Source organism: Channa argus, chromosome 15 (genome assembly GCF_033026475.1).
Source record: "Channa argus isolate prfri chromosome 15, Channa argus male v1.0, whole genome shotgun sequence".
In the NCBI taxonomy this organism is placed as follows: Eukaryota; Metazoa; Chordata; class Actinopteri; order Anabantiformes; family Channidae; genus Channa; species Channa argus.
In genome coordinates this window covers 897,229-1,041,407 of record NC_090211.1, presented here as the reverse complement: position 1 = coordinate 1,041,407, position 144,179 = coordinate 897,229, and the positions used below count along the sequence as shown (strand labels likewise).

At 39.1% G+C, this 144,179-nt stretch overlaps 4 protein-coding genes across 8 annotated transcripts; 2 read left to right on the top strand and 2 right to left on the bottom strand.

The window, feature by feature from the left end:
- The first annotated feature begins 92,192 nt into the window (after window positions 1–92,192).
- On the top strand, window positions 92,193–101,894 carry cbx1a (chromobox homolog 1a (HP1 beta homolog Drosophila)). Of its 2 annotated transcripts, XR_010910751.1 has the most exons (6): window positions 92,193–92,455; window positions 95,676–95,895; window positions 96,169–96,340; window positions 96,894–96,988; window positions 98,479–98,708; window positions 100,686–101,894. XR_010910751.1 is itself a non-coding variant. In XM_067476279.1 (5 exons), the coding sequence occupies exons 3-5, from the start codon at window positions 96,230–96,232 to the stop codon at window positions 98,627–98,629; spliced, it is 357 nt and encodes a 118-aa protein (XP_067332380.1). In that variant the 5' UTR covers window positions 92,193–92,455; window positions 95,676–95,895; window positions 96,169–96,229; the 3' UTR covers window positions 98,630–101,894. The 2 variants fall into 2 exon arrangements, 1 of the variants encoding a protein (XP_067332380.1); XM_067476279.1 differs by having other exon boundaries at window positions 98,479–101,894.
- A 163-nt stretch (window positions 101,895–102,057) lies between these two features.
- nfe2l1a (nfe2 like bZIP transcription factor 1a) lies at window positions 102,058–115,659 on the bottom strand. Its single transcript, XM_067476276.1, has 7 exons — window positions 115,451–115,659; window positions 112,340–112,873; window positions 111,790–111,975; window positions 106,499–106,636; window positions 106,257–106,410; window positions 105,348–106,019; window positions 102,058–105,212 (listed from the first exon to the last, which is right to left on the bottom strand). The coding sequence occupies exons 2-7, from the start codon at window positions 112,619–112,621 to the stop codon at window positions 104,209–104,211; spliced, it is 2,436 nt and encodes an 811-aa protein (XP_067332377.1). The 5' UTR covers window positions 112,622–112,873; window positions 115,451–115,659; the 3' UTR covers window positions 102,058–104,208.
- Window positions 115,660–116,627: 968 nt separating this feature from the next.
- praf2 (PRA1 domain family, member 2) lies at window positions 116,628–121,465 on the bottom strand. The gene is made up of 3 exons (XM_067476278.1): window positions 121,247–121,465; window positions 120,186–120,403; window positions 116,628–118,469 (listed from the first exon to the last, which is right to left on the bottom strand). The coding sequence occupies exons 1-3, from the start codon at window positions 121,423–121,425 to the stop codon at window positions 118,330–118,332; spliced, it is 537 nt and encodes a 178-aa protein (XP_067332379.1). The 5' UTR covers window positions 121,426–121,465; the 3' UTR covers window positions 116,628–118,329.
- A 2,041-nt stretch (window positions 121,466–123,506) lies between these two features.
- copz2 (COPI coat complex subunit zeta 2) lies at window positions 123,507–139,613 on the top strand. 4 transcript variants are annotated; one of them, XR_010910840.1, is made up of 11 exons: window positions 123,507–123,664; window positions 128,155–128,223; window positions 129,257–129,341; window positions 129,898–129,989; window positions 130,867–130,922; window positions 132,878–132,955; window positions 133,407–133,458; window positions 133,669–133,779; window positions 134,349–134,387; window positions 135,732–135,764; window positions 138,443–139,613. XR_010910840.1 is itself a non-coding variant. In XM_067477648.1 (10 exons), the coding sequence occupies exons 1-10, from the start codon at window positions 123,647–123,649 to the stop codon at window positions 138,488–138,490; spliced, it is 570 nt and encodes a 189-aa protein (XP_067333749.1). In that variant the 5' UTR covers window positions 123,507–123,646; the 3' UTR covers window positions 138,491–139,613. The 4 variants fall into 4 exon arrangements, 2 of the variants coding, with proteins under 2 accessions (XP_067333749.1, XP_067333751.1); XR_010910841.1 differs by lacking the exon at window positions 135,732–135,764; XM_067477648.1 differs by lacking the exon at window positions 133,669–133,779.
- The last annotated feature ends 4,566 nt before the right edge of the window (window positions 139,614–144,179 follow it).

Below are 144,179 nucleotides of genomic sequence, written 5' to 3'. Positions count from 1 at the left end.
TCTCCATGGTGACAGCATCTATTCAGAGCCAGACAGGTCAACGTTACTACTGCAGTTTCTCTACAGCATTTTGATCGGCCAGATTCACTTGTTCTTTGTCTAATATGACCTCTGGAAGTTTTTAATTTGCCAGTGAACGTCTTACAAAAGGTTAGTGGTAACTGAGAGGTTCAAGAAAGATCCTGGTGGCCTGCACCATTCAGGAGCGATTACTGTGGCATGACTCAGGAGCAGACTGAGCTTATAAAGCAGCCAGTCCTATAATGCTACCAATCACATTTTGGCAGCAAGTCTGCACAGTCTAGTTAAACACAGGCTGATGCGGAGGAGTAGCAGCAATCTTCTACCTAAGCTTATTATTAAACAAAGTCCCAGACATAATTGTAACTCATCTGTGAGCCTTACAAACTGTTTCAAACTATTTGTTATTGTATATCCTCATCTGGTCACTTTTATTCGATACATGTTTCCTTCGAGTAACATTATTAGGAAATATGGAATAAATTTGCATTGCTACACCGACGACACCCTGCTATATTCATTTATGAAAAGTGACAAGCGTGCCTCAAACACACCCTGGATGTCCTTTAATTTCCTACTTCTAAATTCAGGCAAACCTGAGTTTTAGTCTGAAGTTAGTTTTGGCCTCCAGTACTACTGTGAGGAAGCTTGGAGTTATTTATGACTGGGATACTTTCTTTACTTCGCACATAAAACAAATCTCAAGAACAACCTTCTTACACCTGCAGAATATTGCCAAAATTTTGAGCTTCCTGTCTCAAAATGATGCAGAAAAACGAATCCATGCATTTGTTACTTCTAAATTAAACTACTGTAATTCACTACTATTATTATGATATAGAATAAAAAAGCCGTCATAACATTCAAAGCTAGTTATTGGTCAACCTCTATCGTCTGTTGGGAGGCTTGAGCTGTTTTTTGAAAACTTTCGATTTTACCATAACCGACGACATTACCATAGAACCAATCATGTGATTGGATCACACCAACATGACTCAGAGACCTCATAGTACAGTACTGCCCTCATAGACCACTTTGATCTCAGAGTGCAGGTCTATTTGTGGTTCCTAGATTTTACAAAAGTAGCACGGGAGGCAGAGCCTTTAGCTATCAAGCTCCTCTTCTGTGGAACGAGCTCCCAGTTCTGATTCAGAGTCTCATAGAGTCTGTGCAGTGGTGCAGGAAGGTAGAGCGGTTGTCCACCAATCTCACAGTTGTTGGTTCAATCCCCGGCTCCTCCGGTCACATTTTGAAGTGTCCTTGAGCAAGACACTGAACCCCAACTTAGTTGCTCCTGGTGAGTGTTGGCCAGCTGCATAGCAGCTCCACCATCAGTGTGTGAGTGTGTGTGTGATTGTGAGTGTGAATGGGTGAATAAGAAGCAGTGTAAAGTGCTTTGAGTGCCAATAGGTAGAAAAGCGCTATATAGATGCAGACCATTTATCATTCTGTAGGGAAGTCATGCTCCCGATGGGGATGTGACTCAGCTTCTCTTCTCTATCTGCATTTATACAATATCACAACATTGCATGACATTAATTTTGTGTCTTCTTGCTTTTTATTTCTTTCTGTATTCTTAGGGTTTTCTCTATAAATATGTTTGATTTTATAAGTGCCTTGAGATGATTTTTGTAAACTTTATTGAATAGAGTCTCAGGTCAGATAAAAGCAGAACATTTTTAACTGACAAAATTAATGGAAGAATCCTTAGGAAGATCAACAGAGGACCGACAGAAGTGCACTAGAGGCTGTATGTATGAAACATGGTAGATTTTACATTTTGGATCTAGAGAAAAGGAACATGTAGACTGTAAGGATATGTGCTAGGCAGATGTCAAGCTACTCCTCAGTGTTGCCAACAGATAGGACCTCAAAACACAGCCTTCTTTGCACACTAACATACATATAAACCATTCACACCTATACAATAGCAGAAAATAATAAACACACAGGGAGAAGACCAAAGAAGAACTACATGAACACAGGGAAATTGAACAAGAAAAGGAAGAGGCTGTGGCAATGCAGAACAAAGTAGTGACAACCAGGGAAACAAGTCCCAGGACGAATGAAGATCCAGCACAGAGAACCTGAGTGAAAAGGGGAGAAGAAAAGAGAAAGGGTGTAAAAAGACGCTTTTATCCAAAGCCACTTACTAGTGAGGTAAAAGGCAAACAGTAATCTAAGTGAAGGAGAAAAAGATTAAAGCCAAGTCCTATCAGAGTGTTTCCATTTCATGAGATACAAGTGTAAGAGCAGAAAGGAAGTTTTTTTATTTGTATTTTTTAAAATAGATGTAAGTCAATGGGAAGGTGCGGAAGAGTTCTGTTTTCCGCAGTTATTTGAATATTAGGAGTGAGTTTGCTGTGTGTGCAGCTCCTTTCACCATCATTGCGCTGAAGAGTTTGCTTGGTGTCTTCGTTCGTTGGCAGACCGCAGTGGACGGGAAGGATTATACACCTGAATGAGGGAGTTGAGGTAAGCAGGAGCTGTTGAGGTGATCACCCTGTGGGCGAGAGACAGAGCTTTGAACCTGATGCGAGCAGCTACAGGAAGCCAGTGTAGAGATCTGAAGAGTGGATCATCTGCAAGGGTTTGATTGTGCATTGTAACCCTATTACCAAAGTATTACAGTAATCGAGATGAGATGTGACCAGAGATCGTACAATGACTTGGGTTGTATATTCCGTGATGTAGCGTCTGATCTTTCTGATGTTGTAGAGGGCAAATCTGCAAGCTCTAAAGACTGAGGAGACGTGGTCCTTAAAGCTCAGTTAGTCGTCGATGATGACCCCCAGATTTCTGGCTGACTTGGTGGGGACAATCACCGTAGGTCCAATGTTGATGCTGATGTTATGTTGTGTTGAAGGATAAGCAGTTACAGATAATGCATGTATAGATGGAGTATATCATAACATATGTCAAAATATGCATCAAGGTCAGTTAACAAAAACACAGAGGTGGACACTAACCTGATAGTAAGCAGAAAACAAATCGTTTACCACTTTAGGAAGTATAATTTCCGAAAGGTTCCCAGACATGCGAAGAGACTCATGAAGAATAAGACCCACGTTAACCCTTGAAGCAGTGTCCTCAGATTCACTTAAACTGGGGAAACACCTGAAGACTAGCACAGACTGTCAAAGTCTGGACAGTTCACACATAAAGACCAACTATTTCACCAACTATTACAGATCTTTAGTCTCTAAGGTCTAGAAGTGACAACCACCAGACAAGAAAAGCAGCAAAATCATGAATGTGAGGACACAGACCATCAAACTATAACTACAAATATATGCTACGTTCAGGTCAAGCTGCAGTTACTGTAGGTCTGTGCCAGTTGTGATGTTATCAGTCATAAATATTAAACAGTTTAAAAATCCTTGTGAGAACCACTGGCAGAGACTGGGTCTTAAGACTAAAGACTAGAATCTTTACACGGGACGCACTTAATAATTGTCTCGGACGACTGTCAGCACCAACTAACCAGGACCAACTATGTCCGACCAGTTGTCACGACTGAATTACTTTTATAATCTGCCATACGGTTGCTAAGTTTGTGCCTGCCTTAAACTGGGCCCCGGGTTGTCACGTACTAGAGACTTCGGTGATCAGTCACAGCAATAACACCACCCAGTGGTTATATTCCACTGTTGGACAGCGGTCAGCACACAGAGAATGTAATGTTGGCCATAGCTTCCTGTGTGTGTGGCAGAGTAGCTGCAGACTGGTCAGACTGGTTGACCGGTGCATGCATGTGTCTGCATTTGCTTTTGTCTACTTCTGCAGGTGTATCTAAAGTGTTGTTTTTATGACTTTGATTTGTTTTTCTTTAAGCAGAATAATGCACTGACTAACACCTCACAGACACATATACATACACAGTGTGTGTCTGTTGGTGTAGTGCACTGTTTGCTCAGTGCCTTGTAAACAGGACAATAGGTGGCAGATGCAAATGTGACGCCTGCTGATTTGACTCTTCGGGCTAAATAGTCAGTGAGCTTTGTGCTGATGAGGAAACACTCATTTGAATGGAAACGAGTTGTCTTTGCTGTCTTGTGCAGCTGCTGGCTACACTCACACAAACAGGCTCTGTCTCCATGAGGTTCTGAATGACAAACTGTGGGAACATGAGGCGCTGACATGTTTGATCTGGGTTACAGGCGAAGAAAGAGAACAAAGTCTTTCTTTTTATAATACATCTGTCAATCCAGAGGAGGTTGACTAAACAGAACACTAATTCACATTCATACATTTCCACACATTCCACACATTTTCCACACAGCTGGTCACTTCTGCTGGTACGGCAGACCAGCTCAGCTAAAGCAGCTGCAGAGGGTCAAAGCCACGCGAGAGACAATGTGTTGGTTTGTTAATCGGGTTAACTGCTAAGAAGCTGAAGTTAGTGCTCGAGATCACTCCAGGTCCCAGCATGTTCTCCCAGCTCACTTCTTGCTCTGAAGCTCAACTGTGAAGTGTCACAACTGTGAAGTGTCACACACACCAAAGGTGAAATGGAGAGAAATGAATTTCAAGTTTCAAGAGTCAGCGGTGAGTCAGCACTGAACTGGGGAAAACTGTCAGGTCTGGGATTCTTTTGCAAAGACCATTGAATTGTCATTTGTCTTTTGTCAAACGTCTAACATTTGTATCCACGAACTTCATGAATGGGACAGTTGTTGTTAAGAAGATTATTGACTTTGACTTTTATTTTATTCAAACCAAGAAAAACCTAAAGCCTTTTGTTCTGTATTTTTGGATTGTGTTCATACACATATTGTTGGGGGAACTGTGGAGCAGGAGCTACAGCAGTCATATTTGGGCAGCAGTGACTCAGTTGGTAGAGTGGACACCCACCAACAATAGGGTTGGAGCTTCATGCCCTGCTCTTCTCATCACATGTCAAAGTGTCCCTGGCCAAGATACTGAACCCCCAACAGCCCATTCCCAGCTGCACAGTGCCGGTCCCAAGCCCGGTAGAGATTGGGGAGGGTTGCATCAGGAAGGCATCCGGCGTAAAAACTGTGCCAAATCAACATGCAGACTAATGATCCTCTGTGGGGACCCTGAACCTACGGAACAAACAAAAAGGACACAACAATTACATATTTTTTTATTACACATATTTAATGCAGGAAACTATAAGTATTTGTATTGGACCCTGATCCAATATTTATATTTGATCAGGACTAGGTTATACATATTTGTTTCTATCTCTCCACATAGTAATAAGAAAATAATCCGTAAGGGACAAATACTACAACTGTCCAAAACCCTGTGCGCCTCCACACACAGCTGACGAGTTCTCTGTTGTGGGATATATGTCAAGCAACATAAAATAAGATTAAGTCACTTGTTACTTTTGCAATCAGATTAGCACAGCATTTTAAATATTCATTTTCTGTTAATCTTTAGAGACATTTGATGTTGGTTATGAAACGTGAGTGTCAAGGGGGCATTGAGTAGGTTTTCACCTCTGCCTTGTTAAGTTTAGTTGAACCAGACTTGGTTCTTTTCCCTCCCATTGGTACAGTTCTACTGGTTTACAAACCAAGGGGGAAAATGTGCCAAGTTTAAAAATTGGTAAACTGATTAATACCAGAGTAAACAAATGTTATGTTTGCCCACAGAGGCAGAGAGTCATTCACACCTACAGGAAATTCAGAGCCACCAATTAACCTAACTGACTTTGGATTGTGGCAAGAAACCAGACTATCTATGCAAGAACAAGGAGAGTATGCAAAACTCCACAAAGGAAAGCCGCAGCAAAATTTAAGCCATGACCGTCCTGTTGTGAAATAACCACTCCACCACAACAGCGGAGATGTGCACACTGGCCATTGTGGTGTTTAAGGCTGGAAAACTCCAGTTAATATATTATATCCTCATCTGGTCACTTTTATTCGATACATGTTTCCTTCGAGTAACATTATTAGGAAATATGGAATAAATTTGCATTGCTACACCGACGACACCCTGCTATATTCATTTATGAAAAGTGACAAGCGTGCCTCAAACACACCCTGGATGTCCTTTAATTTCCTACTTCTAAATTCAGGCAAACCTGAGTTTTAGTCTGAAGTTAGTTTTGGCCTCCAGTACTACTGTGAGGAAGCTTGGAGTTATTTATGACTGGGATACTGGAAAACTGTGACTCCCACTTATACTGAGGCTTTACTGTATGTGTAAGTCTGGTACCAAAGAAGGTGTGATGGTGATGGTAATCATCATTACTAAGAATGTTGTAGATTCTGGTGCAGCTGGTGCACAAGTCTTATGAAAACTGAAGCTTCAGAATAAATAAGATATGAAAACAAACTCAGCCTATTGTTGTTGAATTCTCTGTCTCTCGGCTCAGGTTCCAGGTTATTGTTTCCTCAGTTGTGAGTCAGTGAACCTCAACTATAACCATAGTTTGCATTTACAGTTTATATTTAGCTGGCAGCCTGATGCCCAGAGAGTGTTAGTACGTCTGTCTGCCACTTTGAATAGGGCTGTATTTACGGGTGAACGGACGGGCCCTGAAATGCAAACTAAGGCTTTTGAATATCAACAGCATGGTAGCATGGCTGAGTGATTGCTAATATTAGGAGCGTGCTGGCGTTTCACGTGAGTTTAATGGTGCATAACAGTTTAGCCAAAAAGGCTTGAACATTTTTAGGTGCAACACATGCACAAACTCAAAATTACCATCTGTGATCATCAAGCATTCACTTTACTGTTGAAAATACATTTTTTATGAAAACTTTGCCTGCACAACATCATTGTAATTTCAAGGCAACATAGTTATCACGAGTTATCAGAATCCACTGATTCTGGATGATTATGAGATAAGGTGTTTTTCTCAATTTGTGATTTTGGATGGCAGGACCTAAGTTCTTTGACAAAGGCATGGAGGTGAGCTTGGTCGAGTCCTTGCTTGGAGGCCAGCGGCGGAGGCTGAAATCCTCCGGGAGAGTGTCGGCCAAGCTCAGGTCCTGGACCGACATCAGCCAAACTGGGGACAGGAACAGGACGGGCGTCGGCCAACCCAACAGATTGAAGCCGAACTGAAGTTAAGATCCAGGATCATGTCAAACGTATGTACATTTAAATAGTTCCAAGACGGTGGTTCAGATCTATTGTTGTCTATTAAAAAAAAAAAAAAATGCAGTTTGCAAACAAATTCTATGTTTTGTAAAACAAATCTCAGCTTATAAAATGTATCTTGATGTTATGTCATTCAAACATTTAATGCTAATCAGCTGAATATCAAAAGGTCCAGATGTTGTCAACTACCCTGTAAAAGTTGTTGCTTAGTCAAATAGACCAGCTGATTTCGCCTTCCTACCTTGGAACGTGTTGAGAACACTATGACTTAACAGCACTGCTGCTGATTGCTGCAAGTGTTTGGAACTATTTGAAGCCTCCGTCGTCTGCTGTTAATGGACAAAAATGATCCTTGACGATGACGTCACTCTCTGGGTTAGAATCCAGAATTGCCTCAAATGATAGGTTTAGTGTTTTGGACAAAAAAGTGACAATTTTCTCACCGGTATTTGAAAGTTTGAGAGCTGGCTGATGAGAGTAAAAAAGATTACAACACGATGTTATGGTGGCTACCACAAAATATTTATTTTTTCAATCTAATCAGTTTCAAAAATCAATATTTCAATACAATACAATTCAATCACTGAATTCTATGGGGCAGAATTAAATCACAAGGCCTTACACATCATTAAAAGTAATAAGTTGCTGATAGATTTAGCTTTTCCTATAGAAACATATAGATCATCAGCTGTATTTGAAACTGGCCAGAGTGTCACACGACCTGTTTTTTTTTTTCGACCCTCTGCTGTTTTAACTCTTTCATCTGTAGAGCTGTGTTACAAACCAGACAGATATACAACAATTTATACAATGCAACTTTCGGTTTGATTCTATTCTATTAGGCATATGAGACAAAGCAAGCTCACAGTTATGTCCGGATGAACTTTGACCACTCGACTGGGTCATTGTGTGAGAGAAAGGATAGTGAGACAGATAGACAAAGTAACAGGGATACAGGGTGAGAGAGCGACAGAGAAAAGACAGGAAGAGAGAGATCAGTCTGATGACCTCCGGCTGACTTGTGTCCCTGTTGGTCACTGTGGTGATGGTCACAGAGGTCATGTGGTTAGATATCCACTCACATGTCCTCACTGTCTCGGACACTTTCCTTTTTATTGTTTTACTCTCTGCAGATGACTGCTGGATCCACTGCAGTTTGCTACAATGTGTGTGTCTGTGTGGTCTATCTTAACTTTTGTGATGATGGACAAGCTGCAGGCTGGCAGCTGGCACATACAGAGACCACACACATTTTCTCTCGCTTTCTCCAGCTCTTCTGTCATTGATCACAAGCAATAACTCAACATAATGGTAGCTGTAGTCTATAAACCCTTGTGTCAAGTCAAATTGTACAGACAAATACTGGTCATTGACAATTGAAGATATATTTCCTGTAAAATTTTGCCATTTTAGCTTTGTTTAGGACAAATTCAAATATCCCAACCTAAATGATCATATACACTGTTGGATGCATTATAAAAGCTGGATACCAGATATACATTGATCCCAGTCACATGGCTTAATTGCCTAAATGGCACATAAGCCAAAAAAGCTTCCGGGTTTGCTTCTACATTGTAGAGCCTTTTACCAAAAGCTTTGAGCCTCATGGGGATTTTATTGTTGCAGCACCACAAGTGGCCACTAGGATAAAACTGTCTGAAGGACTGAGGGGAGGCACCGACTTCAGCTCTCATAACTGCGTAGACCTGTGATCTAAGTGATGATGTGTGGGCCTATCCAAGCCCGTTCTACACATGCCTTTATTGGTACATACCTTTTAATCAAATCTCTCTGCTTGGGAACAAGGGTAGTATTTTCTTACAGTACTTTCACAGGCTGCCATGGTCAAGCTGGGAGACATGAAGGCAATTTCATAAGAGTTAGAATAGATTCTGGGGAAGGTGAAGTCTGTTAACCCTGGGATATGTGTTTCACCTTAATCTGAACCTAACCTAACCTTTACTCTAACATTAACCCGTTTAACAGATTAAGGTTTCTCAAACCTTAACCAATGAACTAGTCTCCAACCTTGGAACCTCATGTTTACATTTTCCAAAGGTTATCAACAAAGATGGCAGCAGCATCTAATAAACTTGTAATGATATGTCGAATCACTAATGCTGTAATTTACTCATGTACTCTCTCACATAAACATTAACCCTTACAGATGATCATAAATAATCTATGTGAAATAACTACAGTGCCTTGCTAAAGTATTCACACCCCTTGAAATTTTCTACATTTTGTCACGTTACAACCACAAATGTTAATGTATTTTATTAGGACTTTATGTGAAGTGAAAGGAAAATGATAAATAGTTTTTACTTTTTTTAGTAAATAAATATCTGAAACGTGTGGCATGTATTTGTATTCAGCTCCTTTTACTTCACTAACTAACTTAAAATCCAGTGGAACCAATTGTCAGAAGTCACCTAATTAGTAAGTAGAGTCCACCTGTGTGTAATTTAATCTCAGTATAAATACAGTTGTTCCGTGAAGCTCTCAGAGGTTTGTTAGAGAACATTAGTGAACAAACAGCATTATGAAGTGAACACACCAGTCAGGTCAAAGTTATTGTGGAGAAGTTGTGGAGAAGTTTAAAGGAGCATTAGGTTCTAAAGAATATCCTAAGCTTTGAACATCTCACGAAGCACTGTACCATCTATCATCCGAAAAGGGCCAAGACATGGCCGTCCACCTAAACTGACATCAGAGAAGCAGCCAAGAGGCCCATGGTAACTCTGAAGGAGCTGCAGACATCCACAGCTCAGGTGGGACAATCTGTCCACAGGACAACTCTTAGTCGTGCACTCCACAAATTTGGCCTCTATGGAAGGAGTGGCAAGAAGAAAACCATTGTTGAAAGAAACCCATTTGAAATGTTACTTTTACCTTTTCATCTTTGCTTACTTTCTCTTTCCTGACCTCTGTTTAGAATGTTTATTGGTTGTCATTGAGCACATTTGCGTTTCAGTCTCTACATTTTTACCCATCCCCCCCAGGGAGGGCAGTGGGCTGCTGCAGGCACCCGTTCAGTGAGCTGGTAATGATTATCTCCCTTGGATTTGATCCCAGCCTGATGCTCTACCTGTTACAGTCCAGTCCCCATCTTTAGTTTCCCAGCTTTATTTCCTGTCCTTGGCTTTTGTTTTGTTGCTCCTCCTGTGCCTCTTCCTGTTAGCCTGTTTGGTTTCTTTACCTTCCTCATTTGTCCTGATTTGTTTCCCTGTCTTTTTATATCCAGCTCCCCCGACTGTTCTTTGCCAGTTCATTTCTCTTCTATACCTGTTATATTCTGTTCATGCTGCTGGATTGTCCCCGTTTGGACACTCACCTCCCTGCTCTGCCTGTTCCCTATTTTTGGACTCCATCAAGTTTTGGTCTGTGGTTTAGTTTTCCCTTCGTTACGTTTTTGCCTCAGTTTATCCTCAGCCTGTTTGTTTTTATCCTGCTCCCTGTATTAGTTTCTCCTGTTAATTTCCCTTTGCCTTAAGTTCAGTTTGATTATGATTTATTCCTGTCTGTCTGTTCCTGTTTAGTTCTGTTCATTTGTCCCTTTACCTGTGCGTTTAATATTAGTTAAAATTGTGTCTGGCCGCTGTCTGTACCCTACATTGGTTCTGCGAAGTCCTGTTTGTCTTGTATGTGTGCACCCTGTTGGTTGATTAGCTGTCCTGTGTGGGGTTTTCCCTGTACATGTATAGCCTGTTTTTGTTGCTCCCCTGGCACAGTCCCCAGTCTAAGTTGTCCTCCCCGTTTGGGTATTTAAGTTTATCTTTTTTGTATCTGTTTTTGTTTGTTCTGTAAGTTCTTTATCCTCCTTGTGGAGTGATTTAGTTCAACCTTCCAAATTCTTTAATAAATACCCCCTTTCTTTGTACCTCCTCTATCCATCTCCTTACTTGGGTCCTTGCAAATGACTTGTACAGACCGTAACACTACCTATAGATCCACCAACCAGATACAACTGACACCAAGTTCTGAGGTCGCAGTAATCATCTTAGTCAAAACAGTGTTTAAGCTCAATCCCATTTAACTTAATGAAAGGTGGCGGCTGATGTACTGTTAAATGTAACTTGAACATAACAAAACATTTTAGGGGTGAAAGGTGGGTGTACAAACCTGAGTTTGACATGTGACATTTTGGTTAAAGTTGGACAAAGATTATGGTGAACACGTGTGTATGAACACATTTTTGGGGCAGTTTCGTTGTACAGTAAAACAAGGGTTAAAAAGTATGCAGTCCTGTAGCTTTGGTGATATCATATATAAATAAACTTTGGTTCTGACTGTGGGACACAGTTACACATGTACACGGAAACACTGTCATTATACATATACACCAATAAGTAGTCAGTAAAAGACAGCGACGTCCAACTTGTAGTCACCCAACACACATACACACAAAGTCATTACTATCTTATGCACATTGCCTAGATGAAATAGGAAGACAGGGGAGCTAATTGGACATTATGAATGACTGCCTCATTCGCACACTGAGCGTGAAAAAAAACCACACGAGTCCATATGTCATTTGTTCTTGCAGGATATTACTGGTGGTACTCACATGTTATTGTTAGGGAGGCTCAGCGTAGGCATTAAAGCATGACAGAGAAGCTTGGTGACGTAAAGTGCAAGAAGGTTGGAGTTGAAGAACGACAATGGACTTTACAGCAGACTGACATTCAAATCCAGTGTAAAAGTCGAATTAATTTTGTATAAATTGGGTTTTTACTATTATAACCATGACAACAGAGGCTCTGCGATATAAAGGAATAGTTGTTCATTACTTTTTACAAGCGCTGCCGCCTCACAGCCCGGCCGGCCATGGCCTTGTCTGTTTGTGAATTTCTCTCTGTGGCTCTGCGATAGAATGGCGACCTGTCCAAGGTGTAGCCCGCCTCTCGCCCGATGACACAAGTGGTGACAGACAATGGATGGATGGATTTTTTTACAAATAAGAGAAGACATTTGTACCTCACTGTCACTAAAGTGTGATATTCCAAAAACGATAACCAAGCATTTAACATGGTTTCCGTGAAAACAAAGTCCCACATACCATTGCTGCTTCTATGACTTAATAATGGTCATTTAAATTAGAAAACAGTTTGCGCGAACACACACACATAGACTGACGGAAAAGGATATGCAAATGATGGCATGACAACCTCCATCAGTATGGAAAAGGTGAAGCTACATCACAGTGTGTCAATGGGATGGGGGAGGTATGGAGTCTGTTTACCTGTGCCCTCTAAACCTTTTGCTAAAAATAGTTTAAATCATTCAAATTTCGTGGACATGGAAAGGGATGAAGAGGATGAACTAGAAGAGAAAATAAATTACAGTATTTGCAGAAACTAATAGCAATACATTAACAGATTTCCAATGGCTCATTGTAAAGTCTGACAATTCACAAGCCAGGAAACTGCCAAAGTAAAGTCAAACTCACGAAGGTAGCACTCCTCTGTAAACCCGAATGGCAGCAGCACTGACCTACAGTACTGTCATTTTCAGGATTATCAGAACAAAGCTTTCAAATTACCAACAGAAAGGCAATGAAAATCTCAAAACATGGCATCCATGTCCCTCTAACCGTTAACACAGCACGATGTCAACTTCATTATCTCTGTACTGTAACACTGAGTCAGTGCATTAAAAAATGTAATTTATGGTAGTCCTTTTGATGTCACATATTCTTTTCTGTGTGTGTGTGTGTGTGTTTGTGTGTGTACCTACACATGAATGGCAGAAACACAATGAGAGCAAATGAAAGAAATAAATACAATGAGACGCAGAAATTGAGAGAGGAAGAAAATTGATATTTACACTCACTGGATCTTTTCAGTAATTCAGATGCCAAACATTCTTTTATTTTTATGTCATAGGTAATTATATTACTGTGTATATGCTTTGTGTGTGTGTGTGTGTGTGTGTGTTACACAGCAGTTAAACACAAGCAGTAAAATGTGAGCTACACATAATCCAACACAAATATATTATTGAGAAACACTAAACCCAACTCATTTATAAAATATATGAAAACCCAGTGTGATGCTGTTTATTAGTCTCTGAATTATAAGACAGTTCCAATATTACACATATTCAATGATGAAGTTACATGAAACTTGTTTTATATTACACAGCTATAATATTACCATATACAGTAGGCTGCTGTAAAGTGGAATATGAAAATAATTAGAGTGAAGCCAAACACACTCACAGTAGGCTGTAAATCCTAAAGCCCCATTCACAGATGTTGTATGTGTGTGTTTGTATGTGTGTTACTGATTTACAGCCTCTGACATGTCAGAAGAAAGGGAAATTGAAGTCTAAGACTGAAACACACACACACACACACGCAGCAGCTGTTGCTCTAATTAGCCCTGCCATGCTGAACACACTAATCACCATTACCTTGCTCTCTCTGCTAATTCAAAGATCAATTAAATTTTATGGATTCTTTATTGGAATTATAATTCACACAATATCCCGCCTCTTGGCCTTGATTGACAGATTTAGCCACCTGTTAGTGATTTGCACATTTCTATGGGGTTAATCATGCATTTGTCAGCAGTATTTCATCACATTCCACATTTCAGATGTCAAATTTCTGAAGTTCGATTTGTGTGTGAAGTTTTTCAGCGGCAGAATTTGTTAAAGTTAGTTGCGAAGTTACAACGAAGTTTTATAATTCACCGAGACGAATCAACAACAATCATAAAAACTTCCAAGTCGCATAATACAACAAGTAAAATTTGCAGCTGCCAAACATAACACAACATAACAAAATGCAAAATGTGTTTAGAAACACCTGTGGGGTTGTATGTCAACTAGAGGCGTTTATTGATGCTTGGTGTGAGGGGGATTGGAGGGGTCTACTAGCTGCACTGTAAAAAAAAAAAACGTAAAAATGAAAGCAGTCAAACAAACGGTAAAATTAAAAACAATGCAATTTACAGTTCAATGCTTACATTTTCATTTATATAACCCTTTATTTCCATGTATGTATTTCTGTATTAATTTGTGTGAATCCAAGATAATTTTGAATATCCAAAATTATTAAATATGTAAAATCTCCTTCAAACTGGCAGCAACATATTTCAAGATATTTTTTGTCTTTCTATGTGAATAATAAGATACACAAAAATTGGATAAACTGGTGCAATAGCAGTACTAGGATGGACAGTACTAGGACTCAGCTCCGAGCTTAGCTTAAGCTCTGGGATACCTGGCTACCGCAAGTCCACACAAATACAGAGAAGAAGGCATCTTGAAAAACAGCTCAGGTTTTTTTTCTTTATTGACATCCCACACAGATCTGGTCCAAATAATCATTTTGCAGACAGATGGAAAATAATCCAGGTAACTAGTGGACCAACCAAGTAAACTCAAAAGTGGTGTGTTTAGTTTGCAAAATACAAATATGTTTGAATAATAATAATATAATGTGTTAAATATATGTTAAATCATTCATTCTTGTTTGTTGTAAATAAGTGAAAGAAGCATCTGTTCATCCAATGAGAATGAAGTGCCTTAAAACAATGATTCACCACTGCGCATGCTCAACACCCCTATAGATATGTGGATCCAAGAAGCAGAAATTTATGTTTTATGAGGAAGTGGCGTATTACTATGCTGCATTTCATTGAAAAATGCAGCACAGTATAAATTTAAAAAGTTGATCTGAATTTAAGTACAAATGAGGTATAAACAACTAATCGATCTCACCTGACCACAAACTTTGTCAGGAAAGAAAAAAATATTTGATGCACTTGTGCTTTGGTTATTGCCTCTCATTATTGGTTTTGTTCCAGAGCATGAACGTGCTTGTCGTGACATTTTGCATTTCAAGGACCAATGGAGCTTGTTGTAGCCTCTGTGCATTCTGATGAATCCATATCAGTGGTGTCCTCTTCCTCAGGAACGCAGGCTCTACATGTTTTGCTACTATTCCTGCACTACTCATGGCTGATCACCTGGACCAGGTATGTTCAGTCAGTTTTAAGCTTGAAGATAACAGTCCCCCCCACCTCCACCCTCATACACACACACACACACACACACACACACACACACACACACTTGAACACACCTGATGCAGGTGATTAGCAGTGGGGAATTCAGGGATAGTTGGAAAACAAGCAGAGCAGAAATCCACTGATGTCTATAATATCTTGAATTATGAACACTTTTTTCAAACTTCAATCTGGACAATGAGTTTTAAAGCAATTTGCAAACCATATCAATTGGTGACAAATAAAATGTTTTTCAGACTGATAATAAGCTCATGCTGCACCCATACTGTCTACATTCTTTGCTGAACCTGAGCGATACTCATCAGAATTCATGAAGATCTCTAGGTGCAAAGGCGGGGCAGCTGGAAGAGAAATAAGACATGTCGACAATTCCATATCTGTGTTGTTTTTAAATAAAACTTCCATCCTCATTCTCTGGAGATAAAGACAGATTGAATAACCTTTGAGCTTTAATTTTTTGTTAAAACATTGTCTTATAGTTAACCTTCTGTTTCCACAGGATGACACTTACATACCAGAAGAGCTTACGTCCTAAAGTCTTTTTTTGATTTTTTTTCAAGTTACCCACCTGAACAAAACTCATAAAGTTGTAACGGTTAAGCAATATATGGTGATTTACTGATAAAATACTTATATTTCTGGAAAAGTCAGAATACTCTGACTGATGCTGATGAGTTATTTTGGGGAAACTGCAGGGGAGATTTTATGGGTCTTGTGCAACAGCTTTACTCAAGGGCCCGTTTTTTTATAAGAGACCTACAGAAACAAGATCAAATGAGTAATGCTGGATCTTCTAATCCTCGATCATTATCTGGTTATATGAATTCTTAAATAACTAATTTGAGAGTTAGATCACAAACACTGGATTTCATCATCTGGGATAAGTTTGTGCTCTCATAGTTGTTGACTAGAGCTTCTGCAGGAGATATTTCCTAAAGTATGGTATTAAGCTGTTATTTTTGGCACAATTCATCACAAGTGTCTGCATTACATAGGCTTAAATTAGACGGAAAAAAATGTAAACAAATGTCCAAATGTTTCTTTGTGTTCCCAGAATGGGGTTTTCCCTCTCCACTGGAGAAAGTGTAAAGCAGGAAGTCTCAGTGGTAAATGACAGCGCACAAAAACACTTTTACCACATGGACAACTGTGACTGAATCAGTTGTTACCAACCTATGACTACTTTGTAGTGGAGTGGTCCTGCTCCAAGAGTATTAAAATAGCTACTATTATAAAGGCAGTACAATGTATATTGTATCACACTATTTTGGAATTGTTTTTCATAGCCTATGGGTCTTTTGGTCATTTTGTTGTGTAAAACTTTGTGTAAAAATTTGAAAAACTAATGTTCCATTCTAGTACTTTTTTTTCTCAAAGAGTCAAGATTGTAATGTTTGTAAAAAAAAAAAAAAAAAAAGGGAAGTCAAATTATTGTTGCATGTTTTCTGTGCTTTAATGTAAATTTGTGAGTCTTTTGTAATGTTATACTTTCTAGTGCAGTTGTCCAAAACAAATCTAATTAAGACAAAATGACATATTGGGAAAACTACCTAAAACCATATTAGTTTATTCAACAACAGTAATTTTACGAAAATGCTAATAAATTAAATTAATTTTTTATCCACAACTATATGTAGTGTTTGAAGGACATCTTCAAGACATACTATATTTACTTGAATAGATTAGATGCATCAAAGGTGCTATGATGAAATCATGTTCATTGAACATTTAATTTTTTTAATGTAGGAGCATGATCCCACTTTAACAAACATATTTTTAAAGTTAACCAGCAGAGCTGTCATTGTAAGCCAGAGTAGCCAATCATGCTCAAACCAACATGGTGACACAGCCAATAGCCAATATTTGTTTCACCATTGAGATGGACCGACATTCAACTAGAATCTCCAACAGCCACATACTGCTACAAGACAGACGGGGAGCAAACTCTGCATATGGATTATGATATACTTTATATAGGCCTAAAAGAAAATGGCTGGACAGACATCGAGATGATGTTACATTTAGATTCATGTTGAAATTCACATCCAGAATGTAAAAACACACAAATATAAAATATTAATTTAAAAAATATACTAAAAATATATATTTTATGGTAAAATATAACCTATTTACCTTGAAATCACAAAGAAAACTAAATAGACTGTATATTTCTGTACAAAAATTGGATATAAATATAAATTTCCAATGACTTCCCTACATCTTATTTTAGAAATGTTAGGTCTTTTATTTTTACCATGTGGGCTTTGAAAAGACAGGGTAATTCTGGTTGATGACGTTACAGTATGTCACCATGATGAGGGGACAGGTTTTCTGCTGTTTAGTTTGTTAAGCAGCCGCGACGCTCTAATGAATTCTTTTTAAGTGTTTAAGTGTTACATCAGATTAACGCCAGTTAAAAATTTAGTGAGGAAAATCCTCCATTTACTGTCTTGATCTGAGCTGGATGCCGTTTGACTGCCGCACAACTCTCCCAACATAAACTGTGCCAAATAACACTGCAACACTGTCTGACAAATTAACTGCAAAGACTTTCTATTAACACGTAAAATAAAATAAAGAATTTTTCTTCCAGAATTTCTGATCTTAGAGCACAGCAACCAGTTTGAGCGACTACAGTGGGGCTACTGTAGCCTAATTTGCATATTGTAGTTGCAAAGAGCTTTTCTTGCTTTAACCTGGCTGGACAAGACTAGAGTAAAACTTTAGTCTACACATGTGGTGCTTCATAAATTAAACAATATGCTGCACTGGAACATTATCCATCTGCTGCATTACATTCCCTACAAAAACATAGTTGCAATTGCAATATAATTTTTATTAGACAGGGTTGATGTTTAGTACTATAGAATACAAACAAGATGGTACAAGTACAAATCTAGTTTGAAGTCATATCAAACACTAATCCAAGTGATTTTCAGCTATACTGTCCTTGTCATGTCCATTGACAGAGATTTTTCAGTGTCACTGTGCAAAAAGGTGTATCTGTATCAGGAAGCATGCTTCAGTTTTAAAAGGTGCATGGTGAATGGGAAGATTTTGTTCTTATTTGGATGTCCAAGTAAAAAAGAGGATTGTTGTTAGTTTATCAATAAAAGAAAATACTGAAGGTAATGTCAAAATAGACAAAGTGCTTGGTATCGGCATCACAAGTTTTTGGTAATGATGGTTTGGGTTTTTGCGTTAGACATCTACCTGTATAAATGTGGGTACGGTTAATAAAAAAAGCAAACACTAGTATAGGGCTGCAAAACTCTCCTCAATCAACCCAACACACCTTTCCATCTGGGTACATTGAAGGTACACTACTGCTTGCAATGACAAGGAATATTGACATCGGATGCAAATTGCAAATTGCAAATTGTAGGTGATGCTACAGGCAATGAGATGTCTCATTAGTCTCAACTAGATTCTAGATGCATTCGAGTTTCAACAAGCAGAGACAAAGTGTGTGAGGCAAAAAAACAAGAGAGTTGAAAAGTTCAACTAGCTCCCTGCGGGCGAAAGATGGCTGCTACTGACACCTATTCTTTGTCATATATCCGTCTGCTCTCTCTTTCTGTTTTCATTTTCTTCAGAATGTCCCAATTTAGCTTCAGTCTGAAAATCTCCTAATGCACTTCTTTGTTTCTTTCTTATATTTTCTTTCTACCTTTATTAATTCTTCCTTTTTTCCACTGTGCCACTTTGCTTCTTCCATCTGCACAGAACGCAGCACTTTAAAAGAAACTGGATCCTATTAAATACACATCACCTTCACACTGCTGTGTGTGTGTGTGTGTGTGTCGTCATCTTCATGCATACTGTATGTTTTATAGCACGTACATATCCAGATGTGTGTATGCGTGTGAGTGTGTGTATGTGCTGCAGCAGGATGATGGCCTAGCAATCAGAGGCTGGTTCATCAGGAGGTCAGACAGACACACACCCACAAACCCACTATCACACACTGAGTGGCTGCAGAATGAGATGGATGGCAATCTGAGACTTCCTGCTGCTTTGGTAGGGAAATATATGGAGCTGAGGTTGCCGTGGTAACACACACACACACACACACACACACACACACACACACACACACAAGCCGTTTTTCATAACAAGTCTAATGATTTATTTAAAAGTGTTAGACTGTGTATAAACACTATCACGGACACGAGCACACACACACACACACACACACACACACACACACACACACACACACACTGCTTAGAGTGTCCCTCTGAGTTTAGCTCAGCCACGTTGGAGAAATGCTACACGCTATCCTACATTGGAAAAACATATACCCAAATAGTTGAATATTTTGGGTCCACCTCCGTAGGTTGGCCGTGGATCAGGAGATAGTGTGTTCAACCACTAATCCAGTGTCGATGGAACATCTCAGAACTTCTGCAACAGGTCAGAACCAGGATTTGGAATAAAAAGAGCATCTCAGCGTCAGAAGTAAGGATGAGGGGAGTTTCATCCCTCTGTGAAAAAATGGCACAGTCTACGAAACCACACACACACTCTATGGAACCAACAGCACAGTTCATGTATGTGATGAACTGTTGCAACTTGCAAAAGCTCTATTAATGCTGTATGATATATACAGGTTTATCTTTTTCAAGACAAATGATTGAATCTAAACTAAAATGAGATTCAGGACTGGTCAGTAGGTTGAGCCCAAAACGCTTTTATCTCCCTGCACTGATTAGTGCAGATATAGGTTAGTGTTGGAGCATATTTCTGTAAAAAAAAATTTTAAAAGAAGAGGTGATGCAACAAACATTCCCACCTCCCAACTTTTTTAAAAATGTGTTTCTGGCATTACATTCAAAATAAGGACATAATTGTCATCCATACCATACTATAAATACTGTGATGCTTAAAATACCTTATAAATGCAACATTAAAACTGGTCAGATCCTCTGATACATAGATACATAAATAAGATAAATAAATACTGAAATACTGACATCTTTACTGATTTTGAACTTGCTTCTTTTGGTTGTAGTTTGGGTACATGTAAATGCCATAAATGCCATTAAACGTCCCAATGACTTCCCTATATCAAAATATCTGTCTACTTTTAGCTGAAAAATGCCTCCAGATGACATCGCTGGGAGGAACCTTCAGTTCGGATTATGTCATCTTGTTGCTGACAATATGAAGGTTGTAATCATGGTCAATCTGCTTTTTGAGAGCTCCCTCAGAGGAACTCTGGAGGAGTTTCTCAGCTAGAAGCAGATAAATATTTTAATATAGGGGAAGTCAGTTAATGGTTTAAAAGCAATAATGTGCACCCTAAGAGCTATAGAGAGCAAGTTCAAAATTAATGAAATTGCCCTTAAAGTCCCGTGTAATTAGATAAATATAAAGATTCTCTACAGTGCTTCACAAGTTGTTGAGACCTCTTTACTTTTTACACACTTTACTGTGTTATACATTTAATTGTAATTGCATAAATATCACATTAAAAATGACAATAAAACACAATGAAAAGAGGGAAAATGTTATGCAAAAGTTTTACAAAAGAGTTTCTTTGCAAATTGGTTGGATATACAGTAGTTTAGAAAGGCAGCACATTAAAGATCACATAATTCACTGCATGTCATTGAAAAAAAAAACCAAATCATGAGGTTCAAGGAACTCTAGACCTTCACAATAACATTTGGTGTGAGCACAGATCAGGACAAGTGTATAAAACCTTTGTGTTCCCAGGCTCACAGTGGCTCCAATAATTGTAACATGAAAAAAGATGAATGGAACCAGCAAGTCTGTTCTTCCTTTGTCTGTCAAAAACTGATTTATCTTAGAATGTCCTCAGTCAGAGAGGTGATCAAACACCCAACCAATCAGGCCTCTTAATTGAAGTGGAGAGACTGATTGAAAATAAACTCAAAGTGTTTCAGACACTGTGTCTGGTAAACACCACCACTACTCCTCAACCGGTAAATACCGTCCCTATAGTGAAGCCTGGTGGTGGCAGCATCATGCTGTGGGTAGCTTCTTAGCAGCAGGGGCAGGGAAACTGATCAAAAAACAAAGAAGGTTAAAAGCAACAAGAAACATTCTTTGACATTTTATCCATTTTAAATATAATTTACAACAAAGTGAAGGTGCGGTTATGCTCACTGCATTGGTTGTTGTGTGTTGAAGTGTTTATACTCCTGCTAGAGGCGTCGTTAACTTAATTAAGTTTTCTACTAAATGTATTGCTGCAGAAAAAAACACCAACTACATCACTGCAATAACTATAGAAATAATGAACAGGGAGTATTTACCTCATGTACCCAGGCAACAGGGCCGTTAGCAGTCTGTAGGCAAACTCACAGCTAGCTCCTCTCAGCCACAGGAACCAGCCTAACCAGCGAGGGGAAGTCTGCCATCTCTGTCGTTTCCAGAGAAAAGCTTAACTCCTGTTTTTCTATGCCTCTCTGAGCCAGTTAGCATCAAGGAATAATTTCTGTTAATTATGTGTAAACCTATGTACCTCAAGTAGCCTGTGTTGATTTGAATTGGTGGTCATGCATGTTGTCAGAAATTACCTCCACGCATTCGTGAAATGTAATTCCACACGTTGTCGGTGGGGCAATAGCTTCAAATCACACTGAAAATAATAGTTGAAATTTTTGGAAAGAAAATTCTTTCCAGGTCTTTCCACAACTACTCACATCTACATACCTGCCATTTATTTTGCTGTTTTCTGTTTTGTCGTGGCTTTTGTTTATGTCATGAAAAAGTGAAAAACACCAGATATACGCAAACTACGCAATGAAGTGTGTAAACAATGATGATGCAACCCCTGTCTACTTGTACGTTGGGGTAAACCTCACTTAGTCAGAACTGATAAAGCCTTTTAGATGAGCTATAAAACATCTACAAAACTGCCGGCCAGTAGTCCTTATGCCACTGAAAGTTACCTTTGGGATAATTTTGACCTGGTTATCTGGGAATCTTCACGGACATATATATCCTACATTTTTCTAATCCTAAGCCTAATGAACTATCTTTAACATAATCAGTCCTATATTAAAAACACAATTTGGAAAAGGTTCCAAATCTTTCAGTGGCAGGTTTCAAGCAAGATTTATAAATGTAATTATAGTTATCATTCATTTAAAATATTAAATATTCAAAGATTTTATGCTTCCTTATAAATTATAATATATTGTATTTTAAATAATTTATGTTTAGCTACATTTTTTAAAAATCATATACTGAACTGAATATTACACTGTAACCATAGAGACAACCATTTAATTTTATTCCATTCGAACTTAATCATTAATAACCAAACAGAAACGTGAGTGTGTGTGTGTGTGTGTGTGTGTGTGTGTGTGTGTGTGTGTGTGTGTGTGTGTGTGTGTGTGCGTGTGGGTTCATGTATGCTGTGCGCTCTCTTACATACTGACCTATTTTTACATTAATTCCTAATGGGATACAAGGGAACAAGCCAGTTGATTCCTCTGCGTTGAGTGGTGACAAATGAAAACACACACACACACACACACTCACACACACACACACACACACACACACACACGGAATGAGAACACAGGGGAGAACGATGCATAGAGGAAAAATGATAGTAGGCCGAAAAGAAAATAGGTTATGACAGCAGATGGAAAGAGAAAAATCGAGAGCTAATCCCCACATCAAAACAATGAAGTGGAAGAGGAAAAGGGAGGAGGAGAGATGAGTTTGAGGATAAAAGAGAAGAGGAGGAGTGTGAAAACAGTGATAAATTGACTCCAGGGGAGAAGAAGGAGGCAGTTAGGATAAAAAGAATGAGATGAGAGGTGCTGAGAAAGAATAGAAGAGAAGGAGCAGAAACAGATAGGACAATATCAGCATGAAAACAATCAAAGAGTAGTTGGATTTTTATTCGGAGCAGCCATTAAAGACAAAGCTGCAGCTTGTTGTGCTGATGCTGTAGATCAGTTCTTCAACAGAAATAGTCACTGCATCTGTTAATCAAAATCCAATAAGTAATAAGTGCCACTGTGGTAAAAGTAACAAGGCAACTCTCTTTATTGTCATCAGTTTTAATATAAAGGGACTAGAGCAGGTTTACAAGCAGATTGTATAATTTTATTACATTTTTGTTTTTGTATAGGGACAATAGGCAGAAATAATCTTAAATTGGATTTGAAATTAAATGTATTTGTTGAGTAGATGTTTTATAAATGACACTGGCTTTTTTATTTTACACATTACACTGCATTTCGTTAAGTACTTTTAACCCTTTAAAGCCTTTATTATTATGCTCACTGTGGGGAGAAAAGAGGACAAGAAATACAAAGAGAACGGAAAAGCTGCAGAATGACAGGACTGCATGGTTCGTGACCAGTCTCAAACCAGGGACATTACTTTTCAATTTGAATGCATTCAACTATAAAACACTGTTAAATTGTTGACTTAATTTAATAATTATCAAAAGAAATGAAAAGAGAACAAATGTAAGATTTTCTGAAGAGCGAGCCTGTGAACCTGGAAAAGCTTTGTAAAGTTGGGGCTGAGATCACAATATTTCTAGATGCACAGGCATTTACCTTGCAGGGCTATTAGAACATCTGGCCACATTTTTCTAGTTAAATAGTCACAAACCTCCAGCTCTTATGGTTAGAAAGACATTCACAGCTCCAAAGAATATTCCATATTACTCAAGACTATGTGAGCGAAGCAGATGTTTTAACCTCTAAATGTTTTTTTTTTAACCAGGGCTGTTGATCCTACTGAAATCCTGGACTTGGTATCATTGGTATCGCTTGGTATTATTGCTTTTTAAATGCTGCTTTTAATATTTTTAATGACATAATTTCGAAGCAACACTCACAAGCCCTCAAATTAACTATGGCTGTGTCCTTCACAGGAATCGAGAAGATCACATCTGTGTGCCTGCAAATTAGCAAGAGTTCTTTGTGTCTACGCACTGAATAGCATTTTGGAGCGTACGACAAACTATGAAGAAACGTAGAGGAGGGTGATTGGGATGTTTGGCCTGGTGGATCTGAACAAGAGCGGTGCTTTGTAATCACAACTTCTGTGCTAACCGTGAAAAGTCCAATATCATGTTTGTATCATCAGATTTCTGGCCAGTTGGACACTCGGGAAAACAGAGGAACAATGACGTCAACTGGTTACCACCTGTTAGTGAGCTGGATACCAGGAATAGCAGTTGAATACCTGCCCCCTCCTTTCCATATGCTGAAGTGTCTTTGGGCAACTCCGAGATCCAGGGGTCTCCTGAAGCAACAAACAGGAACCAGGATCAGGGAGGGTCCGGTAGCTTGTCAGATGGTTCAGGAACAGAGAACAGGGCTTTGCTCAGGCTGTGGGGAGAAGCTCCTGACCCTGACTTTGGCTGGGAATATAGTCGAACAGTAAAAAGAGCAGGGATTCCCCAATCTGACCAAACCTAGACCCTCTTGCTTGGTCTGTTACCATGTCACCGTGATCCAATCCCAGATCAGTGATGGATGGGCTTAGTTTACCATTTTCAGAAAACGTCAAAAACTACTTGAGGCTGTCCATCCTAATCCGGCATTGGAAAGGTGAGGAGGTGAGTCATGTCAGATGTTGCCAGCTGATCCAAATCCCTAAGAACCAGGACTTCCACGCATTGCCAGGAAGGCCGGAGAGGTGTGTGACGTCACAGACAACGCAACGCATGCAAGCAAACACTAACACCTTGAACAAGCGAGTGCAATTCACAGTCATTCGAGCATATTATACAAAAGCTTTATTTGGCTGTGAAATTAGGCTTTGCAGCAAATAAACTGCCTCAACATCTAATAGTCTTTTCTTCTTGTTGTACTGTCGCCAAGAAAAATGTTTTGCTTATGGCCGTTGTGTCATTATCATTGTTTGAGAATAATGAATTACTGGACATGTACCAGCTACTTCGCTCTCTGCCAGTCTCTGACCTCTCGTTGGCCTTTACCCTGTGTATGATTTCAGACATGCACAGTGACCTGAGATTGACCTCTGAGCGTCTCCTTGAAGCTTGGCGTGTGCACCTACAGGAATGTATTTTTACTGTAGCAGTAAATAAGACTCTACTGAACACTGCTGGTTTTACCATGTGGTTCACGTGTCAGATCTGTTTGTGTCCCTGAACACAACTCGTTTCCTGTCCAACATCTGCACCACATAAACACCCTGACATATATGTGTGTGTCTGTCCCAAGCCTTTGATTGTGCATGTGTGTGTGTGTATACACAGGTCTTAGTGTGGACTACCCCCCATTTATCATCCTGTGTGTGTGTGTGTGTGTGTTTCTTGTGTTAGCAAGTGACTGGAACATTTCTGCCTGTTCATATTCCTCATTTATAACCTCATACTAACACTGAAGGCAAAGCCAGAATTACCTGCGCTGCTGTTCCTCTACTGTTTTTCTACTTTCAAATACCGTGTCTCAGAAGTGTAAGTGTCTTTTTGTCTCAGTGTATAGTATGTCTCCGTTGTGTGTGTGTGTGTGTGTGTGTGTGTGCACGTAGACCAGTCGTTCACTCATCCTCTCCTTCAGCATTCCTGGTGAGTAGAGCAGAGGTCACTGCCAGGACAACTTGTGGTAAGTGTATGGGTGTGTGTGTGTTTGTGTGTGTGCAGGGCCTCCTCTGTCCAGGATGAAGGATGGAGTGAGGGAGGTGAAGGAGAGGTGAGAGGGTGACGGGGAGGAGGTCAATCCGCAGTCAAATACAAATGCCTCCTCCCTACACGTACTCCTCCTCACCCCAATTCTCTTTCACCTCTTTTCTCCTTTACTAGATCTCCTCCTCCTCCTCTTCGTCATTCTGAGCATTTTCTTCTCCTCACGTCCATTTTGTTTTCTGCTCTTCTTCTTCCTCGGTCTTCTTCTTTACTGCTTCCTTCAGTTTTTTTCATGAATCCTACTTTCCACAAACACACACACACATGCACACAGCCATGACCCAGAATGTGACCCTAAGCAGTAATGGACAAAAAATGAGACTGACCTTTGACCCCTTCAATTCCTCCCTTCTTTTTTTCCCTTACGCCCTGACTCTACAATACACTTACTCCTTCTTTCCTTCCATCTGTCCTGCCCTACTCGCATCTTATGTTTTCATTTCACTTCCCTCTTCTCTGTTTACTCTAACAATCCAACATCGTGTCTCCCTCTCCTGCTATTATGATTTAGTATTTTAGTGGTAAAATTTGAAATTATTTTCTTTCCATTTTTGGGCTTTGTTCACTGACAGTAGGCCAAAGTCTCTTATGATCGCTAACTATTTTAAAATTCATTCCCATAATATTCATGACATAGAGATGCATGATTTATACTTTTTTGTATTGATGCATTTTGGATGAATTTGTATCTACTTCCATATCACCTGTGGAGTTCCACTAAGGCCATTTCATCCCTACCATCAGCTGAGATTATACGTTTTAAGCTTTCTTACTACATTTACGCAGATGACACCCAGGTACACATACAGTTGCATCTCCATTGTCTTTTGTGAACGCAGCACTCTCACCTATAAAATATGTTTTAACCAGAAATATCGGATCTGGAAAGTTCCTGACTCACCCTGTCAACCTGTTCTGTTTGATCAGTAAGTGTTGCTCCGTCTTTAATTATTGTAATTTGCTAATAATAGGGAGCATGGCAGAGCGTATAGCCAATGGTAAAAGAGCCTAAGAGAGAGCAGTGGGAGGGAGGGAAAATACGAGCTGAGTGAATTGATGTTAAGTCTCATGCTGCTGCTAGATTAAGTTGGATTATGTAGCTTTAGAAACATCACAAGGATTTGAAGCCTAATGTTAAAGCCGGGTTTGGAGACACTGTATATGCATGTATCACTACCAGGCTGGATTAGTGTAAAGGAGTGTTCACAGGCCTGACTACGAAAGCAGTCAGACATCTTTACCTTATCCCAGGACCAAAATAGCTCAGCATATTTCAGATCACTATACTGAGAATCAACATGACAATGCTGTTCCTCTGCTCGTTCACAAACCATTAAATGATGCTGTGTTATTCCTTTTTGCGACAGTCAAAACTAAACATAGTGAAGCAGCTCTCACCTGCTATGTTGCTGAAAAATGAAACAACTGCCAAATGAGTTTAGGGTTTATAAAGTGATGACTACGTTAAAATCCAAACCAGAGATTTACTATTTACCATTGCTTTGAACTAAATGCACTGTAATTTTTAACAAAGTTATGTATCCGTACAGCTGTTCATAAACTAGTTTGTTTACTTTTGTTTACCTGTTGGCAATGCAAAAGCTTTACAAATCAATTAGCCTCAACTTGCATCGATATGTTTCAACCTCTTAATGCGCAGCTGCTTCACCAGTAATAATACATTAGCTCTGATAGTTTGTTATACTGTATATTGTCTTAATAGAAAGTTCCTTTTCAAATGTTGTGGAGTAAAGACAAATGTTACAAACTGGAAATAATGCACCTCATAGTTTTTACTGACTAAACGTCTTTGTGTGTCATAGACATTTATAACAGTTTTTATTTACTACACGAATAAAAGGGGATTATTTTTTGACTTAACATTTGGTAAAGCTTTAATCAGATGTGTGATTATTGTCTGTCTCTGCTATCAACTTAAATGAGGACACATTTTAAAATTTTATTTAAAGTTTAATCCGTATATAATTAACAAAATTCTTATGATTACAACCAGAGAATTTACAGCTTTTTTTCTTATAAATCCACAGGAACACTCCAATTCTTACCACAAATAAAATCCTATCCTACTCTATTGACTTACATTTGTATTATAATTCATGTATTATAATTTGTGAATGCAGTTTTAGTTTTAGATTGTCCATTTTAAAATACATGTTATTGATTAAGCCACCTTGTGCCCTGGTTTACATGTGCCGTGTCCCTTGGACCTTTCTGCTGTGCACCACCTGCTGGTAGAAAACAGTAGAAACATCTTTTCTTTTGTTTTGACTCATCAGAGACACTGTTCAGATCACAGGAGGTTAAAAGTCAGAAATGAAATGATCAGGGAGGATAGAAGATATTGATGTTGTATTATTGTGGTTGATTTTTTTTCATTAAGCACAGGGAACAGTAGCCTAAAAGAAGATCCTTTATAGGCAAACTCTCAGGGATGCAAATCTTAATTTTTTTTAATTTATTTTTTTATTATATTGCTATCATTTATAGAAATAATAGCAAGAAATGCAAGATTATCATTTATTCATGTAAGTTTATTTTTAATATGGTATTTGACTTTTTAAATCGGCTTCAGTGTCATGTTTTTTAGACAATGTAATAACCCTGTAAGATAAAATTACCACATGCAAATATATAATAAAATGTAATTATTTATTTTCAAAAACGTATATATATTATTCATACATATATAAATATTATTGGTATTGTTAATAAATATTGAATGAAAATAATAATATCGTGTTGTATATATGTTTTTTTTTATTCACAATGGCTTATATATTCTAAAGTTTTAAAATAGTAAAAGCAAAATAGAAACTATAAATAGAAAATAAAATAATCATAAAAAGTTATGATAATAATCATAATAATAATTTTATTTATAATAATAATTTAATTTATTAAGACTTAATAATATATAAATAATTCAATAAGGTAATAAAATTACCAATATTATTACCAATATCATATATGTCAATAATTAATTTTCAGATATGAAATTAAGAAAAATTCAAAATTGCTGCATTTTTCCTTTTTCCTTTTTTCCGTGTTCTTTAATTTTAAATATATATTAAATATATACATATATATTAATTATTCAATTAATTTTGTAGCTGATTGGGAGGTAAATGTAACTACTTTATATACAGGTTAATCTAATCCACTACTTGCTGCATGTTTAATTAACAATGTCCATATACATGTATTTTATTATCTTTATTATCTATTATATCTATTATATTTACAGTACTTTTAGACTGTACTACATAACTAATCATCATTCTTTGCAAGACTGTGTTCCAGGCAAAGCAGAGAAGAACTGATTTTGTTTATAAAGGTTAATATGTATAAACTGTGAAAATGGAAGAAAAAAAACGATGAAAGACTTTTATCTTTTTGTGTCTTTTTGTGAACTCACCTGGATTTTGATCTGGGCCTCACTGACCCACAAAAACCTTTAATGTTGGTGTACTGTGGCCTAAACATGGTAAATGTTCTGCACTTATATAGCACTTTTCTACCTATTGGCACTCAAAGCACTTTACACTGCTTCTTATTCACCCATTCACACTCACAATCACACACACACACACACACTCACCGGGAGCAGCTAAGTTGGGGTTCAGTGTCTTGCTCAAGGACACTTGAAACAATACATGTCAATATACATCAAGTCAGAGTGTGAGTTTGGGTCCCTTGAGCCTTATATTCACAATGTATTGGATCCAAAATATTTCAGAATAGTTTGCTGTAATTTGTATTAATCAACTGAATTCTTTTTTCAGTGAAAGTGTCAGGCTTTTTCTGGAGTCCTTATACATTTACAATCTCTGGAGTTAATGGAATGAATAAATGATGTTTACACTTCTATAATATAGCAGATTCACCCATGATTCCTACCTTTTTTGTGTGTGTTGTTACACGTTGTGGACACTGTGATCACCCTGTTGAAGGCCTTGAACTGAAACACTGAAATGAACATTGTTTTTCCCAGTTTTGCTAATTTCCACCACAATCATTTGTTATATGGTTAAATGCAAACAAAATACACAGCAGTACATTGTATTTACTTTATACTTGTGTTTTTGATTCCAAAAGAAAGAATGTCCAAATCAAATCTGTTTACTGGTACTAGTACAGTGGTGTGACACTTGGTGTGGAGGACTTTGACTGACCTAAACAGTGAACTAGTTGTGACTGCATGAAAACAAAACCCTGCATCCAGGTTTGCAGCACATGAATATGGCTCCTATCCTACAATGAAATGCTGATGCGTTGGCATACTCTTCCGTTTCACTGACATCCTCACCAAGGTCAAAGGTCATCTACAGGCAAAAATGTACTGTATGTCCTCAGTCCCTCTGTGTGCTCTCTTCTCAATGTTCAGATGGAGTCTGTCTGCTCTGCTTCATTATACACTCATCAATATTTTAGAGACACTCTCACACATTCACCACTGGAGCCCTTGTTAGAAAGGAACCTCCTCCTCATCTCTCTCCATCGGACAAGCACTAATTAACCCCCTTCTCTGTGTCTCGAACTCCGTCCTCGTCCTCAAATCAAAAGTTTAGGTGAGCCACGCAGTGACAGACACGGCATCCTGGTTCTGTGTTGGCGCTCACCATTCACCACTCATACACAGACACACAAATCAGGAGAGAGAGAGATCTCGAGCAAAGTTTGTGAACAGGAAGCACAGCGACACATACTGTCTAGCAGGTGAACAGCAGACTCCAGCAGCTTCTTAGTTGACTGAAATTATCCAGTTCATCGTGTAACATCAATAACATGATGGTGACAACCATACTGACACACAATACAATTATAAATGTACCTGCATTTTTAGGTTGATGAATGTTGATTGTAAGTACAACTGTTCAATATACAACATATTATGTAAAATACCATGAAACAGACAAATGCACATGCCTATTATATTTGTCATTTATTCACTGTTGGCAATCACAGGAGCACAGAATTCCAATATTAAAGTATTGTTGTCCAAGAAAAATACATGCAACTGTGATTTGTTCAGACACTAAATAAAGATGTTAAAGTGAGTGAAAAAGGTCACTTGTCTGCTCTAATTGGTCCTTCATCTCACACTTGAACTAAATTCCAGTCTCCTGTGTGAAAGTCCTGTGTTTTGTGAACCATCCCCAACCTTGCTGCTGGAAAACTTCATAGGGTCTAAATACTACCATGCAAGAATGGGGAGAACATGCAAACTGCCCACAGAAAGGCTGCAGCCTGGAAGGAAATTCGAACTATGAACCATCTAGCTGCCACTTCCCCACCGTGTTCCTTTTTTTTAACCCCTTTAACTGTTTAACCCCTTTCTCTATAATCCTTTAGAGAAAAGCTGCTTAGCCTTCACTATAAGGTCACTTGTGACCATGCTCTTGTTTCTCCATTCTCATCCATGCTGAGAATCGACCTTGTTTAGTCCTTCTCCAAGCTACAGAAGAAAGTTATGACTGATGGAGCGGGAAGATTTTGCAGTGTCATTAAGGTCAACCACACCATCTTCATCAGCATCTGTACGGGGTCTGCATTGCAGCAGCAGATGAAATGTACCGAAAGCTTTTTAGGCCAAAAAAATAAAACCCTAAGAAAGAAGAGACTCTGCGTGAGGCAGCAGAGCCAAGTTTAACTAAGGGCAGAGCCAGGACATCAGGTCAGAGGTCAAAAGGTAAAGAGGTCAGACATGGAGAACATACAGAGAGGAGCAGAGCAGCTGCTCACTTGGATCACTGTGATCAATACATGTGAGGACTGTATAACAATTTAATGGACCTGAGGAGATCTTTCTGGCAGAAAATACACATATGTCCTCAAAATAAAATGTTTATTGGACTTACTTAAGTGTTTCTGGGATGTTTTATGTTATTATGTAAAAAATGTTTACTATGATAATAACTGCACTCTGCCAATTAATTCTTTTCCAGAGGGTAAAGGAATTAAATCCTGTATAGTTACTTGAGACAAACACACTTAGTCCATGACCTCTGCATGACCCTGGAAGTGAAGACAAGATGATGTCAAAAGGTCACAGAGGGGCAGAAAGCAGCATGAGAAAGGGCATGAAAGTGAGTCCATAGGTTTCAGGAGCAGAATTTACATTGAAAAGTAGTCATTAAACAAATATTGCTTCAGATTTCTGTACGTATTGCCCCTTTTTTCTTTCTGTCTTTCTCTTTCTCTCTTTCTTGCTTTCTTTTTCTTTTCCTTTAATAATGTCAAAGAAGTGAGGTCACAGCGATTGTACTAAAAAGACTGAACAGCTCCGACCATGTTGTTCACCTCCTGTCTGCTGCTGCAGCCATTGCCATGATGACAGGCAGCATGTCACCCCCGCTGTAACCTCAGTCCCTTAGAAGTCTGTCCCCCTCCACTCCATCCTTGGACACCGTATGGGGTGAATTTGGGGCTGTGACCGCAGTCAGAGGTCATTGTGAGGTTGGCCAACACATAGAGGGTGAACATATTTGATTATTACTTGTATTTCAACTATGCAACTCATTTCATTAACCACACTAGCCTGGTAAATTGTAAACCAGATGATCATGGAGATTATGTTCCCCGACTTTAGACATCGACATCTCCAAAGACCCCAAAAAAACATGATACAGCAGGCTTCCCGCGCCGTGTAGAAAAGGTGAATTGGCTTTCATTTGTACACATCATTAAAGCACTTCGTCATGACTGTCTATTTGTCCACTGCATGCAGCCCCTTCCTCATCATTTGCTGGTGATATTTTGGAGTTGGTGTCTGACATGTCACAAAAAAGAAATCTTGTAAGTAACTAAAAAGGTTGTGTTTTTACACAATATTGAGACTTAGTTACAGTTGCTGGGTTGACTTTAGAAATTCAGTGTCAGCACCTACGATAATAAATTGTTATAGGGGTGTATATTTTGCTGGATACCAACAAGTATTTTTTTTTTTTTTCGTGGAAATTACAATTTTCAGGTGGAAGCATCATTTGTGAGGGTTGCTACTGCTCGCCTCATTAAAACCTTAATGAACACACTGGCCAGTTCACTTAAGAGAGAATAATATGCAGAGAGAGACATTTGCATCCATGTGGTATTAGTAGCACAGTTTGTTAGAAAACTCCGGAGAAAGAATGACGTAAAATGTCTTTGTAGTCAGGCGTCCTGTGTGTGTGGGATTCTGTCAGAAACCATGCAGTTTCACTGTACTTACATTTAACGACATCCTGTAAATTTTAAAGACGTGACTCAAGGAGTCATGGGATTTGCACAAAATGAAAGTAAACCTGGAAAAAATAGTTAGTCTTTGAAATTCTGTCATCTGTTGAGAATTGTATTGTTGGGATTTTGTTGTCCTGTTTTTGTTTGTTTGTTTGTGTTTCTCAGGTGATGCCACCACTCTCGGAGCCAACACCACCCAGCTGAGTGGTGGCTGCCTTTGCATGTACAATCCTAATGGCTGCAAAATACTGCATGCACTGATCCTCCATTACCCTCAGGAGCTGAAAGCCTCCTTTAAGTGCTTTAGAACATTATACTTTCACTGGCCACTTGCAGACTCTTAACTAAAGTACAGAACAATAAGAACAAACTATACAAATGCTGATATTAGCCAGGTTGTGTTTTTGGAGTTGGACAACCCAGTCTAACACTAAACAAGCTACACTGCTCCACAACACCAAACGTACCAGTTACACAATACAGGCGGCAAAATTGTAGGCTACCAACATTTTTTGTTGCCTATTTTTTCTACTGTTCTGTACAGTGCTATACATGATCATATGAAATGACTTTCTCAATGACTTGTTATTAATCCTAGAAATGCAAGCAAATGCAGAACAAGTAAAAATTTAATTTAGTGATGACTGCTTTGGATTTAATTCACTTATTGATATTCCAATGGTTTGAGTCTAGAATTTAAAATTCTAGCCCGTATTTCATAACTGCACACTAATGATTGCATTTTCCTAATGACGTCTTTATCCACGTTGAAACTCTAAAACTAGCTGTTAAAGTCCAAATGTAACTGCAGTGAGACAAGAATAGTTTTTTAGCCTCGTCACCATGCTAACGTTAAAAACACAGTAAGTAAATTTGATCTGCACAACTATAATCATGTACTTAGACTCAGCTAACACCAAGGACACTTCACAACAATAGACACAGGAATCTAAAATCATGGCACTTCTTCCAAATCAGCCCACGGATTATCATATGCCATAACAAGTTTGGGCCGTACTACACTGCCTCACATTTAAGACAAAATACACACATCCAAATAAAATGAAACCAAACGAATGCCGAACAGCTAAGATACATTATTATCAGTAACAACTCCATATTGTTTAGCAAACCGACAACTAAAAGGTTGTTTTGCTTGATTGATTGATCAATTGATTGATTGTGTTGAATTTTTTTCATATTGACTCAATTAGTGCAGACTTGCTTAATAAATAACATTTTTTTTAAAACAGAACAAATTAATTAGCATTTAATTAATTATCTTGGTTAACAAAAGTCGAGTAAAATATGTAACCTGTAAATATAGTTTTAATTCCATAACAAATCTGCTTTCTCAAGCAGATTATCATTAAATATGGCTTCAGAAGTTAAATTTAGTTAGTTGGCCCAGTTCAACAACTTGAATTTATTGTGAAATCTTCTGCAACTTTGTGACAAACAACAGTAGCTTACTTTTTTAATCCACAACCTTCTTTGGACGTCGTGCACCTAACCATTGTGTCTCTTTGTTCTCTCCTTATTTGAATCTCTCACTCTGTGGAATAATTGGTGAAAGAGTTCCAACATCTGCGGTTGCTACACACACTAATGCGCAGAGACAAGCAGCTTGCAACGTCACGCCTGCAACACACTCAGCCACACTTGCACAAACATACACACTCAGAGAAATTTATGAGTTCCCTTTGTTATTAGAGAGAGAGAGAGAGAGGTGTAAAACTTAACTCAACTTCTGTCAGCGCTCCTTCTTAATATGCTCAACCCTTTCTCCCCTCTCTCCCAGGTGATTGCCATAGAAACCAACTACTTTATTGGCTACACAGAGCATCATGCTGAGTTTCACCTTGAGAACACACACGCACACTCAGACAGCTGCGAGGCGGCCGTGCGTTCTACAGTAGTGGTAAATGTGTGAATGGAGAGCTGTAAATTCACCATAGAGAGATATAGAACAAACACACACACAGACACACACACACACACACACACACACACACACATCTATTCACTTTCTTTCAGATGGATGCTCAGATAAATACCACACTTACTGTACGTCTGTATGAAAAATGCAATGCTTCCACTAAGTTTTCACAAATGCTGTGGACTGTCCAAGGATTTACACACCAATCTGGATGCAAGCAGTTAGCTGCTAGCTCAGACATGTAACACCATGCAACTTAAAACATTTTATAAAAACTTTTTTTTTTTTTAGTATGAAGCTTCTCGGTTTATCATCATTGAAGTTTAATCATGTCTATCTGTGCAGTCCTCTGGCTCCTGGCTCTGGCTCCTCTGCGTCTCCCATATTCACCTTTCATCACTAGCACTCAAAGCATCTTGGAATAGGCTGGGCCACAAAGAATCCATTTGTTGAAGCTTTTGTTGCCCATCGAAAGGAGGCTCCGTGTCCTAGGCACATTTGAAGGAGTCTTTGAAACCGGACAGTCTTGTTGTGATGCTGTGATGCAATGCAGCCTTTGAAGGATACGTCCCCTAAATTGGGACACAGCCTCTCTGTTTTTGCCTTTGTCCAAATTCAGGTTCATTTAAAAGACCTTTATTGGAATGAGTGATGGTCAGTCATTTAGCCACAGTACTTAAAGCTACCACTCTTTAGGATTGGATGTTTTAGAGATCCAAAATTCCTGATGTAATTTGTGGATTTGAGCGATGAGCAATGTTATGTACTGTGTAATACTATCAGTCTGATGACTGTCTGATGATGAGAGCTCAACTCCCAAGTCTTTCTAAAGTCTGGAGGGACAGTCCTCAAGTCAATTGTGGCATGATGTTTTCTTCTGGTCACAGTAAAACATACATTAATAATAGTATATAATGATCTGAACATTATTCCATGTTTACAACCGCTGTAAACATTCAGCTGTAAAGCTGTTTGCACTTGTCTTGTATCTTGATCTGTATTTTTCTCAACCTTTTCAAAACAGCTCAGTTAAACCCTGTAAAACACTGTAAAAGCATTTGCTCAGAAAGACAAGAGGATAAAAACCCAGATAATACATTTTCACAGCTTAGAAATATCTTCTAAACGGAGGTTTTGTGATTTTATAGAGAGAGAAATGCAGAAAAGTAATTATTGTTGATTTTACTGCTTTTGAAATGCCACTAAAAACTACACACATGTCCTTTTATATCTTTCAAATTGAATCAACACATCATCAGAAGAGGTGAAGGAGGCGATTAGTGAAGCATGTGACTGCAGGGAGACAGACAGAGAGGCAGTAAGGTAATTACTGCCAACATTACTGCTTTTTAAATGTAGCAGAAGCTGTGAGCGCTCACTAACCTTTTACAGCTTCACAAGAAATTCAAAACGGCAACTTCATGTGTGAAAACAAGCAGAGAGGAGAGATTTTTAACAAGATGGAGACGAATAGACATGAAGGAAGGTGATTATTGTGGATTTTAATGCTTTTAAAAGGGCATTACGCCGAGTGTTATCACCCCACTGTATGCTCTCCATGGAGACATAGCACTGCTTAACACTATGTGTGAATTTGAGTGTAAAGTTCTGTGTGAGCTGGATGTTATGGTTGTGTTAAGCAGAAGGTTCCTGCCTGCTAATCATCAGTCACTTTCCTAATCAGCACCTGTCTTCCTGAGCTACAACATCACCACCTCCATCATACTTTTTCTTAATGCAAAATACACTGAGCGGAGAAAACTGTACACTAATGGAATCTGACTTGATCAGGTGTCCGTTCAGGTGAAGATTCAAATCAAGCTTGGCAAAAGCTCAACTTGTCCCTGATTGCAGTGGCTGATTGTTTGGGACACTTTGAGCCAGCGAAACAAGCTGTGCACACAACACTAATGTAAAAAGGCTCATTTCTGCTTTTTCATGCTTTTAGATACAGTAACTTACTCTGTGCCCTCAAAACTGACAAGATGTGGTCAGGTTTAGGTCCGAAACTACTTAGTTAGGTATGTAAATGTTAGGTAACATTTATTGTGATAGTTACAATAATAACCCAATGATGACAGTCAGGGAAAACTCACGTTATCCTTAAGAACAAGTGTTGGAAACTTAAAAAGATGCGTGAATCTCTGTTTAACTGTGTCTAAACAGAACGTGTGTTGTGAGCAGCAGGTTGGAGTTTTAATGCTCCACAATGTCACCTGACTCACTAAACTTCCTCCTTTGCTCCCATCCATGACTTCTGGTTGTGCTTAGTCAGTCACAGCAGCTGGTTAAGGTTAGGTTAAGTCAGACTGTGGTCACTTTAGATTAACCACACACAAGTCTCTGGTGTCACATGCTTTGTACACTACATCCACCATCCGCAGTTCCAACTGTCTTTCTGATAATAAATGTAGATCATTCATTCAAAAACCGTCTTGCATCAGAGCATAATTTGTTCACTGATTGTGTTGTCTACAAAAGTGCAGTAGCAGTTGCAGTATTGTTGCAAATAACATGGTTGCAAACTTAGATCCTTTGAAGAAACGTCGAAATGTGTGGGAAAGAAAAGTTACTAAATCTTCCGATCTACAAAAAAGTGCTTCATTAAAAAAGAGTTACTGCAAACGTATTTCAAAGTATTACCAAACTACCCAATTCTGGCATATCTCACTACCAGTGGACGGTGAGTTGGCTGAGTTTGCCCCATTCAAAGAGACAAAGTGAAAGACTGACAAACACCATCGCTCATCTGTCCAATCTCTCCTCTTTATATAGACATACCTATCATAGTAATGAAGGCTGGTACTGTTCACCCACGGAAACATCAACAAAGTGCATCAATATGACGAGTGGTAAATTGACTCATAATGTTTTGCAGACTGATGACTTGACTGACCATAACTTTAACTGCATCATGCTGATGTCACACACACTGAAAGGCAGCATTTCCTGTCTTTCTTTCATGTCACATTTTGCAAATCATACATATACAGGATCAAATGGGAATTAAAACAAGAGATGGAGAGAACAGAGAAGAGGAAACACACAAAAAAAGGGGGAAATTATTTCATCTCCTCCCTGCTTTCTATCTTTCTTCTCCCCCTTTCTCATCATACACTTCTGTTATGTCTCCATCTCCCTCTCCAAATGCAAATGGAGTGGAACAAGTATATTTGTAGCCATGGCAACAACAACATTATCATTAATGGTCGCCGCAGAGAGGTTGGAGCTGTAATGGCCGATAGTGCTCTGTCGCCGTGGGTTACCAGCTGGAACTCACAGACACACACAGACACACACAAATGCATCGGATGAAAGCAGTGTGTACTGCCTTCATTCAAATCCACTTTGCATTGATTTTGCAGTTTGGCCGAAAAGGCAACAACTCTGTGTCTCTAACTCCATGGCTCCACCTAAATCAATCACACACACGCACACTTGAGCGTTGTGTTTTGGACAAGTGGCTTGTCTGAGTGACGCCAGACACACACATACATAGAGTGCTGGTGACGCCAGGCTGTGCAGTGTGTTGGGCCAGTATTGAACTCAAACACTGAGTAACCTCACGACTGCCTGTCTCTCCACCGACCTTACACTCTCTCGAAACTCCTACCTCTGTGTATTTCCCTCTTTCCAAAGATAACATAGACTTATTAGCTTAAGCTTTCACATGTATGTCCTCATACGTTAATGTAATTTTGGGAGAATCACAAGTTCAGAGATAATGCTCACCACACCACAGAACAGTGAGACATGGATTTTGGAGGTCAGCTTTGACAGTACATCTTTTCAAGTTTTCCTTGTTTCCACCATTCTAATCAGCTTTCTGTCCAATCTGTTGTAAATTTTCCTTTTCCAGTCACGTTGGCCAAGCTTGGCCTATGTCCTAACAATACAGTTGCTGTAGGTAAGTAGTCTCTTTTTGCACAATATACTACATTGCAAATTTGTTTGGAAATGCAATAAAACTGCAAATGTTGCCCAGTGCACTCACAATAACGCAATAACAAAGTGAAAACCTATTTTTGAGTGTGTTTGGGAAACGTTTTCATATCATTTTCTGCCGCTTTAAATTGTGGTCAGGTGCATCTTGATTTTCCTTGAGCTGTGTCCAGACTCTGAACAGACTGGACAAAGTTTAAAAGATACACTGAACCATGAAGTCCAATAGAATTTCTGTTGGCCACCAACATCAACAGGGTGGTGAGAAAGAGCAGCACATTGGCCTTTATACTTGTGAAATAAAAGACGTCTGGAACCACCAGGACTCTTTGTAGACTTAACTGTCATGATACACCGATTGGACTGTGGTCAGGGAGGTGAGCAGGAAAACCTAGATCCTCCGCACTCCATCACTCAAGCCTTTATACAAACAATATTATGGGTCGTTCATATAAAATATAATAAATGATCATGATCACACTATCGGAGTTTGACCATGAAACCTAATTGTGGTATAAAAATATTATTTTATTTTCAATAATTATAATAAAAATTGCCTGAAATGAACACACCTATAGATATACTATACACAAACATACTGTACAGGTGACTTCAGGGCGAAAACTGTGTGTGAGCTGCAAAACCCTGACTAAGAAAGTGAGAGAGACAAATGAAAAGGGAGCAAGACAGAGTGTGCGTGACAGAAGGAGAGAGAGAGGAAGTGATAGACTTAGACAGGAGGACGCCGCTGTCTCCATCCTTCTCACACACTGTGTCTGCTGTATGTGTGTTTGTGTGTGTGTGAGAGAGAGAGAGAGAGAGAGTGGGTGGGTGGATTAAGAGGGTCACAGGTCAAACATTATCACTCACATTCCTACTATACATACATTTATATACAGTAATATTGTCATCCTCCTCTCCTCTTCATCTATCCTCACATCTCTATTATCTCTCCTTTCCTGTCCTGTTCTTTCTTCCCTCCTTTTCATGACTTCCTCATCTCTCTTCTCTTCTGTCCCCCTCTCTACTCTACACATTGTCCTCTCCTTTATAAAGAAGCAATGATGAAGAACATGTCTCATCTCCTTTCCCCACTTCATCTCCTCCCCTTTGAAATCTATTCCACTTCAATCCACCCTTCCTCTCTCCTTCATGTCTCCTTTTTATGTGCCTTTTCTTTCCTCTTCTTAAAATATATATCATTTCCCATTCTTTCAATTGCTTGTTTGCCTTCTCCCATCCCCATGTTTCCTTACCTGTCCTCTGCAGGTCATCTTTCCTGCTGATTTCATTGGCTTAGGAAGCCAGGAATCAGCAGCGCACAACCCCCAATGCTTCTCCCTGCAGATGGTTGGTCCACAGGTTGGCAGCTCTCCTGGGTTTGGCCCTACGGGTCAAGACCCAGCCACCACACACTAACCAACAAGTTACCCTCCCAGGTCTTGTTGCAGGAAGGCCACGTTGGCAGTTTCACTGATCCAGGCAAGATCATGCAGTTCAAAAGAGTTTAACTTATTCACTTTTTGTCTGGTCCCTTTCTGTGACCACTGTAGTTTCACAGACACTTTCCAGGGGTTTTCAAAACCCTCTACAGATGTACATTTCTTCTGAACTGCTAAAACACTAAACCTCAGTATAGGAACAAAACTGTCAACTACCAAAACTCCTTTATCGAATGAATCGCCCACAGTATCCTTATAGTTAGACATCACTTTCGGATCATAGTCGACCTTTTTGCAAAACTTTAAACACAGTCTCACGAACAAAACACATTGTTCACAGTGCTGAACTGTGATGCAAAAGGTTACACATGGGCCATAAACACAACATCAGTGTTAGCAACACTTGTAGGTATAAAGTGCAAACACATGTATCCAGTCAGTAAAAGCAATGCAATACAAGTGGTATGTATGAGTTGGTTTGTGACTTATCAGATGAAATTAGAGCAACAATCAAAGATCATGTTTTGGTCTGATTCAAAGTGGTCTCCAGTGTGAGACTCGGAATGTGCTGGAGAGATTATACATTTCATTTGGCCTGGGACACACTCAGAATCCTGGCAGAGGAAAACGTTGCTGGAGAGAGGAATGTCTAGACTGCATTGCTCAACCTTCTGCCACCTCGACCCACCTCTGTAGAAACAAAAGATAGATGGATAGAAATCATGAGGACATTCGCTGACCCAGAAGTCTCCATTGTCTTGCTACCATCACCAAAAAAGAATTGAAGTTTTCTATCATTGCTTAAACACTACAAATTAATGACACAGTGTTAGTGAAACTTGAGACTCAAGACGCCAAACTTGCACTGACTCTCATGCAAAACATTTCACAATGTTGTGCTAATTACTAAACACTTTTCTGCATTTAACAAATAAACTAAAACCACTGTATGAAGAACCTCATCAAACACTCTCAGCAATCAGGTGTAAATACTAGACTCTGACATATAGTTTGAGGTGTTCTTTGCCAAAATGTAGGACAAAAAGCTTGAAGAATTCCTTTTTTTCCACCTACTATTGCACTGCAGAATAGCACTAGATGCCTTCACCCACACTCTCTTTGTGGTGTTTTTATCTTAGTTGCATTTAAATCCACGTCTTTATGTAGATGCATAGTTGTGTATTGCTGACTGCAGAACAAATTGCTCCATGATATAATAAAGTTTACTTTGACTTGGACCTGGCCTTAAAAAATAATGGCAAAAATATTACTAGTTTTTATAAATGATTGTATAGTTGGAATGAAGTGCAAATACTCTTAAGTGTTCTGCTACTTCTGACTATGGTTGTATGATATGTGTCTAGTGTTTTGAGTAAATAAGTTTTCAAAATCTTGTTCTAGTGTAGGAAAAACTGGAATAAAGATCCAGGGAAAATGTGTTTCCTCAAATTCTTTCTATTCACATACACACACATTTTTAATTGTGTGGTGCTCACACCGGCCAGGATGACACTATTTCAGAGCATGTGGGATTCGTTACATCTTCCACAGCCTGCACCTGGCCTCCTTGTAAGGTAACATGGTGCTTTGCAGCTCTACACTGACTTTATTAGGGGATCTCAGAGCTGCAGTTGTCCCTCGAGGTTGTTCGTGGCTGACTGGCATTGTCCTGCTGCCTTGTGGGTAAAGAGACAAAGGCTAGGGGAGCATTGTTTCCCCCCTTTCCACTGGGATCTACCTCATTCAGTGAAGATAGTGCTACTGGTGACTGCACACCACCTGTAGCACTAAAAAACTTCCTTGCATAGGTTTTCACCCCTGACTATGGGGTATCTGCCAACACCACCAAGACTGAGTTGATATGCCAACGGATGTTCAATTCCCTCAACCTTCACCTATTTTTTACCATTGAACATCGGCCACTTGGTCCGATTCCTTTAGATATTGTGGCATCATTTAGTGCAAAATTGACCATAAAATCCACAACTGGATAAAACTAGTCTCTGCAGGCTTTAGAAAATTAAGACCAAAGTAGCAAAACTGTCTGCATCACTACTGTTCCCTACAGTACAGCTGTGAAGCCTAGGTCACATACAGCAGCCTCTTAAGAATCGTATACCTGCATACCCCGCTCTCAGGTGCTCACTGGGACAATAGAAGCCACAGTCAGTGAACACCGTCTGTGCTGGCTTGGACATGTTCTCAGGGTGCCCCCACCCTGTGTCTGCCACATCAGGTCCTCCTGAACTTCATTTAGGCCACCAATCTACGGTGGGTCAGAAAAGACAGTCCTAAAAACAATCCTTCTTTTTCTTTGGGCTGTTCCCTTTCAGGAGTCGCCACAGCGAATCATGTGCCTCCATCTAACTCTGTCCTCTGCATCCTCTTCACTCACACAAATTAACTTCATGTCCTCTCTCACTACATCCATAAATCTCCTCTTTGGTCTTCATCTAGCCCTCTTGCCTGGCAGCTCCAACCTCAGCATCCTTCTACAGATATATTCACAGTTTCTCCTCTGAACATGTCCAAACCACCTCAATCTGATCTCTCTGACTTTATCTCCAACTCATTCACACACTTGTATTCTGTTTTACTGCGGCTAAGCTTCATTCCTCTGTTTTCCAGAGCAGACCTCCACCTCTGTAGATTTTCCTCCACCTGCTCCCTGCTCAAACTACAAATCACAATGTCATCTGCAAACATCATAGTCCATGGAGATTCCTGTCTAACCTCATCTGTCAGCCTGTCCATCACCAAGCACTGCACTTTAAACTATTGAGGCTATAATATGCAAATTTGGGGAATCATGCTAGTAGATGTGACTGGAAATTAAATCAATCTGCCCAGCTTTCCCTTTTGTACTTTCCTACAATAAATAGGAAGGTACAGTTTCAAACTTATTAGTGATTAGGAGGCCGAGCATCATTTAAAAACTTGAAAAAAGGAAATATCTCTGAACTGCTGCAATGTCTGTTCAGTTGGGTTTGGATCACTGAGGTATTTGAATTTCTCCACAGTACAGTAAGTTATCGAATATATTTAAACTAAATATAAAACAGGAAAAAGTTACATACTGTAAACTTAAGTCAGGGAACAGATGTGTCATGATTCTGAGAGCAGGAATTTCTGGTTCGGCATAAAAAAATGCTTTTTACACAGTATCAGCAGCACAACATATATGCAGTCAAAGCCACACCGTACCACCACTTTCTGTTTACACCTCTGTATTTCCTGGAAAAAGAAAAATTGACCTTACTGTCCTTTATGGTCTATTGTCTTGGTCATAGCTGGAGGCCATGTTGGCAGTCACCTTCTCTCACCTTAGTTTAGTTTATGTTTGATGGTATAAGCAGAGAGACATTACTCTGCTTTACATTACATTATTATCACACACAGCTGCAACCGTCACTGCATTGTTATGACTACAGCTGGGTGTGGGGAATTTTAGCCTGTACAAAAGCCATTGCCAATTTAATAGTTGTAAGAAATAAACACATTTCGAGTAAAATTATTTTCTCCTGTTGCATGTCTAGGTTAAAGGAACCTGTTTACGTATATACTATATATATATATATATATATATATATATATATAGATAGATAGATAGAGAGAGAGAGAGAGAGAGAGAGAGAGTACACAAATACAAAGCAACAACAGTTTACACTTTAGAACTTTCAATATGTATTTGCAAATAGAAAAATGTTAGGAATTTTTTTTTCACATTTCAAGAAGAATGAAGACACGTGTTCAACAATCAGCAAAAAAAAAAATATAGTTGTTGTTATTGTAATGTAGTTAAATTTCTAACAAATAAATGAATAATTTTTTGAGTGAACATGGATCCAAGGATGTTTTATTTTATATATAAATGTAATGAGATGACAAAAACAGATAAGATATACAGATTATTATCTTAAGATCTTAAGATGGACGGATTTATTGGCACTTCATCAGCTACAACCTAAAATAACTGTAAATAGAGTTGTTCTTAAAACTGTCCATCAGCTAAAAGTCAATCTCTGGCAGCCTTACAAATCAAAGCGATGAGTATACAACAAAAATTAAAAACAATATATATGATCAAACACCATCAATAACATTATTAAATGCATACATTTAAATTTGAGTTTAAGTTTAGATTTTATAAATCCAAATGTACCTGATTTTATTTAGTAAAATACATTTATGCTTTTTTTTTCTTTTGGGTTTATTAGTTGTTTTTATTAACATCTTTCTTTCTTTCTTTCTTCCTTAAAATGGCAGCATGTTATCTCTGTGAAAAGTGTAAGGAATTATAGGTGGAGGAAAATATACGTCATATGTATTGTACTACATTCATTTGTCTTATGAGGAATCTGACAGAGAAGAAGGCAAACCCATGTGTAACATCAGTATTCACAAACCGACAAGTACAGCACTAAATTTCCCTCTTCAATTGGAGTAAAAGTTATGCTCAAAGTACTTGAACATTGTGCTTACAGTACTGAGACAGTATTATTTATTATCACAGGGAATGAGCATGAATCAAAAACTGACCATGAATCTCTAACATACAGTATGTGCTACAGCTTCTGTAGAAAAGCTTCTGGATTAAGGATTTATGTCACTTGACTATTCATTGCTAAGTTAAATACACACTTAATCACAAGATAAGGAGGAGATACTTTTACTTTTTCCCCTTTCTTTAAACTACTTTGTTGAAGCTTGTGCTGGAATTCATGAAACATCTATCTTTGCCTTTATATTTTTATTCAGTACTAGAAATGTATTTTGTCCTGATTTTGAAGTTGTTTGGAGTTTGAAGCAAAAATGTAAAATCAGTTGACAATAAATGTTATTTCCTTTTGTTACACTGGTTCTTAGAGCCCTACGTTTGAATGAATTGCTTCTGAACAAGGTCCAATAAAAGGCAAAAGGAGAGAGAAATCAGAGAAATCAGATTAACGAAGTAGTTAACTTGAATCTGAACATGACATAAACGGAACAGACATCTGCAGGATAAGGCATATTTCCAACACATTTGGACTAGACTTTGGACTAAGTGCATTCTTATTATCAAGAGCATCAAGTTCAGGAGTTGCTGGTTTTTTTTATACTTTGTTTCTGATGCAGATGAGCTCACTCACAGTTAAAGTATAGTTTAGAACACTTACTCTGTGTTTTAACGTAACTAAAGAAAATTCAAGTACTCCTGGAGTACTTTTAAAAGCAAGTAGTGGCACAATATTTTGAGTATTGAGTTTGTCTACATCTACTACCATTGTTCATATCAGATGTCATATTACTGTTCAAACAAACCATCTGATGTAACCCACTGCAGCGTCTGAAATAGTGGCCTCATAGCTGCGTGTCACCACATCTTTATCACCACTGTTACTTTACTGCCAGACTTTATATATAAATTGATGGATAATAGTGAAATTAATTATTGAACAATCATGGTTTGGTTAGGTTTAGGCACATAATACATTGGTTAGCATTAGGGAAAGATTGTGGTTTGGGTTAAATCCTTCATGGTCATAGTTACAATAATAAACCCTTGGTTTATACACTCTGGGTCATTTGTCAGGGATGCACTCTCCAGATGTGCTAGCCACACCTAGTAAATATGTTATAGCTCTATGAGGAGTTAACAACATTCTAAAAAGTAATCGGCGGCCATATATGGTAGAGTACTGTGGGCTGATTTAAAGCATCAGGGTCGCAGGAGCTTTGAGCTACTCCCAGAGCATTAGACTTTCACCAGGAAGGTCAAAGGTTGTGGGACAGAGCCCAGTAGCTGCTGGAGGAATTTGGGAAATTCTCACTTACTAAAAGCATTTGACAGTCTTGCAGAGATATTTCCACAATTTATTTTTATTTTTTTAATAGGAAGGTGCACAGCTGCTACTGCTACTTAAACATCTGCATTTATTCCTGTGCCTAAATTTACACATGTTGTTCATGTACATTTGAAACATTTTTGTTATACACTTAAGTGGTTTGTGTGTCTTCAACTGTGTGCCAGGGTTATTTACAGCAACACACACTGAGATAGCAGATGTAACATGGGTAGTTATAGATAGATAGATAGATAGATAGATAGATAGATAGATAGATAGATAGATAGATAGATAGATAGATAGATAGATAGATAGATAGATAGATAGATAGATAGATAGATAGATAGATAGATAGATAGATAGATAGATAGATAGATAGATAGATAGATAGATTGATAGGAGAGGATAGAGAGGAGCAGAGAAAAGATGTCCTGACAAGTAAAAGGGTTTAGATGAATGGCAGACATTCCCATGGGTGAGGACTAGAGACGAGTCATGTGTGATGTCAGAGCACCTCCAAGTGGTCAGAGAAGAAGTAGAGAGCAGCCTTCCAATCTCCTGTCTCGTCATGTTCTTTTAGTCTTTCTAAGTTCCCTCCTTGACTTTTAATAATTTTTTTATTTACTAGTTGTTAAATGAATCTCTATAAATGAAGTATTGATAAAAATGTATATTAATAATAATAATAGTAATGACTAACAGTAAATACTAAAAGGAAGAAGAAATATTTGAAAAAAATATGTAACACTGTATATAACCACGCATGACTAAAAATACAGAACATATTCTACAGATAATTAAATGACATATTACATTAATAATAACACACTAAGGAATCTGATCTATAATGTGGTCTGGAGGAGCCTGGTGCTGGAACCCAGCAGTCCACTGCGCTGCTGCAGGATGAATTACCAAGCAACATGAAAGCACGGAAGCAGCTCGACTGTGTCGGCCATGTCCTTTTCCTCTCCAGCAGCTCTGTTTCAAGTCTGCTACAGCTACTCACAAACAGGATAAAAGAGCCATGAATAACCATGGAGGCACATGCTGGTATGCAACCAAAGTATCAAGGCCTGGTGCCGGCTACAAAAAGAAACCGAATGAGAATCACTGAATACAGTGCGGGCTGAAAGTGACATACCACTGATGCTGTAGCATTGGAAAACATGTACTTTCTAACCACAGTGCTTAAGTTTATAGTTCTCAAATTTGTGTGTGACCTGAACAGACCGAACTGATAATTTTTCAGATTTCACTTCAAAAACCTGATTTGCACACTAGACTTAGTGTGCAAATCAGGTTTTTGAAGTGAAATCTGAAAAATTATCAGTTCGGTCTGTTATTTACAAAAACTGTTGGTGAGTCATTGAACTTGTTGGGAAATGCTTTGAAATCACTCATTTTGAACGGAAATCTAAATTTTATAACTGAGATCATTTTATTAGGTGTTTATCAAAAATATAATGCTCTAATCCCTCTGTTTGCTTGCATATTACTCTTCCACTTTAAGATAAATAAAGTTCGACGTATGGGAACCATCTTTTACCAAACAAATTCGAACTTTATTTAGCAAAATCTTTTTGCCAGAGGATGTTGTGCTTTAACAGACTGAAGTTGATGATTGTAGTTCAGTGTTTTGTCACTGACTAAATATTGTGTTGCATTAGTTCACTGTATTACACTGGTCGTCTTTAAACTGCTGTTTCTTGTTTCCTCAACCTGAAGTCCACCATCACTCTTGAGCTTATAGGTTACAAACTGAGCACCTTCCTCCAACATTTCCTTTGCCACCTCAGCTAATTCTTTCAACCTTTCATTTTGTAGCCAGCAACAGGTTTTTCTCTCCCTATCCAACCCATCAGAGTGGAGGGGGAGAGCTATCTATTAATGACCCAATTCTATTCGTCATTAGGCTGGCTGTGCACGGAGATGGGCCTTTTGGAAATAAAAGAAAATCCTGCTTAATTAATGGTGACATCAATCACGGTTTGGCCAGATTAGCTAGGGCGGTCCAGCTCCTGTCTGATTTATCAGCAAGACACGAGAGAGGGACAGGGGAAAGAGAACCAGAACACAATTTACAGCTTGTCCACACAAAAAGAGTTTCGGACCCATTTTTTCTTGTCCTCACGTGCATCTGATGAAACATATGTTCCTATCTCAATCCCTCCAAATGTCTGCACAGGCTGCACAGGCTGGTGTTATGCTTTAAGCTAAAGTTCCTACATCTTACATGCAAAACCACCGTGATTGTGTATTGGACTCAATTTAATACTGTTCCTGAATATCTCCTTTGTACACATGGACAAAGCGCCAAAGCTGCTGCTGCTGATCTAAAGAACACTAAGGCTGTGCCACACTGCGATGTCCATGACAAGTAGTGATGATTCCTTACCATGGTAAGAAATTGTGTCACTATAGTATGATGATGTGGTTAAATATGCTGTAGCCCAATGATGTGTTTGCATACGTGCTGTAACGTCGACAACTTACATTTTCCTACAAACACTAAACATGGGGGAAGGCTGAGCTGAAAGAGTTCCAAAAAAATTATTTCAGGAATCAACACATTTGATTGACAAATCAGATGTGATTCAAACATCTGTGATTTGCAAGCGTGAATGGAATTTGTTCCATCACCTAAGTGTTTTCTGCTCCACCTGTAACTTGAAATTTGGTTTCAACAACTAAATTCAAGACCATTTAAAACTCTGCAGTAAATACTCTGCATGACTATTTTCTTAATAAACGTTACCTGTCTGAACATTGAAAACTATTATGCAACTTATTTTCAGTTAAATGGTAAATGTTCTGCACTTATTTAGCACTTTTCTACCTATTGGCACTCAAAGCACTTTAGACTGCTTCTCATTCACCCATTCACACTCACACTCACACACACTCATACACTGATGGAGGAGCTGCTATGCAGGTGGCCAACGCTCACTGGGAGCAACTAAGTTGGGGTTCAGTGTCAAGGATACATATGACCGGAGGAGCCGCAGCAGGTTTTCTATGTAGTTAAATAAAGGTTAAATTTAAAATAAGTATTCATATGTAATCATATATGTTTTCATTTTCTTCCTTGTTTTGGATTTGATAATGGTCAGGCTTATTTTTTTCTGTTATGTCTGGGTTGCACAGCTGTCAAGACTGTGCGCTAATGTGATTACAGCCAAAAATATATTTTTTACTGTAAATAGTACTTTTTTATGTTATTATTGACACCATAAACATATTGTAGGATTTCATGATGCAGTGTATACTGTACTTCTTTATCACCCAACACTGTTCTTCATTTTTAGCCAGCAGCTGAAATCACGACTGTAGTGTGCAACACGACAGTTCATAGTTCAGTTGGTAACAGGAGGAGAAGTGTGGCTGCTGTCATCACTACACTAAACTTTGGTCTGTGGTAGCACAACAGAAGTAGATTCCTTATAAGGTCCTGGCTCAAAATGGAAAAAGAGCACTGGTAGTAATCCACAACTTACAGCTTCAAAGCTCTTCCAATGCAAACCAGTGGGTGACGTATGTCAGGACATACTGTGTCCACCTTTGTATGCCATTCATCATGCACAGCAATTATTGTGCCTATGGGTGGTAACTGATCATGTGGTAGGAAGTAGGAATTTGGGAGATTTGTAACTATTTTCCCTAGTGTTTTAATTGCCTCACCCCAGACTGTAACTTTTAAAAGATTAGCTTAGTGAGACCCCTGAAGCTTTATTTGAGCCTTTATTTTTGCACATAATGAGGCCTGTGCAGTTTATTCCTTATTTCTTCCAGCACAGACACATTGCAGATGAAGCGTTTCGTGGGTAATGTGACGAGCGGACATATGACTGCATCAAAATTGTTGCGCGATAGACTTGGAAAATCCTGAACCTATCCTTTAATCATCTTCCCGCTTCGTTCCTAGCATTGGATGGATGTCACAAATACTTCATGCATTTAGCTTCAAATTCAATAAAGGTGTGAAATATAGTCTTAATAAAATTAGAAGGAACATTTTAGCAAAATCCTGTCGGCATAAATGAGAAAAAGTTGTAGTAATAAGCAAATTCTTTTGGTCTGGACTGTAATTCCAGTTTAAAGGACAAAGCACTGAACACTTGATTCAGTTGGTGTTAATGCATCCATATACATCATAAACATTACAGGTCACCTTGATTTTATCTGGGTGTTTCAAGTTTAGCTAGACCTTAATGCAACATAAAGACAAAACCAGCAGCATGCGAATCACAATCTTCAGTTTGTTATGTGATTTGGTGACACAAAAGAAAGAAAGAAAGAAAGAAGAAGAGTTCGGTGAAAGCGATAAACTCTCTTCTTTTGGGTTCATTTGGTACATTTTCACTGCTCAACCAAAATGCTAACTCGATATATCTGCTTTGATTGTGCGGGAACATAACTTTCAAATTTCATCAACATTACAGAATCCATGCACTTTCTCTGGAATTGCCCGAATTGTGTTTCTACACATTGGGATGTTTTTAACTTTATTTGCAAGAACAAAAACAGTGTGATACACTGATCAACTGTGGAAAACAACTCAGAAAAAGAGTTTTATTTGATTGGTCCAACAACAGCCTTTACCCGGAACTGATAAGTTAGACTGGCAGGACAGTAACACACACAGAGAGAGAGAGAGAGAGGAGAGAGAGAGAGAGAGAGAGAGAGAGAGAGAGAGAGAGAGGGGTTTATGGAGGGGAAAAAATCTAATTACATAGAGAGATCTACACACAGACAGTCTTAGCAGATGTCAGTCGTAGCTCCCATCCTCCAAGCAGTGATCGTGTGTGAGTGTGTGTGTGTTTGTCACCCTCCAGCAAACATATAAGCTGCCCGAAACATAACCTGCTGCTTGAACAATGCACAACGATGAATGCATTTTCATGCCTACTGCACCTTGTCTAATCAGATTAAATAGCATCAAGATGCTTCAATGGACATGGTCTCGGTCCAGTGCCAAACAGACTTTGGAGTGGTTTGTTTGTTTGTGACAGTATGATCTGACCCCGATCGGCAACAAAACAGCAGATTTGTTCTGTCTGAGTCTGTTTTGGGAACGGAAATGAAATACAGGTTTGAAAACACCGTGAGATTAACAGAAACTAAAACTAAAATTTAGCTGATCCTGCCACTCCAGCCCCTCTTACTGTACCTTCCCTCAAAAGTGATTCTTCAATCCCATATCCTAACTCAGTATATAATGACCAACTTCCAGTCATTCCTAGCAAAAGCCAAAGCACCAGCACTCAGCCAGGAAAAGTGGTTCCTGAGGGCCACCGACCCCTAAGTCAGAGGCTTGGGGGCAGTTTTATTGTGAGCAACAAAAAAAAATGGAACTGAGTTATAAAGATGGATTTGTTTTAACTACATGATAATTGAAAGCTAAAAAGGCTAACATTCATCCTGCATGTGTCAACAAGAGTCAAACATGTTAGGTAGTAGGTATTTATGATCCAACGTTATCTGCATCCATAGGAATCGCAACGAGCAGCATGCGGGTGGAGCCAAAGTCAGATGCAAGTTGCAGTGTGGGGTGGCTGGGAAAGTAAAGATGGATCCAGACTTATAGAGTGATGTGATGACATGGCTATGACTCCGTAGCCTGTAGAAAAGCAAACCAGTCCTTAGAAGGTTTGGAAGCAGAACCCAGTATTTGTGGACAAAAAACCTGAGGCAGACCTGCTTCAGTAACTCAAAAAGAGCGTGTGTGCATAACACACCGAGAAATCCCACTGAGAACCTAAAGGGTGCCCCATGGGCCACTGTCTATGTGAAAAACATTTCATCAAGTGGTGATTGAACACCGATCTGTCACAGAAGCCCTCATGGAAGGATGAAGTATCTGCAGCATACTGTGCTGAAAGCCGAATTCCTAACCACCAGCAGATGAAGGAATGACAACACATGAGAACAGGAACATGCAGAACCTAAGACGTAGAGTCACATGCACTGAATAATGTTCACAACTATCTAAGAGACACCGTCTCTCTCCAAGTAGAAAAGCACAGTCAACCATTTATTTTGTAGAGTATTAGCTTCCCACAAATCTGCAGATGACTGAGCAGCAAACAGCACAGTTTTACTGAATTAAGTTCCGTGGGTCCTACAAAAGGATAAAGACAAATAAGAATAAGATGTCATTTAGATACCTGTTTGCTAAAGAAGGTGTGGATTCCAGTCTAGGTTAGTATAGATTACATTAATGTTTGTTGTAATTATATTTTTGGGGTCACTCAGCTTTTCCTTTCTATATTTAGTTAGTGTCACCTGTGATTCTATGAGTTTAGTTTTAATTCTATTGAATCCTTTATATTTTCTGTCGCTTTAGTTTCAGTTTTCATTTTAGTGATGTTAGTTGTGTGGTGGGAAGAATAATCTGATCAGAAATATTCAAGGTTCACACTTCATTACCACGACTACAAACCAGTGGTTTCAGACCGAAAAATCTTACAGTGAAAAACGACAGTGATGGAACATTTGGGCCACATTATGAACAGATGTCAACATTGTGACAAGACAAAAAAATCGGACACTCTAAGTTGCTCTTTGGATTTTCAGTGCATTTAATAAGTGAATGAAGTTGTCTGGGTTTCCCTTTGATTCCTATGACACAGATATGAAGTTATTAGAGCCCAACATAGAACAACAGTGCAGTGCTATTACACATTTTCTTGTGGCTTATAGGTTTCATCACTGTGGTTAATAATCCTCCACAATTTCTCCCCCGACATCCTGAACTTGCTTCTTCACTTGATGAGGCCTGAGTTTTGATCCTGAAGCCCTATGTCACCATTTAGCTTCTAGCAGAGCTTACATGTAACCTTAAGAGCTGCACTGAACATCCTGCAGCGGTGTTGAGAGGAGGCGCAGGGTGATTCAACTGTCTTGAATGGATCAATATACAAACACTAACAACAACAACATTCTTTTATCTTTTTCAGTTTAGCTGGTTTTCTAGCAGCCATTATAAGCTAACATTAGTAGCAGACACGTACTTTATACAAACAAAAGATACTTGTTAGTTGTGCAACAGGTCACGCAGCTCAATTGACATGTATTGACTCCAATTGAATAGGATGTATTATTAGACGGTGTAAAAGTGATTTTATTAAAGACAAGGACAGTAAACTATATTTTTTCAAAGACCCTGTAGTATTTAAAGTATTTTTTGCTGTCTGTAACATTATCTTCATTTGATGAAGAGAACTGTAATAAATTTCATTCCTTTTCATTTCTACATTTAAATTAGGCTCGGTCTCCTTGGAATTAAGTTTTTCATTCATTCAGTTAAGGTTTCTTTTTTCTTCAGCCTTGCAAAGTTCAACAGCACCAGCCTCCATTAACCTACTGTTTCTTTTTCTCTCTGTTTGCCTCTCCTTCAAATCTCCTTCTTGTTGATTTTTCCCTCCCTCTGTTCACTAATAAATCAGGTGGGTTTTTTTTCTGTTGGTAACTCTGTCACCGTTATCTCTCCATTCCATCCACTACTTACTGGTGCCTCGATCACTCATTCCTCTCTCCCCTCCTTCTAGTCCGTGTTATTCTGTCTGTTTATTCCTCCCTCGCTTTTCCATGTTAGTCTCATCGTGCGTCCTCTTTCTTTCACCCAGTCAGTTAAGGGTCGGCCACATTTTTCTGCCTTTCCTCAATGTAGTCCATTGCCTCTCCTTTCCTTTTTCTTATTTGGCTTGGAACAAATGAAGAATCATATTTTTTCATTTGAAAATACAGTCCTTCTGGTTTTTATTCTTGTTTCTTTCACTTTCTCTCCCACTCCCCTCATCCTTCTCCAGTCCATGCTAATGTCAGTCCAGAGATCATTAACAAGGCTCAGTCTGCTACAGATAGCATCTCTATTGAAGCTCCAGCCAGATGGATCCTGTCACCCTTTTTTCATTTAATCTCTCATCTAATGGTGGTTTTTGTGTGTGTTTTCCTTGGGTTATGTTCTGCCTCCTGTACCTTCCTGTCTGACTTCCACACCCTGTCACTATAAAACTGTCATGATGCTAATACGGTGCAGCCCAGGCCTCTAAGATCTCCTTTACTCTCCGGAAAACATGCTCAGATGGTTGGAAAAATATCCAACCAAACTAGATCCCTGAAGTATCAGGCCACCCACCAAAGGTCAACTTGAATCCATGGAGCATAGCAATCATTGGGGGCAGCTAAAAGGTTCTACATGGCATAAGAAGGCTTCTTCATACTATTTATCTAGTTTTACCAAATTTAATAATAATTTTAAGGCACTGACTAGTTAGGTATTGCAGATTTAATAGCTTTTTAGAGAAAAGTACTTACTTACTGTACATAATGTATATGTAAAATGGTTTAGCGTGCATGTCTGAAATTTGCATTTTAGTCTATCGGGAAGCTTATGGCCTTGTACTTTCTCGCTAGTGACTGTCGACAAGCAAAACTGTAAACTAGACGTCCCTGTGGAGAACATGGTGGAGATCTAAACCGGATGAGATATGTGGTGGCACAAAATAGGTGTAACAAAACCCAGAGATCACAACAATTACATTATCAAATTACCAATATGTGTGGACATGAAATAGATATTTCATGATATTGTTTTTGCACAGTGCCTTATGCCGAATGCAGCTTAAGCCTGTGGTTGGGATTTTCTCTCCCAGTAATCTCTATCAGGTTTTCTGGATAGAGATTATTGGGTTATCTCAAAATGCTGAGTGGCTAGAATTTTGAAAAAAAAAAAATAGTAGCCACAGTGGCTAATAAGCAAAAAAGGTCAGAGGGGTCCAGGACCATAGCCTCTGTTTCCTTCTGGAAATTCAAAGACCTGTGTTAGGATATAAAATGACCACAAATAGTTTCCAAACAACATTTATCAGGAGGGCACCTGACAAATGACAACCGTGACTATTGCACAAGATGCTCTGCACATCGTATTTAATGTACTTCCCAGAAGGCATGTTTGACATGCAACTTATGGATATGGATTCAAGCATTATTCTGTCTACAACATTTTAATCACATTTATGAGCATTTATGCAAAAACAAGGAATGTGTCTAAATTACTCTGAGCGCGACTTTGACTTACTTATTTGTATTAGAATGTGTGCAGAAAACACAAACAACAAAATACTGACTTTAATTGGAGCAAGTACCTTAACACAGTATTTCCACAAAAACACTGAAGTAACAGCTGTCTCACAGCACATGATCATTTAAGCACAACCATCACTGCCTCTGTAGTTTTGACCACGCTCTTGACCTGTATGCAGGACTATCAGTTACACATGTACACATTAAACTGAGATGAACATCTTCATTAATATTTCAGCATATACAGTACATGGTCATATTTACTGGATGGCCTATGGGCAACGGTGATGTTTATGAGCGACTGCTCAATAAGATTTGTCTGCATCCCGGGGTCCCCAACATATTTCAGGTGAATGTTAGTTTGAAGATGGCTAGTTGAACCCTGATGTAGCTGCAGAGGGTCCACGTCTTTTAAGTGCTAAAAAAAAGCAGACACATTAATAAAGTGGCTGCTGGTGGCAATTGTGGAATTGCCTCTTAAAAGCCTTTGTTTGTTTGTTCACTATTTTAATACTTGCTCCCTCTTTGCGGTAACATTTGATTGGTTCATTTTCCTATCACTCGAAAATGTATCTTTGCTAAGTTGAATTGACAAGGTCCTTCAAAAGATTACAGCAGGACCACCAACCAATTGAGGCTCTGATATGTACAGTAGTTTTCTCCAGGGTTAAACAAAATGTGGTTATCTTGGAATGTGAAACATCTTATATGTATGCTCAGTGATTTTAAGGACGTAAATAAATATAATATAGATATATTAGTATAATACAGTTAAAATACAATTTAAGAATAAAAGAAGAAATACCTGTAAAATACCTCTAAATTAATCTGGTTTAAGCTTAGGGCCTCTCTAGGGTCCTGGGGTATTTATTTAGATAAAAATCCAAAATCTTTACACTAATTACATTTACTCAAACACTCTTTAGTATAACAACCAAACAGAAAAATGATGTGATAATGTGAACAATGAATGAATTACTCTTTATTCTGAAATGGGCCACACCACATCACAAGACACCTTTTAGCTTCATTTCTCATAACAAAGCCCAGAGACATTCTGACAAACCAGACTTATGCTACTCTGTTGTCTCAGCATGTTTACAGGTGGACCACTGGATCTGCATGTCTTTAACTGGGTTTGTCTTTCCCATTCTTTCTTCCTTGCTCTGCTCCATTACTCCATCCCTTCATCCAGCCTTCATCCTTTCCAGGCTGTATCCGTCTGTCAGTACAAGCTGAAAAGAACAGAGGAGGAAGAAAGAGGAAAGAAAGAGCAGAGCAATATTTTTTTTCAGTAAGGACACAGAGGGATCTGAAAGTTCTGCCCCTATTTCCTTCCCTCACTCACATACAAAGAGCATTCAGATGTACCTGTGTTTGCCCAATCCTGCCTTCACATACTGAGGCCATTGCTCTGTTAACACAGCTCTTAACACACATACAAATACCTCCTTTTGTTTTTAAATCGACAAAACAGGTGTTGACCTGTCGCTTGTCTCTCAAGTACACACACACACACACACACACACACACACGCAAATGAAATATGAACACACACAGTGATGAGGGGAATCTGGCTGACACAAAATAAAGAGACAGAGCTAATATTTGTCTTGTTTCCATGTCTTCCTTTTCTATAGACCACCTCCAATTCTCTCTACCCCTTATCATCATCTCCCCACATCCTTTTCTTATTTCTTTCTCCCCTTCCCCTGTTACGAGTGGCAAAATGAATTGATTGGAAAAAGTCAATAACAGGTCATACATCCATATGTACAAGATGCCACAATTCTCCGTGTTAGGACAAAAACTAAGCCAAGGCCAAGAAAAGCTTGGTTTAAATCTGAATTAAATTTATGGGTAACACATAGATGAGGGCAGGGATATAAAACCATCTGTAAATCTTCCAAGGAGCACAGTGGTCTAAATAACAGTGAACCACCAGGGCTCTTCCTATATTGGGCTGTTTTGTTCTTTTTGTGCTTGTTCATAAACTGCTACCATGACTTTCTGGCAAAAATGCAGATAAGAATATGTTTCATAACTCAGTCAATCACATTCATTGTGCGTTTAAAACCTGTCATCTCTATAACTGAATATGGTCATAGATACACTGCTATGAAAACATTGTTATTTAAAAAAAAAAACTTGGTATGATCTTTATTTTCTTTGCTTATATTCATATTTGCTTAGTGCCATTTTACAATAATTAGCAAATTTGACATGTTACCACAAACTTACCTTGGCCCTAAATGTCACAGGCAATAAATATTTTATCACAGATTAAATTAACAGGTCTACAAAGGCCTACAGGGGTTTTCAAGGATTATTAGCCACCAGACACATAGGTGATATGTAATATATGATATAAAAACTGACTGACTTCAAAAAAGTAAAGTTGTCACACCTGACTTGTGAAAAGCAATAAGGGGCCCCTTCATGTGACCCGTTGGTGAGTCTGTACGGCATCAAGTGTGCGTCCAGCTTCCCCCCTTCCTCCATCATCCCTACACTGTGATTGTGTGTGTGTGTGTATGTGTGTGTGTGTTTGTGCCTACATATGTCTGTGGGCAAAGCATAATTACTTTGCAATGGAGTGCATGAGCAACACTATGAACAAAAGCATTTCTTCAAAGAAAATTAAAATATACATGTGCACAAGTGTGTGTGTGTGAGTGTGTGTGCGTGTGTGTGTTGGGTGTGTGAATGTTCACCAGAGCAGTAAAAAGGCAGCAGCAAGTGCCGGCTGCCCTGAGGTACGACTTCTCCGCAAAGATATTAGCTAAGCAGAGAAATTCTGTGTGTCTGTGTTTGTGGATGTGTGTTTGGACCTTTGCTCCAGCAGCTCTTGAGCTAATGTGTTTCACAATCCACTACCTTCCTCTTTCCCCTTAGTACTGCAACACTAATGACTAACCCTGGGGTAAGTCACACACACACACACACACACACACACACACACACACACACAAACACATACATTATTTATAGCTGTAGAGCAAAGATCCCAAACACGGATTAAGCAGAAAGAAGAGGTTTGTGTGTGGAATCCATTCTTCTGAAATAACTAGATAACTGCAAAACAAGAATAGTGCAGTTTCTTTATACATGTGTCTTTTAAATCAGTTACCAACTTGTGAGTGTGGCTCTGGAAGAAAAGTGTATCTAAATACAGAGTCGGCAGTTTGATACCTGGCTCCTTTGGTCCATGGTTTCAACTGACAAAATGTAAATGATGACATTTTGTTAATGTGAAGTGGAAGGACATTGGTGACTGTCTCTATTTAGGACCCTTGTTCAATATTCTCATTTTAAAATGAATTCGCTGAAAGTATTGAAAACTCAGCCAGAACAAAGTTTTCAACTAACTCATTTGGGAAGCTTTATAAACTATAACTAGCATCTATAGCTAATTGATTAAATCTGCTCACAGCAGTCGTCATTTGAAATGACAAAGGTAATTATTTGCGAAACACATTCTTTCTGACCCTCAGTAAGGTGTGTAGCTGCTCTGGAGGTTGCATAACTTTCAGTCTGGAGCCAAAATTACATTGCCTTAAAATTCATGATCAAATACTGTCCAAACTAATGAGACAGCCACTAGCTTCTGCTGTGCATTGGCCTCACTGCTAATTAGCAAATGTTAGCGACAACCACAACTGCTGCTCTTGATGTGAACTTTCTGATGACCTGTGTGGCTTATGCTACTTAATGTCCTTGTAGGGATCAGTTCACATTCCTCTTCCTATTGTTTGGTATCTGGTTTATTTGTTACCGGGCAGATTGATGCCCATATTAATACATGGTGACGCTCAATTGGCTGAAGTAATGTTGCATAGACAGGAACACTTTCAGTGATTGGACAATCAGTCATCCACTTCCAGCCCTTGGGGTGACAGTCACTCCCCCCCCCCCCCCCCCCCCCCCCCAACCTCACCCCAAATGAAAAAAGGATTACATAACATCCTGTACAAACACAAAAATAAAAAGAATGTCTGCTGATCAAAATATACCTCCGACCATAGATGCCAATCAGATGCTATCATCTGTTATATTCATCACTCACACACACACACAGACTTGTGTGAGAACGTTTAGAAAAGACAGTTTATGTACTTGTGTATGTGCTGATACAAACACTACACAAATGTAGCTGCAGTGGGCTCAGGTCAGATTTATGGCTCCGTTCAGGTGTGGCCACCACACCCTTGGGCTCAGGCCAGGATCAGACAGGAAAATGTGGCCCAATACATGACAACATTAAACCCATTGCTGCACTTATCTTAGGATGTTTTACAACAGTCTAAATTAGGGCCAAAAGCTCCCATAGGTCTAAAATGTTCTCCCTGACTAAAAGGGGATCCCTAAATATTGAAGAAAGTGCATTTGAGCTTCCTTAGTCATGCATAGTTTGTCCTACGGTGACGCATAGTTTGCAATGGTGAGTCAGGTGAGCGTACGTCAGAAACAATGAATTGGTGTCTTAGTATATGAGGGTAATGTTTTCTCAGTAAAGTGATTTCCCTCAAACACCTCGTTTATTTTTCACTACACTGGCCTGGACACTGACAGAGTCAGACTAGACATCCATCTAACCATCTATCCATCCATTATCTTCCACTTATCCAGAGTCTAGTTGCAGTGGCATCAGGAAGGATTTCCAGTCCATCTCCCCGGCAATGGGTTCCAGCTCCTGGGATTCTGAAGCATTTCCAGGTCAGATGGGATATATAATCTCTGCAGTGTGTTCTGGATCTACCATGGGGTCTGCCCTACCAGCTGGGCAATGCCTGGAAGACCTCCAATGGGAGGTGCCTAGGAGGTTTTCTTATAAGATGACCAAACCACCTCAACTGGCTGCTTTCAACACGACGGAGCAGGGGCTTAACTCAAAGCTCCCTTCGGGTGTTTGAGCTCCACACCATATTTCTAAGCTTATGACCATAGGTGAGGGTTAAAAGGTCGATTGATTTTGAGGGCCTTGCTTGGCAGCTGAGCTTCCTCTTTACCACAGCGGTTTATTGCAATGAACACTAGACATCTAAAGAGAAACGCTAATGTCTCCAATTAACAAGAAAGTGTGAAACAGCAACAGTAACAGCTTCAAACCCCATCATCAGGATCACAGAAGAAGCTCTAGTCCCTTTCAGACATGCATTGGAGTTCTGACAATATCCTGACTTCGTTTACGAAGGGGTGCATGTGTGAACGCAAATGTCAGAGTGAAACGCTGCCAGATTACATCCTTCAAACCCCCTAGTGGATCGTCCATGTTATTGTCCGTGAGCTCATGTATGTAGCAGGCTGATCTTTCCCGAATCATCAGAAGGATGAGGACATTTCTATCGCTTAACTGTTGTTATAGTCTACTTCTCATTTTTCAAATGAAAAGGACACATGTTGGGCCACTGTTTGTCTCTGCAGTGGCTTCAATTGGCAGCCTGTGTCACGTTGAAAGACTCGACTCTGGTCCACAGGGTGGTCAACTCAACAGTCCTTCTTATCAGAACAAATCTCCTCTAGGTCTACGATCGCTCTTGCTCACTGCTCTCCAGTGAGTGAGAGGAGCGTCGCTGCAGGAACACTTTGGCAAAAAATAGCCAAAGATCCCAAGCAAAACGTTTCAGCTCAGTGGCCTCACAATGGTGAAACCGGCTTCCTAACTCTACACACTCCGCAGCCTTAATCCCAATATTTAAAAAAACTGCTGAACCATTATCAACTTCATCCCTATCTGGCACTTACTCTACTGTACATCTGACAAACACTTCATCTTATGGCATTTTCTGTTCCATGTCTTCCCAATGACTCGGCATCTGCCAAAGGACCAAATGTAAATATGTTAAACATGGTAAGAGATATTTATATTTAGATCTTAGAGAAATTGGGCATTATGACCTTTTTGATAACTGAGGCTCAATAATTTAGCTATTAAACCAAATTCCTGTTTGATGGGTAACACAGCAGTAACCAGTTACTGCCTTAGAAAACTTTATTAAGACTTAATATATTACCTTTGATTAACAGCTTACACACTGTAAAAGTGTGGAACTAAATAATGCCCTCCTAGTATCATTCAACTGTACTCTACCCTACCATTGTCCCATCACACTCTAATGAGCTAATTAATGAATTGTCAGTCATCATTACTCTGAGGACTTTACACATTAATGAGTGGTGTTGTGTATCAGTATCAGAGCAACTTTTAAGAATCCAAAGTTTGACATCAACGTAAATGCTCTTGATACATGCAATGCAAACACACGGATTTACACAGATGTAAATTTATATACACTTTATTCAAACACACACAGCAAGAAAACAATCACATGCGCAACGTTGGCTCCCGCAAATTAATTTGCTTGATATCTCTTATCACACTGATGGAGAGGGAGAGAGAGGGCTGGAGGGAGGGCTGGAGGGAAGAAAACACACTGTTTTCCAGCTGATTAATTTTTCCAATTTCATCGAGACACGACCGTAACCTGCTTCAATTAAAACACCACTCTGGAGACAGACACTGCGTGCGAGTGAGTGTGTGTGTGTATGCAGAGTTGATGGTTGTATTTTATTGAGTGGAAAATTGAATCAAATTGTGTCTTTCAAACAGTCTGTTCTCCTCCTCTACCCCCTCATTTCACTTTCTTCTCCTTCTATCTCTTCTGCCTCCTGCTTTCCTCCCATCCTGCCTCCATCTACTCCCTGTACTTTCTGGTGCCTTGTATTATGTCCAGAATTTCTTTCTTTTTCTTTCTATACTAAAAGTGTTTTACCAAGAATAATAATAGTGAACAGCCTTGCTAGCAGCTTTCTGAGGCTGCACTAAATGCTTAATTCCATATGCAGGTGTAAAAATGTAAACAACATTTCCATTGAAGCCATTGCATTATAGTCATTTTCAACAGTGTATGTAATTGCCAATACAAGTTGCAGAGGAGACTAAATGAATGAAAATATTCACGCTACTTTCACATTTTTTTAAAAAAAACACGGGCTGTCAATGACAAAATAATCTGTATTCACATTTTTTTAATAAACGGTCTAAAGATCCAAAAAGTAAATGTCTTTTAATTTAGGCAGCACCTCAGTAAATTAAAGTGTGAGATTACACCAAAATGATAAATTTTCCAAAATATTCCATCATCCACTGCAATGCAGAAGCATTTAGGCCAGTTGGTTATTACAGTTTTTTAAATGGTGATACACCAGCATAATTGTCAGTCTTGTTACACGTGAGGGTAAGAAAGGAATTTGTTCAACCGGTAGGAGTTAGTATATATATATATCACATGCAGCCTTGCGGTTCCCTGGGAAAACTGAACTATTGCTGAACATGCTGCCACCGCAACCTGCAAGACAGGTTCATCTAACCCTTACTTTCATTTTGAGGTATTATCTGCAGCTTCTGACACTTCAGAAGCTGCCGGTTAAGGATTCAAACTGTTAGATTCACATCAAACCATTTATAAAGCAAATAACTCAGCATTTATTTGCTGTCAAACAAACCAATCACATCCCCACTGCTTTGGTTTACTGTTGACCCAAAGTAATGTACAGAGCCGCACATCTGAGCTTGCATCTGGGCTTTCAGTCATCATTTACATGGATCACAGGGTCCGTGGTTCAACTCCCGGCCTCTCCTGGCTATGTGTCAAAGTGTCCTTGGGTAAGACACTGAACCACTGAAGTTAAATGGTAAATGGTCTGCAGTTATAAAGCGCTTTTCTACCTATTGGCACTCAAAGCACTTTACACTTGTTTACCTATTTGCACACCGATGGGGGAGCTGCTCACCGGGAGCAACTATGTTGGGGTTCAGTGTCTTGCTCAAGGACCCTTCGATATGCGAACAGAGGAGCCGATGATCGAACCAACGGCTGCGGGATTGGTGGACAACCGCTCTACCTTCCTGCGCAACAGTCGCCACTCGATGTTGCTCCTGATGGGTCAGTGTGAATGGGTGATATAAAGCGCTATATAAGTGCAGACCATTTACCATTTAACATTATAAAGCACCTTGAATAAAAGTGCTATAGAAGGCATTTGCATCTTTATGCATCATATTCACGCCACAGGTACCATTTGGCATCACTGTTAAATGCTCGAGGAGCACCACCATTTGAAGCCGTGGGAGCAACCTAACATACACACAACACTGTGTTACAGTAAAAAACAAGTTCATGACATCATGTTAAGAGATAACAGAGATAAAATGGGTTATTATCTGTAGCTGCTTATCCTGTTTACGGTCGCAGGGTGGCTGGAGCCTATTCTAGCTGTCATAGGGGGAGAGACGGGGTACAGTGGAGTGGCTGATCCTTGTTCCTTGATTGTCCTTCCAACCAATCAGAGAAGGTCATATCCTGTGCATCAAAAAATGGATTAGCTGAGTGGAGAAAAAGCGAGCGGTGTGTGTGTGTGTGTGTGTGTGGTAGGGATGGAAAGAGGGTATAATATTGGGATGTGGATTTTGGTGTATTGTCTTTTATTTAATATTTGTGTTTGTTTGTTTGATGTGTGTGCTTGAGACTACAGATGGAAATGTACTACCAGATCACACACTCTTGTTTAAAGAACATTTAAACTTCACATGCCAATGAAAAAGGTTTGTGTGTTCCTATCCATGAAGCTTGGGGTGGATTGGTGTTTAGTCTCATGCTACAGCTGGATGCCCTGAAAGTTATATGCTGTAGTAGAGTGTTGTCGCTCTGCAATTACTTTGGTGACTATAACATTATCAGTGTTTTGAACGGAATTAACTAATTGGATTTTATTTGATTATTGTGTGTTGTTTTTTGAAAGCATTGGAAAAGTTTAAAATAAATACACCAATAGTGCATTAATCTTAAGAAGCAGTACTTACCACCATTCATAAAGAAATACATCATCAGTACAATCAATTTTAATGTTAACATCACATTAACTGGTTATCTCATTAATGGTGCTGCATCCGAGACAATCTACAGAACATCCAACTATGATATAGTGCTCTCTCTCCTCTGTGTGTCTCAGGGTCTCTCTCTCACCTCCCCACTGACAGAGTCATGAATCTCCATTAGGAGAAGAATAAAGATACATACAGACTCATACACACACCAAAGTCACTTTGAAGAAAGAGAGAGAGGTGAGGAGAACAAGAAGAAAGGGAAGAGAAGGAATGAGGAGAAGAGGAAGAAAGGCAGTGAGAGGGGCTGCAGAGTCACTTTAGCAGAAAGGGAAGAAAACAAAAGATCAACGGATTTCGACTTTCCTTTTAGGGGTCGACGCAGCGGAATGTTGTCTGCACGATGATGTGGCATGAGTTTTTCGCCGGATCCCCTTCCTGCCACAACCATCCCATTTTTTTAAATCTGGCCTCGGGACTGGCACCAAATTGGCCCCTGGCGGCTGGGCAGGGCCACACCTGGGGGGGTGGGATTCAAACCCACTTCCTTCTGCATTCCAACCCAATGCTCTACCACTCACCCACCCGGCCGCCTGAATTGAAACAAAACAAGAAAGAGCTAAAGAGAAATTGTTGGAGTCAACTACATGATCATAAATGTTATTAAGCAACATGCGGGTGAGAGGATCTTGAGCTGAGGATCAGGCAGCGGTAAATGCATAAAGGTAGTAAGACCGGCATCTGGTTAAGTATAAAAACAGATTGGTTTATAAAACCAATAAAGCTGATTGGCTGAACATCCACCTGTTTTACATCGTATAGGCCTGACCTCATGCCACAAACACAGCTCTGACCCACCGAGACATGGACTCCACAAGGTGTCCTCAAGTATCTCCTACCAAGATGTTAGCCACCTTAAGTACTGCAAAATAAGAAGTGGGGGCTTCCATGGACCTGGATCCATCTCTTCCCATGTAATAGATAGATGATCCCAGCCACTTACTGTACATTATGAAAATAAACCTGATACATCTGACCAGGCCATCTTTTTTCTTTGCTCCAGGGTCGAGTTCTGATGCTCGTGTATTGTAAACGCTTTCAGCTGGAGACAGGGGTGAGCATGGGCATCACAGTTTGGCACTTGTCAAAGTCACTAAGATCTTTAGTCTTGCCAGTTTTTGCATGAGCTTTAAGAACTGTGTAATAATTGCCACCACTTGACAGGTGCTGTTGTAACAAGAGAATCAATCTCCTTCACTACACCTGTTAGCAATAGTAAAGTTGTGTATTTAGTAAAGCATATTGAGTTGAGCCACTACTTCACAGCTACCCCCCTTCACCCAGAAACACTGGACCATGGTACCTGCCAGCTCTGATTCTGAGAACTTCCTTTGAAGCCCAGCACAGCTCAGATTTCTAGCGACAGTTTCTAGTGTCTTTATTCACTACTTTGTCCTAATGTACCCAATCGTCCAGTTGAGCATCATGCAAAGGGCCTCATGGTTTCCCTCAATTTCTCTTACCACTGCTTTACCTAGTTGTACAAATTGTTTGAAAAAAGTGGTAAATTGATATAGTTTGTGTTGCTATAAGGATATTTTAATCTGACACTGTAGAAAAAGCAGATTTGTGCACACACACATATTCACACAATACCAAGAGCAAGTCAGCAAACGGAAATGAGTTTAACATTCATCAAATGCTCTGCCAGCATTTCCCAGGGTGTGTTGTTTTGATTGTGTGTATACTTTCTGTTTTTGTGTGCACTATGTGTGTGTATTTATAGTTGCATAGCTATTTCATGGTATTTTCTTTGCATGTGTGCGCAAGTATTCTTAGCTCTTGCTGTGTTGTAACTGTCTCTCTGGGAAACAGGCATATCCTCTAAAGCCCCCCCAAACCTCCCAGGGGTTGCAGCAGAGGTTAGAGTTGAGGTGTCAGGAAGGTCGCTTCCGTGATGATAATTTTCCTCCCACTCAGACACGAGGTACATTTTTCACACTGTGAGAATTGTACAAACACACACCGGTGACTCCACACAGCACGGGGCGAGCGAGCATACAAGTCTGTCACTCTCCATTGTGTAGTTTCTCTCTCTGTTTGACATGTCTTCCAGTTTCCCCCTCATCCTCTTTTTCTGTCTCATTCCCCCTTCTTTTTTTTTTTTTTTCAGAAGAAAACACACTCTGCTTTGAGTGTCATTACAGTATCACATCATTACTGTGACACTAGTCAAACCGATGGAGCTTTTTTAGATCATATCAGTGTGTGTAAACCCTCTGCCTGCAGCCATTTGCTGAAGAATAAGTGATAAGTTTGGCAGCTACTGACGTATGTGCCCAGCCAACATCACCACCTTTTATTGACACCTATCAGAGAACAAAATTCCTGGCATCAGCTTCTGGTTAGCTGCCGTTTCATTAGGTTCTCAGCAGAAACTTTTTGTCATTGGTCTTTCTGAAAAAGTCAACATGTTTCTGAAGAGGACAGTATGGTGGTGGAGTGGTTAGCGCTGCTGTCTCACAGCTAGAAGGTCCTCGGTTGAAATCCGCGGCCAGCTCTGCCGTTTCTGTGTGGTGTTTGCATGTCGTCCCATTGTCTGAGTGGGTTTCCTCTACATACTCACAGTCCAAAGACATGCATGTCAGGTTAATTGGTGACTCTAAATGGCCTGTAGGTGTGTGTCTGTCTATGTGTTAACCCTAAGAGACCTGTTCAGGGTTCCACCGTAACTCTCGCCAAATCACAACTGAGATAGACTTCACCACCCAATGATCCTGAGCAGGATAAACAAAGAAAATACTGGATGGACAACACGCTTTCATCACACAGCATTGTTACTGGGTGCTCCAGGAGGGCCACCATTTTTGTGATATAGACAACATTAAATACACAAAAACTGCATCAGGGTTAGGTTACATTAAGAAACAACCAGAGTTAGGGTCAAGTACAAAACTTCAGGCTAAGATTAAGTTAGACGATAAATTACACTAAACAAAAATAAGCTACAAACAGTTGACAGCACACACATATTTCCTTCTGTAGTAACCAGGTGGGTCAGGTCATGTAACAGTCATCATTAAAGCACTCACCCTGTGGAAAAGTCCTGTGCCTTGTCGTACCATTCACCACCCGTCCACCTCCATATGGGACCTGTTCGCTTCATACAGTACGTCATTGCTTTAGGCGATGAATAATAAAGCATCTGGGTTTTCCACTGAAAACTCCGAGTGTATGTCTAAATACAGCATCATTTATTTTGAGTTGTTTTGAGTCTGTTACAGTGTTTGGAGAAATTTTTAAATTAGTGGTATTTTCAACAATCCCTACGCAGACACTAAAACCATCAATGACACCTTCAGTGTCCATCAGTTAGCACTCTGGATTCATCTGTTCGTCTTTGCTGTAGACGTCAGAAGTTGTCCTGTAGATGTTCACTGCTTCGCTGGTTGTTGCTTTATTTCAACACTTTGGAATTTTTTTAAACCTTCCAAAATCACCATAATTCCTCCTCTACATGCACTTACTTCAAAATGGTGTAAATGTATGGGAATCGTTTTTAAACCTCAACTCAAGTGCTTCTTAATAAGCTATGCATGGAGTCGAACATGGGTCTGCTGTGTGATGGCCCTGCACAATGTAGGCCCCTGCATCCACTCCAACCCCGTCCCTGCTACTGAATTTCTGTTACTAAACGAAAAACAAAGGTGATTCAATGTTGTTGTTTTTTTGTGCCTTAAATGTAGCTTTTTGTGCCAACAAGTATGTACTGGTACATACTCTGCAATCATACCATAATCACTAAAAATGTAGGTAGTAAATTCATTTTGATGATGACTGTATGTTGCAGTCTGTGATCTAAAGCTTTACATAAACTGATTAAAACTTTTTTCCTGGGTTATATCAAATGGAGACAGAAAATGCTGGAGGTGCCAAACCCCTTTGGAACAAACATCCATACAATGGCCGAATGTAAAAATATGAGGGGCTGGTTTATACTATTCTTTCAGTTTTTTACCTATTGAGCCAGTGTGTTTGCATGTGTGTAAGTAGGTGTGGTACAGGGTACAGACTAGTTCCCAGGCCATAAAACTGTAGAGGATGTTGCCATTCACACACACACACACACACACACAAACACACACACGCACGCACACAGTCAGAGCTTCCCAATCATTCCTTGTCACCATCTTGCCTTCCTTCACCTCCTTTCATTTTTGCTCCCTCCCTCCTTTCTATGCCGTGCGATCCAGCCATCCATCCATCCTGTCCTCCTCCACAGGGATCACTCCTCCTGCTCCCCCCTCGTCTTCCTCCCTTTCCCTTCGTCTGACCCTCTGACCTCAGCAAAACAGACAAACATTTATGCAGCAAAAGCAACACTGATATTCTGGTGATTATGCTGAAGCTCAGATCAACCTAAAAAAAAAAATATTTTTTGATCTGTTCTAGACTTTTTCATTGGTTTCTCATTTTTTTATTAGTTTAGTTTGACCATTTTAAATACATGTGAGGACTTAGAATAGAAAGAGAAACAAAAGGAGGTAGTTTGAAATTAAAATCATAAACGTGAGATTCTGATTGCAACATTTGAACTAAGTTTCTTTGATAAGTACATGTATTTTACCCTTCTGTTCATGTTCCAGATTTAGTAGTTAAAGTACAAAAGACAAAAAGACATATCATCCCATATCTCACCATGGTACCAGTCATGTTTGATTCAAATTTCTATCTACCATTTGAAAAAGAGGACAAAACTGTAGCTTCCATTTGGAAGAAATTTTCCCAGATTAAACATTTCTGACCCTTATAAAGCCCCTGGAGTCTTTTCAGAATGACTAAAATGGCTGAAATAGACGGCGTTACAGAACTGGAGCCTCAGCTTAGATCAAAGATGCCGTGACACCAAACACTCAAGAAGCAATACGGACTTAATGTCTAATGTCACTGGACTAGTTTGGTCTGTTTTTCCTCTTGGTCATACAAAAATCCAAGCGAACAAAAATGCATCGTGGGAATATAGTTGTCTGCTCACGTGTTAAATGAATCTGGCGCAGGAATAAGAAAGTAAACAGTAAGAAGATCCCATTCTGTACCACTGGGTAGTCCTGAATGAAAAACTGCTCTGTAACCTGGAAGAACTGCATATCGGTAAATGGTAAGTGGTCTGCGCCCATGTAGCACATTTCTACCTATTGGCACTCAAAGTGCTTTACACTGCTTCTCATTCACCCATTTGCACTTACAATCACACACACTTACCGATGGGGGAGCTGCTATGCAGCTGGCCAACACTCACTGGGAGCAACTAAGTTTGGGTTCAGCGACTTGCTCAAGGACACTTCAACATGTGAGCCGGGGATTGAACCAACAACTGTGAGATTAATGCACAACCACTCTTTCCTGCGCCCCAGTCGCATATTGACATTTGTTGCTGTTGTTGTCATATTTTCAGTGAGCAACACAACCAAGTGGAACTACATTGATTTACTGTACATGTGGTAGATTTAGATCAAGTCACTTGTGTTTAAATCCAACAAATATAGCAGGAGATTAATTTATTAGTTTGGATTTACTGTATTAGTTTCAGCTTAGAGATGCATCAAAATCCCTAGTGATCCACATACTGGTGATCCAAATACATGCCGAGTTAACATTGGGACAAAACCAGAGCTTTGGTTATGTAACACAACTTTTTTTTTCTGCTTAATTATTTTGACTAAGTATATTTAAGTGTGTACATGTTCTAGGCAATATATATGAACGTTTGTGTGTGTGTGTGTGTGTGTGTGTGTGTATGTGTGTGTATTAATAGGCACACTGTTAGAAGTGTCATGGTGTTTCTGGCATTGACAGGAATAATTGAGTTGCTCAACAGACCGAGGACCAATCAGCACTCTGTATGTCACCCTGCAGAGAGAGAGAGAGAGAGAGAGAGAGAGAGAGAGAGAGAGAGAGCACCATTTCTACATACACACACAAACACACACGCACACACATACATGTGCATATCATAGTTATACACACTCAGCTGATACATCAGGATTAAAATGGTCCATCTCCTCTTTTGGAAAAGGTCATTTTTAAACACTTCAGCCTTCTATCTGATATTAACACACAAGCACACGCACACCCACACACACATGCACACAAACATAAACAGACATCTGTTATAATTTCTTGACTTTACATCTCTCTCTGCATGTCATCTCGTCAGAGCTCGTAATTCCACCAACCATCTGTGTGTGATGCCAAGTATGTGTGTATGTGTGTGTGTGTTCAAAATACATACCAAAGAATGTCTAAAAGTGATGGATGAAATGAGCAAAAGACTAGAGCGAAAAAGAAGAGAGGAAAGGAGGCAAGCAAGGAAATAAAGAGGGAACCTGGGCAGGATAGAGAGAAGAAAGCAGATACTCAGGGCGAGAAAGGAGGGATGAGCTCAGCTGTGTCCTCATCTCATTTTCAATCTCAACCCAATTAATTGGGCTGAATTAATCTCACAGTGGGTACACACACACACATATACACACACACACAGGATAACATGTAAACTGGCTCTCACACACGTACAACTTTCCATATGAAACACAGAGACAAGCATGTGAATGAGCAAACGCACACACACCCTGCTGCGAGCCCAGTGGCAGGCAACACAGTCGGACATGAAATACTGTCCAATAGCATCATCCATCTGCTTTCCATACACCTCCCTCCCTCTCTACTTCTCCCTCTCTCTCTTTATCTGTCTCTCTCCCTCTATTATTCCATCTTCATATATATATATATATATATATATATATATATATATAGAGAGAGAGAGAGAGAGAGAGAGAGAGAGAGAGAGAGAGAGAGAGAGAGAGAGAGAGAGAGCAGTTTTCTACCTTTTGGCACTCAAAGCACTTTACAGTTGTTCTTATTCCCCCATTCACAGATAGATAGATAGATAGATAGATAGATAGATAGATAGATAGATAGATAGATTGATAGATGCTGCTGATCATTCAGTAAAGCACATTTATCTACGTTTATTGGCTCTTTACCTTGAGGTATTAGTGCATAAAAAGAGAAAAGGAGGGAACAAAAGCAGGCAAACGATACAGTGGTGAGGGGACACGTGGATCACCACTCTCATATTTCACCTTCCTCTCATCTGGGCACTGCAATACAAGCAGACTTTCACAATAACATGGCCATCTGGAATGAAGACACTGAAATCATTTGTGGTGAGTGACAGTGGTGTGGAAACGGTGTCTGCAGTCCTGATCTTCTGCTCTACCTTTTTATTGTAAAACTACAGACCACCGTTAGCTTCTAGTTATTTTGTCTCATGCAGGCAGAGAACATACATGCTAGTTGCCAATGGGCCGCAGTCTTTGCAGTGTGTCCAAGTGCCAGTTTTTTGGCCAAATGCAGACAATGTGAGCAACAGCAGCAGTAACCCTTTTTTTTAATACGATAGTTCTTTGATGTCAGCTGGGTGTGTTGCTGGCCTGCGGCTAAGCAGTGACACTGGGTAAACCTCTGAACTCTTAATGTCCCTGGAGAAACTAGCAGTCACATTATTTAGGCAAGCTCAATTTTAAAAAGAACAAAATGGCCACTAAAATGGGCTGTTTGTCCCATTTGATGAATTTCACCGGTTTCTCTGTAATTCCTGGGGCCTTGTCCCAGTGAAATGTTTACAATGTACAAATAACTTACAGTACAATAATAGAAATAAAAATATCGGTAGCCCAACAGAGCGACTGATGAAAGTTTGCTAACATTGTGTGGTGTTACCTAAAATCCGTGCTCAAACACGAATGATGCACTTGTCTGATTTCTGGAATATTGTATAGAATTTGCAGTCATCATGGAGCCAATATTGATATGCAGGAGACCTGGAAGTTCTAACTACTGCTGAAGACCATGCAATTCCCTGATGTTCTCCATGAAAACAGGTAGCGTTGTTCACTGTGTACAACACTGGACTGGCAATCAAATGAAAGTCAAGGGACATTTTGCTACCACAAAACACACCTGGAGAATGGCATTGCAGCCATTAAGCTACTGCTTGATGACCCAGTGACAAAGTTGTAGTCAAATGTTTTGCCTCCTAGGTGGAAGTTGGTAGAACATTGTTTATGTATATCCGGATTTCTTCACTGCTGCTCTTTCAAGTGCACTTTGTTGTGTGTTGCTTTTATCAGTACATTGTCCACCACCTGTAAACCTCAAATACTGGCAATATTTTCACAAACCGAGTAGTGAGTTTGTGCACTGCTGCTACCTGTGGTTCCGAGTGACAAGGCCATCCAGCATTACTAGAACATCCATCCATCCACTATCTGTAACAGCTTATCCTGTTCAGGGCTGTGGGGGGCTGGAGCCCATCCCAGCTGTCATTGGGCAAAAGGCAGTGTTCACAATGGGCAGGTGTCTCCTACAGGCAATTTAGTGTCACCAATTAATCTAACATGCATGTCTTTGGATTGTGGCACGGAAAGGCTGCAGCCAACTGGTGGTTTCACAACAGGAACCTCCTAGTTATGAGGAGGCAGTGCTAAGCCCCCCACCACTGTGCTTCCATCTCGAAAACATACAAAGCAAAAAAGCCTCTTGAAGTAACTCACCTACATCAACCATTGTTTATTATGGATGGTCATTATCACATCATCATCACATCTTCATCAGGGCTCAAGCTTTGAAGCCGGCAGCACTTTGTGATTCGCTTCTTACAAATCCTACAAAACCTACAGAATGGAGTCACAAGCTGTAGACCCCAGTGCTCAGTGTCTCCTAATGTCCTCTGGTAAAAAAAAAAAAAAAACAACAAGCTGCTGACACAGAATACAAAACCATTTTCTCCATGACACAGAGTCAGAGCTGAACAGCACCTGCAGCAGAGCAGAGATGTTCCTGTTAGGTTTCTGAGTACAGCTCATCCTTCTACAATAGTCAGAGAAAACTGTGCCATATGCTGACATGATAGAGGTGCTTCTAGGTTTGAGTGAAACTCCCAGATTTTGTCACATCAGCAGTATTCGAGGCTCATGGCTTGATTCCCAGCATATTTTAGCTTCAAGTTTCACAGTAAGTCACTGTGAATGTTTTCTGTTTTAAAGCAGATCATGATCTTAATCTTACTCTTTCTCTTTATGTCCTGTGAGAGAGAAACATTAAGTGTCTAAAAGATCAGGTGGACACCAAAATCTAGGTGTCATGAAAACTTGCTACAGAAGAAATTTTCAGATGACGGCAGTTTCCAAGTTTCTGTGGTTTATTGATACGACTGCAACTTTTCTTTTTTTAAGGCAAATCAAACACCAGTGTCAGAGCCACATCTCACTCCTGACATCAATACATAATGTTCGACATCATCAGCAAACCACTTGAGTTTATCTGGCTTCACTTCAACACACTGAACTGGAAAAGCTTCCATGTACTGAAAAATCAAATTTTCAAGGACACTGAGACTTTTTGGAGCACGTCTACGGAAATATATCAAATGAACCAGGAGACAGGAGCTTCTAAATTAATCACAATTCATCAACATTAGAATTAAATTAGGCTGTGGAACGTCCTGGAGGTTCAGAGAGGGTCTAGCCTGCTGTTTGAAACAAATGGTTGTCTCGGAACGTTTTAATGATATATCAGTTTCAACATATTTAAAATGTATCAAATACAATAATTACCAACCTTTCATCATGTTGTTAGTGGAAAATATTATCCAGTCACATCTACAGGTACATAAATGTAGTTTGTAGGTGAAGCAACATAGCAAACATACACACACACACTAAAGTTAGTCTCTGAGTCCATATTGTCACACTGTGCATTTAGTCACTCTCCTTTTTAGCCAGGGAGGTCCAGGGGTCAAAGGTCTTAGATCGCACCACTTCTCAAAGTGCAGACACACACACAGATTACGAGGGTCCACTCTGGCCTCTGACCTGCTGACTCCTCATTTGTCTCACTTTCTCTGTCTGATTCTTTCTTCTCTTTTATTCTCCACACTTCGCTCTTCCTTCCTCTGATGGATCTTTGTCCGCTCACCTATTCATTCATTCAGTAATTGCTTTTTTCATCCTTTTAATAGTTTAACATTTCTCATGTCTGTGGTTTAACATAGATGTGGGGTGGAGTAGTTCTGGTTAAAATTTTCTAAGTAATAACTGAAGCCGGACACTATTTGCATCTAATAGCATAAACACACTTACTTTTTGAACCAGTCCCACATAGTTTGACAGTGTGTACAATCATTATGTATTAAAGCTGTTCATGTCTCTGTGTCTATGTTTATTTCTGTTCCTCAGTCACCTTTTGAACTCTTGACCAGCAGCCAGGTTCATCAGTCTACACACTCACACACATACACATAGAGCCATGCAGCCTGATGAGGGGTCAGCTGGTGACCACACTGACCAGCGCAAAGTTCAGTCTGAGGTCAGTGCATTACCATGGCAACAGAAACCTCAGTCAGGGTCAGTGAGTGGTCATATGTAGTGACGAGATAGCCAACAAACACTCACATGCAAATGCAACCACCAAACTTAATTATTATGCTTTGAAATGATGGTGGGAGCACTATGTGTGTGTGTGTGGGAAATTCCAAGTTTGGTCATATTTTATGTAATTATGTCATTTTAAATGAAATTATAAAACATTATGAAATAAATTATTATCATTATCATTATTATTATTATTATTATTATTATTATTATTATTATTATTATTATTATTATTATTATTATTATTGGAAATGTAATTTTGCACTTTTTTGTTAGGTTTTATTGGATTCCTATGTTTCCAAAAAAATAAATAATAATTTGGTGCAGTGATTTTCACGAAATAACTGCACTATTTACACATAATATTTATTTTTACTTTTATTTTATTTTTATTTTATTACTTTTATTTGTTTTTTTTAATTACATTGAATAATTAAACCAATAATGCAATATAATTTTACTTACAACAAATGACTAATTGTAAAAAACAATTACATAAAAAAAATCAATGAAAATTTCAATTTCATTATTAACATATTACAAGGACTTAAATTAGATATACTTATCTATCAACAGATTTCATGTAATATAAATCGTTATCTGTTTTGGAAATTAACTGGTTTTCATGAAATCGACTAAGGGAACACTGTCTTCCCTAGAATTTGTGCAAAATGAAAACGTTTTGTGGAGCCTGTCTCTTGAGATGACTTCACAAGTCAGGACTCCTCAGGATCTGCTGGATCTGTTTTAAAGTTGTTAAATTTCGTCAGATTCTTTTTCATTCTTTATTGAAAAAAAAATTTCTTCTAATATAGAAAATCAGGGCTGTTAAAAGAAACCTTAGAAAATCATCTTTTCTTACACCCATACCAAGTTTAATTGTGGCGGATAATTGTAATTTGCACTTTCTTGTTTTTATTTAACTGTTTTCCATGATACTAGCTCTATTCTATATATATGAAGTAGGCTCATAAATATATATATATATATATATCTTTGCTGTTTACTTGACGTACATGTATGAAGCCAATGTCTGTTAACATTTTTTGTATTTTTGATCACCATAGGGTCTACTATAAATCATTAAAATATATAAATATATATATAAATAAATGCAATAAAAAATATAAATTATAATTAACAATACTATATAAAGAATACATGAAACACTATAACATTTTTGCAATATTTCAATTTCATGATTTATATTTATTATGTTCAGTGAATTACTTATACTCGTTGTCAGGAAATAAATACCTCATATTTATACTTCCCGTGCATTATGTTTTATTACAATACTTATTACTTAATGCAAAAACTTGTCCTAGTCAATATTTAAAGTTATAAGAAATATTTAAATAGTGATAGATACAGTAAACATAAAACATTACAAACATTACAAAAAATTTACACAACTTCCTTTAACCTGATTTTTTATTAAAAGTTATTAACATTTTTTAAGTTGTGTCCAAAACTAAAAATGTAAGGATTCACCAAATAAATTCAGATCCACCTCACCTGTATTTAGGAAAGATATGAAAATTGAACACACACGTTTCAAAATACTAGTTTAATTTAACACAGTTCCAGTGGGTTGTTGTTACCAGTTTTACCAGAGTTGGTGTCTTTCTGTTACCTCAACTACTGGCAATATTTTCACAAGCTGAGTAGTGAGTTTGTGTACTGCTGTTGTAATACTGTTGGTCATAGTTCTGGTGAAGTGGTAAACTCCAGTGTTTACATGTAATGTGAAGCCATAATTGTGTTGGTGTTTTTAAGTCATTGGATCAACTAATCTAGAGGTGTCTGTAATTTACACTGATGTGTGTAAATGGTAAGTGGTCTGCACAATACTTTTCTACCTATTGGCACTCAAAGCACTTTAAACTGTTTCTTATTCACCCATTCACACTCACAATCACTCATACACAGATGGGGGAGCTGCTATGCAGCTGGCCAACGCTCAACGGAAGCAACTAAGTTGGGGTTCGGTGTCTTGCTCAAGGACACTTGTGACCAGAGGAACCGGGGATCAAACAAACAACTGCAAGATAAGTGATCGACTGCTCTACCTTCCTGCGCCACAGACGCCTCTTTGTCACAGAGGAAGTGACTCCATCTGTCCGGCAGGAGGCTCTGCCCTCACAGAGAACACATCCCTCTGCAGGACAATGACCTGGCCTTTAACTCTCCATCTCTGCTTAGGCACAGTGACCCAGCCTTCAACCCTGACCTTTGACCCCAGCCGGGTTAAGCACGGGGTTGGCTCTCACACACACAAACACAGGTTCAGAGCGGGGTCGGTGAGTAGGTACTGCTGAGACTCCCTCCAATGATTCAGCTGCCTGACTCACTTGATCAAACATAATAAATTTGACACTTTGATGACACAACTTCAAACAGGCATTTGCTGAAAATGAGGTCATTTTATTGGGTCTTTATCAACATTAATGGATTAGATTAGATTAGATTAGATTAGATTAGATTAGATTAGATTAGATTAGATTAGATTAGATTAGATTAGATTAGATTAGATTACATTGAAATTGCACTGTTGAACCCACTGTACTCTGCCAGCATTAAGACTAGTTAACTTTTAGCAGAGCCTAATATTAATGCATCAAAAACAACTCTAAATAAATGCAGTTTGTGTGAGTAAAAAACTAAGCAGTGTTTGTAGATACGTAGTTTGCTCCTTTCCTGTTTGTTAATATCTTTGTTTGCTGCTTTAGTTAAAGTAATTTTATTGTTACAGGCCAGAAAACCAGAACAATGAGCTGAAAGAAGCTAAAATGCTCCTTTGCAGACTTTGGAAAATTCTATAGATTTTTTTGATCTGTTTCTAGCTTCTGGCAGTGATTCATTCATTAGTAATATCATACTTTTACTTTAAAACAATTTGAATTTCAGAAATAATATTACAGTTACTATTTTTTTTGTTAACATTTTGCTAACATTTTGTTAGCTTGTTCTGTATCTTCCCAGGTGTTAACTGTAACACTAATTTTGTGGAAAGCTGCACAACAATTAAAGTGTTCAGTGAAAGTTATACTGTCCTTAACTGTCCTCACACTGATGACTGCTTTTGACAGACAAAAGTAGAATCCACGACTTGGATAGTCTTTTGTGATTTTCTCGCCGAATGGAAAATTTACCTGCATTTGGAGCTTGATGGATGCTCATATTCAGATGCACATAAATATCAGGACAATGTACCTAAAGAAGATCAATAGAGTTCAGTTATAGCTCATACGATATATTTATTGATATATTTATTGAAGCCATTCAAAATTTCTAACGGAAATGGCACATGGATTATACTTTAAGAGAAGTAACTATAAAATTGCGGGGAAGAGAAGCAGTGAATACAGAGAATGCATTAACACACCACTTATACGCACTACCAGAGCAGCCATCTTAGAGTAGGTGAAATGAATGCTTCAGCAGCCATCTTAGGTGAGGCACAGGCTTCATGTGGACACAGTCGTTTCCCTGTCACTGATCTCAGTCACTCTGCTCATTGATGAACTCCTACAAAAGTGCTGCTTAAAAAGATCCACCACAACCTATGCAAAGACCAACCTTCACATCCTATTCTGCAGGGTCATGGCCAGGCCAGTCTGAGGTGAAACGCAGGTCGCCGCAGCGTGAGGTCAGAAGTCTCCCGCTCATCTGTCGTAAAGAGCTGGTTAAATGGTAATTTATATTTATTCACAGTCATTGTTTGCTAATGTTCATACAACATATTGCTGCTGTTTCATGAAAGCCTTGTTTTAGAAAATAATACACATTCACATGAAACACTGACGCTGGGGGAATACGAAAATCCCCTCAGCCAGATTACCTTCTTACAGCCCAATGAAAGGATCTGTCAAAGAAAGGATTGGATGCAGTGTTACATAACTCTATACTGTCCTGTATACTGTGAACTAACATTGAATAACCAATACATGATTCAACTAATGTTAAAAAATAATAAAACAATCACTTCCTATATATATATATATATATATATATATATATATATATATATATATATATATATATGTGGCATTTCTGGTTTGTTCCTGATCTCTGTTCCTTCTGGCATCATGGCAGGTGTTACAGGACAAGGCCTGAAAACTAAAGCATTATTGCCATTTCATGGTTTTATTTTTAGGCAACTCAAAGGTCTTAAGTGATGTTAGGGCAAGATGCAAAATGCAAACTTATTCATGTTCTTCTTTTCCATTTTATTATAGGCCACAGTCGTGCTCTAACCTTTACTAACCTTTTTGTAACCTAAAGAGAACCCCACACTGGACACAAACCTTGATACTATTCAAGTATTTAATGTTTTCGTTAGGAGACATGGTTGTTTAGGTGACGATTTTACATTTTAATGGTTTCCAAAAGTGCACTGTTTGCAGCCAGTAAGTGAAGCAGGAAAATCTTTCCTCAGAAATGAATGCTGACTAACTGACATCCATTGTGTCCAGTTTGGTGGGTCAAAAAAGGTTCATTCTAGGTTCAAATACAGGTCAGAGCACAGAGAGAGAGAGAGAGAGAGACAAATGCCAAATCCCATATTGTCTTTTACATCTGATCACCACAAGTTTAATTGGTTTTACACAATGACTGTTTTCTGCCAGGCCATCTGCCCAGTCAAACACACACGGAACCAGCTAAATACAGTTGGCAGTAATAGATACCTTGCTTTCCTAAATTTTTCCCCTGTATTTTCTCCTTTTTTCCAGTTTTTAAAATTCATTTGTTGCTCAGTGGTAATACTGTGTGTGTTATGTGTCCAGTGCAAACTGCAGTAATGTCACATCAGACCGATCTGCAGTGTCCAATCGTTTCCATATCTGTGATACCAAAGGACTTTCTGCAGGATGATCTTTTGTTTCCTCACTCATGCGTCCTTCAAACTGTCTACTCGCTCCTTTAAACAGAAATAAAGGCACTGAGATGTCCTTTATGACTGTGGACCACCAGAGTGAGAGGATATAAGACCAGTCTGTTTACAGTATTTATTGTTGCTTTTCTAGCAATGTTAATGTCCATTCAATTACTGCATCCAGTAGTATCAGTGCAGTACCAACATCAAATGAAGTATGTTGAATGAAGTAAATACATGTAAAACATTTTCTCTAGGTCTCTGTCATAATGTAACCTGCACAATAGCGTAGTTGTGATGATTCCTTCCCATGATAACAATTTAATCTATATGAACAATACAGCTGTGTGATGACGTGTTGGCATATGTGTGCTGTACAACGAGCATCTGACATTAGCATACAAACCAAACAATTATGGCTTACAACAGAAATGTTTCACTCATTTTCCATATTTTAGCTACTTGATTGTGTTGTTATTGTTTAAATTATTTTGTTGTTGTTGTTTTAGCACAATTGTGTTTTCCTGGTTCGGTCAACAAAAAGATTGTTGAAATGTCATATCATCATTTCTGCCATTTGAACTAAAACACCATAACACGTATAACTTCAGTTATTTTCTAAATAACTAGTAGTGAATTGTCTCCACCAGCCCATTGTCATTGCCAAGGCTTCAAAAAGCCGGGCTTTGTCCAGTTCTTCTGCGTTACATGCTGATACTTACAGTAGATGTTCGCGTCACTAGTCAACAGTCAGCGCTTTCAGTGTAGTACAATGGAAACCCTGACGCTTCAATATTTGCCTAAAGTAATGATGTACTATATAATATTAAAAAGTTTTATTGGGTGGTGGCTGGTACAACGAAACACCGCACTTTTCCACGGGAGACCGGGGTTTTACTCTAGTGCAAGATGCTGCGCACTTTAATGGGGATCATTGCAAAATGTAGCGCATGTCATTGCTATAGTGAGGAAGAACATATGTGCTGTTGCCATTTTGTTTTTGTGTAATTTTTACAATGGGCCAGAGAGCTCAAAGCACTGCAATCTGAGAAAACACACCAGCAAATACACAAAAACAACAACGCAGAATTAAGAAATATGCTGAAAAAAGCCCCAACACAATGGAAATGGCTCCATTTCCAAACCTGAATGTCCATCACTTTTTAGTGTCCCCCGGAACCCTTGTAGACGACTGTCACAGAAATGTTTCCAGGGGACACTAATAAGTGATGTTGTTTTTTTTTAATTTGCAAAACCCTAACCCATGTTGTCTCTTAACAGAAACTCATACTGAAGTTGTTTTTCCTCATCCTATCACAGTTTTTTTAAGGATGTAAAAAAAAAGCTTACAGAGCATCAATATCTGACGTGTGTGAATGAGAATGTGTTGTCTCTACTTGACCTGGGTTAGTTTGTTCGTCTGGGCTGTAACTAGCTGATGAATTCTTCATTCTTAAATAATGTTGCACCACATCACCATTGCATTTTCCAGTGGTCACACGTGCACAGTTGCAGTCGTTTATTTACAGAAACTGTTCTGAACAGACTGGCAGCATCAACCAGGGCAGGTGGAAATCCACAAGCTGATCACACTCTCAGGAGTGTGTGAACACCATCTCCAACGGGTTATTCTGCTTGTTTGTGAGTTTTATGCTGCTCCGCCTCATGCGTGGATATATATGTTGACATTTTCAAACATATGAAGACAGCTTCACAAATGAAAGACAGGGAAACACACGCAGACCACAAGACTAATCTTTATATTTGTTCCATTCATCTCCTTAGTTTGTCTGGATGTTTTGGAAAAGGAGACATGCAGAAAAAAGATTTCAAGGCTGTGATTATTGTGTAGCATACATCAGACATGAGAGGGAGATGGAAGAGGAGGACAGATATGTACTGGGTTCAACAGCAGGGCAACGACTCTCTTCCTATGCTCAATCACACACACACCCTGGGGGCACACAGCCCAGCATGTTGCCATGTGAGTGTTTTTCTGTGTGGAGATATACCAAATGAGCACCTTCTGGTCGCTCCGGTTCAAAGAGAGAACATGGAGGCAGGGATGCAAAGAAGAGGAAAAATAATAGACAGGAGAGATTTTTAAATCTTTTAAATTTTAAAAACTGCTCGCATGTGCAGGCTACGAACTGCATTCAGCAACTGTTTTCTGAAAGGCTGGAGCTACTGTGGAAATCCATAACAATTTTCCAAACTAGCCATTAAAGAAAAGAGGTTGGTGGCATTTGTGCCCATATAGACATGTGTTTACTTTAAGATAAGACAGAGACACTTACACACAGCTTGGGTTATTTAAATATGCTGCAGTGATATCGTATTACAATAAAACAGAAAAGCCAATTATTGAGAGAGTCCATCACCCTAGTTTTTGTGGTTTCTCCTGCATCATCAGCACTACTCTCAACCCTGCTGGCAGTTTAAGGTTCCGGGTTCAATCCCTTGACAGGACAGGGACCATCCGTGTGGAGTTTGCATGTTCTCTCTGTGTTTGCGTAGGTTTTTTGCATAGGTGCTCTGGTTTCCTCTACCGCTACATTTCAGGCCATTGTTTGGAGTTGTCTTACACATATGTTATGCACAGTGGCAGATTGTTCGAGTCAGAGGATTGTACCATTGTATAATTGTACAAATTAACTCCAGACTGATTAATGCTTCTTTATAATTTTGAGAACCTTATGGTTGGTAGTGAAAATGTAATTCATAATCTTGGAGACTTAAATCTTAAAATGTTTGTTTGAACAAATAAATCTGTTTGAAGAATAATCTATCTATCCATCCATCTAGATAGATAGAATGCAGAAGACAAAGTATAAAGTTTACCTCCCTCTCCATGAGGCTGCACATATCATACGTATCTTCGTAGCAACATGTTAGGACAAACACATCCTCTAGTTTTCTTGCACTCTCTCCCCTTCTTCAACATTCTCATCGCACTGAGTGTCTTCATTAGATTGGAAATTGGAGAGAACAAATGACAAACAATAACTACCTGTGCCTGAGTGTGTGTGTGTGTGTGTGTGTGTGTGTGTGTGTGTGTGTGTGTGCCTTCCTTCTCTCTCTCTTCCGCACTGTTCTTCTCTCTCTACCTATCCTCCTACCTTATCTCTCTCCATCCATTGTCAGGTCATTGTGGGGGCAAGAGGAAAAATGAGCTGCCTCTCTGCCGCTGATGAAGATCTCTCTCTCTCTCCATCTTTCTTTCTCTCATTCCTCCATCTCTCTCTCTCTCTCTGTGCACTAACCTCGGTGTAACTACCAGGTTTCCTCTGTCCCTCCCTCTCCGAGTTCTCCACCCTGTAGCTCTCTTCTACTGTAATTCATCTTTTTCTTGTCTGTGGGGATATTCAGGGATCCAGGTCATGGACATCCCAAACATGGTTAACTGTGGCAACTGGAGATGCATGAAGTTCTTGAAGACATTTCACCTCTCATCTGAAAGGCATCTTCACTTCTAACTGGCAGGTTTTTAACCTGTGAATAATCATTAAGTTGTTCACACCTTGAGGGTCAATTGTTGTTGCACCCAGCCAGCATCTAGTGCACTACGAGACCACATATCACCCTTATACATTCCAGTCTTGGCATCCTTTCCCAGCTGTTCATAATCAGACATGTGTGATCCTAGCAACACACATGATGATTTGGTTGGTTTATGGTTTTAGCGACTTATATACTGAGGTTTAGAATAAATTGATAAGAAATTGGAAATGGTCTTGGTGTCTTCTCTTGCGGTGATTCTTCTACCTATGGAACATGGCCAAATTGAGGAGCATCCTGTCTCAAAGTGATGCTGAAAAACTGGTCCATGCATTTGTTACCTCTAGGTTGGACTACCGTAATTCCCTACCTTCAGGATGCCCCAGTAACTAAAGAGCCTGCAATTAATCCAAAATGCTGCAGCAAGAGTGCTGACTGGATTTGGTAAAAGAGATCATTTTTCACCTTCTAGAATAGAATTTAAAATCCTGCTTCTTACATATAAAGCTCTGAATGGTCAGACTCCATAATATAGAGAAGACCTCATAGCACCATATCATCCCAGTAGACCACTTCAATCTCAGAATGCAGGCCTACTTGTGGTTCCCAGAATTTCCAATGGTAGAATGGGAGGTAGAGCCTTTAGCTATCAAGCTCCTCTCCTGTGGAACCAGCCCCCAGTTTCGTGAAGCAGACACCCTCTCTACTTTTAAGTGTAGGCTTAAAAACCTCCTGTTTGATAAAGCTTATAGTTAGTTATAGTTATGCTGCTATAGGCTTAGACCCCCCCCCCCCCCCCCCATGCACTGAGCTCCTTTCCTCCTCTTGTAATTGTCACCACTGTATGACATTAACTTTGTTTCTTCATTCTCCCGAAGTTGTTTTTCCCTTTCTCTCTCTCTGTGTCCCTTTCTCCAGGTGTCCTGAGCTTTGAAGCTGTGTGGTTTCCAGTGCACAGTTACTGGTTCAACCAACCTGCCCGATGTTTTGTTGTTTTTGTTGCTCTTTTCTTTTCTCTCTCCACTTTCCACTCACCTCAACCAGTCAAGCAGATGGCATCCCACCCTGAGCCTGGATCTGCTGGAGGTTTCTCCCGTTAAATGGAGTTTTTCCTCTCCATTGTTGCCTAGGGCTTGTTCAAGGGGGAATTGTTGGATTTTCTCTATATATCTGTATAGTATTGACTTTACTCTGTAAAGTGCCTTGAGATGACTTTTTTGTGAATTGGCGCTATCTAAATAAAGTTGAATTGAATTGAATTCACTGGGCTTAACTGCCAATCAAAGTAATTTAACATGCAGAATCCTCTTAAAAGTCACAGCTGGAGGTCCAACTTGTTCTAATTGTGTGGGACAAGCTGTAAAAACTAGGGCGCTCATCAATAATCTAGTGCAAACCTTGAATCAAAACCTTAGCTGATGAAGATACCATCAAGCACATCAACATGGCCTGCTCCTGCATTTAATGCCTAGGTCTTTTGGTAAGTGCTAATCTGTGGTTTTAGTATTTAGGATGAGGAGGAAGGGGTCACAAGCTGATGAAGATGCTAGCACAAGCATGGTGGATGACCCGGATGGAATGTGTAGTTTTCACTACGGCCTCTTTTCTAAAGTGAGATCAACATGAGCAGCATGACATCTATGTAAAACCATGACAAACACAAAAAAGGCTAATTTGTTTGTTTTATATCTCTTTTCCAATTTAACTTTGTATGTGGATGCATATACAGACATTGATTTATTAAGCAACTCAAAAGAACAAAACACATGTCTCCAAATAGTCATTTAGTGCTGCTCAATTACGATATATGCAACTTTTCTGTTACCAGAAATTACTGTTTTAATGCTCACTTGATTTACAGCTTAAACACTGACCAAATATATATACCTACATACATACATACCTGGCTTTGCTTTATAAGCATGTAAACGTGGGGAAAGCTTTGATGAAGACATAACCCCCCCATCCTCCACAGCTCTGTCAGCTGCAGGGGTCAAGGTTCATTTCAAGAATTCCACTGTTCCACTGACTGCGTTGGTTACACAGACCCTCTTCACATTATCCACATGTCCATAATCGCTGTGTGTGCTGCAATGAGCTAATAATACAGGCCATAGTTTGTGTATAAATACTTTATTTTGATCATACTGCATGTGTGTGTATGTGTGTGTGTGAGAGAGAGAGAGAGAGAGAGAGAGAGAGAGTCAGAGAGAGAGACATTTTTACTTTTACCTTGGGCGACTGATGCGGGGGAAGATAGTCCACCAATCTCGCAGTTGTTGGTTCGATCCTCGGCTCCTCCGGTCACATGTTGAAGTGTCCTTGAGCAAGACACTGAACCCCAACTTAGTGGCTCCCAGTGAGAGTTGGCTCCACCATCAGTGTGTGAGTGTGTGTGTGATTGTGAGTGTGAATGGGTGAATAAGAAGCAGTGTAAAGTGCTTTGAGTGCCAATAGGTAGAAAAGTGCTAAATAAGACTATTTACCATTTACTTTTTCCAAGACATTTGTTCTGTTTTTGGAGATTAGGTCAAAGTGTAAGATATTGTGCAACAGACAATTCAGTCCCACTGAGCACTTCCTCTAAAACAGTCCAATGCCATATTGACCATGTCTTGTTTTAACCTCATTACAGACTTTGCAGCTGGAGGCATCATTTTGGATTTTTTTTCTTCCTATTTTCTTCTACCCATTGTTCAGACAACAGTAAAGTCGCTCCACACTTGCCAAGAATCCTTGTAATGTGTTATTTGAATAATTAACAACTTTAACAACACTGTAATAATCTGAAAAGAACATTTGACTATTAAATCACATAATCACCCTTTCTCTTAACTGGAATTTCACTTAATGGAGTGTTGGTTTTTTTTTTTCAATCATGTTACTGCTACTTTGACTTTACTGTTGCTTTGACTTGCAGGATAATTTTAATCATTTTCTAAATCACTTTTATTGTCGATAATTAGAAAACCACACATACAGTAAAAACGTGAGAACAGTCAATCGTCTCTACTCACAGATTATGTCTCCCAGTCTCCAACCTGGATGAGTTTGTTTGTCTGTGCTGTAGACCACCACTGTTGTCCAAAATTAATCACACACACCACTGCATTGGGTGACATGTTTCTTCATTCCAAAGCCCATTGTCATGAAGTTGTTCAGATAACTGTAAGGTTTTACAGCAATCGGAAGCAACTGCAAGACAAGCAGTGTGTTGCAATGATGAGTTTTTAATCAACACAGATATTTACAGCACAGACAAAAATTTTATCATGAATAAAGTCATTTTTGTCAGATGTGGTATGATTGAACAAACTCAATACAAAAGTAAAAGTGTGCATACTTGTCCCAAATGATAATCCACTAACAAGATGTATCTTAGCAATGCAAATACTTCAAAGTAAAAGTATTACATGCCCTAAAATTGACTACTGTAAATTGAAGATCAGATATTCATTCCAGGTCCTGCTGAGTCACTGTTCTGCTCGGCCTTTACCACTGCTAATTTCTCAAGTGTGTTCAGTCAATCAGAAGCTGGGAGACTGTTAGAAGACAAGCAGGACATGGGCTCTCAAGGACATGGAATGTGTGTGGGCACCAAGGACAGACCAGACCTTTGCAGCCCCGTGCCCTCTGCTGCAAGAAGCTGGCATAAAAACAACTTGCTTTTACTTAGTAGGACATATTAGAGTCACAGTTTGTGGGGTTGATGTTAGGACAAAATGTTGGAACCTGAATGAGAATAATAAATAAAATGATATTTACACTGAGAGATGGAGACCCATCTTTGTGGAACTCATTTCACTACGTATGTATGTGTTCATGTATTTTTCCATGAAAAATGTAACATGTGCAAAAAAACACTTAGAGCCTAATTTTTAAATTGATGTATTCAAATTAGGAGTAGTTACGCAGATTGAAATACTTGGCTACAAATAGAAGGACTACCTCAAAATTAGTATTATTTGCATTAGGTTCAAATTTTACTTAAACTACTGCTGAACACAAAGTACTTTCGAGTGTTTGATGCTGTTGAATAAATATACAGTCTGGTCCAAATTCAACCAACCTTTAAAAGTGAATATTATGCAAAGGAAAGTGTTGTAGTAATTACTAGAAATAATGTCAAATAACTAAGCAAATGAAGGTGGAACTGATTTGAACTACTTTATGTATTCACTGCTGCCTTATCCAGAATAGCAGCAGGTAGTAGTTGATATTGTTTGTAGTGTCGTAGAATAAAAGCAAAGGCGACATAAAATGAAAACCATACTGTTTTTAAATACAGCACATTACCACCTCTGTTTATTTTTAAATATTTTCAATTGATGTAACAAGTGAAATCTACCTCATATTAATTCATATATACACACATCTTTGAATGTACCTGCATATAGGTTAAATGTGTGTGTGTGTGTGCATGTGTGTGTGTGAGAGAGAGAGAGAGACATTTTTCCACTAAAAATGTTCTTGTTTTCATGTATTTCTATTTAATACTTTGTAAAAACACACATTTAATATTAAGATATATATGTATGTATATATATATATACACACACACACACACATATATATATATATATATATATATATATATATATATATATATAAAATAAAAGTCCCATACATTAAAAAATATTTATGCGACAAAGTGTTTTAATTTTGGTAATTATTTGACTTTAAGAAAAAAATATCAAACAGTTGAGTTATGGACATGATATTACATGAATATGTTTTGACATATATTTTTAATACCAGAAACATTCCTATAATAAACAAAAATTACTTTTGTCTTTTCTGATTCTATTTGAATAAATTATCATTGGTATATATTTCTAATAAAAAGAATAAAAAACAAAGTATCAACAGAATAATATCAGTGCATAATATATCTAATAATTTTGTTTGTACAAAAAAAGTGAAAGAAGAAAAGCATTTTCTTTTTCACTGCCATGGCCGGGGTTATTTATAATTCTCTGCATGTGTTTATTAGTTATCTAATAATCCAGTCGGTGACTGCAGGGACAGAGCAGTGTGTAGCAGCTGCCATCACGTTATCTCCACACTGGTCTTTAACAGTCTTTTACATCAGGGTACAGTCATCTAATCTTCCACTGAAGACCATGATGAAAATAAACCTACATACTTGCCTTTGGAGTCATAAGGTTTTATCTTGCAAAGTTATCATCCTGTGTGCGTTAAACCAAATGATAGTCAAGCATTTGCACATGATTTAAAGAGGTTTGATATTACACTTGTTTCTGGATTTTTCAGCCTGCTCCCTGCTGCTCCTCTGGTGTCTGTTTCGTAACAGCAGTCTGTGATGTTGAGTGCTTCCAGAAGTTATCTAGTGCTCAGCTCTGTCACTGACTTTATTCTCTCCAAACCGAGCTTCCCACACACCTTCACTTGTGCAATCAGCACGCCTCTAAGACATGTGCCTGGAGTATTCAGCATTCAAGCACAACTATAAACGAGCAGTTTAGAGGCATGAAGAATCATTTAACAGTAGCAGTAGTGGTAGTTGTTTAATTAATGATGAGACTGGTGAGACTTATAGTTGCTAGTGGTGACAGTAGTTGGATCTAACACTATTCACTTTACATGTGAATAAGGTTTGTGACGTTAAAGGGTTGAATAACCAGGCTGAAGGCTAAACCGACTCCCAAGCCCCATCTGGTGGTTAACTGCAGTACTACAAGCATTGAACTTTTATTTCTTTCTTTCTTTTTACAAACATGGGTCCAGATGCTTAGAAACTGCATGGTTTTGTACAGGGGTCTGAAGTTAGCTGGTCTGCTGTGTGTTACTATGGCAATTCCCATCAGTTTAGTCAATATTTTGTTAAAAATATTTCTTTCACAGGGTTTAAAGAATCATGCCACCCAGTAGAGCGGTGCGACTGGCTGACATGTTCGGCCTACCAAAAGTCTCAAGTGCACAGAATATTTAAGAATGACATAGTGGCATGCATTCATATTGGAAACTGTAAGAACTTGATGCTGGTTTTCGAACACCAGTTTTCCCAAGGCTTTATTGAGGTTGGCTGCAACAGTTGGAAGACACCAGCAGATGGAAGTGTTACATAAAGAAAGACAAGGACTCAACCTGCAAGCTGCAAAATTAGCTGCAGTACACACAGTACACACAAAACATGATGGAATCACAGCGAATGCAATGCAATGGTAACACGTCATTCTTCATTATGTAAATACAAATGAAATATGTTGAACTTCCTTGCATATCACAAGACCAAAACCAATCTGCCTTTCAGAAACAAGTAGATGCCAAAAACAAATTACATTAGAAATTACATACCCAAGCTGTCACTGTTAGTTGGGGGATTTGGGCACACAGGGGGAGAAATGTGTAGCTGTCTAATAGGGACATTAAGAAAATATACCTTTTGAAAAAAAAAAAAAAAAAAGCCATCTCTGTAATTTCGTCATCTCTTTTTCATAAATGCAAATGCATTTTTTAATTTTCAAATTTTTAATTTTAGTATACTATATTCCCCCAAATAACAATATATAAAAATATTTTTATATATTCCATTTGTATCTATTAGCGTTGCGTCTATTAGTATTGGTGTGTCATTGATATCAGCTTTTCCTCGCACAATTTCTCACTTTGTCTGCATAAAATATCCACTGACATAACTTCCTGTGGTGCCATTTGGGGTTACAATATACCACCAGGATCAGCACGTATACACGAGCGCAGAAGCTTCCTGGCAGGCATCAGCAGAGCTTCTAGGAATCCTTGAGCATTGAGGAAGATCAACCAAAGACTACAGTAATTTAAGTTGTGGCATTGGAGGCAAACACCATGGGGGTCAAAGATCTGGCCTGATGTAGCAGCAGAAATAATGATGTCAGTATGTAGAAAACTGGATGCAGCAGACTATAGGCTTGAGGTGGGTTCTTGAATGTGCTGGAATTGAGGGAACAACAGCTAAGGAAGATGCAGAAATAATGTTCTTACACGGCCAGCAGCAAATGTATGTTTTGATTAAATATGGAATTTTACAAATGTGGCATAAAACCTTCCTTTTTGATAAAGCTTATAGTTAGGCCTGACTCAGTCACTCAGAACTAGTTTTTAGTTAAGCTGCTATAGGCTTAGACTGCTTGGGATGGGGCTGGTTGCTTAGAGGTAGAGACTTAGGTTGGAATGCAGAAGGAAGCAGACTCGAATCCCACCCAACTACTACTGTCCACCCTGGTACCAGCCCCGAGCCCAAATAAAATGGGAGGGCTGCAACAGGAAGGGCATCTGGCGTCAAAAAAAAATGAATGTCATCAATGTGCGGGACACCTTTCGCTGTGTTGCCCCTGAAGGGAAAAGCCAAAAGCCACTTAAGGCAAATGACAATGAGCTCCCGGCTTTGCAGCTATGTGTTTTCCAGAGCACAGCTGCTGGTCCTTACAACCTGCCCAATGCTTTGCTGATGCTTTTTGTTGCTTTTGTTTGTTCCTTTCTCTCTTCACTTTCCACTCACCCTAGCAGGTCACGGCAGACGGCCGCCCACCCTGAGGCTGGTTCTGCTGGAGGTTTCTTCTGTTAAAGGTTTTCCTCTCCACTGCTGCCTAGGGGTTGCTGAAGGGGGACTTGTTGGGTTTTCTCTATGTATCTTTAGAGTTTTATTATGTCAAGTGACTAAGGATTACTTTGTTGTGAATAAATAAATAAAGTTGAATTGAATTGAATTTGAAGTTAAATGTACTGTGTGTTTCAAATCACGTTTGTTTAAGTTAAGCTAACTAATATCACAATTTCCTGCTACTTAAAGTTTTCTAGTTAGATTTAAGTAACAGTTACTTGTGTGACTTTTTGTTTGTGTTGTCTTCAGTCATAATCTTTTAACTAGTTCTACCAGATTAAAAATGCAAGCAGAGGACGCTTTAAGACCAGAAAAAGGTTGGTGATCAAATTCATAACCTTTCAACAACAGTGCGTTGATGAATTGCACCAGTCTGCTTTGAACCATTTAATACCAATACATTTTTCTATGCACCTTTTTGTGAATTTTTGCATCACACTGGTGTTATTTGGTGTGATTTCCTCCCTTCTTGCCACTGTACCAAATTGTTTTAACTTAGCTTCAATACCAAATTATTACTAAAATAAAATCATTTTGTGCAACCTGTAGTTAACTCTAACTTGATGAAGACTAGTAAAATGTGTGTTGGTTGATAATTGAGTAAAGGTGACTAATTAATATAAGTTGCGAAAGCAAATGAATTTACAGTGGAGGAAGAACAGATCAAGTGAAGTTAATGAGGCTAGGGATGAGCCTCCATGGGCTGGGGGGGGAAGAGAGCCTGGGTTGGGGAGGGTGGTCCTGGGCTGGGTGACTTGGGCTGGGCTGTGGAGGTTTTTACCCAGGCTAGGAATGAGCCTCCATGGGCTGGGGGGGGAAGAGAGCCTGGGTTGGGGAGGGTGGTCCTGGGCTGGGTGACTTGGGCTGGGCTGTGGAGGTTTTTACCCAGGCTAGGAATGAGCCTCCATGGGCTGGGGGGGGAGGAGAGCCTGGGTTGGGGAGGGTGGTCCTGGGCTGGGTGACTTGGGCTGGGCTGTGGAGGTTTTTAACCAGTCTAGGGATGAGCCTCCATGGGCTGGGGGGGGAAGAGAGCCTGGGTTGGGGAGGGTGGTCCTGGGCTGGGTGACTTGGGCTGGGCTGTGGAGGTTTTTACCCAGGCTAGGAATGAGCCTCCATGGGCTGGGGGGGGAGGAGAGCCTGGGTTGGGGAGGGTGGTCCTGGGCTGGGTGACTTGGGCTGTGGAGGTTTTTACCCAGGCTAGGGATGAGCCTCCATGGGCTGGGGGGGGAGGAGAGCCTGGGTTGGGGAGGGTGGTCCTGGGCTGGGTGACTTGGGCTGGGGTGTGGAGGTTTTTACCCAGGCTAGGGATGAGCCTCCATGGGCTGGGGGGGGGGTCTGTGCTGTCTGGGGACCAGGGGGGAAAATATGATGTTGGTCCTTGGCACGCGCCCCTGACCATTCCCTTGGATTTGGACTGATGGAGACTGTAAAACATGAGCCTTCTCTGTGTGGATGCTACAGGGGATAAAGCTATAGAATGATACCGTCTCCATCCGCGCAGCTCCAACCTCCAAACGGAAGGAGGCAGCAGTCCGACTCCGCCATGGCTGCGTTCAGTGTGTGTGAAGCAAAAGAAGAGCATCCTGTCTGTTGGCGGGCAGAACTGGTTCAGCGCTGGTTGTTAGCGACGCTGAGGCTATTGTGTGGTTTACCAGTAAAACCAAATTGAGGAAAAGTCATCCAAATCACGCCGCCAAGCACGTGGACTGCTCCTCATCGCAGCAAGTTCCTATTTGGCCCGTCTGTGATTGCAGAACGCGGTCAGAGCTCTGTGCTTTCACTCGGGCCTAGTGCGAGCTATACAAGCGCGCGGAATCGTTCTCTGGAAAGGTAAGACTTACGTTAGCAGGCTGTTTAGAGAGAACCCATCAGCCATGTTGCCCTTCGGCTGCAGGGGGAGGCCGCCTGACTCGTCTCATTGCTCAGGTTTTACCTGGGTAATGGCAGAACACCGTGGAAATGTGAGCTAAGCTACTCGGAAAGGGGCAGAATTAGCTCGGCATTCGTGGGCTGTTTAATGAGGCACGCGACGGTCCGGCTTGTGCAAACAGTGCGCACCTGGTTTCAGTGCTTTTCCTCTGAAACACAGCATGGATCGGACGGACTGGCATTGTTCGCTCTCACCGCGTATTGTCCAGGCGTGTTTTCCCTCCAAACGGCGTTTATCTCCGACTAGAAACTTTAGGCAACGCGCGAGGTAGTTAATTGTCGAAGCATAGATGACTTGTTATGGTAAGTAGAGGGGAGCACGTGTGGACAGAGAACAGTCTTCGACATAACAAAAGCATATTGTTATTGCTGACTGTTACAAACTGTCATAATTGCGATGTAATATAATCGTGTTTATAAAAAGTCCCCCAGTCCACAGTGTGGTAAGACTCGATGTCACTTATTTACACAGACACACAAACGCATCCAAAAGTATAAATGTTAGTCCCATGATTGACACACTACAGTTTTAAACATGTTAAAATCGTGAACGTGTGGACACGGAAAGATACTGAGATGTAACAAGCATTAGTTCATAAGTGTGTAGCCTGCGGCGTTTTCTTTTCAGCAGCTTGGTTTTTAGGAAAAGAGCTTCGTGAAAGTGAAGTGGCCTCACACCCCACGCGTGAACACGGATACGATGTGATTCACGGCACGTGGCGAATGGCAACAACAGTCAGGATGAAAAAGCTCTTACTGCAAAATACTGCAGCAGGAGATGATGTCGGAAACCTCTCAGTCGTGTTCATGTGTAATGTTCATCTAAACATTAATATTAAAAAAGTGTGAGGTGACTGCTTTGTTCAGAAGTGGGCCAACGTTTGTGATAAATGCAGAGACTGCAATTTGAAATGGCTGCTTTCTATTTTTCTCGGTTGCTTTCTGAATTTGTCGCTTGCACTGCGTTTGCACTAGAACAGATGAGATGTTAGCTGTCCCAACAAATCTAGAGCAAGTATTACTTTTAAGTCTCTTGCTAGTTGGCTGTTGGAACCAGTGACTGTGTGATGTTGGGTATTGTCCTCTTGAATGACCCTACAGGAGTTTTGTTACACACTTTTGTTTCCTAATTTTACTAATCACCTCTGTTCTTTAAATGAAAAAATGAATGCAGTTGATTGAAAAAGACATGGCATTAACCTTGTAATTACTTTGTTTATCCATGTCACACATAATCATTTGTTCTCTGTATGAAACATAAGCAAACACGTTTTGTCATTATTGTCACTAATGAAATGTACACTGGTGCTAAAGTGGACATACACACCATAATTGTCAGAGACAGTCATTTCAAAGGTTTAGGTTCAGTTAGTTAATGGGGGGGGAAACACGTTTAAGGTGGGAAATGGTTCATTTTATGTTGTTTCACAAGTTTGTTTTAAGTTGAGTGAAATAGAAAAATTACACTCTTTGGGATTTGAAAAGATTTGGCTATGATATGTCGACTTACACTAAGTAAAATGTTTTGGCACAATTGCATAGGTTGTGGTTAAAAAGAAAAAAACATGCATCAAAAAAATGTATCCTGGTTGAGCTTTGCTGTAGCACAGTCCACATCCAGAATCCTTTTCAGGTTAAATGCCTAAGTATGTCTTTTTACGTTAAGACATATTAAGCTGACAGTCATTAACAATATTATTCAGTTGTTAACAACTGCCATTGAATCCTGTTATTCTGTGTGTAAGGATGTTTTTGGAAAAAGATGTGGTTGTTGGGGTTTGACATTAATGCTTCCCCAGGGGTCGTAAACTCTGTAATCAGGCAGGTGTAATGTGTTATACAGTTGCCTGATCCTACAAGTGAAATATGTCAGCCCGCCACAAATTGGTTAAAATCATATTTCCCTGTAGAGCCGCGTGCAGTATGTTTCATCTTAGTGTCCACAATCTCTCATTTCAGGTAAACCGGAGGCCAGGTCATTTTATTTTTCATTTGATGCCGTCCTAACCTTGTTTACGAACTTTACCACAACTTCATTAAATCTTAATAAGGTGGATCCAACTAAACTCTGTTGCAGTTGAAAAATTAACTTTTACCTTTAGTAGGTTATTTTATTGCAAACTGCCACAGCAGTATAAATGAGTCATTCAGCAGATGCTTTTTTAATGCGACTTACAAGCAACTAAAAGGCTTTAGGGAAAACTGTGGGGTTCAGTGTCTTGACCAAGGGGACTGGGAGTCAAACCACTGACCCTGTGGTTTATGGACAACTGCTCTCCCAACTGCAGCCCCCCACTGTTAATGAGTAGTAATCAAGTTTCTCTAATAACAAAACACACTGCACAACAATAAAATGATTTGTAAATTCCACCAATATGTGAACTAGTAAATTGAAACAAACACAATTGGTTAGATGTGAGGAGAATCTACGAAACATGATCTGTGTCAACTCCGCCAAAACCTGAAAACTGCCAAAGTTCATAAACGACATCCACAACGTGTGGGATATTGCCATATTACGAGCCCCCGGCATACCCCTCCATTCAGCCCCTATAACCCTGAATAGGATAAGATGTTACAGATAATGGATGGAATATTGAAGAGTAGAGGTTATATACTATCACCTCTTAATTATGTTTTGTATTTTAAATAAAATAAACTGTAGTTGTCCAAATACCTATTTATCTTTGAATTTGTATGTTTGGGTATCGGCCAAGTGAAATTACTTTGTGTTCTCTTCTTGCATGAAGGGCAGGTGGCATAAAAGCAAGCAACACTCCTCAGTCCTGTTTATTCGCCTTTTAATTGTTATATTTGATATAACTTGTGACTTTAGGGGGATTTTGCGGGTACTACATTTTTGGGGGGGGTTTTAGTGCATATTGTTGTACATGCGGGTTTACAACCTGATTGGCCGGTTTCTGGTCTGATTGATTACCAGTTAAGGACGTCAGACTTCAGTTAGGCTTAACTTTTATTAGTCACTTCACATGGGGTTAAAAGTTTTGTATCATTGTATCAGCCCTCTAATTTTTTATCATTCCAACAGATAATTTTAATACTACACCATGCAAAATTGCTATTTCCTCAACTCTTACCTGTTCCTGCATGTGTCCACCAGAAGCGCCCTGAACAGACATCAAGCTGGCGACTGTAGTGGGAAAGAAGGGCAAAAAGGCTGAGGAGGAGGAGCAGCCCGCAGCAGCAACGGCAGCACCGGCGGCGGCAGCAGCAGGAGCAGAGGAGGAAGAAGAGGAGGAGTATGTGGTGGAAAAAGTTTTAGACCGTCGAGTGGTTAAGGGGAAAGTGGAGTTTCTGCTGAAATGGAAGGGGTTCTCAGAGTGAGTACTTGCCTGTGTCTACTGTGTAGCAGTCAGTTTTGTGTCAGTACCATGTGTGAGATCCCAAATCTTAGTGGTGTTATCGGCTCGACTTTTTCTTTTTCGTCTCTCATAAATTTAGTTTATGGTTCAACAGCGACTCATGCCCTCACAATTAAAAGTTTAGAATTTGGACAATAAAGAAACACTACAATGTGGTTATTCAAAAAGATGGAGGTTCAACTTAAACATCAGCTTTTTATGTGTCTGTTGATGTGCGCTCAACTTTCCCAGTGAGGATAACACGTGGGAGCCAGAGGAGAACCTGGACTGCCCTGACCTTATTGCGGAATACATGTCGAAACAAAAAGAGAGGGAGGAGAAGAAGAAGGAGAGCAAGAGGAAAGCTGTGAGTGAGGGCTCGGGAGAGTCAGAAGAGCGTGGAAGCAAAAGGAAGAAGGAGGAGGTGAGCGAATTAGTTTGCTTTGGAGTAGGGCTGGCTTTTGTTTAAAGTCTTTCCACAGTAGTAGTGATGCCTTGATTTTGATACAGATTCCTGAACTATAGTTTTTCATACCAGTAAAAAACAAACAGTAAAATTAAAAAAAAAAAAATGTAAAAGCCGGAATTAAACTGGGGACCTTCAGATTACCAGATAACTGCTGTACCGCCTGATCAACTAATAATATATTAGAATGCAAAGAACAAAATATGCATATTTTCAGTGATTGTCTAATGCTGCATGCTTATTGGCAAACTGAAGCAGCTGAAATATAATCCTGAGTTATCCAAATCTTTTAACTAACTACCTAGTACTATCTGGGCAATTCAGTCTTTACCATTAGAGAGAGGTCCTACTGGCTACCGTCTCTTCTTAATGTTGCCATGTGTTAACCTGCTAGTTCCTTATATTATCTCTCCTTTGTTCAGTCACAGTCACCTTTTTGTACCCCTGTTCCTCACCCAGTCTGTTTTTCCTCTTTGATTACGTGTGATATGATTGGTGCACCTCTCTTCAGGGTGAGAAAGCTAGAGGTTTTGGCAGAGGCCTACAGCCAGAGAGGATCATCGGTGCAACAGACTCAAGTGGAGAGCTGATGTTCCTCATGAAGTGGTAAGTCTTCACCCTCAGTTTGTAAACTGAGATCTCTTTAGCGGTGATGCATTGGCAAGCAGCTCGCGTGGCTGTTAGCTTGACAGTGTGTATGGGACACAATGTCCTGCTTATCTGTAGTCGCAGTTGTAAGAATAATGGCTATGAAGTTTGATGGCCGCTTTCTTTGTATCCTAAAGCTTAGTGCTGATCTTTTGGTTCTGATTGTCAGACGATCAACCCTGAAACTAAAAGTAGTATAATTGGAGTTTAAAACTAATGAAATGGGAAGCACTGGGTTAAAGGTGTGTAATGGGGGCTTTAAACATTCATTATAATTTTTGGTCTGTCTTGTAAAGAAGGAAAAAAGAGGAAGTTTGGGGCGACTGTGGCGCAGGAAGGTGGAGCGGTTGTCCACCAATCTCACAGTTGTTGGTTCAATCCCCGGCTCCTCCTATTACATGTTGAAGTGTCCTTAAGCAAGACACTGAACCCCAACTTAGTTGCTCCTGGTGAACGTTCGCCAGCTGCATAGCAGCTCCCCCATTGTTGTGTGTGTGTGTTTGTGTTTCTGTGTGCATGCGAATGGGTAAATAAGAAGCAGTGTAAAGCGTTTTCAGTGCCAATAGGTAGAAAACCACTATATAAGTGCAGAACATTTATGTATTAAGAATTTTTACTTTTGCATGTCTGTCTGAAAAACCTAATAGGTACTGATACTACTGATAATGAAATTCTGCACCAATGCTAATGTTTAAAATTATAATCTTGCTTCTTAAAACAGGGGAAAAATACATTTTTCTGCTTTAAAGGCCTTAATCACACTAACTTTGAGCATGTTTTTCTCTTTCAACCAGCAGCACTTGTTGAAATCCAAAAATATTCTGAAGCAGTGAATCTCACTGGATGGACTAAACAGCTTTCCCGTTTATGTTTCCTTATAATTAGAATATTGATATTCCAAATAACTCTTGTTCAAATGGTCTTTGCACCTCCTCTGTGCAAGCCCTTCTTTCAATATTAAAGTGGATTGAGGAACAACATAATATGTTGGAGTGAAAGAATTACAAACAAAAGGTAACCTTAACCCAGCTCTGTTGTAACATTTCTTTAGCTAAACTTGCTTGGAAAGCTCCATTATATGTGCCGATGACCTATTTGAAGAGTTGTCCACGACTAGTGTGTGTGTGTGTATGTGGGAGGGGGAGAGAAGATGACAGAGTGCAGGATACAGTGTGACTTAGCAAGTTAAGCAAATCTTAACTTTTAAAATGTGTTTAATCATTAACATCATTGATTAGTGCTTAAAGAGCAGCATAATATAAAGCTACTTCATGATTACATAACTAGCCACATTCCCGCAGTTCATGCTTCTAAAAATTGTTGAAGATGGTTCTGAATGGGTGAACGCTGTCTGTAGTGCCGATCCACGTTACCAATGCCTCTGTTATCTGCCATGTTGTTCATAACTTTTTTTTCACTGTTTATGTTTCTTCAATTTGAATTAACAGGAAGAACTCGGATGAGGCTGATCTCGTTCCAGCCAAAGAGGCTAATGTCAAATGCCCCCAGGTGGTCATCTCTTTCTACGAGGAGCGCCTGACCTGGCACTCTTACCCCACAGAAGAGGAGGAGAAAAAAGAGGAGGAGAAAAAGGACTAGATGAGGAGGCACCAGTGCAAGGTGTAAAAGGAAGTTCAGGGCAGGAAATCAACTACAAACCCTGTGAACTGTTGCCCAGGTTCGTTAAGTCTAGCAGCCACTTTGGCAGCAAAAGTGGAACAAAAACATCCCAAAGCACTGAAATTGAACTGCCAATGTAGCTGACAGAGAAAGTATGAAGTTTGTTTTCCTGCCCTGGGAGGAAATGGGCCTGTGCGTCCCTCAAAAGATGCTCCCACCTGTGTCTTGACTGAAATAGTTTGTTTTTTAAAGAGGTATGTTGACAGTTCTTCTCATTTACATGTATTTCCTTTACCAAGTACATGATACTTGATGGGAGTTGGTGCCTTTGTTCTCCCAGTATTCCTGCATTGAACTGAAGACGGTGAAATTACTAAAGTCTCTGTTTACTTGACTTTGTGAAATGCGCCTGGTGGAAAATCAGGAATGTAATGCAAAGCTATCAAGTTACCTCTTTAAAATGTGCATGGGTGCTTGGCTGCAGCTGGCAAGTTTGTCTCTCCTGCCAATCACCGTTACTGTTTGAAGAAGTTGTTTTTAAAGGTGTGTTAATAAGACGTTTGGCCAGAGACAGTGAGGATACATCGGGGGGAACTTCTTTTGAATGGGAAAGAGGTGACGTGAGGTATATGATGGAGGAGTGGACAGAAACAATTTGTCCCTTTCACTATCTGTTCTCTTTGTGCCACCCGGGTTCTCATTATTGCTGACATAATGCTGTTCCTTCATTTTATTATTCTCAAACACCTAATGGTGACTGTACTTTTAACTCCAACATGGACGATTTTGGTAAGGAGGGGATGCAGTCTACATGAATGACTACCAGTCGATGACATCAGCCTTTACCTGTGCTACCAGCTGCAATGGCAGCCAACCAGCCAGCCACTGTGTGCTACTCTGGTTTTTAAAATGCCTGACGCTTTTCCATGGCGATGCTGCAGCTTGTTATTTGCTTCCTTTTTGAAGAAGTCTGTTATTCATCAAACTGTTAGTGAAGGTTTCAGAGGCAAACTTTCTGCTCTTTCTGTGCCATATTTCATGTGACACAAATATGCGTTTTCTAGACATCAACATGTAAATTGCCAATTACAGTGTTTGGTCAAGAACTAATGTCTGGAATGAGGAAGTCGTATGTATTCATTGGCCATTTCTGTTATTTGATTAAGCCACAGTATTAACAGGAAGCTACTTCACCACCTGAAGACAGTGCTAAAGAACAATGATACAATACAGAGATGATGAATAAGTGTTACAGGTCATTCCCTGGCAGCTGCGGCTGGTTTGATTCCCAAACTTTTCAAGCCACGTGAAGTGTGTGTGTGTGTGTGTGTGTGTTTGAGAGACTCTAAGGCTGATTGGCTGCTAGTGTTAAAACAGCTAGAGTCAGCCCAGCATCCAGCTGTTTGTCATCTCCACAGTGTGATGGCCTCACTGCCTCACAGTGTTCAGCAGTTACCTAGTCTAATATACCAGTTGCATTGTTTTGGCTCATGTTAAGACGGGAAGGCTTATGTCAAAACTAAACTCCTGCCTAAATCTCTCCCAAGTGTAGAAAGGAAAAGTGTTGAGAACCACCTGATAATTGGTTAAGTACAAACACTTTTTTTTTTTTTTTTTTTTTTTTTTAAATTGATTGCTTCTGGGATTCCAAAAACAGGAGGTGATTGTTTTATGTAGCGTTTTTCAAAAGCAAGCAAAAAAATCTGAATTGATACATCGGCCCCCTAATGCTACATTGTAGTAAATGTATCAGTATTGGTTTTTGTCAAGTCAATTAATGGCAATAAATTAAAGTACAGAAATGCCAAAGATGTTTTTAGTCACTATTTTATAAATTGTTACCCAGGGAGTAGTGACACAACTTTTTAACTGTAATTTATCCTGTTGAGTATATTTTTGCTTGGTATGGATTAAATGTGTTTTTTAAATTATTATTATTATTTTTTTTATTATTATTATTATTTTATTATTCATGAATTTCAGTACTATTTGAATTTAATTCACAGGAATTGGCTTGTGTGGTTTTATTTACTAGGTCGGAGTATAGTTTTGGACAACAGTTGAGCTGCAGTGACGAGCTTCAATCATGAGAACAGGTTTGATCAGGAGTGTTGGGACTAGGTGTGGATTACAACACAAAGTCGGGTCTAAAGGACTGAAACACTGACCAGCAGTATGTTTACGAACCGTTGGCTGCATCTTATACATTAAATTGGCACAAAAACCTGGCAACAAGCTAGTTTGGACGATGAAAAGGTAACTGGTTGCTCACCTGCTGTGACTGAGATTTTGTCATTCATGTAGATATGTGTTCCATACCAAACAGCTGTGTCTAACTGATGACATGATTGAAAGTATGCTAAATAATTATCTCTACACCTTTTTGTTTTTTAAAGTTCACACACTCATGCACATACAGAGAGCTATGTGTATTTTCTAGGCTGTATTATTTTAGTTTGCATTGGCCGGGCAACACTCAAGACGTAATGATTCCGAATGTTAAAAGTAATCGATGGCTCATCTTGTTTGAAAGTGGTGTCTTTTTAACATGTTTCGATATTTGCAGAATAACTCATATAGAACTTATACATTCAGTGCATTTTACATGATCACTTTATATCAAGTCTCCCTCCAGTGTTTTCTCTGCAGCATAGTGTTCACTAACAGTTTAAGTGTTGAATGTAGCCCGGCAGTGCTCATTTCTATGTATACTGTATTAAAGTTAGACTAGTAGCTTCCTCTATTAGCAGACCTGGATTCGCTACTTTAAATCCCACATCTTTGAGCTGTTTGCTTTGTGTGGCCTTCTGCTGTTGGAGATTTGATAACTGACAAAGGAGTTTTAATTGTGAAAATACTTGTTTCCTATTGTATTGTAGTTGTCTTGATTGCTGATGTTGTTATGGTATCTCTGGTATCTCATCGTACTATTGTATGATTTTACAAAATCAAAAATACAGTTATTTTTGATATGGTCTGGCTTTGGGATGTTCTTCTTTCTCCATTGTAAACATTGGCATAGAGTCAAATATCCTGCACTCAGAATGCTTTATTTTGCCCATTGACCATAGGGATTGAATTAGCTGCATCTGGGTTTGCTAATTAGTTTTTCTAGCTTGTCTCTGTAATTAGGTTAGCTTGTGTTGTCCTGTTGCATGTATATTGGTTTCCTTTGGAATGTCACTGTCATGACTGATCTACTTCTGTCTGCTTTGGACAATAAAGATGTTTTGTTTTTTCATAACGGTTTGTCCTCTGTCTCAATCAGTGGCAGCTGTGTGATGGCTGAGAAACAAACTTATTATGTTGTAATCCAACATTTCAATGCCACTTGTTCCTGCCATATCCTGAAACTTATCCTTTAAGGCTGCTTGGCCCTTGCTAGAAAGAAAATTTGATGTATTTCTTCCATCTAGTGGGCCCAATGTATTTTAATCTTTATAAAAACTAAAGGAAACTCAACAGATTTTATGAAAATGCAATACATTTTCGGTATATTTTAAAATCTTTTTATTATTAAAGATGACGTTCAAGTCCTTGAAAACCAGGAAGCACAGTAAGGATTCACAATGTGAATGAAAGTTTGTTTCATCAATACTCATAAGCATGTGCTAAAGATAAATGCATGTGCATTTAAATTCAGACTACGTGCTCTGGCGATATACGCAGGGAGAAGTAATCAGTATGTTCTCGTGGTACTAATTCCTGAGAATATTAAACTGAACACACAAGCTCATATGGCTTCACCTAAACTACTATTCTTAACAAAAGGCTTTTTCCTCTAGAACTATAAAAACTACAATTAGGTTACGTTTGTAAATGTCATTCTTGTCATTTATACAAGGTCAAACTACTGCCATGATTAATTCCTTTTAATAATTTTCAGCAGTACCTGTATGTACTTAGCTACATGTACATGGTAACTAAACAAAAACAATGTTTAAATCGGGATCTTTTTTTGTTATTTAATTTAATGTGCATTCATATTTATTTGCAGCATTGAAATACATTCCCATACCTATCAATCTCCTAATACTAACAGCTTAACAAATGAACTTAAAATGCTGTTTACTACATTTAGCCACAACCACCACATGTTCCCAACCTGTGCTTTGAATAAAAAAATGGGGATGACTGTATATTTCAAAGATTACCACTATTACGGGAACAGGATTCCCATAATACAAGACAAGTAACAAATTAAAGCAAGTGTCTTGGTTGGGTCATCATTTGGCATCAAAACAGCTTAATGTTGATTCTCCAAGTCTCTGAAAAACTGTTGGAAGGATGGAATTACATTGTTCCAAAAGATATTTTCCGATTTGGTGTTTTTATGACTGTGGATGACTGTAGAGGCCATAGCACATTCATATAATTTTCATAGTCCAACCATTCAGTGGCCCCATTGTGTCCTATTGATGGGGGCACAGTCATCCTTAAGGTAACGGATCATTTATTCAGACTTTCCTCGAACTTGTCACCTGTCGATGTGTTAAAGGCAAAGCTTTCATGCTTTCTGTTCAAAAGAGAAAATATATAATACATGCACCACTTATGGGTGGAAACTGGATTCATTCATTTACCTCCACAATGCTTTAAATGTGCTACATTTTACTTTCTTGTCCGTTAATACTTGAAATCTTCCATCCAACATTCTTTGGTGTCATTCTACAGTTTCAGTATTTTTGACCAAATCAGCTCAAGTCTGTTGGCTTGTCAAACATTTTTCTAGTCTCTGGAGCAGCTGATGTCACAGAAAGCAATATTTTGAATAAGCATCAAACATTTATTTTAAATGATAGTAGGTAGAGATCGTTATGGACCTGACTCAAAACCGATCCACTATAAACTTACAGTACATAAATTGACCTGCTCCAAGTGGGACCCAAGAACAGACAGACCAACTCCAAGATCCAATCGACCATCAGTAGCTTAGAAGTCAAATAACAATTAACAATCATCAATTAACAAGTAGCTGTGGTTGAAAAGAACCACACTGGGCGACTGTGGTGCAGGAAGTTAGAGCAGTTGTCCACCAATCTCACAGTTGTTGGTTCAATCCCCGGTGCCTCCGGTCACATGTTCCCAACATGTAAGTGTCCTTGAGCAAGACACTGAACCCCAACTTAGTTGCTCCCTTTGAGCGTTGGCCATCTGCATATAGCAGCTCCCCCATCAGTTTTTATATTAATTTTATTACTAGCAGCCTGGATTTTTCAAGACAAGATTCAAGTCCTTTTCCAGTGCAAAACATTTTATGAATGGAGAGGAACACATCCTGGTGTAAAGCTTGTGCTATCATCATCATGACAATTACACCCGTCTTGATTTCATCCGTCCATCCAGCCATCTAAAAATTATCTTCCTAAAAACACCATGGTTGGTGATACCTGTTGGGGTGTTTGATGACATTTAATGTTTTTTAGCACATTTAAAGAATTCTTTAACTGTTCCTCAGCCACCACTGAATCCCTTAGTGGTTTTCATACCCCTGTTAAGAGATTGTCTTTCTCTATTGTCTGATGTTCAAAGCTAGTGTGAAAAGACTGTGCATGTCTTCACTTTTTCTTGTCCCTCTGTTTCTTGCTGCGTTTATCTCCTCTCAGTGGCAGCAATGCCCCTTGTTGTTGTGAGGTCACTGTGACTCTACCACTGGGCCCAAAATCAAGAAGATATTCACTTGAGTCAAGTGGTCTTCCATTTTCATCCTTTAGATTAGAAAAGACTTCCTGATACAACATGCCCAATTGTCCTTTAACTTCCTGCAGTTTCTTTAAGGCTTCCTGCTTCTCACGCAGCAGCCGCGCACGGTGACGCCTCAAAATGGATACATCTTCCTCCAGTCCCAGCAGCACATCCAGTTTCCTCTTCCTACAGTTCTGGGCAGCTAACTTGTTCTTACCGCGGCGTCGTATGTCCCTGATGAGAGCAACCTGATCTTCATTAAGTTTAGAATTGGTCAGCAGCTCATTAAACTCCTCCACTGGTAGATTAACAATCAGCTCATTGGAAAAAGGGATCTTTGGGGCTTTTGCCCGTCTTTCATCTCGGCTCCACACATTTTTCTTGGAGATGTGTCTGGAAAAGGAGCAGCAATAGGGCTTGGGGTCATCATGTCGTGGAGAAGATTTAACGTGTTTGGTTGGCATCTTATCCAAGGAGGGAGCAGAGCCGGAGGACCAGGGCTGGTTGTATGTGTGATCGTGATCAACATGCTCCTGCCAAGAAAAGCCATTGAACAGCTTGTGATCCCCATAGTTGGCAGGGAAGACTTTCTTTCCATCTTCAGGATACCATCCTCCTACTGCCCCCATCTCCTCCTCTTGCTCCTGCTTTATGGTTACCTCCAGTTCCATATCTAAACCAGCGAGCCCTTCCTCAGCATCATCTTTCTGCTCATTGGAGTCGGGACTTTCCACAGCCGACACACAAGGTGAAGAGGAGTCTGATGAAGAGGACGTGGAAGAGGAATAAGAGGAGGCCACGGAAACACATGGAGATGCAGGGCTGTGGCTGAAGTCCAAAGAAAGGCCAGAGTCAGAGTCTGCCTCATCCTCAACATCTAGAAGAGTGAAAGAAGGAAAAATCAAGGCAAGTTCTACCACTCATGGTAACCACTTAAATGTACTTACTTTTTTGATAGAAATGTACATAATTTTCTCAAAAAAATAGTTCCTACAGAAAAAGTACTTTGTACCTTGCAGAGATCTTCTTGGTTGACTTTGCTCTTCTGTTACGGCTGAACCAGAACAATCTTCATAATTGCCAGTTTTCTGTTCAGGTATTTCATGGTCAGGGTAGAATTCCTCTCCCAGCCCAACAGCCATGTCAGTACTGAATCCTTTATCTAGAGCCAAGTCTAACAATCTAATCTCATCCAACGTGGCAACATCGTCTAGGAGGTCACCAAGTGGGCTGTGGAAATTATCTTCATCTTCAAAATCTTCCTCCTTCTCAATCAGAAAGATATTGGAAGGAGATTTCAGAACATCCTGGGACGAGTCATTCTTTTCTAGAGATGTGGCCGAAGTGGAAGGTGTTAAGTCACGTAAATTAAAGTTAACATCAAAGCTATCTAGATTTTCAGGGTTTGGAGTAAATTGTAAACATGGACTGGCTTCCATGCTGTCCTCAAGATCTTGTGCTAGTAGGTTCATGTTAAAGGTGCTAGAGTTATATTCTGCATTTAGTCCCATGCAGAAATCTTCTGATAGATTCTCTGGCAAAAGGTCCGTGTGATGTGGAGGACTTTGCAGGGTATTGATATCAAAATTGCTGAAGCGCGAAATGTGTTCATCAAACTCTGCACAAGGGGTTAATGGGAGCAGGACTTGCTCTAGCCCTGAACATCTTAGAGAACCCATCCAGCCTACAGAGAAAAAAACGGCGGAATTATTGCAAAATGTAAAGAATCGTTGGCCATAAAACAGAACTTTTGGTGTGATTGTTTAAATAATTTCGAAGAAAAAATAAGAAAAACTTGTTGATAGGGTAGGTTATAGAAGTAAGAAGTATAGATACTTTCCACTTGACTGAAAATACTTTCTCGACATAAGGTCTACTTTCAACAATTAATTCTTTCAACAAATGCCAGCTTTTAAATTACCATGCTGTGGGGACGTTTCCATTTGATTGACCTCCTGATCAACCATAACACTGTCAAGGTTGTTAAAATCTTGGTTCTGAGCTTCAGACCAAAGAATCTCCGATGGTCTTGAGTCTGAGCTGTGGTTAATGGTCCTCATGTCAAAATCTTTGTTCTGTAAAGGAAGGATGCAAACTTAATATAGATTTATTGATCATGTCCTCATCTTTTATTATTTCAGTAAATGTAATGTTATACGTCACCTCAGGCTCCATTATAGTGAACAGGTCCTGCCAGTGGAGCTCCAGGTCCAAGGACTGGTTATCAGTGGGCATAATGGAAGACAGCTGGGGCTCCGTGGGGAGAGGTTCCAGAGCTCCCCTTCTACCATCCTCACTTAACTGAGGGACAGAAAAGAAGGAAAGGTTAAGTGCTGTTCAAGGTTAAAGAATGATAACAGAATGGACTGACAACAGAGCACATAAACACAGAATACTACAATTAGATGTCTGAAAATGTATTTGTTAAAAAGTAGCTGTCCTGTGGGATCGGACTAGATGGGCTATAGCCAGTCATGCAGAAAACCAGCTAATCGTCAGACTTTTTCTTAGCAGTGTATTTACAGTAGTTGATATTAGAAGTAGGATTTCATGTTACCTTCCTGTAGCACTGCAGAGTAAGGAAGCCGCTTATTGATCTGTGTACAGTTGTTTACATGTATTCCACTGCCTTTTTGCTTGTGAGTGTATGTGCTGATGAAGTAAACAGGGGAGATTGCAAAACCGAAGGTTGTGTGACAGGAGCTACAGGCCAGCGATCAGTTTTCAAAACAAGCCAGTAAGTCACAAGGGCAGCAGGAGTTGAGTGCATTTTTGTGTATGTGTGTACATGTGGCATTAAATACACAAGGGTATTACAAAAGCACTGCTATATTTGCTTTCAGTTTGAGTGAGAGAGGGGCTGGCATGTAGTTAGATCTCTATGTGCTATATTAAGTTTGTAATGTCCTGTGTGTGAGTGTGTTGCTAGCAGCCAGACAGATTTACAGGATCCAACCTGCAGAGAAATGACATTTAGCTTCATCTCTAGCTCCTAATAGCAACCTGAAAGTTTTATCTCTCCTTTTCATAATAACATCTGTTTTTTGTTTTTTTTACAAGAATGCAGACGCAGTGGCCCAAATATTGAAGTGAGCTTGTGACTGGAGGGTTTGCAAGATTAAAACTGAGGCGGGACAAACAAAAAACGCAGAGCATTTTCCCTCTTTTGTCATTTATTGTCAGCAGGTCAGACAGTACAATGCAGGTTTGCAGAGGGAAAGTGTTCAGGTAGAAAAGAGGAACCTGTCTGCAGATGTACTTTACATCAGTGCAGACAAGAAGTCTGACCTTTAACCTCGTCCAGAAGTTGTCATCTTTTTTTGTTTTTTTTTGTTTTGAGGATTAGGCAACGAGATCAACAGTTGAGCATGTTGCCAAACTAAATATCTTTGTGTAAGGTCAATCTTCTGTCAAAAATACAAAATGATAGCAGATATTCCTGCTTCGGAGTTAAACTGCTTTGAATAAAAGGAAAAGGGAGAACAGGCCTAATTTACAACCTGTCTGAAAAGCACAATCACATTTAGTTTTTCACCCCAGAAGACAAATGTAGTAAAGACTTTCTGCTGACTTTCTATAATAAAGTAGTCCTGTCAGCACTAATGGCTTTTAATCCCTACTTTTTGTTTTACTTTTTGAAAGTGAGTGAGAGTGTAGGAGCATAAGACAACTGGGATACATTTCTTTAAATCAAAATATTTAAACAAATAAAATTGATCTTATTGGTCTTTAATTCAAAAGAATATTTTAAATCATGCAACAACTGCATATTGCTTGAACAAAACTGTTTGAAAAGTGTAGTTTTTCTTTCTCAATTTTCCTTTTCTCATTACTTTTTTCAAATATTTTTAATGAAAGGGGTGCAGCTCAAAAGGCACATTTACTTTATTAATGCTGATGAAACAGAAAATATCCCTAAAACAATGAAAAAATAAAATAAAAGCCTCTGAATATGTCCCTGTGCTTTATTGGTGTAATCGTATGGGATTAATACGCATCATGTTATTGACACGTGTGAAAAATTTCACACCAACTTGTCCTTAACTGAGGTGAGAAATGTAGTAAACACACACACACACACACACACAGACAGTTTTCTGAGAAGCCACTGCTGCTCTGCTTCATCCTAGAAACATGATACAGTGTTTGCCTCTGTGTGTACATGTCCAGACTGGATACACAGGCCAATATCTGGGGTATTTATATATGGTCAATCTGTCTTCTACCACCACTCCTGTGTTGTGTCGGAGTGTGCTACTTGCTCTTTGAGCTCTTGTTTTGTCACAGTTCAGTGAGTCAGATTTCACATTGGCTGATGGAATTGGTTTGGTTGGTTGGTTGTAATATTGAGTCAACTTTTATTGACATTGGAGTCATGGTGACTCCAATGTCAATAAAAGTTTGTCCCAAAGCAAAGAAAAGTCTCCATGCATCTTCATGAAATCATAAACCTTGGCTGACCCCTTAACATCAAACTCTAACTACTGTTTCAGTAGTCCGGAGTGGCCCCTTTAACTAATATTGATGTGCCTCCATGCAAGATGAGTTTTTAGGATATAATTTACATGCTTGCATCTGAAGTGAAAGATCTAACAGTCTTTTACCAACATTAGTCAGGTTAATGCATGTAGGTGCTCCAGTCTGGATTGTGGTCTAAAGCTTTACCAGGCACATCTGGAGTATTACTATTAACAAATAGAGCTCGCACTGTCAAGTCCATGCAGAAAGGAACCTGAAGTCCGTGCTGCTGCCATTTCAACATGCATTAATCTATTACACCATCAGAGGTTTTCAAAGTCGGACTCACTGGGCCCTATAGGATCAGGCTTTTCCTTGTATATTAACTTCTGTATACTACACTGTATACTATACTGTATACTTCTGTGTACTGTATATTACTTCCCTCTAAAAACCTGTTTAAAGTTTTGCAGCTACAGTTACCATACCATTGAGCCTTCTTATTGGTACTAAAGGTAGTATGCACAATTACATTACCATGTTATTGGTTAGTGCAGCTTTAAAATCACGTGATATTTACTATATTTGGATTTATATCTTTTGTCTTATTTCACTGAATGTGTGACTTGGTTCTTATTCTTTCATGTTTACATTAAGGTTGACCAACAGGATTAAATATTGGTGCTGACCCGACTTTTCATATCACAATCACCAATCAAACAGGACACACCTCACACATCCGAGTCAGTTAGAACACCTGAAAACCTTGTTCTGCAATAAAATAACAGGTAAAAAAAGTGGCTAAAAGTAGTGCTTAAATGCTGTTAACAGCAACATTTAGCAGGTTGCTGTTGACAACAAGTATCATCTTAGCCCGACTAACTGTTGATTTTATAGGCGTAACCTCTCCGGCAGAGTGTTCCAGCCCTGCCGATTGTATTGCTGCATGCTCCTGGTTAGGTCCCACTGTGTGATGAGGGGAGTTTTCCTTGTGACTCATCTGACTCTGACTCATTAGCTCACATGACATTACAGTCAGTTTTGATGAAAGTCACAAAACAAAGGCAACAGACAGTTTAAACTTGGTCCAATAATCCAAGACTCTGGAGACAAGTGACCTTTGGCTGAATGTGAAAATCTGCATCATCTGCATACAATGGATTCTTTCATAACTTTTGATTTACCAATATAGATTAAGACTTCAGGTTGACTTTCAGTATGATTTCCTTTGTTGTGAGACCAGCTGAAAGTGTTGGCAGGTAGCAGGTTCTTGCTATATTCATAAATGCTCTCATAACATCTTTATACCACCAGCTCTTGGACGTCTTTCAGAAAGAATCCAATAGATATACTGTATTTAGCTCCTCCTATTTGACTCCCTCACATGATTATTTTTCTATTCTATGTAAAAAGGCTTTAAAATGATTGTAATTATGCCAATATAAAAAAATAAATTGCTGTATGCAAACTGAAGTAGCACCTGGTTGCCCTTTAACACTACTTCCTCACTATTTATTAGTCTGGGTTTTGCTCTTGCATGAGAGACGGACGAAGCGAAAGGGCAGGGACTGTTTATGAACAATCTGGACAGAGCAAATTGTACATTTTCACAGCTCTCATAATCATCACAGATGGTTTATACCTACTTCTAATAGAGGATGTTTCTGGTTACAGCCTGTGTCACTGTCGTTAATACTGTGGTCTGTTCTCCTGCACTGGCTAAGCTGAGCAGACAGAAGGTCTTTTTTACTCATTGGCCATTCCACATTGAAAAGCTGCCACCTGTGGGGGTCCAACTATCGCAGACTTTGCAGAACACACTGCAAAGACTAGGCCGATGAACGCTCCCCAACACCAAGTCTGCTTGGTGTGTAACAGCCCTTAAAGAGGAACCTGCCTGTAGACAAACAGCTCTGTGTATTGGCAAGAATCTAGCAATACAATACGTACAGTGCAACCAGAAAGTACACAGCGCTTAACCTTTTCCACATTTTATGTTACAGCCTTATTTCACTTATTTCATTACTTAAATTCATTATTTTCCTTAAAGTTCAACAAAACGTTTGTTTGAAATTCTAAATTTATTAAAAGTAAAAAATGTCCCAAGATGTTCAATCGGGTTCAAGTATGGGCAAGGACATTCGCGGAATTGTCCCATAGCCACTCCTTTGTTATCTTGGCTGTGTGCTTAGGGTCCTGTTGAAAGATGGACTTGTCGCCTCAGTCTGAGGTCCAGAGTGCACTGAAACAGGTTTTCATCGAGGATGTCTTTGTACATTGCTGCATTTATCTTTCCCTCAATCCTGACTAGTCTCCCAGTTTGTGCCACTGAAAAACATCCCCACAGCATAATGCTGCCACCACCATGCTTCACTGTAGGGACGGTGTTGGCCATGACGCTTGGCATTCAGGCCAAAGAGTTCAATCTTTGTTTCATCAGACCAGAGAATGTTGTTTCTCATGGTCCGGTCTTCAGGTGCCATTTTGCAAATTGTTGTAGAGTGTATTGTTGTAAGTTGTAGAAACATCTCAAGGCTGATCAGTGGAACTTACGTTCATGTGATTTTTTAAAATTTGTTATTTTTATTTAATTTACAAAGATTTCAGACAATCTTCTTTTACATTGTCATTATATTGTATTGTTTCTTGAACATTGAGGAAAGTAATTAATTAAATCCATGTTGGAATAAGGCTGTAACAACAAAACGTGGAAAAAGTTAAGCCATCCGATTACTTTCTGGATGCACTGTATCACGATACTTGGATTATGAATAAATATATTGGAATATATTGTGACCTAATATAACATATATCTATTCATCCGGAGTTTAAACACAACACAAAATTACCTGTCTACTACTAAATATTCTAGTACAATTGTGTTTTGGTCTCCTTGCAAAGCTTGTGGATCTCATCACCTTGCCCAGTTGCTTTCTAACCCTTATCCCTAACCCCAACATGCTGGGAATTACACAGTATCAGTGGAAAAGCTCTACCTCATCGGCCTCCTCTCCTTCCTGCAGGGTACCAGGTCCCGCTCTGAGCTCCAGAGGTGTGTCATTCTGGTCTCTCTCTAAGCCAGCAGGAGCTCTCTCCAGTGTGGTGGGCCAGTCAGGACATCCCATTGGGAGAGGATCTGGCTCCCTTTGGACCAACCATGTCTCCAGCCCTGCCGGAGGAACCTATGGAAAAGGGGGATTAATTCTTTTAGTGGTAGTCATACCAGAACAATAGTGTAACACATTTCAAACTTCAGTAGAGAAGACCTTTATTATTAAAATATGGTAAAGCATAGTATCTGGATATCCTTTACCACTGTAACTATAAAAATAAGATATAAAGTGGTTATAATAAAAAACAGATTTTTTTCAACTTTCAATGGTACTTTGCCCCATTTAGTTTTCCTTTATCCCTCTATCCGTTTTCCAAATCAACTTATTCCAGCCTATATGTTGTAACCTGTATTAAGTAAAACAGGCTGGTTTCCATTCCAGCTGTGAAACAACAAAGTGTGTGTGTTTTTAAAGGTGAGGATTTCTTTCTTACCTGTAGTCTGTCCAGAGAGTGAACCCAGCCTAGCAGCCTTCGTGCTGTGAAAAAGCTGTCCACATCCACATTCTTGGGGTGAAGGCCATGGCCGTCCTCTAAACTGTTGTGGAGGTTATGGAACTGCGTCTGGGTCAGACCAGATGTGGGACCCAGTATCATCTCCTGCCAGGAAGGAGGCAAGTAGGGCCCCAGTCCCACATCAACTCTCATGCCACAAAGACTCAGCAGGATGGCCACTTGGATGAGACCCTCCGTGAAGTATTTCTTTACATACAGCATGGTATATTAGAAGAAGGCACGTGAAGACCTTGTAGTGAGAGGGTCTAGGGTTCAGTTCAGTCGCCACCACAATAAATGCCTTTGCTGTAGTGGCTTTGGCCAAAGTGTAAAGTCTCTACACGCATTCACTCAGAACCTAATGTAACAATTAAATCCAGCTTGTTCAAGAGTCCAAAAGAGTTCAAGGTAAGAAGATGCTGGTTTTTGATTTGATTTGACGTTGGTCTTCATGAACACTCCACACATTTGTTCCTGCGAATAAAGACAAGCATTTTATTCAGTCAAATGCATAAAACAATAGAATAGTAAAATAATGAAGTTAGCACCACACGTCGATCGACCATCGATCAATGGTTGCTTTATATTAACCTTTTTTGTGGTAGCATTTTTTCCACTGAAGTACTGATACTTTCATTTAAGACTCTGAATCCCTACTATACCCTATAACTCTATATAGGGCGACTGTGGAGCAGGAAGGTAGAGCGGTTGTCTTCCCGGCTCTTCTGGTCACATGTCATAGTGTCCTTGAGCAAGACGCTGAACCCCAACTAAGTTGCTCCCGGTGAGCGTTGGCCCATCAGTGTGTGTGTGATTGTGAGTGTGAATGGGTGAATAAGAAGCAGTGTAAAGTGCTTTGAGGGCCAATAGGTAGAAAAGTGCTATATAAGTGCAGAACATTTACCATTTAGATGTCATCAGTATTTGTATTACTACTAATACATGAACTTCTGCTAATACTTCAACTATTACAACTACAACTCTTACTTTAGAACTTGTTGCTGTCTCTACCATCATTGATTAGAAGGAGATAAGTGATCACACTTATCTCCTTCTAATCAAGAATAGAGTACTGAATGCGTCCACCAGATACAAGTCCAGTGGTGTGAACAGTCTGAGGACCAATGGGGCAGAACATTTATAAATACTGTTCATAGTAAAGGCACAGGAAGACCATAGCAGCCACAGATAGATGCAAACTGGATGAGGTCAAACTTTGCAAAAGAGACATAAAAAGATCAAAACAGGAATAAAATGTATTGAAAATTAACTAAACAGCCAGAAAGAAAGTGGTAAGGAGCCTCTCCCATGCTTAGCAAACCATTTTTTCATAACCCGCCCATACTCTGACACCACCACCACTGATGATAACAATAACCCGGTTCCAGTTATCTTTATTAGCACTGTAAATCGACCTGCAGAGAGGCAGCAGCTGGACAGTTCGTGTGAGGAGATAACACACACACACACACACACACACACACACACACACAGCTGGCTTGTAGCCCCACTCTCAGAGACGTCGACCTACTTCTAGAAAGGGTTTGGTAACCACCTGCCTGCCCTGCATTGCCCAGCTTACTCACTGCAGGCACATGATGTAACTGCCTGCGTTTGCCTGGAAAGACCCTCTGCCTGCCTCCTCCCTGCTACCAGTCCCAGAGTTTACTTTTCATCTGCTCATCTATTTACAGAAGCTGCAGTAGAAGAGCTTAATGTAAAGTCACTACCTCAATAACCACGGTTATACAGTAGTTCTACCGCTCAGAGTGGCATAGTATGATGTCTAAACAAAGTTTGTGTTGTACTGTGAGGTGTTTTAGGAGTTTAGAGTCCTACTATTCCTGCATGGTAACAGTATTGTTTAACAGCGGTGGATAAGTGCTGAAGGTTTCTTGCTCAACTCTTACTGTCTGATACTGATGCATTAGGCAAATGAAACAAATAAATATAAAGTAGAGCACTAGTAGTACTACTATGTGTTTGTGGAGTGCTACTACTACATAATAGTATGTGGAAATTCTTAATTAGGATACTATTACTACTATTACTAATAAAAATAATAATAATTATACAAATTATTATTATTATTATTATCATATTTTATATGAACAACAGCCTAAAAATATAATGTAATAGTATGTTTAAGGGTAACAATTATACTGTTTCATTACAATAAGAACAATAAAAAAAAATCTTTAGTAGTAGCAATTAAAGAGTATTAAAATACTGATCTGTTCTGCTCGTATTTTACTCTGTCTTTGAGTAAGACATGATAAAAATGTAAAAGTAAGTAAGACTGCAAGTACGTTTATAAAAGTAGTATCACCTTCAGATTCTTTACTAAAGTTGAAGTAATAAGTACATAATGTAAAATGTACTAGTATTACAAAAGTCCAAATGCCCCACCAAGAAAACTGAGTACTTTAAAAAGTATTGAAACTTGTAACCTACAATTCTAATCCAGATTTGCAATCACGGACAGATTTATATTGATTAAAATAAAGACAAAGCACAAAGATCAGACTTTGTCCGTAAAAATAAAAAATATCCCGGTACATTATAAGTAGCTCAGTAGTTCGGGTAAATGTGCAGAGTTACTTGCCCACTCTGCTGAAAAAGACCTACTTAAATATTAACGTACATAAACCTAATCAAGTAAAACCGGGTTCTATGTAACTGAAGTAGTATTTGAAAATAGTGTTGTTAGGCAATGTTGTGATGAGCCGCTGAACTGGTCCCTGTTCCATTTTTATGGGAGGAGACAGAAATTGGAGCAACACAACGTTCGGCTTGTTCCGCAGCTCGTAAAGAAAATAGTGACAATCACAGGAAAGTGGCTGGACAACAATTCAAGCGACGTCACGGAAATAGTCCAACGATTCCAATGGCGATTCCAGACATTAAAATCACTATTGTACACAGCAATGTCACAGCGAGTCGACATGTTGGAGAATTTATGACATAGAAAGCTCTTTTTTTTTTTGTACGTCACTTTTGAGTTTAGACGACTATAATATAAACATAAATATACAAAGGAAGGTGTCTTACCAGATGCTGAGTTATTAGAGTTCGGTGCTGTGTCCCGCTTTCTGTTTTCTTTTCTGCCCTGGGTTGCAGGGTGGGACCCTTTAAAAGCGGCACCCCCGTGGTGACGTCATCTGGCTCCTCCTTGGGGAAACAAACGTCGACTGAGGGGGTTGCAGCTGAGCCCCGTCCCTCCCTTTCCCGTGAGGCGGCGGAATGCTGCAGTCAATACGGAGCGTGTCTACTTTCCCCTAAGTTTTCGCAGAAAGTCAAGGATTTTTGGATCATGATTGTCCCGTGATCCTAAAAGGTTAAACAAAAATCTAAAAAAAATCAGCTTGTTCTCAGTCTGCAGTCATTGTTTCAATAAAATGTTATATGACAGGTACATTTTTAATGCTGTAAGTCAAAGGCGATAATGCTTTGATCATTGCTTAAATACTTTACATTAAAATGAAATAGTATACGGTAATTCGTCCCCTAATTTTTTAACATAAAATTATGGTCCATTTTTCTTTTTCTTTTTTTTCTGAAGTGTACATAGACTCCAATGCCAACGTTTCAAAACTGATTTCTAAAAGATTTATTCAAAAGAATAATAATAAAAAAAAAAACACTCCAAAAACATCTTCCCTCTTACCTCAGTCATGAGCCACAGGTGCCCAGAGGAAGGTCCACTGGTGAATTCAGGACATTCATTCACCAGTATCAATGTCCTGGATAAACAATAACATTTCTATGTTTCAACATTACATCTCTTTGTAATATTTACAACCTAACCTTTTTTGGAGATTGAACTTTAGCTTTAGCTGAAACTAGCCAAGATTATCTGATCTGCTGGTTTTCAGTTGATTGTCGGGCTCCCTTTTTTTGACTGTCCAGTCAAAAAAATGGGACTGCATGGGACAGGTTCCTACATTCCAGACAGAGCCATGCAACCAATAGAGGGAAACCAGGTAAATATTTGGATTCAAATATTTGGAAAAGTGGCCCTTGATGGCCAATTATACTGGTATAGTTTGTAATGACAACTATAAAACCCCGTAAACCTTCCATCACTGGCCCATCAACACTCAAAAAGGGGTCTCTTCTAGCTACCAGCAGGCCTTGTTTGGCTTTTTTTTACCAGTCTCAAGTGTCCCAAAAGTCTAAGAACATTACAGATTATACACAGTAAACACAGAAAACTATTCAGAAAAAACAGTTTTAAATGTTTAATTACCAGCTTTTGGCAATATGTTCAGATACACTGTTGTATCAAAAAAAAATCCCAATCATGCAGAAATTTTTCCTGTTCATTACCATTATTGTAATTAAATGAACATTTAGGAGATGAGCAACTGACATGTTAGTGCAGGGCAGTGACAAACCACTAATAAGGCAGGCAGCTCTAGCGGTTAGGCATTTACCAGCCACTTTATTAGGTACACCTGGCTAATGCTGAGTGGGAGCCTTTTTTGCCTCAAGAACTGCCTAATTCTTCACGGAACAGATTCAATAAGGTGCTTGAAACATTCCTTAGAGATTTTGATCCTTATTGGCATGACAGCATCATACAGCAGATTTACCAACTGTGCATCCGGGATTTGAATTGGTGGCATTATGATGACTGTGGACTGTGTCATGGTCAAGGAACCAGTTTAGTGTGTCAAGAAAATATCCCCCCACATTAATACACCCCCGCCATCAGTCTGAACAATTTTTACAAGGTAGGATGGATCCATGAAACAGAGATCTCTCAAAACAGAGATTTTCCTTTGTTCTATTTTGGTGAGCCCTTGAAAATAGCCTCAATTTCCTGTTATTGGCTTACAGGAAGTAGCCCTTCTGCTTAAAGGTTTGATATGTTTTGCATTCAGAGATGCTCTTCTGCATACCTCAGATGTAATGAGTGGTTGTTACTGTTAAATGGTAAATGTTCTGCACTTATATAGCGCTTTTCTACCTATTGGGACTCAAAGCACTTTACACTGGTTCTCATTCACCCCTTCACACTCACATACTCGCAGATCACCTTGACCATGTCTGAATGCCTTAATACACTGGGTTGCTGCCATGTGATTGGCTTATTAGAGATTTGCGTCAACAAGGAGTTAAACAAGAGTAACTAATAATGTGCCCGGTTAGTTTATGTAAAAGAAGGCTCACAAGTTCTGGACCATTAACTGCACAAACACATGTCAGTTAAATGTAAAACATAATTATACAAGGCAAATACAATAATAATAATGCAATGGTGCATACAAAACAAAATCCACCCACTTATAGAGTCATGTCTTCAAGGAAATGACATGAATAGGAGCCTTTCATATTAAACAATTTGATATCATCAAAAATGCATACATAAAACACGAGCTCCTTAACATATTAAACTTTGAGACAAGATCAACATGTCGTTAGTAGAAGAAACCTTACTGTCAGTCTCACAAACCTGAATGAAAACAGTGAAACCATCCGAGGAATGTAAATGAGCCCGGAATTTGCAGCATTTACATTAGGTTTGAACAAAATAATACAATGCTGAATCCTTAAAGCAGGCAGGTACTTTATAATAAAATACATCTTGATTTTTTTTAAATACCTCCATTGCAACTACTGCACTCAGATTTTGAGGTAACAACGCTGACGTGTACATAAATATTCTTCCTACATAGTAATGCTTTCGAAATCTTCCTCAGGTCAAAATAACAATACAGGAGTTATCTTTCTTCATGGAAGTGTGGTCCTTCATCAGGTCTACAAAGCAGGGCACCAACCATTCGCTGTACAATGCTTGACAACCTGTAAACACTAGTCTCTTAACTGAAAAAGAGGTGAGGTTTTTCAGTCCCATACTGGTTCCCTCTAAATGGACCCACCCTATCCTCCACCCCCTGCACAGCACCTCGACTTCCATTTCCTCTCTAGGATCCAGCTTCCTGTTCTTGTCCCAGGGCCTCCAACAGGAGTCCCATGGGTGTCCGCTTCAAACCGATGCTCTCCAATTTGTTCTCCAGCTTGTTCTTCAGGCTGCGCAGTCTCACTGATGCATGGACCAGAATCACTGCGAAGGAGCAATACAGACAGAGGGGTGAAGGGATGAAAGACCCAGGAAAAGATAGTTGAGTTTGAGTTGTGAGAAAAATTAGACAGAAGGAACCTTCAAAAGTATGTTCTATTTGTTTTGTTTTGCAGGTGATACAAGCTTTCCTCTATGTTGACCTGTTGTCTTCATAAATAAATGTTCGTATGGCAGTAACTGCAGCAGAGTCAATCACACTCAGCCTTCTGCTGATTTGTTTCTCTTCTGTAAGTCAATAATACTGGTTTGTCACTAGTTACTGTATTTCCAAATGTTCTTAAATGTATCTGGAAAGTGTTCTTTCACTGTCATTAGATTTACAAAAATAAAAAATACTCCAAAGTAAAAGCACTGGAAAGAATTAGTGAAAGTTACTCTTTAATGTACTCTATTCTTTATTTGCTGCTAACTTTTCCTTAACAAATCTTCAAATTGAGTCTACAAATAAACGTGTTAAAAATGACAATTCCTAATTTTTTCTTTATCGTATGTTAAAAAACCCGATTCCGTAGATTATTTTAGTGCAAGATGTTCATACAGCACATTTAAAGCACAATTCCATTAACCTTTGTGGTGCTAGAGTGCCTGCAAAAATGGCAGAAATTAATAACGAATACAACTGTGTTTCAAATACTTGTGTTCTGAGCTACCCCAGAAACAGCAAAACCTCAAGGTTGAGGGGTCTCAAATACTGCAATAAATGACAAGAAAAATATATCAATTCTCATAAACGTTTATTATCCCATCACTAGATATTTTAAATATATGCAGGAACCCCTAGTGTGGTCAGTGTCTGTTACCATGATTGATCAGGGCATGTTTGCTGGTTTATTTATTTATCATGGCTCACAGGCTGCTTCTATGTCTTCTTTTGTGCACCTGTATAATTACCGTGCTAGTACCTCTGACAGCACTCTGTCCCATGTCACACCACTTTTCAGATCTCTACACTGGCTTCCTGTAGCTGCTCGCATCAGGCTCAAAGCTCTGTCTCTTGCTCACAGGCTGGTTAACTCGACAGCTCCCGCCTACCTCAACTCACTCATTCAAGTCTACAACCCTCCCCGCCCGCTGCGATCTGCCAACGAACGACGTCTGGTGGTCCCAGCACCGCACAGAAGACACCAAGCAAAACTGTTCAGCGCAATGATCCCACGATGGTGGAACGAGCTACCAAACTCTGCACACTCAGCTGACTCTCTCCCAATATTCAAAAAACTGCTGAAAACAGAACTCTTCCACATCTTCCTATGCACTTAAAACTATAAAAAATAATAAAAAAAATCCTTTCTGCTCTTTCTCGCACTTGCATCTCGTGAACTGTGAACACTTTTCTGATAGGACTTTGCTTTGATGTTTTCTCCTCGACTTAGATTTTTGCTGCCTTGTACCTCACTTGTAAGTCGCTTTGGATAAAAGCGTCTTTTAAATGACTTAATGTAAATGTAAATGTCTCTCTCTCTCAACAAACTTCAACCCAGTGCTTCTATAACCTATAATATTCCAACCCCAATCCCATTATTATTTTGATTTTATGTTTATTGAATGAGTTATATTTGGCATGGGCTATGCATGTGCTTGATACATTTTTGAAATTATCTCATACTTAAGTGAACGTACAGGCCTTTAATTTCACCCTCTGTTAGAATACGCTAGCGTGGGTGTGTGTGTGTGTGTGTGTGTGTGTGTGTGTCTTACACAGTACAGGGAAAGCTATCCCAAACAGGAACACAGCTACACCTCCCAGCACTGTTATGAAGAGGTAACTAACCAAAAGTATGGCAAACACACAGATGGATGGGTGGTTTCTACGGAAACGGCGAAGGGGCGCTTGGTTCTCAGCGGCCCAAACAAACCCCAGGAACAACAGGGAGACTACCACTGCCCCAAGAAACAGCTGGAAGGGCTTGAAATACCTGTGAGCGAAAAGACACATTTACAGTAGGTGATGATTATAGCCATGTGACAAAGGCTCAGCCAATGGTGTTGTTCTACAGTATCTCTATTTTTAGCGAGATTTTGGGGGAGACACACAGGCTTTATATAAGGAGCACCCATGGTTTTCTGTGTAACTCCCACACCAGCAGTGAAGAGAAATTTCATCAGGATACATCATCTACAACTTCTTATATTCCCCAAGTCAGCGCACGTCAGAGCAGTTCGGACTCTCTAGACTGAAACATCTAGGCCACCATTCTGACAGCACACTGTCTTCTGCAGTTTAGTTAATCTCTAGTTAACCATTGCATTACACGTAGTAAGTCGTACTATATCATTGCATATCATTTTAAGACTGACTTTAAAAATAACCAACCTGAAAAAAAGCATTGATAGTCTGGCTGACAGGCCCAAAAGACTTCGGTTTAAACTCCATAACCTCAGATCTGAGTTTAAAGATGCAACAAATGGGATTCACTAAAAAGCTTCTCCTCTTGCTTTCCATGGTTACAGATGATGAAGCTCAGCCCTAGTGGGCAGGAAAACGTTTTGCCAACTAAGAAACAGACAAGAAAGGGTGAAGATTTCACCCCAATTCCCATCGATTAGCTTTATATGCGCTCTCATCTGTTACTGGGTTGGCTAGATTACATGATGTTCTCTCATGATCATGGGGACTGATGCTCACTTTGCATGGCGCAGAAGATGCAAAGCAAAACCGGAGAAACGTCACATCAGTGCAGCGTTTATTACCGACTTCCAGCATGTTCGGTATGAGAGAGAGAAAGAAGTGGGGGCCACGTCAGAATCCTGACACTCACCCCACCATCAGCAGAAAGCCCAGCGCGGACAGGAAATAATTGCTCTGGTAGTACAGCAGGTTGTTAATCATGCGGTTGTTCCAGCGGTCCAGGTCACGCACATCGGGCACGGCGAACCGAGCCGAGCTCAGAAGAAAATCGTCCAGGCTCCGTAGGGGTGGCGGTCGTACGTCTGCCATCTTTCCTCTGCGGTATTAAACTTGGTTGCCCAGAATGCAACGCGGGAACGCGTGGGAGCACGTAAAGGAGGGTCGGGGACGTTTAACTCGTCCAAGTTCATGGCAAGGCGCGTGCCCGAGGAATAGTCTGTCGCGCATTAATACATAGAGGCAGTAAGGGAAATATTTAGACTACTGCCATTATCAGGTATTTGTAGAAGTGATTTGTGTTTTTAAGACGGTGAAAATATCCTCTACGGTGACTTACAATGAACTGACAATACGGCCAATAAAGGATAAATGAGTCATAAAGCCGTTGTTGATTGGAAGTTATGACGTATTTCCTAAGTATGATTTCATTTAATAAAATTTTTAGTGTTAAATGGGAAGAATTAACAGGTCATTTTCAAAATAGATTTCTCCTGTTTACGATTGATTGCTTCTTTATTACCGGAAGTGACAGATTTTAATCTTGTTAGCACTAGAAAACCCAAGACAGTTAAATTGTTTTCTTGACTGTAACAAAATAAAACTACTATACACATGGATGTTCTTGGTTTCTGTGGTGATTCTTTTGAATAATAATTGTATTTTTTTTTGATTCAATTAAAATTAAAACGTATACAGTTTAAAGTAAAGGTTCAAGTCTTTGCTTAAAAAAAGGTTTTACTCGAGTTGAGGTACTAGACACATAATCTAAATGTTTTTTTAATTTAAAAAAGAAACAAGTATGTCACTAAGAAAGTTTTAAACATTATTGAATCTGAGACTGTTGATGAAATTAATGTGTTAAAGTCTAAAGGGGGTTCATTTTTTTATTCAATCTAAGTCAAAACATTTGAGACAAACTATACAGCAGAGAGTAAAGGTGACTTTACTGCCACATTATAATAGCGCATTATATTTTATTAATTTATTAAATTACAATACATTGTATTAATTTTTTATATTTTTATATGAATTTTCCTCTGCAAATTAATGTAACCAGTAAAGTTATAAAATAAATGTGGAGTAAAAATATATTGCACTCTGAACTGCACTAGAGTAAAAGTAGAAGGTAGCATTAAATGGAAATACTCCACTCAAACACCTCAAAACTTTATTTGAGTATTACAGTACATGTACTCAGTTATTTAACAACTCTGACATTGTTAATTTATTGGCTCCGAGGTTGGCCTACTTTTGAGATGCTCCGGTTAATTTTTCTAAACTAGAGTTGCACATACACATGTGATCTAATCTTGTCTTCCTTTATTTAAAGATGTACTCTACTGAATTTACATATGATTGTCGTCTGCAGCAAAGCCTGCAGTAATAGCATAACTACCCCCAAATGACCCATTTGATCCCAAACTTTGGAAAAAGCCGACCTACTTCTTTTATAATCAAGTTGTCAGAGTAGACTGCTGAGTGAGATTAGAAAACCAATGTCCATGTGTTGTATCCTAAAGATATGCACAGATCCTCGTGAAAAAGAATGCACCCAGTGTGGTAGCCCATATCACATCTAAACAGATTAGTATTAGTATTAGGAGTATTTACAGCAAATGTATTGAATTAAAAATCTGCAGTATTTGAATAAAAGGATCAGAAGAAAATGGGGCCCTGGGCAGAGGCAATGACAGGACCCCTCACCTTTTTTAGTCTGTCTGGAGTAATTTTCACATTAAAGTGTTCATCTTTTTGGTTGGTGCATCTTGTGGTTGTTGTGCATATCTTTGTGGTCATTTTTATTCTTTAAAATTGGTTATTTTAACTAAAAATATGGACAGTGGCTCTGGTCTGTGGTCCATGGACCCGCTGACCTCTTAGGCTAATATTCCCAATGAAGGGACTTGTCACTTATGATGGCTTAATGATGTGTTCTAATAATAGGAAGATATTGCCAATAATAAACTATCATCTATCAGGTTTGGGCACAAAGGCATTTAATGCTGATTTATTTCTCAATATGAGAAAAGGCACACTATCACCATCACACGCCTTATCATCATATACATCAAATCTTCATGAATTGTAAACCATAGTAAGGTGCCCTGGACGTTCGCTAGAACTTTTATTGTGAAAGTGAGAGCGCAGGGATGAGGACTGTCGGGAACGCGCTCTGCCCAGACTACCATGTTGGCTGCTGCGGGAGCGCGCCCGGGCGGCTCCGTAAAGATATCAGTGATCTTGGTGTGACAGCTCAGAGCTGTCCACGTCAACACACCGAGCGAGGACGCTGGCTGCGGCGGTAGCTGCGATGGACTCCGCGTCTCTGGTGAGTGTCTTCGACGTCTCCCAGGACTCGACTGGAGAGTGCAGCGATGTTATGTGTTCGGCAGTTTACATAGCATTTAGTTCCTGATTCCTGTTAAATGTGTAGCATTATGGCAGTTTCGGGGGTGAGCAGTACTGGAGAGAAAGAGGGGAGGGAGAGCGAGGCAGGGGACGTTCCTGCTTGCAGATTCTTTACAAAGCAGAAACGGGGTTTATTTAGCTCTTTAATGCATCAATGTGAGGGGGATCCTGACTGTGGCAACACCGTCGTGTCATTTGGCTGTGGACGCGCAGGCCTGATCTGATCAATGTTTCACATGCAGCATGAAAAGCCCCACTTTTTTATTCTGTGGCTTTAAAAAGAACTCAGACGCTGCGTGCTGGTTACAGCGCGACAACTTATCACAGGGTGTTAACTCTATTACAATAGAGTGATTAAGCCACAGCTGTTATCCACAGAGTCCAGTGCGAAGCGCAACAGGACTGTACACACGTTTTTTTTTTTTAAAGTCTTCAGTCTCGGTTCCTGCAGGGATCACATATAGAACCCCGTATAAAGACCCGGTCCAGTCTGTGTGGCACATGACGAGAAGCACTGCAGGAGTGTGTGGTGGAGTTAAAGCGTGTCTGGGTGTTTAAATGTCTGCTTGTGTTCACCATATGTGCACAGATCGGTTGACGTAGTGCAGAGTAGATGCCACGTCCACCGTTCTGTCTCTCTCCCTTTCTCTCTCTCTCTCTCTCTCGCTCTCTCTCTCTCCCCTCGCTTGCCCTGCGCACTATTTATGCGTCTCTCTCTCTCAGTCTCTCTCTCTCGCTCACTCTTTAATCTCCATCCTTCCTCACAATTTGTCCATAACGTTCTATCTCATACTTTCTTTTTAACTGTTTGTCATTGTGGGAAAACACTAAGTAGACCAAAATACTCCAAGTATTTCAAGAGTACTTGTACTTCACCAGATTTTAGTGGCCTGTATTTACACTGTCAAAAGTTATGAGCGGAAGCAATAAGCGACATTTTACTAATTTTACCAATGCAATATTATTCAATTAACAATGCATCTTACAACATGTTTGGAATCAAAGATATGTTCTGCAAAGTAATTTGTAAATGTTAGTAAAAAGTTTGGATGTGTCAATATATTGTCTGTGTAGTATATTGGCATGAGTCCATATTTGCTTTGTAGACTGGTATCAGCCTATTGGCAAGGACTCTTCTTAATTCCCTGCCAAAAATGGGGAAATAAAACAAACTAACTAAAATTGACAGAATGGGTAGAAATACACAAAGTCAATACTGAAGAGTGTTAGAATGTGTCTGGTACCACTTCCATTCTTTCACTCAAATTAAATCGATAAGTAGGTACATGCTCTAAAATAAAGTTAGAAAACTTTTTATTGCTACATTATAATTTATATGTAAATTATATTTTTGTCACAGTCTTTATCTGGTAAAAGAACTTTAGTAGCAACTAAAGTTATACAATAAATGCAGTGAAGTAAAAGTATATTTTTCTCTGAACATTATTGGAATTAAAGTAGAAGTAGCAGTAAATGGTAATACTTCAGTAAGGGTAAAATACTTGAGTACCTCAAAAATGTACTGAAGTACAGTACGCCTGTGGCACAGGAAGGTAGAGCGGTTGTCCACCAATCTCACAGTTGTTGGTTCAATCCCCGGCTCCTCCAGTCACATGAGCAAGACACTGAACCCCAACTTAGTTGCTCCTGGTGAGTGTTGGCCATTGGTTTGTGAGTGTGAATGGGTAAATAAGAAGCAGTGTAAAGCGCTTAGAAAAGCGCTATATAAGTGCAGACCATTTACCATTTACATATTTCCTTACCACCTCTAAAAAATCCTAATTGGCTTTCAGCCAGATACTTATTTTAAACATCAGTATCTGCACTGAATTTTAAAATTGGTGCATTTTTAGGAAACAGAGAATATTTCCATCTGGAATTATTTAAATAAATGTATGAAATAGAATTTAATGAAAATACTTAGATAAAGTATAAGTAGGTGATATTAAAAATGCACTTCAGTAATGTAGTTACGTTGCATTTTTAAATTTAACATATGAAACATGTTTAACCTCTAAACAGAATTGGCAGAAGTACATACATTCTATGCTTGAGCAAACAGAATAGTACTTGCCTAAAAACGCGGGTTGAAGTACCAAGTATATGCCCCACTAAAGTAAATTCTCTATTTGAAACCCTTTTCAAGGATTTGAATTGGTTTCGAGAGGTGCAGTCCAGATGTGTTCCACATGTGGCTCAGAAAAATGTCAATTCCACAGTGCATCAAGTCCACAACTAATGGCAATTTGTATGATTATTTATATGTATAAAAATTATTTATTTATTAATCTGCAATGTTGTATCAAAACTGATGAGAAAACCCAAGTACAAGTACTTCAAAATTGTACAGTTTTTGTTTTTAGTTACTTTTCCTCACTGCCGATAAAATGCATTGGTTTGTTACAGTTATAAGAAAACTACACAATAAAGTGTTCAATTAGGTACAAACAGCAATAAAATCGAAATACTGCTAATGCGTGATAGAAATGATAGAATTATTATGGAAAATCTAACAATATCACAATATTTCTAAGAGAATCCATTTTTCATAATGTCTGCTTCTTTCCTTGCTTTAAGTCGACTGTGTCCCGATACATCTGTCCCTGATATATCTCTGAGTGTGGATGTTTGCTTTTAAATGAGTGTTTTTACAGATTATTTTACTTTACACATAGTAAGTCTTCAGATTTTTCTCTTTTCTCACTCTCTTGGTCCAAGCTGAAGGAAGCCTGATGACATCACTGTCTGCTGCTTTAGAGTGACTTTATTTTCTGCTAGTGATGAATGAAAGAGTTGGTGATATGATGAATCAAATGTCATTAACCTTGAGGAAATTGTTTTCACGCCACAAAGCGCAGTGTCACTGCTCACGGTCGCAGTGTCTTTGCTCCTAAAATATGTTTTCACGTGCTGTTGTTGGGAAGTATTTTGATCAGTCATAACTCATCAGCAACAAAAGCTTTGCACTGAGGGATCTCAAAGCCATGACAATAACCACCAGGTGTTTAGTGTGAAAAACTCTTGGGCAGCTCACAGTCATATTCAGACAGACAATACAGTGATCATCAAAGGGGCAACCATAAAGAAGCAACGCAGTATAATTTACAGTAAAAAAATAAAGTAAAAGGGAAAACTAAAGTTAATAGGTATTTCAAAAAAAAAATTAATGAAACAAAAAAAGAGCTAATTGAAAATAATGTTAATCTAGTAGGATATAAAAAGTAGGATTTGCATTTGGCCATCGTGAATCAACACTACAAATGAAACGCTTATTATCATTATTATCATGTTTATTTTCATGACTTTACCTTCATATCACATTCTAATCTGCATTGTAATGAGCAATTAATTCATCAAAGATTGGCCTCTGTATCACAGCAAAAGATTCAGATACACAATATAATCTATGTTATTTATTATTTCTTAATTTTATTTGTGCTATTATCATCATTTGTAAGTTAACCTCCAACTTTAGTAATTCCATCAAGAGACCAACCATCTCTTCAAGCTGAAAATCTAAAGTTTTTCAGGTCTCATAATTGTTTTATACTAAAGAAGTTCTAATCCTGGTTAAAGCTTCTCTCAATAACATAATCGTAACTGAGAATTATGTTGAGCAGTTTTTCAGGCACTTGGGATGACATCACAACTGTGTTCAATTTGAACCGCAGTAACCAGTCAGGTTAACAACTTTACCAGTTTATCGGCAAAACTAGTTTCTAACAACACACTATGAAGTGTTTTGTGGATACACATGTTGTAGCAACATATCTACACATGGAGGAGTATGAGTGTTTTAATAAGACACAAATTAAAAGTGTTAATAAACAGGAGGTTATTCTACTACAGAGTTCACTCTTTTGGTGAATGGGGCATTTTGAGGTTGGGGTAGATGATTTGCAAATCCAACTTCAGGGGGCATTCCAGTTAAAATGTCTGACTGTGATCTTGGAAAGTCTGACTTCACAGGTCAAAGTGACATGGCTGGTGCAATGGACGTCGTAAGTTCCTGGTCTAAGTTCTGTGATACACTCTGACTGTGAATGTGTGCTAGTCAGTGCATAACAGAACTTTGTCCCGGGTCTGAAAAGTCTTCACTGGCTAACGAATGGGTGAATGGAAAGATGAAGAACAGTGTGAAACAAAGAGAAAACAGCCAATAAAGTTTGCCACAAAATACAAAACTGTGTATCTACCCTAGAGTCAAGTGAAGAAACTGGTTGGACTAGACAGCTTGTGTTTGTGTGTGAATGTGTGGATCAGAGTAAATGCAAAGCAGAAAAAAAAAGCCGGAAAAGCTGGCTTCATCCGGATAAGGACGAATCCCCATGACTGTGGTGCTACGTGTCTCCCTGAGGTGACGGAGCAAAGCTGAAATATTTAAACATTTCTTTCTGTTTACTGTTGCAGGAACCTTCCCTCTACACAGTGAAAGCTGTTTTCATTCTTGACAACGATGGCAACAGACTTATGTCCAAGGTAACGACGAAGGAAAACACACAGTGATCACGTTTAGTTAATTAATTGGTTTGTGGGCATAAATTAGCTATTCACAACATTTTAAATCGATAGTAGCAACTAATGAAGCCCAGAGCCACTAAAGAGGTTTAGTGAATTTACATCTTTTGAGCTTCACACCTTCAGATTTGTTTCCATGGCAAGTTTTTAATTTAATTTAAAGCATATTTATCAGACCACTAAACTCCTACAGGAAACATAAAATACTTTCAAAAACATTTTCACAACACTGGATTGCTGGCTAGAAGTGGGTATGTAGACTTACATTAAAACTTCATCACAGTATTTTACAGTATTTTTGCGATAACAATATAAATTGTAAAGAAATAAATATCCTTTTGGCCACAAGTCACATCAGCATACAGATAAACACAATCAGTGATCAAAAATACAAAACACATTATTCCTATAAAATACCTAAAAAATGGATCATGAATGAAATATTCTATCTTTGCTCCATTTTTATTAATAATTCGCCTGAATCCCTCTAAGCTCAGGCTTTTTACTATGCAAACATTTTTTTTTAGGCTCATGTAAGATGCCTGCGTTATGGCACATGCAAACCCATGATACCACAGATATATCACCAATATTGTGATATGGACAGTGTTTGATAACGTGATGCAAATAGGAATTGTCACGTTTTATTTCGGACAATATCAAATGACACAGCTTGAGTTTAACGAGGGAACGGTGGCATAACAAGCACTTGTCAATTGACACTACTGTGCAGATTTTGTGCATCAGCCGTGTCCTTAGGTCACTGTCTATCTCATTTTAGTTTGTCAGGCTGCAACCTGGATTGGCTGTGCTGCAGACCTCAGTCAAATGGAGGTCCGGTTATGGATATTACTAATTGTGGATGTTTCTCATCAGTAAAGACAGTTCATTCTTGGTTTTAGCGTCTGTATGGGGATTGTTGAAAACACAACTGATTTTAAAAAATGCCTGAAGTTGTCCTTGAACTGAATTCTCTCATATGTTTCTGTTTCAGTACTATGACCCTGAGCTTTACTCCTCTATGAAGGAGCAGAAGAACTTCGAGCAGAATGTTTTCAACAAGACACACAAAGCAGACAGTAAGCTTCACTCTGTGTGCTCCTGTCCATAAAGCCATGCTATTTATAATGAGGGTGGGTTACTGTAGGCGGAAAGGGTATCATGGGTGGTCCTTTAAAATGCAGATTTTTGAATTTAGTTTTTACTTTTGAACCGAACTACATGTATCAGGCTGTTTTCTGTGGCCCTGTGGTTTCTTTTTCAGAGGACATTTCACAGAGCTGATACCTGAGTTCGTCCCGCTGGCCTTCTTATCACCCACCCAATATGTTTTTTTGTCCCAATATATTCCTCCTTTTATTCTAAGCTCCTCCTTCATTCCTTTATTTTTCCCTTTTTCCTTCTCTTTCATCTACCCCGGTCATGCAATATCCCATCTTCTTCTCTTCTTCTCATCCTCCCTTTGTCTTATTTTCCCCGTCTTAAAGCTTGTGTCTTTCACTCATCCCTCCTTCATCATTCTGAGGTTTCCCTCCCTTCACTGTCGGGCTCAGTCCTTGTCATTCACATCTATAAAAGAGAAGTTTGTCTGTCTTCCCTTTCATCGCTAACATCCCTCTCTTCTTCTCTGTCTAGATGAGATAGCTTTCCTGGAGGGGATGACCGTCGTGTATAAGAGCAGCATAGATCTCTTTTTCTACGTGGTGGGAAGTGCTCAGGAGAATGAGGTAGAATGAATTTAGCTCTGTCAGGCAAAACACTGCATTTTATCTTTCTCAGAAAATAATGACGATGATAATGAAGATTACAATTATTTAAGACTCTTGTGCCTCAGAGGGAGCTTGTATATTATGTTCATCTGTGAATAGTATCCTATAGAGCTGACAGATTTCCTCATAAATACTTTCTCGCTACCCTACAGTAGGTGACAGCCAGCCCCAAATCTAATGCTTCCTGCTGAAGATTTCAATCTTTAAACAAAAGTATTTTAACCAAATACACTCTAATTAAAAAAAGCGTAGTAATTTCTAAACCACTTGTGTTCTGTAGTTTTTAGTGAGCGTTAGTCAAACAGGAGGACTGTAAGTAGTGCATTTAGTGGGAATGTAGGCATATAAGTATAAAGGTCTTATATAAAGTTTGGGCTGTGGGCTTTCCTCTATTACCAAATATGGGGAAAAATATGGGAGTGAAAAGCCAATGTCAGCTACATATATGAATATTTGTTATTAATATTTTAATTGAGAGAAGTGTCTTGTAGGTAATTTCGTGAAGAAGTAGTTACGACATTAGCATGAAGTGTCAGTCCATAAGCTGACCTCCATTTTGGGTCCACACACTGCTTGGCCCACCAGCAGGCTTCCACAAGCTGGCCATATGTGAACCATATTGAAAGATTCAATAGTAAAAACCACAACAAAAGTAAAAAAGACTAACTATTGGACATCCATTAAGTGTACACATATATAAGTGCTAATGTTGCAGCGATTGCTGGTTGTCTAAACAGCCAAACCGTGGGCTTATCAGATTATGTCTTTGTTCATTTTTTCCTGCAAATAGCAATAAAAAACTGATTTCTTCTTTATTTCCCTTTTCTCTATCTAGCTGATGCTGGTGTCAGTACTGAATTGCCTGTTTGAGTCCCTCAGCCAGATGCTTAGGTAAACTCACCCACCAAATATTTAAAAGATATTAATGGAAGCATCAGCAATTAAACTATATGCTGATGATGATGATGTTTTTGCTTACAGAAAATGTACAATTTACAAAGTTAGGCTTGTCTGAACACAAATTCCCTAGCACACTTTCCACAATGCTTGTAAATGAAAAAGACTCAGTTCCTGCTGATGAACTGACGATGAGAACTGCTCACAATTTGTTGCGTGCACATGCGTCATTGTGCCATTAGAGCACACACCACTAGTGTTACTAGTAATCCCCACACTTCTTCACACTAACACTGCCTCTCAGGGGAATAATGAGTCTCCATGTTGAAACTGATGTTAAATTCAAAAGCTGTGTATTTTTACTTTAAAGGAAATCATTCAAAATGTAAGATTTGGCCAATACAGGCAGAATAATAATCCTAATTCTTAGATTTTTATTCATCATAAAAGAAAGGACCAAGAAAAATTTACAGTGCTCTTTATGTGTCTCATTTAGTGTGTGTGTGTGATGTCTGTGTGTACGTGTGCATGTGTGTGTCGCACACCAGGTTCTCTCAGTGTTGACTGCAACATTAACTGCCAAACAACGGCTGCTGTGGTTGCTATGGGGACCAATGCAGCAGTAATGCAGAGTGTGAGCAATAGAGACATGAAGAGATTATATTATTATACAGTATGAGAGATTACAGGCTATTCTAAGTTTCCTTGTGCAGTATGCAAATGTCCAGATTATACTGTTACAAAAGAAAAGCAGTGAAGCTGTTGAACATGATCCTGATTTTATTTTCAACTGTAGTAGTAAATATTCCTTAAGCCATGTTCAAAAATGTTCAACCATTTTTAACAAGATATATGTGCAGTAGATGTGCACTGTATTTCCAACACATCTGTTATCAATCAATTTCAACAGCAACTTTGTATCATCACAACATCAGCGGCAAATATTGGAGAAAAATACTGAGCTTGTCCACAATTACCAACATTTATATACTTGTGTCACAGTTTTCTCCACCATCATCACAACAATAACGTCTTCGAGTTTTGCCGTGATATCTGTTTAATTTGTGGAAAAGCAGACGTTTATGAGGATGTTGATTCGCTAGTGGGTAACATTTTTAAGTCTCCAGACACAGTAGTGTGTGTGTGAACAATGACGGCAATGTAGCGACCATTGCAAAAAGCAAGTATATCCCTGCAGTAAATGGGACGCTATTATTCTGTCAATTTGTGGTACCGATTTATTTTGTCAGGCTTAGGGTTAAGGCCACGGTTACTATCAACTTGCACAAACGTGCCAGAACGCCAGCAGCTATGTGCAAAGAAAACTCGGGCAAGCTCAAGGACACTTCGACATGTTACCGCAGGAGCCGGGGATTGAACCAACAACTGGGAGATTGGTGGACTTCCTGCAGCACAGTCACGGCAGCAGTTTCAACGAAGGGTCAACCTAAAGGATAATTTTCTAAATGAAATGTATTTTTAACAATGCCCGTATAGACATTTAAACTATAGTGTCTGTATAATTTTCTCTGTTCATGGAAATCTCTGTCAGTGTGCAGCCTGGGTTACCGTGTTTGTCTTTGCTGTGGAGCTTCATTGTTGTCCCCAAAAAATTCAAAACCTGATCCGACCTCATCAGTTTCTTCCTGCTCCAACCAACATTTATTAACAAGTGGCCAAACCAAGTGCTATAGAATGAAGCCACATGGCTTTGAGTATTTTCTGGCTGATGTATCTTTTAATCATTTTTGGTCGAGGTTTTTAGCAAAGATAAACAAGCTGATCTAGGTTGCAGACTGACAGACTGGGAGTAGAGATTCATTCTAGATTTTAGGGACTGTTTGGGTCAGAGTGGCTGTTTCTGAGTTTCTAGTCTTAATGCAAAGCTAAGCTAACCAGCTCCTGACCCTGGCTTCATACCTGTTTCTTGTGTTTTTTATTTTCTGTAGGAAGAATGTGGAGCGGAGGTGTTTACTGGATAATATGGAAGGAGTGTTCTTAGTTGTGGATGAAATTATTGATGGAGGGTAAGAGACAAATCATATTACAAGTACAAAACTATAAATGGTAAATCTGCACTTATATAGCACTTTTCTACCTATTGGCACTCAAAGCGCTTTACACTGCTTCTTATTTACCCATTCACACTCACAATCACACACACATTCATACACCGATGAGGGAGCTGCTATGCAGCTGGCCAACACTCACCGAGAGCAACTAAGTTGGGGTTCAGTGTCTTGCTCAAGGACACTTTGACATGTGACCGGATGAGCCCGGGATTGAACCAACAACTGTGAGATTGGTGGACAACTGCTCTACCTTCCTGTGCCACAGTCGCCCCATATGCCAATTTAGTTGTTTTTGTTGCATTAATCAATGTGTTATTATTTTTGGATGAATTATTTAGACTATACATTGTCATTTGGTTTCTTGTGCTGTATTCGGGTCTGATTGGTTGCTTAATCCTGTTGCCAGGGTGATTCTGGAAAGTGACCCTCAGCAAGTTCTACAGAAGGTCAGCTACAGGGTAAGATGACTGTGATTCATTCTCAACTACCAGTCATATTGATTCATTTGAATCATTGCAAGATCAAATTATTTTGGCCTGTTCAGAATCGTCACATCAATACACATACTGTAGCTTCCCACTGCTTTTCTCATTGACTTCTTGCCTCCTCTTACCTGTTTTACTTTTGTCTCTCCTTCTCCCTGTGTCTCTTCATCTGATTGGTTTCAGCTAATGTCAGAGCCAGCCTATGGCTTCGTCCTGATTGATTACATCACCGGTAACCTAGAGGGACAGACAGACAAGAGCCAGCGGCTGTAGACAGAAAGACAGACAGACAGGGTGAGGAAGAGAGTCTAAGAAAAAGACAGTGAAGTGGAGAGAGAGAGAGAATGAATGAATGAGAATGACATAATGGAGGGATGAAGAAGGGATGGGCAAGACAGATGAGGTAAATGCAATTAGGCGTGGTGAGCGAGCTTGCTGACTAACAGAGGGGTGTAAAAATAAGGCTGGCCGCAGTGTTCTGCACCTAAACAATACCTGCTGGTGGCACAAGACTCATCATCTAAAAATCATTAGACTTTATTCTAAGGGGAACATGGAAATCTGTGCACAAATCTAGTGCAGTAATGTTTGAGATATTTGAGGCTGTGGAATAACAGTAAGGTCAACATTTCCTAAGTCAGAGCCACTAGCATGGTTTAAAAGTCTAACACGTGTTGTGATTGGCTGAGCTTCTCCCCAGTGCACTTTTTCTGTTGCTCATCTACAGTATGTAATGATGGTTCTACAGATCGGATGTTGTTTGCATTTGCATTGTGTGTATTGTGTGTGTGTGTGTGTGTGTGTGAAAAAATAACTTTTCCATTTTGCTCTAGTACATGCAGTGATGTTATATTGTTTTACAGGCGGATGAGAACCCATTATCTGAACAAACCGTGGCCCAGGTAACAAACACCCACCCACCCACACACACACACACACAAGTAACTGATACTAAAAATGTTGCAGACACATGTATATAAACAGACACATCTGGTGATATGATAGCGGTTAGAATCACAACACCCTTATTGTTCTCTAAAGGATAATGCAGAACGGTCTCTTAGTGATATAAATTGGGTGGGAAAAAAATAATAGAAGCTTCTGACAGTATAACGCTGTATAAAGCTTATTCATAAAGTGTAATATATAAACAAATTAAATGACCTAACAGCAATTCAGAGCTGTAAACGTGGGTTTTTGACAGCTAGACTGATCCAGTAATTTGTCAGCTGTATGAAACAATTTAAGCATTGACACTGATAACGTTACCTTTTTTTACAATCTACTCTATATTCAAACAAGTGTACGGGACATGTATTAGGAGAGATGAATGACGTGCCAAACGTAAAATCGATAGCTTAAGATCTATGAGTGATAAGACGTTAGCGGCTTTAATTTATGTACAGTTGTGTGCAAAAAATTTGAGTTGTGAACAGGAAAACACAACAACAATGACAACAAATAAGGGCTGTAATTTAAGGTGGAGCCATTTACCCTCTGATTGTCTGTAGTTACAAAGTAGTTACATCATAAGAATTCACACCTATCATGTAATGTTTAATAAGTAAGCCTTAAATACAAAATACTGTAGGTATATTTCTTGTTGTCCTCTTGTTACGCTGTAAAAAAGTTTGCTTAGTGTTATCAAGTAACAACAAATATGTATCCACAGGGACTGTGGAGGTACAAGGTTGTTACTAATAAGTACACAGTAATTTCACTGTTCTCACCCTGTGAGTCTGTAATCTTAAGCATTACCATATTTTTTATACACTCTGACTGTTTTTGTGACCTCTGATGATAATAGAACATCTGTACTAGCTGAATGTGCATTATTATGTTAGGGTTAGGGTTGAGTTTACATCCTCTTAGAGTAATGGGATGTATAAAGATTCAAATCTTTACACCCACCTCACACTATTGTATTGTGTCCTCTTGCATGTGGTCATTTCTGTGTTGTTATTAACATCTTACTGCTGCTTCCTTTCGTTGCCATTTGACACAGCCTATCAAGTAATAGACTAATGGCAAAAAGCTGAAGCAGTTTAACACCTGCATGCTAAAGCTTCAGCTCACAGTGCATTTTAAGACAGCAACTAGCCAAGCTTCATCTCCATCAGTGCCTGATGGGTTCATAGGCAGATTCTGTGGGATTAACATCCTGTAAAGGCTGGACAGATACGAAGCTGCTGCTGAATGTTTTTTTGGAATATGCTGCTCTTTAACTGTTGTTTTAACCCTCACAGCACATAACAGAGAAACTGGCTCTGACCTCTAACGTAAGTCTCTGCTAACACTACACTAAATAATGCATAACATTATACTCTGCTCTATTGTAAATGCTGAGCCGCTCCACTGTCTGTCACTGAGCTTCAAAGATTGTGGACATTTTTTCAAAATTGCATTTCTCTTTTTTGCTTGACATGACTGGACACCAAGCTCTCTGCTATGGAATATAATAAAATGTGACATATAGTTCCTGGCATAGAAAATATAGACTATAGTATGTGGGGCGACTGTGGTGCAGGAAGGTAGAGCAGTCATCCACCAGTCTCACAGTTTTTGGTTTAATCCCCGGCTCCTCCAGTCACATGTCAAAGTGTCCTTGAGCAACCCAACTTAGCTGCTTCCAGTGAGCATTGACATCTGTGTGTCAGTGTGTGTGTGATTGTGAGTGTGAATGGGTGAATAAGAAGCAGTGTAAAGTAAAACAAAATAGTAGAAAGGTGTTATAGTGCAGAGCATTAAATATATCGCATTGTATTATATGTGAGATGTTACAATCTCAGAGGTGTAGTGGTGTGTAAATACATGTTTCATAAGTGTTAAATAAGTTTCATAAGTGGAAGTATTAAATGCAGTGTAATAGGAATATAATGGCCACAAAAGTCAGAGATAGGTTAAAGGTTATAGATAAGTTGCTTGGTTTTAATTTAAATATTTAAAAAACATTTGATTCAAGAATTAATGAACTTATGCCAGTGTTGTTATTGAAAACAGCAAGATGTCCAGTTCTTAAATAACATCTTAAAATATAAAATTTTAAATAAAATGTAAAATGTTCAGTTAGTTCAGCTACATTTAAGTACTTCTTGTCTGTGGTTTGTGTGTGTACCGAACCACTGGGGGTGAGAACAATTCCTTTCTGTTTACATAAACTCAAGACAACACATGTTTGTAAAAATACATTTATCAAAACTATTAACTGTTCTGTAGCAACATGTGCAATATTGAGAAAGAAAAACATCACTACCATAGTTATTTCCCCTTTACATAGTATAAATATTGTGATGAATAACACTGGGAGCAGTTGTGCAAACATAAAGAAATAATGCCTATCTATAGTAATATCTTATTGGTCTCTGAATGTGTCCAAAATTCCTGTGACCTACATTCTGTACTGACCCTAAATGCATCCAAACAGACACCATCACTAATTAACTTGCAAAAAACTTGCTATTGCTATGTTTCCGGTGGCAGTAGACCATGATGTGAAGTCCACGCACAAAGGGAAGTGAGAAGGAGAGGAGGTGGAGGGTCGGCCAGTTCAATATTACTGAGCTATGACATTTCTGTAGTATTAATATTTACTCCAGTTTGCCAAGTGGCAGAGCAGGTCGTGGAGATTGAGTTACAGCATATTGTAGAAAGCAGTATTATAAAATAATAATCCAGAGTCACTAAACAGATTAAAGTTGTGTGAGGCCCTGACATGACTTAAATTCCCAGGTGTCCATGTGCCACCTGCTTTCAGAATGAGGGAAGCACAATGTAAGCATTAAAATAAAGCACAAATCCAAGATGTGTGATTGAAAATTGCAACGGGAAATGAGTGATGGTCATGAAAAGAGCCGAAGAGAGAGATAGTCACCTTTGATAGTTTACAATCATACATCACAGCCCAAATTGAGATAAACATTTAATGAAAGGTTTTAGGGCATTTTGGGACATTCAGATACAACAATTCAGCAGATAGAAGTTTAAAATAGAAAATAATTCTCCACACGAATGTGAATTGCATAATATTAATGCATTTGGCTTAGAATAATACATGTGCTTTAATAAACAAGTCAACTTACTCCAGCACTATGTTTAAGAAATGACAGATTAGATTATTTAAGAAATTATAAACAATTAAATCCAAACCACTGTGGGATTGCAAATATGTCAAATAATAAGACATATAAACACCAACTGCAGAGACTCTGGATGACCTCTCAGAGCCCTGGGCCTACGCCCAGTAGGCATCTTCAGTAACCCACCTGGTGCTGGTGACGACAAGCATAAGACATTTCAGAGTAATTACGAGCACCTGTGTAGTGCTGTGTTTATGGTATTAGATTCAATATTTTGAACATGGAATCTGCACTTTTATGGATCATTTCAGAATATATTTGTGCAGGTTGTGCAGAAGAAAATTAAAACATTTTCATTGTCGTGAATCCACAGCTCATGTGTATGCTGTGCTCCAACAACATGGCAGCCTGAACACTGCATGGATGCTCAGCTGACCTCTAGTGTTTGAACCTTGATACTGCATCACCATACTCTGTTTGCACTAGCACCAAACGTATATTTTAGCTTATTTAGAAAATATTAACGTTTTATTAGTCCAAGCTCATGAAGAAAGAAGATATATTTTCCAATTATTACAAAATATAGGCTTAGAGTTCATCCCGGTTCTACTGCATTTTTTTTTACTGTCTGCATAATAGTATAAAGGTTCTAACTATTCATTTTTCAAAATACTCATCTGTGATCAAACTCCTTAAATGACATGTTCTTTTACAATTGGTTGTAATGTAAGGCACCAAAACCTAAAGCTGAAGTGATTTTTCAATTTATTACTTCCACAACTTACATTAGCTTTTTATTGTGTGTAACTTTTTATTATACAGCAGTTTCATTATCTTACATAAGGTTTTTATATTTTTATTTTCTTCTTTTGTCTTTTCAGGTTCTGCAGTCGGCAAAGGACCAGATCAAATGGTCCATACTGAAGTAACACAAAAAACGAAAAGTTCTAGAGACTATTTCTCATCCCATGGCTTTTTTTTTTTAATAGACGTGGACTGAAGGGAAAGTGGTTACAAGCCTGTTGCATAAAAGGCTGCTTTATATACAATAGCAATTAACTAGAAAGTAATAGGATTTGTTTGTCTGTGTGACGAAATTGTGTGTGTGTGACATAATTAATTTATCTGCTTTGACAGGGATGTAGAGATGTAGAGATTTGAGTTTTACAGGCCCAATGACAGCAGGCCCTCCGTTTTCAAATGTTTCAAAAATGGAAAGAGTCGCTTCTGTATTAGACTGGGCACTTATCAAACACCAAATTAATGAATTACATTACTTGAAGCCTGATGTTTTATTTAATGTTTTATCACTTTTATTTTGGTGGAGCAGGATCTTCCACTCTTATTCGCTCACAACTCAACGTGACTGTTGGATTTATTTGCGCTGTTTTGCATATTGGAAATGATATACATGTGCATCTGTTTTCCACCAAACTGAGTTATTTTGGAACAGTCTTGTTATAAAAAATATACTAGGCTGCATCCTTTTAATAACAAAGATTATTTGTTTTTTAATACAAGGACAACAAATATATCTTTTTGTATCAAATACCTTCTTCTTCACTACAATGGTGATGCTACAATTGTATTTGTGCACTGAACTACTCAGTTTTTTTATAGCTTGTGTTGATGTCACTGTGTGTAGGTGCCTTAAACAACATTAATAGGGTTTGATAAGCGTATTTAAACAATTTAATGAATTGTAATGACATTAAACAAATGGTAAGATTATTTGTGAAGGGCAAAATGCGTAACTGTCGCACTGTTACAACTGTATTTTTTCTAAAACTGAACTCCCTCATGAAATATGTGTACATTAGATCAGTATGATCAATCGGGCCCCAAAGAATAGATTTTGTTGTATTTATGACAAAGAGTGTCTATTTTTATTGGTACAGTGTGAGTTAAAGGTGTTAAAGAATTTAAATATTTTACTTAAAAACCAAAAACAGCCACAGGCAAACTAATTATTTTGTTTACGTGTATGGTATTAAAATAAACTGATTTTGTCTGTCCACCTTTTTTGAGATAGAAAATAAATATACATCTGCATTTGTTTTTTTCCTTCTTCTCCTTGTTCGGTTACTCCGATAAATATTAATGACCTGCAGGGTCGTGGGTGTGATCAATGATTTCATTGATGGAATCGGGGCAGCGTCAGAGGGCATCTCTAGCCAATGGTTCGTTCTTGTTTTATTTTTCAGTTATGTGATTGGTTCTTGGCTTCATCCTGAGCGCGATTACTGACACCTGCCCACGCCCATCACAAGGTCAGATTAACCTATCACAGCTGTCACCGGCCGAGAGGGCGGTGACACACACACACATTCACAGTCACCAACTAAATATGCACGTCTTTGAATTGTGGGAGGAAACCACCGCAGCACCAGGGGAACATGCTAACTCCTCAAAGAAGGGACACAACCAGCAGAATTCGGACCAGGGACCTTCTAGCTGTGGGCCCCAGATTTTAGAATTAAGTTTAGGGGTAGAAAAAAAAAAGCAGTACAAGCACTTCTGTACTTACAAAGGCGTGTTTACAAAAGCTTTATTCCACAAATGCCATAGTTACTGATGTTTATTTGAAGTTCTGCATCAGAAAGTTTGCAATTATCAGACTTGCCTCAGACTATTTCTACTACTTCTATATTTCACCTTGTTCAAAAAATCCGGGGGTTTTACCTATAAAGGCGTGTTATTGTTATTATTTTTTTGATATTTACGCCTGAATTTGTTTCTTTGTCTGTTAAAAATCCTCAACAGAAAACTAAACCCTAAACCTTAATTATTGTAGAAAAGGAAAGGAGACATGTTCACTGGCCAGAGTTGAGGAAAGTCAGGAAAAGTGAGGAAAATCATGACAGTAAATTGAGTGAGGAGACAAAAACCCAAATTTAATTCACACAAAAACCTTAAAAACACCTTACAATGTGCCTTAAGTGCAACAACACTACAAGCTCCAACACAACAAAGGATTTATTACACGACTGTTACGTTAGATCACATTTTCAAAGATTCGTTTTTCTTGTTTTGAACTGAAAATGTTCCGACATTGTGTGACTGAATACCTGACATCATGAGATTAAACTAACAAAATGACAATTTGTTCATTTTATCAAACACACAGATTCAATAAAAACTGCATTACTGTCAATAATTTGCAGTTGTCGAAATAGTATAATAAACAAAAACCATTATATACCACTTCATGATAATTTTCAATACTGCAATTGTGTTTCATTATACTGCAATCGGAATTAATATTTTTTCTGCTCATACTCATTTAGGACATTATTTAGAGCCCAATACAGCAACTTTAAATATTTTGTCTAATAGTTTAAAACATAAATATATTTAATTTAAGACAATATAAAACAGAGGACTCCTGCAAGTTTACTAAAAATTATTCTCTAAGTACAAAAAATAGGTAATTGGCATTTGTTGCTTCCAACATCTCAGGTGTGAGAATAGGTTGCTTTTCTTTGGTGTCCACATTCATAAAGTGGACAAGCTGTTCAGTGATAAGACATTATCACTTCATGCTCCGTCCCATAGCAGAGGTAGAGAAATCCTCCCACTGTGTGAGTATTAGTAGCTTCAGGCCTTTATCTTGGTAGCTTGAGTTGCCTCCTCAGAAGCTTCAGCATCCCAGAAGGTGCAAAGTGTTTGACTTCTGCAGACTTTCTGCAGAGTTTCACTGCTTCATGTGAACTTGATTATTGTCAGTCTGGACGTGTACATTATACAATGTGTGTAACCCTCCATGTTTTTGTGTTTTCAGGATGCTCATGAATTTCTAATATCTGTCTTGCATCAGATGGAGTGTTTGATCCCACTATTGTGGAAAACTGCTGTCACCTTGGAAACATCTTATACTGTCTTGGTAAAGAGCATCCAGTTTTTTAGATGCAGACACCAGGATCTGGTAAAGCCACAGGAAAAAGAAAACATCACACATATAGTGGGAGGTAATAGTAGGAAAATTCCATATCACAGAGCTTAACATGCAATGATCACAAAGAGAAGAAAAACAATCCAACGAAATGAAACATTACCAAAAACTGTTGGAAAATTACCAAACAGACACACAACAATGCAAAAACCTTCAAACAAACAAAAAAAAGAATACAAAAATATGCAAGACAGAAGAGACAACAAAGTCCAAAAACACACACAAAATGATGACAAATAGATGGAAAATGAGCAAACGTTAGACAAAAAATGTTCCCAGTTGAAAAATAGAGAAAATAAAACCCACTTAGACAACAAAACCACCAACAACTGACAGAAAGTGATCACACATAAATGCTAATTGAGGATAAACAGGTAAACACATAACAAGGCCAAAAGAACAGAGAACTAATTTGAGTACAACCTTTGTTGGAACACCTCTGTCCCCAGCTGCGTATTGTCTCATAACCCATTCATGGTCACAGGACTCGACATTCACCTGCTCCACTTGTGCTCTTGTTATGACTGCTTGGCCGCAGTTTTCCATGCACTGTGCCTTTAATCTGCAGTTGTGGATTCCTGCAGCATCAGTCCAGAAGATGCTCAGGACTAATAATAATAATAATAATTTATTTTATTTATAAAGCACTTTACATTTGTTAACAAATCTCCAAGTGCTACACAAGCAGATTAAAACCAAGAATAAAACATAATAAACATGTAAAGCATAGAAACATATAAAACATAAAATAACAAATAACGATCAGTTTAAAATGCTGAATGCTGAATGAACAGAAAAGGCTTTAACCATTTTTTGAAACAGTCCACAGTCTGTGGTGCCCTCAGGTTCTCAAGCAGAACGTTCCAGAGCCTTGGAGCAGCTGCTGAGAAAGTTCGGTCCCCCATTGTGTGGAGTTTGGTTCTGGAGGGGCAGAAGCGATAAGTGTTGGTAGAAACGAAGGTGTCTTGTTGTCAGGACTATTCAATTCAATTCAATTCAATTCAATTCAATTCAATTCAATTCAACTTTATTTATATAGCACCAATTCACAACAAAGCCATCTCAGGGCACTTTACAGAATAAAGTCAAGACTATAAAGATTACCTGACAGTAAGATCCACCTGTCCTGTCCAGTAAATCACTGCTGCACATTGTCTATTGTTCAGGAGCTGGAGCCCAGATGTGACTGCAGGGCCAACACATCAAGGCAGCAGTTCAATTCTGTGACCCTCACTGCCATACACGGACCTTAAAGGACTAACCACTAAAATCTTTCTTCTTCAACCATGCATCACATTTGATTAGTTGCTGCTAAAAACTGTCTAGTGTCAAATGTTAAGATGCTTTTTAGTTTCCTATCCTCTTTAGCTTTCATTAATCCTGTGATAACTAATTGGTGAAAGAGATGACCGGAGCTACATGCATCCTATTCTGTTAATATTGATTTCCACCACTTTGTGCACTAACAAGAGGTTACTCTATATTAATAAACCAAAATGTGTTGTTTTGTGTTGTTGTAGGCTCTGGATCTGCAAATTACACCAACAATTACTGTAGTACATAAAAACAAACAACAATTTACCACCACTGGAAGTAACAATTACACACTAAAAAACAAAGCAAATGCCAAGTAGGGTACATTTGCCTATTCGGGTTTGCGGGAGTGGAACCCATCCCAGCTGTCATGGGGCGAGAGGCGCCGTACACCCTAGTGAGGTCTCCAGTCAATGTCGGCCGACACAGACAGAGAACCATTCACACTCACATTCACAGCTATAGGCAGTTTACTAATTACAACATACCTGTCTTTGGGCTGTGGAAGGAAACCAGAGTACCCAGAGGAAACCCACACAACCACAGGGAGAACATAAAAACCTTATAAAGAAAGGCTGCACACAGCTGATGTATTTGAACCGGTGACATTCTAGTTGTGTGGCAGCAGCACAAACTACTCTTCCACCATGCTGCCACATCAAATCATATCTTACCATATCGTGAGGAGGGGTAAGCAGACAGCCATTTATTTCTTCACAGAGGCCGCTTAGTTTTCTCAGCTAAAAGGACATTCAGGAATGAAATAAAGCACATTAATTGTCCACCATGTTAGATTTCTAGTGTTGTGACATAAATCCTACTAAAGTCACGGTAAAATGTGGCTTTAAATGAGGATCATTGAATCAAAGCATCAAACTCACTTTGCTGTGTCAGCTTTAATTAAATAATACAATGAGCAGGGCCCAAAAGTTTTCCTGAGGTTAAAATGAACTTTGACTTCCTCTCCTTCTTTCTTTGCCCTACGCGTACAAGGTATGTGAGTGATATGAAGTTAATATGTTTTGTTTAAAGGTCACACAGTTACTTTTAAAAGAAACAGAATGGCAAAAAAATAACGAACTGAAATATTTACAAAGACCAAATCTTTTGACATGAAATATGAAAACTAGACCACAAACAGGTGAATAGTGACCACTAAGACACACAATAGACAAAAGCCTTGGATCTGTTATAAAAGAAGCTGAGGAGGTTTTACTTGTCTGTGTCATGGGGCCTTCTAACGACCTATCCATGGGTGTATATGTTCAGAAATCATAATAATTTAAAATTTAACAGTGCACAGTATCATTAGTTCCAACAATATAGATCGATGTGATAATGGTATTTTTTAA

Excerpts from the sequence above, each read along its gene's own strand:
- cbx1a (XM_067476279.1), top strand. The coding sequence starts at position 96,230 with ATGTCGAAACAAAAAGAGAGGGAGGAGAAGAAGAAGGAGAGCAAGAGG. Across the intron at positions 96,341-96,893 it reads GCAAAAGGAAGAAGGAGGAG|GGTGAGAAAGCTAGAGGTTT; the intron begins GTGAGCGAATTA and ends ACCTCTCTTCAG. Across the intron at positions 96,989-98,478 it reads CTGATGTTCCTCATGAAGTG|GAAGAACTCGGATGAGGCTG; the intron begins GTAAGTCTTCAC and ends TTGAATTAACAG.
- praf2 (XM_067476278.1), bottom strand. The coding sequence starts at position 121,425 with ATGGCAGACGTACGACCGCCACCCCTACGGAGCCTGGACGATTTTCTT. Across the intron at positions 120,404-121,246 it reads GGCTTTCTGCTGATGGTGGG|GTATTTCAAGCCCTTCCAGC; the intron begins GTGAGTGTCAGG and ends TTTCGCTCACAG. Across the intron at positions 118,470-120,185 it reads GATAGCTTTCCCTGTACTGT|TGATTCTGGTCCATGCATCA; the intron begins GTAAGACACACA and ends GCTCCTTCGCAG.
- nfe2l1a (XM_067476276.1), bottom strand. The coding sequence starts at position 112,621 with ATGCTGTATGTAAAGAAATACTTCACGGAGGGTCTCATCCAAGTGGCC. Across the intron at positions 106,637-111,789 it reads AAGGAGAGGAGGCCGATGAG|TTAAGTGAGGATGGTAGAAG; the intron begins GTAGAGCTTTTC and ends TCTGTCCCTCAG. Across the intron at positions 106,411-106,498 it reads TCACTATAATGGAGCCTGAG|AACAAAGATTTTGACATGAG; the intron begins GTGACGTATAAC and ends CTTCCTTTACAG.
- copz2 (XM_067477648.1), top strand. Across the intron at positions 134,388-135,731 it reads CTGAACAAACCGTGGCCCAG|CACATAACAGAGAAACTGGC; the intron begins GTAACAAACACC and ends TAACCCTCACAG. Across the intron at positions 135,765-138,442 it reads AACTGGCTCTGACCTCTAAC|GTTCTGCAGTCGGCAAAGGA; the intron begins GTAAGTCTCTGC and ends TTGTCTTTTCAG.